At 40.7% G+C, this 144,179-nt stretch overlaps 1 protein-coding gene across 4 annotated transcripts; it reads right to left on the reverse strand.

The window, feature by feature from the left end:
* Positions 1-11,690: 11,690 nt before the first annotated feature.
* On the reverse strand, positions 11,691-64,310 carry ZNF438 (zinc finger protein 438). Of its 4 annotated transcripts, XM_080340221.1 has the most exons (8): positions 64,271-64,310; positions 62,046-62,127; positions 61,515-61,568; positions 30,761-30,817; positions 26,484-26,610; positions 21,482-21,586; positions 14,288-16,121; positions 11,691-12,672 (listed from the first exon to the last, which is right to left on the reverse strand). In XM_080340221.1, the coding sequence occupies exons 6-8, from the start codon at positions 21,531-21,533 to the stop codon at positions 12,060-12,062; spliced, it is 2,499 nt and encodes an 832-aa protein (XP_080196347.1). In that variant the 5' UTR covers positions 21,534-21,586; positions 26,484-26,610; positions 30,761-30,817; positions 61,515-61,568; positions 62,046-62,127; positions 64,271-64,310; the 3' UTR covers positions 11,691-12,059. The 4 variants fall into 4 exon arrangements, with proteins under 4 accessions (XP_080196347.1, XP_080196345.1, XP_080196346.1 ...); XM_080340219.1 differs by lacking the exon at positions 26,484-26,610; XM_080340220.1 differs by lacking the exons at positions 26,484-26,610; positions 64,271-64,310 and adding an exon at positions 63,507-63,768.
* Between the last annotated feature and the right edge of the window lie 79,869 nt (positions 64,311-144,179).

Consider the following 144,179-nt stretch of genomic DNA (forward strand, 5'->3'; position numbering starts at 1 on the left):
GTAAGCCATCCTCGGAGCTGGGCAGTGAAAGCGATGGGCTGCTCTTCCCAATCTGCCATCATCCCCAAAATTCTTCCCCCCTTTGCCACCAGTGCCGCAGGGCTCAGGGGCAAAGGAGAGGGCTGTGTGCTCCCTGCTCCTGCTCATTAACCAAAGTGCTTTGAGTTGAAATACCAAGGTGCAGCAAACTGAACTTTGCATTGATTATTTTAACATGAAGCCTGTATCAGATTTCACTGGCAAAGCATTTTTTATGGGATTAAAAGGTATTCTGTTCCTAGTAACAAGTCACGTTTCTCCTATTTGGACACTGATGGAGCCTGCAAACAGCTCCGGTGGCGGTAACACCGTTCCTGGGAAGGCTGCGGCTCAGCAGCGCTGGGAAATGCTGAAGTGACAGCGGTAGGCTCTGTGTTCTGGTACCTCTCCCCTTCCCTGGGCAGCCCATCTCCCCAGAGGAAAAGGGATCCCACTACATGTCCATGCGTGCACTTCAGTCAACTGTGACAGTCAGCTTTACTACCTGCAAAAAACAACCGGGTTTTTGTTTGTTCATTTCTAATATTTTTTAAAGCTTCTTATGCACTGAATGAGTAAAAGGAATTTTGCTGGGAAAGACTGTTGCATGCAAACAGGAGAGGGACACAGCTAGAAGGACAACAAAGAATACTGATTGTCACAGCACACCTGAAAACCAAGCTGCAGTTACATTTTCAAGGCTATTTCTCCCAGTATATTTAAATCTTTCACTATTTGAAACCCCTGAAAATACTTCCAGACCTGCTTGTCTTAATTACTTTTCCCAGACTATCTATTATATAAAACATCAGTTAATAACTAGTGCTACAGGTAGGAAAACTGTGAGGGAGAAAAATCTAAAGCAAACGATGTACTTTTGAAGTCCATGAGAAAGTCAGCACTCCTTGGCCATCCATGGCTAGTCATTCTTCAACCATGAATTTCTACTTAGCATCAGGTACAGCTATTCTTTGGAGATACTATGTGAGATTTTTTACAGGCTACACTAAAGAAAATGACAATAAAGGATTTTTTTCCGCTCTCCACCTGAGCAGCCAAACCCCCCAATGCAGTCAGCATGAGCATCTTAAGCCTGTGTCTCATGTACCTGTGCAGAGTCTGCACAGGGGATGTGACCATGTGCGAAAGAGCAAACAGGAGGGAGAAAAATTTCTCCAGTGAGTTTAATCCAGGATGAGGAACCAAATACTCATTCCTCTTAATCCCTTGCGGTGACTGGCAGATATAAAAAAAACTATGTACTTTTTCAGCTATCTTTATTTGCCTTCATTCTTACCAAATATCCAACCCTGAAAAAACTTTTCAATTTTTCAACTCCTCTCCAGCTTTTATTGCCCTGGTTCAGTACCTTCTGCAAACTGCAAGGTGGTGAGTTCAGACCAACTTATTCCAACTTGTATAGTAATCGCCCACAGCAATTAACCTCTTTATTCGTAACTAAGTATCTGAAACTACTCCTCTGTTTTCCTCTGTCTCAGTTTAGGCTTCTTGACAGAACTTCATTCTTCATCCCATGATTACTAATGCTCGCAGGATAATAACCTACTAGTGAGGACATCCGCTGAAGTCCAAGTAAGGTTCTTGTACCGGGATTTCTAGACTTGTTTAGATCACTGTAATCAGCACAAGGAACAAGATTTTTGTTGTTATATGTGCAATTTTCTCATTTATTAATTAGAAGAGATAAGGTACGCTGCTCTGTAATTCAAATTAATTCTCCCTTTTCATTGTACGCCCGTGTATACTCGGCCCGGTGCTACGGCTGTTTGCTGATGGACAACCACCACATGCCAGAAGGAGCTCGGTGTCACAGATGTCACATCACAGGTGTCAGTCCTGCAGAAGCTTGCAATGAAAATACCATTAACCATCACAGAAATAGTGAAAGTGCCTAAAAACTAAGTCTTTGCAGGACCAGCTCTCACGGCTCGCTAGGGAGCTGCTGGCGGGCAGGGGAGCGCACCTTCCGCAGGCAGCTCCTCCCACAGAATCACACAATGGTTGAGTTTGGAAGGGACCTCTGGAGATCACCTAGTCCAACCCACCTGCTAAAGCAGGTTCACCCAAAGTAGGTCAAACAGGAATGTGCCCAGGCGGGTTCTGAATGTCTCCAGAGAAGGAGACTCTACAACCCCGCCTTGGGCAGCCTGTTCCAGTGCTCTGGCACCCTCACCGTGAAGAGGTTTTTTCTCAAATTTAAGTGGAACCTCCTGTGTTCCAGTTTGTACCCATTGCCCTGTGTCTTATCATTGGTTGTCACTGAGAAGAGCTTGGCTCCATCCTCATGATGCTCACCCTTTACACATTTATAAACATTAATGAGGTCACCCCTCAGTCTCCTCCAAGAGACTCAGCTCCCTCAGCCTTTCCTCATGACGAACCCTCATATTCAGATGGAACCTCCTGTGCTTCAGTCTGTGATCATTGCCCCTCATCTTACTGTTGGCCACCACCAAAAGCAGTCTGGTCCCATCCTCTTGACACCCTCCCTTGAGACATTTATAAGCACTGATAAGATCCTGTCTCAGCCTTCTCTTCTCTAGGCTGAACAGCCCCAGCTCTCTCAGCCTTTCCTCATAAGAAAGGTGCTCTAGGCCCCTCATAATCTTTGCAGTTCTTTGCTGGGCTCCCTCCAGTAGTTCCCTGTCCTTCTTAAACTGGGGAGCCCAGAACTGGACACAGTACCCCAGATGTGGCCTCACCGGGTCAGAGTAGGTAGGGAGGAGAACCTGTGTCGACAGAGGGCTCCCTGGCTGCAGGCAGCACCGCGGCCTCGGCCCACACTGCGCCGGGCGGAGCAGAGCAGCAAAGGAGCCCTGGGCAGCCAGAGGTGCAGGTGCAGGACTCCATAAGCCTGGGCGCAGGTGAGCTGCAATGCACAGCGACCTCGGCCCCTCCTGAATGAATCGCGCTCCTGAGACACATTAGCCTTTTGTGGTCTATGAAAATGTTTCCAATATATAATAATATTCCATCAGTTGAAATATGGAGCAGCTCAAAATTCTCCCACTCAATTACAGTTCTGGCCATTAGCACTGCCAGCTATTAAAATCAGGTTAAAGAAGGAAGGTGGCTGCATTTACCATGCTGCTTTATTTCACAGAAGCTTGGCATTTAGAAATAAACTAATCACTTCAGTTTTATAGCAAGCAAAGCACTGTTTGCTGTGTTGTCTGAAAGCCTTGAGAAGGATTTGGATACATTTAAAGGTTTATTAGCAGAGTGACAGGGCTTGCCTGTACAGAGCAAGGATGCTGGAGGGCTGTGCTGAATTGATACTGATGTGTATTAATTCTAGCACTGTTATAATGAGGGGTAGGAAACTTGAAAGGTGAAAAGGTGAGTGGAAAGAGACTTAAGGCTTCATTATAATGGCTCCTCTTTATTTATTTATTTTTAATTGGAGACTCCTGTCACTGTAAACTGAAGATACAGCTTTGCAGGCTTAGTAGTGATTAAAGTTCTAGCATCTGTTTTCCACAGCAAAGCACTACTATGGCATTACAGCAGAGAATATTGCGAACAAACACTGCACAGAGAACTGAGCAACGATTCCCAGCGACAAACTTCGCATCTGCACCTCTCCCCTACTGCAGGGGGAACTTCTCAGTCCTCCAAAGCTCAAAGATCATTTTCTTCTGGTTCAAAAGGAGCTCTTATTATATTGTTTTCATCGGAGCAGTGAACAAGAGGTCTACTCCATCATGAATTTTATCTGAAAGAAGTTATTCACACTCAGATAGCCTGTACATGTTGGGGATTTTCGTTTGACTTTTTTAATGAGTCTTCATTATACCGTGTTTACCATTCACTTTTTTTTGGCTGGTTTTTTTTTTCAGCCTGGTGTTTTTCAAAACCACTGCCACATTTTAGGGACTCCAAAAACACTGTGAGTAAGAACAAACCTCTAAATTTTCATTTAAGTGCAAATGAACCCTAACTACTTCATGAGCTAGAAAGCTTTAAACCTGAGAAGGCTTTCCCATGTCTCACAGCAGTCATATCTCCTAGAACAAAACTTTACTCAATGCTGAGTAAACAATAATGCACTTTCCCCCTCTTAAATCTAACTTGTGGATTTATCATCTTACTTCCCTTGGACACCACTGCAAAAGCGGAATTATTTTTCACAGCTGACAGTGGGAATGCGGAGCCCAGGGGGCACAGAGCCCCGGAGACCTGGCAGCCTGCTTGAACTGTGCCTGAAAAATGCGATTCATCTCAATGCTGCAGAGAGAAAGGGGGTGGGAAAGGATGAGCCTAATTGGTTCTGACTATAAAAGTCAGAGCCCAGTTTTCTCTAGAGATGAGCATTGCAGGAAACGCTATTAGTGAACCTGGATCCTTTTTAAAAGGGCTAATTTAATCAAGCACTACAATTATTTAAGAATATGACACTGGTAGGAGATTTACATATATTTGACAGTGAGAACAACCAAATGTTTGTCATTAAATGACACCAAACGAATCATTCAGGAGAAAGACAATACATATTACTGGTAGCCAAAGGGAGTGGTCTCACATACAGTAAAGCTTCAGACAATTTGTGAGCACTAATTCAAACCCAGATCCTATCTATTATGCACAAAATGAAAACAGAAGACGAAAGCTCAAAGAATAAAGGATGCCTACTATGAAGATATGGGGATGATTTATTATTGAGTGACGGTTGAAATGAGTTTGGTGTCAACACACCCTCTTGTGCTGCCCATGATGCTGAATGTTTCCAACTGCAAACCCTGTCTGCTCCGAGGAGGTTTTGCTGAGCAGTGTCCCCGGGGTGAGCGGCCACGGCGCCATCGGGGCTCCCGCAGGTACCGAAACCGCAGCAGATTTACCCCGTGTTCCTCTGCCAACCGCGGAGTTTCACACGGATCCTCTGAGGGCTTCAGGCTTTCCATTTTTTCCTCAGTATCTCACCTTACATAAGCACTTCATTTATCAGCAAGAAAGGGGAAAAAAATCCATTCCATGCCGAAATGGACTGCCACCTGCATTGCTGTCTAATGTAAGCAAATCCCAGTGGAGAGGTTTAGCACGAGACTTTTCTGCTGGACCAATAAATCACTCTCAGAAACAGAGTTGAAACCCTACATGTGGTGTTAACCAGCAAGAGTAGCAGGTTTTTTAAAAGAAATTCCAGCAATTTAACAATTAATCTGATTTCCTGGAAGAACTCAGGTGGCCACTGGGTATGTTGGAATTCAGAGCAGCCACAGATACGTGAGCTATATAACGACACTGTTACTGCATCGTAATAAAAGAAAAGTAACTGGAATACACTGTGTACGGTGTGACACTAACAAACACTAAACTAACTAACACTAAAAAGTTAAAGATGTTCCACAGACTTAATCCTTTTTTAATTCTGCGTGTGATTGTATGCGCGTGTGTGCATGTGTAAAGACACTGGAAATGCTGCTCTTGAAAGACACGAGACTATTAATCTGTGTGGACATGGCGGTTGTCTCCTGAAGTGCCGGTGCTCCATCCATCTATCAGCCCAGCTGTCTCACAAGGTAAAAATAAAATGGTGCTTTGAGTTTAAGAGGATACAATTGATTTAGGAAGCACGGCTGGGCTCTGCTGTGCTGTACTCAGCAGAGGCTAACAAGTGGATTAGGAGAGCAGCACATAAAGCAGCATGAAAAAGAAACAAATTCTTCCCTGGAAAATTTGCTCTCCAATTATTCACAAAAGAGAATAAAAATAAGTGAGATTCCAAACAATTTGTACCTCTTCTCTGTTTTATAGTTCGCTGCAATTGCTTTTAATTAACTTGTGCAATTTAAATGGCCCAAATTTAGAGCCAGTTCCCTTTAAAAAACACCTTCTTGCAAACTTTGATTAGCTGCAGAGAAAAGATGGCAGATGACTTCAAATGGCATGAAGGTGGATTTATTGGCAAGAGTGTCAGGTTTGCACTTAGCGAGGAATTGGCAGATAGCAGAAAATGGCTGGACAGGATTCAAACTCCAAGGACTCAGAGCTGAAAAAGGATTTATTTGTATAGCGAAGTATAGCAGTGTATTTACTTCAGCTAAAATTAATAAAAGCTTTTAACTAAAAACACGAAGAAATTAAACTTCCAGTGGGAAGCAACTGCACTGCTTCAAAGGTATGGTCACAGGGATATTTATTGCTTTCCTCTCTCACCATGTCATTTATAGCTTCTAGCACTAGGAAGGTATATTGATCTCCTTGATCGGGTGTATGTTCAAAAGTCAGATTAAATCTGAAGCTGCACAAAATTACTCAGCATACAGCAAATAAAATGCTTTATTTTTGTCCTAAATCAACTGTAGAAAAAAAGTAGTATATTCATTGCATATGAAAGGCACAGAGACTGAGGTCCCAGAAAAAGCAGAGTAGCCAAAGGGGCACAAACGGGTAGACAAGAGGTTTGGCCATGGTCTACAACAACAAAAAAGACAGGGTTTGGTGCCAAAAGAAGTTCTCACTACTGAAGGATCACAAACTGAAACCACAACTTAATTTGGTTCTGGGGGGAATTTTTTGTCTCAAGTTTTGTGCTTTCTTTACAAATGTCACAAAATTGTTTATGACTGTGCTTTAAGTATCAGTGACCACAGCAAAGCCTTGTTTACGTCTGTGACTCCACCACTGGAGATGGACCAGTGGGAAGAGCAACAGAAATAGTTTCCATAAAGCCGAGCTCTGCCCCGCTCCCAGGCTGGTGTTAAGCCCTGCTTTGGGCTGGCCTGGCCGACCTCCAGGGTCCCCTGCAACCATTTTTTTGCAAAACACTCTGCAAAACACTCTGCATTCACAACTACTCAATGCCAGGCTTTTGGCTAGTAGCAAAGATGCCAGACACAATGCTGACTTTGCTGAGCCAGACATACATAAATTGCCTTCAGCCAGAGCAGCTCACAGAGGATGCTGAAAACATAGGGTGGCTAGAAAACAGAAAAATCAAAAGTAAAACAGCAAAAGAGAAGGGAAAAGAGGAGAAAAGAAAAAAATCTCAGTCAGCCTCTGAATTGCTGCTTTACACCATCAGATCTGCATGAGACACTTCTACGGAACTTCCCTGATCATAGTCTATGATTCTAACCTGGTGATGGGACATTCTAGTCTTTTCCAACAACACCTCAAATCACATTTAGCAGCTTATTTTTCTTATAGCAAACCTTTCACTTTTTTTCCTACTACTTATCAGTGTTGTATCTGCAGGAAATGGACTGAGCCATTTTCCTATTTTGCTAAGACTGATGTAGCATTTTAATTCACTTTTACAGACTCAAGCTAAAAGATGCTTCCCTCGGCAATCTGAAAGACCATGTTTCCAGTCTGGCAGCAGCCGGTCTCAGCAGTCAGCATGTGGCTCACCTATCTACAAGCGTTCAACTGTGATGCCACAAGAAGGACATTCACAAGGTCAGTTGTGCCACTTGGAAGAGCTCATGCCCATGGAAGCCAAGGATGCTCCAGACCGATGGACCTCAAATGGGAGCAGCCTCTGGAACCATGGAACAGGTGAAGGGAGAAGTTCGGACTAAGGCTACAGGACACCTGCACATAAACAGACCTCATATTCAGTACACTGCACCAACCTTCATCATCATTACTTCCTTCACATATTTCTTCCAGTTTCCCCCACTGAATTACGCTGTAAATCCCCAAGAGAGTGTCCAAGTATCTATGTGCCCTGGACCATGATCTGGAGTGGAACAACAGTAGAAATATTTAACAAAATTCAAGTCAAAGAGAAGGTATGGACATTTTTTTAACTCTTATGTCCCTTCGCCATCCTAAGTAACTCTGGACAGAACAAACTGTCTGTACTTACCAGCAGAAGACCTTTTATTGATAAATTTCATCTACAGCAGTGTAATTGTGCAGAGAAGTCCATTCATGTGACAGTTTGCTTATGTATCTCTTTAATCTCATTTCACTTCACTGATTTAATCTGTTATTCTAGGTTAAATTGAAAATTCCTGCAAAATAACTTTGGAATAATATTTCTGAGATTTGTCAGCAGCAGAAATCACAATTCATTCCACCATTTCTAATGCTTACATAGAGAAGTCAATAAAATGTGAAAAAAAATAGAAGGGAGAAAGTTTTCTTTGTACTCGACAGCACCAGACCTATCGTATTTTAGAACACTCCTGGTACTACTACATCAATAAAATTGCTAAACAAAGCACAAGTAGAGAAGTATGCTATTGTTATTTCTTAGGATTTCTTGAAGGCTTTTCAATAATGTATTAGAAATTCACTCAAGTCTGAAAAGCAACTTCTTTTTACACTCAAATTTGCAGCTTCTACTTTGGAACCGCAGAACAGTCAGCCACACGAAGTCATGCACTGAAGCCCGAATCTTGCATGTTGCCCCAATTGTGCATGGCTCTGTGAGGCCACCCAGGCTAATTTGATCCCACAGACATGTCCGTCTGCACAGAGAAAGGAAGTAAACACATTTTTTCCTGAAACTTGCTTGCAGGCTCAGGTCTTTTTCAGTATTCCTACCCAAGAAAAATTATGGTAATTTTACAAAACGTGGAGAAAATCCTAGTGTGACAGATGAGCTCTAAAAGCACACACCAAAATGAGGACAACCTTTTTAAGCCATCGGAATTTTCTTCATGAGACTCAACTTTTTCTGTGTCATACTAAGCACGCAGAGATTTTCCTTTTTCAGAGCTATAAGGAATTTGACAAGTAAACCTACTATGGTTAATAGCATTTTAATCTTTATGCATAATAATCGCCAACCTACATTGTACAGGTTTGATAATAATAACTGACAGCTGAATCTGAAGTATACATTTCTTTCCAAAATAGATGCGCATGTAGGTGGATGTGTTGTAGAAATATAATATACTACATGGCTGAGCCTAGATAAGCTGGTGATTCTCAAACGTCAGCATCATCTCCACAAAGTTAGGGTTGAAATCTGCTCTCCTAAATACCTGTTCATCCTTCTTATGACACTTTCTCTAAAGAGCTCAGTGAATAGTAGATAGAAGAAGTATCTAATGAGGTATGACAGAAAGTCTGAGGGAGCTAAACAGCAGAGACCTAAATTCTAATAAAGAAATGAAGTAAAACATTTATTGCCAGCAGCTATGTCAAGTTAGCCATAGGAAACTGTAGCTCTGCAGCTGGAGCAGGGCAATGCTCTGCAAGCCAGAGAAGCGATGGAACTCGTCCAGCTTTGATTATTTATGGTGTGATGATGAAGGAACAACTTTCCATGTGAGGAACAGCTTTAAAGTTGAACAGTGAAGCTGAAACAGAGATTTAATGAAAAATCAGAGGGGAACAAAACTACAGCTACAAAAACAATAACATTCGTTTTAACAATTTGAAAATATAATTTATGGGCAAAATCAGATGTTAACTTGTCCAGCTTCAAGGTAAACAGCAAACTGTATTTGTAACAACCCTTCCACCGAACAGCAAACACGCATTATTTAATGTTGCTGTGAATAAGGCTCAACTTCATGCCTCCAAATGTTATCAAAATGAACAAACATGCCAAACAAACACATTTTAAACAAAGGACACATCTGTATTCAATGCAAAGCTATTTTCAAAAATCCTAACCTTCCATAATCTACCATAATCGTAATAGCCTGAAACATAAGAATGCTTTCAGGCTCAGAAAAAAAAACAATCCAGGCTTCTAAATTTAAACATTTACAAGGACACTGAGAAATGGCTTAGAACCATACTTTAAAACATGTTTTCAGTCCTGAAATTGCTGAAAGCTGAGACCCCTTTATCCATTTCACCCGGACTAAAGAAAGGGAGAGAAGCACAAAAGTATGAAGAAAAGACTGTACAGGAAAATTTCCATTCTAAAAAAATGCAACCCCCTCCCTCGTCCCAAACTCCCTCCTCCCGTCATCGTGGCAGCTCCCCCCTGCTTTCACACAAAATGGAAGGTGACTCCTCTTGCCAGAAAACCACCACCAAAAACCTCATCTGCATCGCTGGCTCTGGTGCACCACCATTTTTAACAAATACTTCTTGAAAATATAAGGACAACTCTGCCACCATTGGTGCTGTTCCTGAACAGGAGAGACTCCATGTCTGAGCTGCATTCATTTCAGCTCATGTTAAACTATGCCAAGGAATGGGTGATACTGCAAGGAAGGTGATTTAATGTACGTCCTAAATAATGAACATGATCAAATCTTTTCAATATTTTTTTTCCCCAGCTCTTAAAATGGATGCTTTATGCTGGGAATGAACTTCCCTTTGATATATCATAACTATGCGAAGGAGGGATTGTTCTCATATTTCTGTTTCACAGGAAACACAAATCTGTTTGATTTTGAAAGTTAAAGGATTAAGATGGGGGGAAAAATGCTTCTAAATGCAAACACACTCTACGAAGTTAAATATAGTCTCAGTTTCATCTGGAACACTGACTTTAAAATTAGCTATTCCTTTCCAAATTATGCCATTCTCTTCCATCTGCCCAATGAAAATAAATATGACTATATTGTATGCATTAAAAGATGGGTGTGCCATACCCAATAGTAAGAACAAGCAGTATTCTTTAAGTAGTTCTGCACATGAAAGTAATACACGAAAGCAAAGAAACAACCACAAATATGTATTTATGGTAACAGACAGTAGGAAGGAAGCTTTGAAAATCTACAGGGATACTTCCACCTTACCAGGCACCTGTGCAGTCCTACGAGCATTTTCCTTTTACTTGTTTTTGGATCCAGTCTTACAGTTCAACTCCAGGGCAAAACACCATACAACAAGAAATTACATTCAAAACTATTAGCTCATCAAAACTGCCTTTACTGTTTAAAAATAAACCAAACTCACAAAATATTGCAACATCTTCTGGAATCCCACTCAGAAAAAGCCAACATTTTTAGGTCTCTTCCCATGTTCTCATCACCACAACTTTTGCAAAACAGGGAGAAGCCACTCAGGACATTTTAGGAATGACTCCTTCATCATTGCAATCCCTCAATTACAGTTTGACCACAAGAAGAAACAGATAGAGCACTAGTGTGGAGATGGTTTTGAAGCCACCATCCGGGCCAAGGGCAGAGGCACAAAAGCCGTACAGCAAGAGTGCCGAAGGCAGTGTGCAAAGGGCGCTGCTGTCGCGGGAGGTACACGGAATATGCTCCCAGTTCACTGTGAAACGTGCAGTCCATTGCAGAATGTCAGACCTCCCAGGAGTCACCAACTCAGATTACTATTGTTACAACAAACCTGATTCTTTTTTTTCATAAAGCAGTCAAGCTTTGAGGGTTCCATCTTCATGGGTAGCAACAAACTCATCTTCAACCCAAAGAGCTACAGGCAAAAAAATACATGTAGATTTTTGTCTTTAAAAATACAAAGATCCTTGCTGTTACCATGGCAGAATATAAGACCTAAAAGTACTCCCAATAACAAACCTGCAAGCAATGAACATGGTTGAAGACACTGAAATCAAGAAAACAAGAATTAAAAGCTCTTAAATTATAGGTTATAAAGCTCCTGAATGCTGGTTGCATGTATGTACATTCAGAGGATTCAGAGAACTGCACGCATATATATATATATTTATCATAAGATCTGGAAGCACAGTTGGGACTGAAACTACACTTTCAGTCTGGCTTGTCATTTCATTCAAGATTGAGACGACTTTGTATAAACTGATTTATTTTTGTGTGTAGAGCATAATTTGACTTTACAATTTTTTCCTTGGCGTTAACCATCAGTATTGAGCATTTGCTGCTGCTTAGTTCCTTAAGCATGAATTTTAAGCACAGTATTTCATAATTGGCTTGCATGTACCCATCTGGAATGATACTGCAGAAATACATTTTCTGTTTAACAAAATAAAGGTTAGCATAACTTTAAAACAAACAAACAAACCAAAACAAGCCAGCCAACCAACAAACAACAAGCCCACCAAGTAAACCTCCAAAGTAATAAATCTCTTGAGTTAGTTTAGCAATACAGCAAAAAAACCCATAAACAATTTGGTAAGGTAGCTGATGTTTTTCATAGCACTGTAGAATTGAGCTTCAATATTCATCATTATCAGAAAGTTCAATAATTCCTTGTTTTGATAACAAACTAAAAATAGTCCATAAAGTGGAAGGGTCTTCACAGTTATGATGACTCTGCCAATGATTACAAAGATCCTCTTTTCTTCCAAATAACTGTTTGCATAAAATGCAATTATAGCCCACTTTAGACCAAACTTCTATTTTTTTGCTTGGCGTATCAAAACCTACATTTTGCACCTCCTTGGCTGCTTCGCCACTCCCTGATTGAGTCAGTTCACTTTTAGATAACATATCAACATTATTCTGCTGGTGGAAGTACATCTGTCTTTTCAGTTTTGGAGAAGCGTAAACCTCCTCCTCATGGGCACTGCTTTTTGCTAAATGTCTTCTCTCGTTGCGCTGTTTCCAGAAGTGGGCTGTGTGTTTAATCAGCTCCCCCTTAGCTCCTCTATTTCCGTGCAAAACTCCTTCCTTTACTCTTCCCTGGATCTCTTCTCCATGAGAGCACAGTAAGTGAAACTTCATTTCGCCAAAAGAGTGTACAATAAATTGGCATCGACTACATTTGATCTGTAGCTTCGCTTCTCCTGGGTTATGGAATAGGTCCTCAAAATTACACTTATTTCCCCTGTTAAAAAAAGGAAATATGAACTACTTCAGTACCAGCCATGCACAGAGATGGCGGTTTCTGTCCTTATAACTTCCAAGAAGACATGACATTCATGAAACATTCTTTTAATTAAAAACAGGCACTGTTGCTGCAATATCTGATTTATTAGGAACAGAAAAAAAAGTAATAAGGCTGGTTAGGAAACAACTAAAACCAAATGTTATTCAGCACTGCTGACTTTAAGAATTATCTCCAAAATTAGCTTTGCTAGAAATAATCTTTTAACAATAGTAACCTTTCAATAAAAGGTTAACAACTTTTTTTAAGCTCCTGACTTCATGAGGGCAACCCAAATACTTCTAGGCCTGTGACAGAAAAGTGAAAATGAATATTACATGTAGCGTACTACTAAGAGAAACTAACTTGTTTACGCTGGGTGATCTAAGGTCAGTTTAAGGCAAAACCACATGTTCCACCTCCCACTCCAAGATGGAAACAATGAAACATCAAAGTTCCTTCTTTTTTTTTTTTTTTCCTAAAAGATTGTAACACAGTTTTTAAAAGTTTAAATACAAAATTTACACTTGGACAGACCCTCTCATTGATTTATGGTGGCTCTGCAGAATAAAGGACGCAGAGACTCATAATGCTAGAAAGTCCCCAGTTCAAGTTAAGCCAGTCAAAAGAAGATCACAGAAACCTTCTCACAATGTCTAAAAAAAGGACCACGTTATACTGTGTATTTATACACATTAGACATACGGTGATAACAAAACGGATAAACTAAATGATTCATTGTACGAAGGCTGGTACGGCTGAAAGAAAGGCACCGATGTTTCTTAGGTTCAGTACCTTGAAAAATCCTAACTGAAGCCCCAGAGAGTGGAGCTGTGCAAAGCAAAGTGTGTACAATTGATCTGTAGAGTCACAGTGATGCACCAGGTTAAAGCCCCGAGCTTATTAAAACGTGCTTAAAAAGAAGTAAATGCACCGTGGAACAAACAAAAAAGCCAACAACTGTACTGCGTCAAGAAATTTCACCTCAAAATTGTAATGCAGAGATAAAAGAATGTTCTATCCATCTTAATAAGCTAAATGCTAACTTTTCTCCTTAGCTAAGTGATCGCAAGAGCAGCAGTAATCAACACACAAGACGGATTAGTTCACAGCACTCCAGAGAAGGAAATGGGATAATTACATTTAATAGGGCAAATAAACTACAAGCTAATACTGAAATATGAATTGCTTTGCACTTATTGCTGTCGGTTCTCTTCTCTTCTGGGGAAAACCCCAAATGGGTAGAACACAGGAGAGAGAACAGAAAAAGTGCTAGCTGTGAGAAATCAACTGATCAAAATAGCTCTGCTGGCAGTATATTGGGTATTACTAGAATGGATGCAAAATTACTTTGGATATTCAAGTGTCAGTAATAATTTATATTCGATAAATCAGTTAAAAGATACCAGATGGTCTAATGGATTGACCAGATTCTGTAAGAAAATATTTAAACCATTAGGAATCTCACTCAGGGGGGAGGGGAAAGCAATAATTTTCATAATGGTGATGTTTATGAACTTCCACTGACAATCTGAAGTCCTGTTTTCATTAGCATTTAATTAGTGAAAACACTCACCTCTCTGTTGCTTCTTCTGCCCCTTTTATACTCGCGTCTCGCTTCTTTGAAGCCCTGTGTGGCTGTTGGTCGCTCGAAGAAGGCTCTGTGCTGATAACAACCCTGTGAACTTCCCTTAGGTGGCCAAAGTACACTTTTGCGTGGCCAAAAATCTTAGCACAGAATTCACAGCACACAAGCTTTTTGGGTTTGCCTTCATTGTGATGCAGTTTCATATGTGTGCTCAGGCTGCCAGAATGTATATAGGCTTTCCGGCAAATCCGACAGCTGTAAGGTCGTTTGTTTGTGTGTGTGTTCATATGGTCCCGAAGATGGTGCTTAAACTGGAAAATGTGGTTACAAACATGACATTTATGCAATGGCTTAGGTACAGCTGAACATGCACTTCTACTTAAATCATTTGATTTAGCTGATGTAGCATCACTTTGCTTGTAATTTAAATATTTGTTGGGAAGGGCACTATTTAAAAACCTATCTGCGTGTAAATGGTCAGGAGACGGTGTCTTGAGTATCGTTGCAGCAGTCAGTGGTGCAAAAGCCTGCACAACTACCATTGGTTTTGGTCTAATACTACGGTATTTTTTCACAGCCTCTGCTTTTTTGTCTTCAGGTGGCTGAAGATCAACTTTCACCCTCTCTCTTCCTTCTCTAAACTTATTAATGATGCATTTCCTTCGCTTGGTCTGAAAAGCCAATAAATCATCTGGGGCTCTTCTTTTCCTGGCTCTTCTTTTAGAGGCTGCACCGTTCAATTTTTTAAGACTGTCGACATCCACTTTATTGGATGGAGAGAAGGTATTTTCTCGAATGGTTTGCCTGGGGACGGCTAATCGCTTATCAGATGCTTTAGTAGCAACATGCAAGGTTTTCGCCAAAGCTGGTACCTTTTCACATTCAGATTTTAGTGAAGGACCAGCTACATCCGTAGCATTAGTATTCTGCTTAGATTTACAGAGCACTGAATTTTTCATCCTTGAATAAGGCAAAATAGGAAGTTTTCCTTTCGGTGCTGATGAAGTCATTTGTATTGTGCTGCCAAAAACTGCTGGTGACAGGACAGTAACAGAATTTGCAGAATTTGTGGGCTTTTCTTTTAGCTTCTCAGACTTTATGAATGACTCCCTTGTGGTTTCAGATGCTGTCTTCACAGAGCATAGACTTAGTTTCATGGGATTAATTGTACTTGCCGGCCTGGATAAAGAGTCTTTAACTACAGATGGTCCAGAAACATTGCCGTTAGCAGTTTCAGATTTGTTCACTAAAGGAGATCCAGATTCCACACAATTCCTTCTGTTTACCGATGTGGCAACTGTCATTTCAGCTGAGTCACAGCCCGTTTGCATCAATGGCTCTGTTATATCTGAACTAGAATGAGTTTCAGGACAGTCTTCAGTTAAGGTAGTCACAGGGATTGATGCTTTGGTAGGATTCTTGTTATATGCACCCAAAACAGAAACTTGTGCTGTTTTTTTGTCACTCAGTGATTTGTTTCTTAGAGGTTGGTACCTAGGGATAGGCAGCTTTAGGTTTTCAGAAGGGGCCACGTTTGACTGCTGGACCTGCTGCGTTAGGGCAGGGGCAACACACGGCAAAGCCAACAGAGAAAAAGTGCCCTCGTGACCAGCCACCTGCATGACAGCGTAGTTTTGAGTCGGTACCACCAGCGGTTTAGAGCCTGCAGCTGAAATTGGTGGATTTTGCTCAGGCAAAGATGACTGAATACAAGAAACAACTCCAGAAGTTAAAATTTTTGGTACCATTTTTGGAGCAATGGTCCTGAACTGACTTTTCTTCTGAAAACTTCGTATTATATCTGAAGGGGACTTGTGTTTATCTGTAAGAATAACATAAGAAAACTAGATAACATAACATACAGTATTTATTTTTTTAAAAAAAAAAGTATCAAAAATAAAACTGCTTACAAAGGATACTATTACACACAAACTTATTAAAATATTTAGGTATTTAAATGACCACTAAATTAAGTTTAGAATTGCAAAAGTTTCATAGTTGAAACAAAAATACTCCCTGAAGCAATGTGCTTGAATATAGATATGCAAAAAAAAGCCCTCTTAATCTAATCTTAAATGGCTGTTTCATTCTAGGTTAGGAACTACATGGCATTTCAGAACAAATACACTTATAAGCCTCTTTTGCCCTGGAAAAGCTGCACTAGCGGGCTGACAATATTCATCTGGAAGAACTAACAGGGACAGGATTTAAAATCCATGATGCAGAACTTTCCTGAGCGCCTGCTCTGAATATGATTATCTCTAAACCAGACTCATGCTATCTTTCAGTTTCTGTAACATCTAGAATTTGCAGGTTTTATCAGATACAGCCTAATGAAATCTTTAAAAAATTACTGCTATAAAATATACTTATGTGTAGTATAAGTGAAGAGGACTTAAGAGAATATGTACGATTGTTAAGTGCCCAATCACACGCATTGCTTATGTGCCTTTAATGCATAATAGAATTACTGCAGTAAGTTATTCAGACATTTTTTTGAAAGATGCAATTTACCAAGGTTGTATCACAGGTCACTCCTGTTTCTACTTGTGTCAGTAACGTTGTAAATATTTTTAGTAAAGGAGAATGTGAGGATAATTAAGTAAATCAAATAAAAGGAAAAAGGTAAAGTGTGTAAGATATAAGCTGCATTGAGCAGCACAGATATACGCTGACATCTCAGAGACTCCAGTAAAAAGGATTAAATATACAGTAAATAGTACCACTACCATTTCATAGAACAGCCTCATTAGGCACTCAACAAAATTAACTACTGATGCTTCCAGTTCTTAAAAACTGGGATAGATTTCCTGAAAAAAAAAAATAATTCCCGACAATCTCAATCACTGAAAATTCAAGTACAAAGATCACAAGCAGAGAGGCAATTTGGGAAGGCAGCAATGTAAGAAAAATACACTTTGAGAGAGGAATCACAGTTGAAGAGAATATGTAAGGGCAAATGCTGGGACCCTGAAATAATGCAATAAAGTAATTCCATAGGGAAGTTTCCATTCCTTACAATTGTGAAGCCTTGTATTGCAAATGCATTTATACATGGTTGTGGACTTAAAGAGGTAACTGTGAATTACTATCAATGCTGGAAACTCCAGTAAGTTTATCTTAATCCTGGATGTTCTTCTCAGACGTCACACACTTCGCAACGTGCACTGTAGGTTACAGAGCCATCGTGTTTTATGACCAGAGCTCCTGGACAGCTATACGTGCACACTCACGGTATGCACACGTGCCGCAAATCCAGTGCCTTCAGGACACACTAGATGCACTGAGCAATCACATATAAGCTGTACAGTTCATACACAGCAGGTCTGATGCTTCTCCAAACTCTTTCACATGCAACAGGTTCATAGAGTAATAACTATGCATGGGCATGAAACTTTGATCCTTTTATTGCCATTCACAGCATCAAACCTCGAGTCTATCCTGCAGCTTCTTGATCCACCAATTCAGTGAAACTGGGTACCACTATAGCTTTCTTTCTCCTCAGTGCCTGTAGAGAAGTCCGGAATTTCTAGATATTCTGTGCAGACTGGACTACTGCACATATGGAAATTCTGCACAAACATAAAGAGATCTCTATACACAGGGATAAGTCCAGGCCTACAGACTTTGTGCAACCTGGAAAAAGCAGAAACATAAATCTAAAATTTTGTTTCCCTACAGGCCTTTTTGTTCTCCAAAAGCTAGGAGTGTGTACTACTTCTCGTTAAGAACTTCAATTTCTGCCAGTGTACAATCACTAAATATACAGAAACCTTTATCTTTCCAACTACTAAGATTACTAATAATACTCATGTTATTTTTTGTTTCCTGCAAGATATTGTCTTGTTGCTGCTTTTGAGCAAATACTTTTAAGAGATTCTGAGAACTACAACAAAATGATGTAAAGTATTGGAATCATTAACCAAACTAGCCCTAAACTTCAATGCTAGTCATAGTTCAAATTGTACAGCTTGCATACAGTAGATGACAGAACAAGTATACTTTTATTTTAGGGGACAGAGTCTGCTCTTAGTTTTCCAGATGACGCTTGTCTTATACAGACATTAAAGAGTTCTTCCAAATCAGCCTTTATTCAGCTTGCCAAAATATTCCATATGAAGTAGTTTCCATTCTCTCTCACGTTTGGTTTGCACCTCTCCCTTTTTATTTCAAAATCTCCTTCACCAATTTGCAAAACTTCATCAGAACCCTACCTGTGCTGCTTTACACTCCCAGTTACAAGGCACCTGCTCTCCAACCAACAGTACTGAATGCTGTGAGGTGGAAGCTTTGCTGTGGAAATCCCAACTCTACAGAAGTGCAGCCAAAGCACCACAAAAGAGATGTTAATTGAGTTTAGGAGAAAATATTTGTAGAAATAATGCATGACACTAGCTTTAAAAAGAAGCATATGCTTCTCAAGTACAGCGACCTGTCTCAACGTATCTTCTCAGCATTCTACAAGAAAGTTCCATTCCAGAAGCCAAGACTTTCATGAATATCAACCGCAAAATGCTCTTTGAAACAAGATATGTTTAGATCAATGTTCTTATGCAGTTAACACAATACTAAGCATTGATATAACTACTTGTGAAGGGATTTTTAAACAAATGCTCTTTTTCCAACCAGCATAATTTTACCATAAATACATCTTCCAGGCAAGCTATGTTTGGTATCAGCCTTCAATACAATTATGTTTTCTTTTTTCTCGCAAGTTTACATTAGACAGTTTAGTGCAGAAATGCTCACTGCAGTGCCTCTGGCAAGCAAAGGTTACTCAGCTCTGGCATTCCCTCTCATCCAACACAGCTGCTGTAGTTATGCAGCTTACCCAGTGCCTACAGCTGGAAATGGGCTAGATGCAGACGAGTTATCTCACAGTTCTTCAGACTCTGTTAAGATTTTGCTTGTGGACCAGGAAAGCTAATTGGAACAACTGGTGGAAGAGCTTTTAACATCAGGAAAAACCAACCAGTCAATTCACAGACCAGAGGTCAAACTGACCCCACTCAGAGTGTGCAAGCACCATCAGTGAGCAAAACTACCTTTTCCATTTATACCTGGTAAAAAGTTTCAACAATTTCCTTTGCACACAGAGACCGCTGCAGTAATTCATGTCTTCACCACCCTGACACTGAAGGTCTTCAATATGGTCTGGCTACCACAAGGCTACTTGGAAACTTAAAAGAATCTTTCAGGGACATTCCACATCTATTCCACATCTACTGAGTTATTTCTGTCTCTTATTGAAAGGACTCATTTTGACTTGTCGGTTGTGGCCCAAGGAAAAGGCTTCATGCCTATGCAAACCCATGAAGTCCTGCATCTAAAAAGGGGAAATTTCAGTTAAGTGGCATTTTTGAGGATGGCCCTTGGTTTTATACATCATTTTTTCTGTAAGTCAGTCTACAGGTCCTTCACTACAAGACAAAAATTTTTATACTTTCTTTAAAATTTTCATTAAGAATAAAAGAAATGAATGAAAACATTAGATTTAATATCTGAATGACATGAAGCTAATTTTTAACTGCTGCATTCTCAGCCTTTCAAATAGGCATGGAGTTGGGGCAACAGGCAGACTCTTAAATAATTAAGCACAAGGTTAAATCAAATGCAACTCAATCCATTTACTTCGAAAGTCTCTGTTAAAAGATTAATGGTTACCATGCTAGTAGATCCAAGTATCAAATCACTTAGAAACCTGCAGGATGTCATAAGCTTTCACCTCTTCTAAATAACCTTAAAATTGCCTAGGATGGGACACCAGAATACTAGATACACCCAACCAGGACTGGATGCACCCAAGGGCTGTCCTGCCATTCAGAGAGACATGGACAGGCTGGAGAGTTGGGTGGAGAGGAACCTAATGAAGTTCAACAAGGGCAAGTGTAGAGTCCTGCATGTGCTGAGGAATAACTCCAGGCACCAATAGAGGTTTAGGGTTGACCTGTAGGAAAGCAGCTCTGTGGACAAGGACCTGGGAGTCCTGGTGGACAACAAGTTAACCACAAGTCAGCAATGTGCCCCTGTAGCCAAGGCCAATGGTACCTGGGGTGCATTAGGAAGAGTGTGACCAGCAGGTCGAGGAAGGTTCTCCTCCCCACTACTCTGACCCAGTGAGGCCACATCTGGAGTACTGTGTCTAGTTCTGGGCTTCCCAGTTTAAGAAGGACAAGGAATTACTGAAGGGAGTCCAGCAGCAGGCTATGAAGATGATCAGGGGACTGAAGCACTTTTCTTATGAGGAGAGACTGAGAGAGCTGGGTCTGTTCAGCCTGGAGAAGAGAAGGCTGAGGGGGGACTTTATCAATGCTTATAAGTATCTGAAGGGTGGATGTCCAGAGGATGGGACCAGACTCCTTTCAGTGCTGCCTGATGACAGGGTAAGGGGCAATGGGCATAGACTGAAACATAGGAGGTTCCATCCGAACCTGCTCTGGTGAACCTGCTTTAGCAGGGGGGTTGGACTAGATGATCTCCAGAGGTCCCTTCCAACCTTAACCATTCTATGATTCTGTGACAGTGATACACCAATAAAAAAATCAATGATGCATCGAAGTCTCTGATATAGCCATGCTGGGAAGTCCTCTGGAGGAAAGAGAGTCTTTCACAGGGCTGTTCTTCATTTATGGTTCCCCTTCCTTCCCGAGTCATCCAAGTCTGGTCTGCTGTAGTCTGTTCTGCCTTACTTTTGTACTTCGTTCGGTTTGTTCTCTACACAAAGCACGTAACGTGGGCGAACTCAGACACTGTAGAAAGTGTCCGAAGAAATTTAATTTTCCCCACTAATCTGGTCTACTTTGAACATTAAAATAAACAACCAGAATGCCAGAAACCACTACGTAATAGTGTTAAGTTTTAAAATAATCCTTGTAGAACCACCTCACTTGTGTAGGTGTGTATTTAATTTGTGTATGACTGGACAAGTGACAGAAAATAACAAAAAAAAAAAGAATCATCTTGTTTTGAAGGGAAAGGCAGAATACAGATGGAAGAGATTAATGAAATATTTTATTAAATGCATGTTTACTTTGTTGAGTCTTTTGCTGACTTTGAAAGGAAGAGTATCTGTTCTACCGGAAAGAAAAAAAATGCGCAACTTTCTAACAGACAAAACGAGATTTATTTCTGTCAATGACAGTTAATCATTCATTTTGCCAAATCTCCATACTCACTAAATACCTGTGGATATTGTCTTTCCAGCACAAGTTTCTTGGTTTTGCTGACCCAGCATACTTTGTTGGACACAATGTTTCTCTGCAGGATTAGCATGCAAAAAAACACCACCTGCAAAAGTGCTTCAGTCAGTTATAAATAGATCTTGGGACAAAAAAGAAGACAGAAAAAAAAACAAACGAAAACAAAACCAAAAAAACCCCAAACCAACAAAAACCAGAAAAAGACAATGTAAAGTGACAATATACAACATTAACTTTCAGTTAATGCATTAAGAAAGTTACTGCTTCTTGTTCTTTGCCATTTTTCTCTCCTCAAAAAAAATGTTTTAAAATCTAATATATGACATGTCAAATGCAAAGTGATAGCTTAATAATTGAGTAAAGCTGGTTAATATGGCACACAGATGGGATGCTTTAGCTTCAGTGTCATGGCAGACAGTCAATAGCACCAAAACAAAAAGCTCAGAGAAATGAAGGTTCAGTAGCTTTAGTGGGGCTTTTAAATACAGGGGCTACATTCCGTGTTGATTTTACACCTTCCCTAACCACATGTAAATCAACGGAACTGCAGGTATTCTAGAAAGCAGAATCTGGCCTTCTATGTTCAAAACTAGCTCTGCCACACGCTGATATGAAGTACGGTTGGTAACAAAGCCTACCTGTCTGGAGTGCCCAACTCTACATTACAAGGATTAATTTACAGTAGTTTCTATCTTTGCCTATTAATAACTACTCGGGTCAAATATTCTGTTCTGGGTATTTGCCTCAGATATTTATTTTAAATTAATTTCAACAGAAAAAGCCAGCCATCCCCACATATGTCTGCTTAAAAAAAAAAAAATACAGTAACACATCTGTGCATTAGACTAAAACCCTGACATTTGACACAGCAGCTTCTCTTTTGTCTGTGAAAAGCTGCCTAAAGTTGTCAAAGTTGTGAGCTCTTGGCGTGTGTTCAACAGATACTTTAAGCAGCTAATTTTTCCAGCTATTATTAATACATTCTATTGAACATGTTTCTACTTCAGGCTGGGCTGAGTTTCTCCTAAAACTATAGGTTTGGGTTCAAACACCCAAGTTGGAACAAGAAACCAGCCTCTTTTAACTGCCGAGATGACAGAGTGGAAGAGAAACTGGGATATACACAGGGCAAACGGGAAAGGACAAGAGCACTAGAAACTGAGACTTGGAAAGCGCATCGGCCAAGAGTCAGGGTGGGACACTGGAATTAAATGCAGACCTAGGATGGGTAACAAACATGTGATTTCGAAAGGAGAAGCATTTAAGCCACAGGGATAAGCTCATATCGTGCATTTCTAACCTTTTTAGTACTTGACTTTTTGAGAGTAATAAAATTATGTAGAAGTACTTTTGTGCAATTTAAAATAGGTTAAAAAATAAACAATATAACAAAAGATTCTAATGTAAGACTGGAAAATCACAGTACATCATTCACACAAACACTAAGATACAGAATGTACAAATATGCTTAGAAAACGTGTTCTGGTATACCACACAAGGAAGAAGATCAAAACAGTTTGTTAAAATCCTGAAATGGAATATTAGACCTCTTTAAAGCTATAAATAATTCTGATTTGAGCATCAATGTGATTCGCTAGTTGTGCACTTAGCATTTTATCTTTTAGAAAGGTCTTCTTTGCTTTAAAGTCTGTGCAAATTTATTATTTTAAGGGATTAGGTTTACAGTGCATTTCAAGAAATTCTTTGAGCAGTGAGATACTTCCTGGATTCCTTAAATAGTCTCCAAAAGACTCTTCTTGGCAGAACAGAGCATTACAACGACGAAGTTACACAACAAAAATTGGGTTTTGACATTAACTGGACTCCATTAAAGCAGACATTCAACCTTAAAATTTCTAGTGACATTTTTCAGTGTGGGAATAATTAAAACTATTTTTGGCATAAATAGTCATTTTGAATAGATAAGTCATACAGTAGTACAAGACCATGGGTACATAGCTCATATTTAGATAAAGTTCTTCAGCTTCCTCTCTAATTCAGTCTTTTGTATTCCCGAATTATTCCGGATTATTGCACTATCAACCATATACTGATATATGTCAAAGTTAACACAATCTACTTTTCAGGAAATTAGTATCTAACACAACTTACGAAAAATAAAAAGAAAAAAAGAAAAAATATTAATAATCTCCACTGTTAGGTAACTCCACTTTCTCAATTTCCAGAATCACTTCCCTCTTGTTGTTCGAAAATATACATAGCAGTTGCTTCATTATCGTGCTGTCATCTATCTGGATGTCTGTTAAGACCTTTGACATGGTTCCCCACAACATCCAGCTCTGGAGCCCTCAGCACAGGAAAGACACGGACCTGTTGGAGAGGAGCCAGAGGAGGCCACCAAGATGATCAGAGCAACCTCTCCTATGAGGACAGGCTGAGAGAGTTGGGGTTGTTCAGCCTGGAGAAGAGAAGGCTCCAGGGAGACCTTATTGCAGCCTTTCAACACTTAAAAGAGGCCTACAAGAAAGATGGGGACAGACTTTTTAGCAGGGTCTGTAGCAATAAAACAAGGGGTGACGGTTTTGAACTAAAAGAGGGGAGATTCAGGCCAGACATGAGGAAGAAATTTTTTACAATGAAGGTGGTGAAACACTGGCCCAGGTTGCCCAGAGAGGTGGCAGATGCCCCATCCCTGGAGACATTCCAGGCCAGGCTGGACGGGGCTCTGAGCAGTTTGGTCTAGTGGAAGGTGTCCTTGCCCATGGCTGGAGGGGTGGACTAGATGACCTTCGAAGGACCCTTCCAACCCAAACCATTCTACAATTCTATTATTCTATTTAAGGTTTCTTTCTGCAATTAAGAATTCTTTCTGCCAATACAATTTTACCAGCATTTTGACTCCAGTATTTCTGTCCTCAGAGAAAAATGTAACAAAACAATGCCCATGCAAAAGCAGATCTGCTAAACAGAAGCTAACACATCGAGAAATCAATGCATCTAGGTACTGTATTATCAGCACTGGCAACAATAAAACAGGGTGTTTCAAAAAGATTGACCCAATTTCAAAGCAATAGTGATTTCAAATTGGGTCCATCTGTTTCAAACACCCTGTATTTTAAGACATCATTTTGGATTTCTCGTAGACTTAGGCTGTATGTATCTCTGTATTGTCCAAACATAAATAACTTTTAAAATATGTAGGAAATTCTACTTCTATAGCGAATAACAAGAGGCCAACAGCTTTGAGGTAACCTTTTGAGTTGTAGTATCAAATGTATTAGCCACATGTGGGTAAAACAGTATTCAAAAGCAACATCTCATATAAAATGTGAGCAATGCGAGGCTTAACCTACTATGAAAAAAGACATTTCTGTGCTACTGTATAAAGGAAGAAAGTCTTGGAAGTATTTCTTAAAAGTCAGAACACATATACATAAGAGATCTTTAAACACTCTTTTGCAATGAATTTAAAATGCATTTATTAGCAGATCCCCATGTTCTCTGAACACCTCTCATGCAGTGTTTCTGAACTTTAAAAGCTTTCTATTTTTTTGAAAGCACGGTCTTTCAAGTTATAAGTTAGTCATTTCATATTACAGCTAACAATTAATAAGTTTTGAGCAGATCAAAATATTTTCATAAGAAGAAATGAAAACTGACATAAAGAGAGCTAGACATGAAACATCTGTAATTATTAATAACTTTTTGAACCTTTAGAGCTGGAAAAATCACACACAGATTTTCCTCACTATATCAATATGAGAGCTTAGGAATAAGGTTTATACAGATAAATCTCTGGGCTCAAGATGGTGGCTGGCCTCTGCAACCACAGAAATCACTATTCAAGATGAAAACACTGGTTCCTTCCTGATTAAGCATGGAACTTCTGTCTGAGAGAGACTGTTAGATACATCATCCAAGCCTACGCTTCAGCTTCTACATGCCTCTATTAGTTTCAGCAACCATGTCAAGCTTCAAGTGGGCATTATCTAGAAACCATGCTGCTCCGACAGGACTCAGACTAGAATGGAAATTACTTTGCTGCTACTGCAAATCCAGTAATTTATCTTTGTCGGGTTTGCCCAGTTCTGTTCCATGGAGGACACTGTCCCTGGATACCTGTGAAGCTTCAGTGACACAGCCACCTGGGGGAACTAATTGTTCAGAAAACAGCTGAAGGGAGGTGATGGAAGTCCTGGTCATAAACTCATAATTCATAAACTTTCAGTGGCATTGCAAATATCAATTAGATACTAGAGAAGCTCAGGATAAACAGAAGATTCAAAAGAAAAGGCTGTAATTGGATTTAAAAAAAATTGTTTTCTAGGAGAACTGCCAGTGGAAATTCCTTTTAGCGAGATTCAAGAAAGATATGGACCTAAACAGTAATTCATTCACTGTAAAGTCAATGTAAAATCCTTTTTAAAAGGACTAACAAGATCACATCTACCTGGACAAAATCTTAATATGCCTAACGTAAGTGGCAATTAATAGACTTAGTTTTTCCTTAAGTGCAGGAAACAATATGACCAGGTCTGCTACAAAAGTAAACGCAGAGTTCTTCAGAAACTACGCAGCACAAAAAGGTCAAGTAGAACCATTTTATGAATAAATCATGAAATATTTTCTGACTAGACTCTCGCTCTCCTTTCAAGTAAGCTGAGAACAGAATCTATCTTTGTCTTACTGAGAGTTCAACTCTCCTCCTTTCCCTCCATGGGGCAGAAAACACATCTGACTGCAGTAAGGGAATTATGCCTCTTACTCCCAAAATTTAATTTTACAAATATTGATGTGGAAATAGCACAATGGAAGAGCAAAATTGTTATTCCTTATCTATCTATCTATGTATCTCTCTCTCTCTCACTTTTTTGTGTGTGTGTGAAAATCAAAGCACTTATTTTTGAAGGGAGCCTGTAAACAAGAGGAAACAAACAATTAATTCACCACTTTGGCTCAAAAGAGTAAGTATACATCAGCTGAAGCATTAAAAGCATACATATGGTAAACTCTGTAGTACAAACCTTGGGAAGTCCCCCTCTATTAAAGATGAATGGAGGATCAGAAGACTCGTCAGTCTCGGCCTGGGCTATTTTGTGTTTTCCAGTATGAACTATATGAACAGGGTTTAGCACTCCCCAAAGAAAGGGCCTGAACACAGAACACATTGTTAAAGTTTGATGATAGTTGGAAAGTATTTTGTGAGGGATTTTAGAAATATCTCATTTCTTTCGAAAATGACCTAAGTATCTAACTCTTGAACAGGGAATTCTCTATCCAGGGTTTCTGTTTGCTCTAGCTATCCCCCCTTTTCTTTCTTCATGACCCAGACTTCTCCAGAAAAAGCCTCTACAGCTTTGGCTGAGATAAGCAAAACATTGCAACTTGTAGTCAATTCCACTAAGGATTAAAACAAAAATAAAGATTAGAGGATCTCCACAGTACTTCAAATATATATGCATTTTTTTTCCAAAGACAGACACAGCCCTATATAGCATAGGAAAACTAAAACACCTTCAGAAAAGACTATGATCCTGGCTAGGAAGACTTTAGTTTTCAGAACATATAAAATTATCACTTGCTGCCAAATCTGAACATAGCTAGGCCTTTCTGGCAGTACAATGTAGCAGAAAACAATTTCAGTTACAGTATCTGAATGTTTTTCGTCTCCCTGTGCATAATTACAATTGTTTGCAGTGCTTCGTGGCATTGCTAGGCTTGCCCGTGCTAGCCGCTGCGTTGTTAAAAGCCAGAACCAGTTCCCAAAGCAGGTACTGGATGTGCTGTAAAGGGAATTGATTGAATACACTGCTGATAAGAGATAATATATCAGCGCACACTTGTAAGGGGTGCCAGCATGCTAGGGAACGACAACAGGAATGCAGTCGACAGGAATGTCGGCCAAAGATGATATGCTCAGCTTGCCGTGTGCCGAAATATCAGCACATTTCTAATTAAATCCACGTGTGCGTGTGCGGGCGGAGCGAGGAGCCCCCGGGCGGGGAGGCCAGCAGGGGGAGTCGGGCGCCCGTCACCGCCGCGTCGGGCCGGGCAGGACACCCGGGCCCCGGGCAGGGACATCCGGGCCCCCGCCAGCCCCGCCGTGGGGACCCACGGCTCACTGCCACGGCCCGTGGGGAACTTTCAGTCACCAGAAAGGCTGAACGACTTGTCTGGCCATTTTGTAACTCGAAATAGGGAAAAGCTCCCAAAGCCAGGGAATCTTCTCCAGCACTGCACACACCCTCTGAACAACTTCATGACAAGTTATGTTATTATGTTAAAAGTAATTGCTTCTATTGAACTACTTAGGGTCTATAACTGCAGTACAATTTTTGCATGAGTGATTTATTTTATTTTTTTAAAATCCTTTACTGATTTTGTGTTAATCTAGTTAATGTCCCAAGTAACACATCCGAGTTACTAAAAACATCAGTATTTATAACAGATGTTCTTCTTTTGGTAGACATCTGAAAACTAAGCACTGTTACAAACATATTTTCCCATCCCGAGCAATACCCTGAAATCTTTGTCAAACTTCCTCGCTTTCATCATTGCTCAACTCATCACACGAACCATCTGCATAAATAAAGATGTAAGCATCTGCCGTACAGCAAACGGTCTCAGGGGCAGATGTTTTATCCTTGTGCTCATGTCACTGGCTTGGATACATTATTTGAACAGATGTACACAATCTGAGAGCGTCGTGTCCCACAGTGAAACGGCTCCAACTGCTTTCTATCAAAGTACATAAATGCTATTTGCACCTGCATTTATGTTAATGATATAAAGGCAGCAGGGGTTCCAGCCAAGGCAAAGCTGATGCTAAGAAGCACATTTACATGGCTAATTGAAGTTTGAGATCTCCCAGCATCAAATGACCATACTAATATAGATACAAAGTGTACTAAACTATACAACGACTTTTAAAAAAAACTACTTTTTTTTTTTAATTAAAATAAGCATACTCAAGGACAAAAATTGTGCTTTCAGCCTGTACTCTTCCAATGTATATTTTAGAAAGACAAAAAAGAATTAAATAAATTCCTAGATAAACCACAACAGCTTTATATTTCACACACTAATTATACAAGATACACAGTTATTTCACGTTAAGAGTAATTTAGTAAAAACATTCTATAAACCTGACAATGCTAAAGGTATGTCAGTTCTCTAAGGCACACTGGTATTTTGTCTCATTATGGAGGACTTAAAAATAGCCAACACTTGCTCAACAGCAAATATTAACATGAGTGTCAATGACAGAATATGATGCTTCAATGATCATGTCATAATTCCTAGGAAAAAATTTAAACCCTAGCGGTTAAATATTTATCATTATACAGAAAAGTGCATCTGTTTGAACATGGAGTTGCAATTGCTTGTTATATAAATGAGAATCACCTTTCTTATAAAATATTCTAAATTGAGAAAATACAGATGCCCTGAGGGAGTATGTATCAAATTACAGAAATCCTGCTATTACATGACAAATGGTAGCACTGAAGGGTTTATGTTGTCACTCACAGAACTTGCACTAACTGTTACTTCCATAGTTAACTGAGAAATAACAAGCACTTTCAAAGTATAGAAAGACTGACAAAAATGCTATACTGAATGTAACTGATGGATAGGTTTTACTTCCAATACCATTTATTTTCCAACCTTCTATTCGTAAGAAATGTACCAATGTTATAGTTGTACATAAATCATTATAAATTGTTAACAGCCTTAACATTTTCAAAGTGCCATAACACATTTAAGCGACAAAAGTGATGCTTGATATGAGGACAAAGAAAAGTGACAGTAAAAGAATAAAAAGAATACACTGAGACTAATATATTTGTAGAACATCATTATTTCACACTGATATAGCTCTTGGTCTGCATCTGGTTATGATTTCTAACATGAACTCTCACTTTCAAAGTGTACAATATGGCTCTTATCATTCACTATGGACTTTTTCTTTCTTTAGAAAAGTCTTCAAAAAAATCTCAAAGTGGATGATGCATCAGTTTCAAGGTTGCAAACAGCTTCAGTCTGTATTCTCCTGCTGTTATTAAAAAATGGCTTTAACATAAAGATAACACATTCAATTTGACTACAACAGAGGTCAAATTTGTGTTATTTAAAGGAAAAATTAAAATAACGCATTTAAGTATTTGAATTAAGTATTTAAGTCATAAGCCATAAAGACACGGAGCATGCTGCAGGGTGGATAGCTTCACACAACAGTTAGTACTGTCTCCCTTGAAAGAATAGTCCCATTAGACACAGAACTCATCAACTAAGATCAATTTGCATGACATCCTCCTGGAATGGTTCCTCAGAATTATTACAGTATCATAAAAATACTCAGTCTTCATAAAACAGGTAAAGTATAAACTTAAATGACAGTAAAAGCTCAAGGCTTCAAGTTAAGTAATAGACAGTGCTTTTCTTAATTAACATAACTACTAACAATGGAAACTTAACTGACAACCTGCAACAGTTCTGAAAGGTCCATTAGAGCTTATGTCGTATCCATCAAACACTCACTCACATTTAAGAAGTATCATTAAAAATGACATGCAAGTTAAAAATCATTATTTAAACATTAGCATTGTGACACAGATCAAAAGGGAAAGGAAATTAAAGCCATGGCTACACATTTAGAGGCTTAGGAATACACAGTTGCAGTACAAATACCCTTATTAATAATGGAGGGAAAAATCCAAGATGCTAAATAAAATAAATATATATATATATTTTTTTTTTAAAACCTTAATCACTTCTGAAGAGACAAAACATAGAAAAATATTGTTAAACACAAAAAAATTTAGTAAGGATAGGAATGCTGGGGAGAAGGCACTTAAAATTGAAAATTCTAAGCTTATATTTAGAAAATATTTCTTTTCTTGTTTGTACTAGTCTTGTAGCATAACTTGCAATTAATTTGGCCTCCAGTTATATGGAGGTCAAACATTACAATGATTTTCAAATATATAAGGTTAAAAAAAACTGTAATAAATCCTGAACACTTAATTTTGCTGAATCAAACAAGAAGATTTATATATTTCAGGTTTCAACAAGAGGCGGTAACAGTAACTATCAATGTCCTAAAGAAGACAATCTTAGCTATTGCCATTGTTTAAAGTGTTAAATGCTGCAGTATAACGGCTTTTTTTTTTTTTAAATCATATTAGGGTAGAATAATAGACATGAATTATACAGTGATTTATTAATGATGATGAAATTTCTTCCACATTTTGAATCACAAGCATCTAATTTCTCAAAAATAAGTATAGAAAGTATACTATACCTGCACAAAAAGTTAAAGGATTCTGCATTATGCCCTTTAATAGTTACAAGAACGTTCCTGGAAAGAAGAAATATAGATACTTAGAAGTTCTGATAATTTTTCATTAAAAAAAAACAAAACAAAACAGGACAATGGCAACAGTCTTCCAAAATTATATTTCAGAATGGATCCCGGTATACCCATACATCATGCAAAACACCACCAGAGTTTAAAACCAAGTGTTTCTCTGGATCACACATATCCTTACATGCACTCTCCATATTTCAGCACTGGCAACAATTAACTTGGGCTTCTTGAATTGGAAACCCCTATTAAAGCCAGAAAATGGGACATGTCATGAATGTGTCAATGCATTCTGAAGAATCACAGACAATGTAAGGTTAAGCGATCATTTTCCTTCAAATATCTGACTGCATGGGTCCCATAAAACTCACTGACCAGCAGAATCTTCCATGGATGCTACAATGAAGATATTAGCTTGCATTTGTGAAGCAAACATTACACTGCCACCAATCCTGAATTTGATGTTGGTACTTATTGCAAAATTTGGTGCACAATGTTTGACATAAAATAGCATTACGTCAAGTGGCCACCCAGTAACTTAAGAGTTGGCTATTTCTTTCCATTGCAGTCAGTGTGTGGCTTTAGTCGAGTCTGATTCAACAGTTAAGTCAAGTAAGTCAAGTAAGAAAGACACAGTATAATACAACGACAATATAAAATTTTGCTATTAACTACTTCAATTTTCTTTATCATAAAATGGCCTAGCTTTTGGAATGGCTACATAATAACTTGGTTCAGCTGAACATCACTAACATGTAAAAGTCACACAACATAAAGCTCTTTTCCTCCTGATGCAGTTGGAGGCTTTGGGAAGGTAACAGACAAGTCCACTGACCGACACAGATGGAGCTCCCACTAATTGCAGGTTTACTTGGATCTAGGCTTTCATACCAGTGCATATCTATAACATTTCCCACAGGCAGGGCCAGCTGTGCAGATGTGGAGTTTGCTGACTTTCCTGCCCAATTTAACAGCTGGTAGAATCTCACATAAGGAACATTCCAGACATGCACTCGAGAGCCCCCTTCTGAGCACAAGAAGTATTATACTAAAAGATCGAGTTTGGATCAAGAGAAAAACAGTTTAGGACAAATTCTGAGGCAATTACCAAACACAATAATAAGCCTTGAATATGTTTCCTTACTATCATGCAATTGCCTCTCAAAAAGCAATGAAGAGGTTCCAGGAAGGAGATGTTTCTGTGGACAGCAGTAAAATGTGGAAGAGGCAAAACGAATTCAACTTCAAGGACGTTCAGTACCAAAGCACAGAAGAAAATCAGAGGGAGACCTCTCACACAGCAGACAGGTGAGGCTCTTTGGTATCTGTATGTTCCGAGCTGAGCCACACGCAATGAGAAGCGCTGGCGTGTCACCAGCAGCTCCTGGCCAGGTTGACCAAGGCGCCCCAGGCTGCCCCAAGGAGCCTCTGTCCGTGGTACTCGACCCACTAACCTCAGACCCGTCCGACCCAGCACACAAACTCACGGCAGCTCATCTCCATACAGTTTTACGTCATGGTAACATACAGATAACTCCGTCTTAACCTATAAGAATGGAGCAGACCATGGTGATGTAATTTTGGAACAGCAAAACACTTCTAGGAACCAGCATGGATTTTCACTTGTTACCCACAGCATAAGACATCAATCTTTAAGCCTGTGTTGCTCAACAAGATCTTTTTACAGAAATAAATAATTTTCTCTTCTGCTTTAGGACTTCCAACATTTGAAAATGTACTGAAGTAGATACAGCAATGCATGTTCTTGTAAAAAACCATGTAAGAAATGATGTTCAAATGAAGGTTCTCAAAATTATTATTCTGAAGTCACATTTTTACAGGTTTTCATGGTCCCTCCCCAGTTGTAGGGAGCATGATATAATTTTAAAGAGTGCCCCACTTATGGTTACTACTTCCCTCTTATAATTACAGCAAACAAACCAGACTTCAAGATACAGATCAATAATTCTTAGAATACCATGTGGAAACATAAGCTCCACATCTTTTTCCAAGCATTCAGAAACCCTAACACTAGGCCAGAAAATTGGACCATACAAATCCACTTTGTATTCTGATTTGAATTCAACTCTAGCTGCAAGAAAGATAGTGGTCTTGATCTAGAAAATCCACTGCTTCTTTGACAGACTAGTACACTGATCAGCTACTGTCAATAATAACAACAATAAAGTATAATTTCTCAAATTAACTTTTCATCTTCTAGTCATTCATGATTTTTTTTATTGTTAGTATACCAAAGAACCTTTCATTGCCCTTTATTTCAGCAGATATTTAATCAAGTAACCTTCCTTTGTGGGAAAACTGAAAAGTTCAAGATCTATAAGTCAGAGAAAGCTGCTTCTTATCATCCCTTCAAATTTTGCTATCCAGTATTATATGTATTACTGTACTAAAACATGTTTTCTTTGAACACAAATACAGTTTACAAAGCAAACCACATAATTATGTGTGACTGTCCTGTCTGCATTTTACATTATTTTCCAATTTACCAACAGTGCTACTGTCTTTTTCATCACTACCTAGTGCTGGTCTTGTAACCTGCCCCAACACACGTACAATGTATAACTGCACGTAAAATGATTCATGTTCCTTTCTCATTGACAGTGTCTGACACCTTTCAGCCAACCGGTAACATGCTTAACAGATACTTAATATCTACATCTATTTATGTTAAGGACATGCATCGAATGGGAGTCTTTTCAAAAAGCTCTGAAATTTTGAATCAATGCACTGTACAGAAGTTGAAGGATACAACATCTACACAGCTACCTAAACCTGCCCTTAGGAGAACTGTTCTGTTTTGGTTTTTCATTTCACTATAGATCGGGCTTGCCATAACTACTTCCCATAAATAACAACTTAATGTTCAGAAAAGAGCCCAACTTAGAAATAAAGTTATTAACTAAATTTTGTACCTGTTTTACACTCTTACATCCCGAACAAATTTTAGGTTGGACACCAGTAATAATGTCCTGTTGTCAGGATGTCCTGTTGTTCTTACTGAATACTGAGGACTCAAACATTCTTACAGTCTCCCTTGGGTATATTTGAGACCAATACTAGTTATTTCCAAATAAAGAAGATGATATGGATTATTTCTATCTGGCATTAACATGAAGTGTTCTGCATCTGAGAGCCTACTCCAATGATCAAACTTTAAAAATTCTACATAATCTTATAATCTGTTTTGCTCAGCTTGTAACTCTAACCATAGGACAATAAATATTATCATTCAAGCCACAGTACTCCAGAACTCAAAATAGGAAATCTGGTGCTGACTGGTCAGAGATTAATAGAAATCTATTACAAGAATTTCAAGTTAAGTGGAGTTCAAGCTGGATAGAATTAAAAAGGAAAATTTATCTTAATGCCATAAAATAAGCTCTATCATGCCTATACTACTCCTTATGTTACCAGAGAATGAAAGGATAAATTAATTTTCAATGAGAAGAAGCAAAAATATCAAATAAACTGGAAAAAACTACACTGTAAATTGGTCTTTAATAATTAAAGGAAGCAGAGCATATATATGTAATAACTGAAAAGCAATTTTCACTGAAAGATACCCACAGGTCTTTTATATGAAATCGGTGTCCTCATAGACAGACTGAATCTGAATATCAGGTGAACCCAATTAACCTCATTTGATGCTTGTCCATACCAAGACATTTATTTTAGATGTTACACAAAATCCTTTAGGATACTACACAGAAAACGACAAATAGGCTGTAAAGGTTATGACATTAATTTTACTGTCATTCTCATGCTTTAAGCAGGCATCAAAACTAAAAATCTCATCCTCGGGGAAGGAAGAACTACCTGAAAGTAATTATAGTACTCATTATCATAACAGTATTAAACTAAACCACTATGACCCTAACTGCATTTATTTTTGGTAGCTTTTATTAAAAGAACAAAGCTTCTCAATGATAACTATACCTTGTAAGGCAGTGAACATTAGTTCAGGTACTAGAAGAAAGCATCACATCAAATCTTATTATTTCACATTAAGCTTAATTATCAACTTTAATTTAAAACTAGGCATGTAAAGAAGTGTTAGTTTAATATTATTATGTAATTTCATTTCAGAAGGAAAACATTCAGCTAAGAAGAAAAATTAAATACTTAGTATAGTTTAGAAAAGATGTTCTCCTAACAGAAGCCCATGAAATGTCAATATATACTTCAAAAGCAGTTTTATTCACTTCATTTTTCACACCTGTTCTTCCATGCACTGTGTCATCTTGTAAACGACAGTGCCATGCAACTGTTATTTCTCAGAATTTAAAAACTTTTAAATGGAAACCAAGTCCCCAAAAAGCCTGAGTATCAGCCTAACTTCCAGCAAAGTTAGCAAAATCTATTGGTATTTAAAGGCTGCATTCGACTTGAATCTACGCAAACATACTGAGGAAGGACAAAATGACAGGCAAAGATTGACTAGTGCAACGCACAAAAGCATTTGTTCAAGCAAGTGTATTTGCCAAAAGCCTGCAGTGCTTGGCTACTTTATAAAATCAAGAATAAGGCATTATGCCAATTTGTTTAAAAAAAACCAAAACACCTCCAAACCCCTAAACCTGAGCAACCAAGCAATAGCTGATTTGTATTTCTGAAAACCTGCAAAAATATTCTGCATTTCACTATCCAAATCTTCAGGTGTATAAGTGTGATGTATTCTTATTCAACATTTTCTATTCTAAATCTAATTTTCACACTAGGATTTCATCGCACATCAGTAGATCTCATCCTCCTATTCTATATCCAAAGAGATACGCATGTAGTCGCAAACAACAGCTTTCTTACAAGAGAAACTAGACACTGCTTATGCTTCCACAGTTAGGTAATTAATCAGAAAGAAATGCGTGTCCGTGGCAGAACTGGCTCAGCCCATTCGGTGACTTCAGCAAACAGCCAAAAAGAAACAGAAGCCTCACTGCAACTGGTCACTCTTCCCAGTACAAACCCAGCAGAACCCAAAACCCAGGCTATTTTTAAATTTTTGGTCATCCTATGAGATGAACCAGGCTGAAAGCATTTCCTGAACTTCCAGCCTTACATGCAACAAATGTCACTGTGCCAATCCTGGGCAAAAATTCTTCCCTTCCTACTCCGCGAGGTGATGTAGAGGAGGGTTGGCTGGCACGCCTGCATTGCCCATCTGTCAGGGTGGAACCGTGCCTACCTGACAGGCTCTATGCTACTTCCGATAACATGTTGCTGATAATAAAAGCGTATTTATGAAACAACATAGGGCAACTTAGGTGTTTAGCTTATAATAAAAAAGCAAATGAAAAGTGATTGTTTCTGTTGAGCAGATAAATCCTTTGAAACCAACTTCGAAGGGTTTTCATTTTCATTTGTATGAATAAAGACTAGCACATACACTGCAAGAAATCAGGATGTTCCACACATTTTTTACTATTGCAGACAGTTCAGTGTCCAGTCTCAGTAGTTCTTATTTTAACTATAACTATCATCAAGAATGCAAACTGAGGGACCTGAGAAAACAATTATAAAAGCTAAGTTTCTCAAAAGGATGCCTGAGAGAAGAGAACGTTGAAGAAGGAGGAATATTGATTCTTCATTTCACGAAATGCATGTGTATTAAAACGTAGTTAAACAGTTTTTATAACTGTAAACAACCCCACCTATTTTCCATTTGAGAAAACAGTTTCATTCTGAAAAACTAAGAAAGAAGAGCAAAGAACAGCACAGTTGCTATTATGCCTAATATTAGATAATTCACAGAATGCCAAAAGAGATTAATATTTTTTTCCAAATTTCAAATGATAGATTGTCATTTCACGTTTTCCTTTAGTAAATACCTCCTTCATAGTACTGCTTTGAATGCTGTGAACTGGAGTTGTGTAAAGTTCCACATCTCTATTAGACATCTTTGCCATTATTCTGTATTAAAAAGTCAAAGTTTCTGATTTTAAAATACAGTCTTAGATCTTACTGTTGTGAAAATAACTGTGAAATGATGAATCAGTACAAATTGCTACATTTTGTTATTGATTCTGAGGGGAGTTGAAAACAATAGATCTGGAAAATACAAACTACTAATTGCATTTTTATAAGATACTACATGAAATCTATGCTGTCAACAGTTCTTACAATTTAAATTCAAATTAATTCAGCATTTAAATGAATCAAGAAACAGAAACATCTAGCACTCTTACTTGGCAATGACTACTCTAGAATTTACTTCAAAATTCAAACTGTGCAATTCCTTCTACTCCTGTTCACGCTCTCCATGTTATCCTCGTCCTAAACTAAGAATTAATTTATTGCATGGGTCCAAACTGCTAAGAAGTTTTGCCAGGATTCTCAATAATGCAGTTTCATAAGACAGAACCTATATATCTTACAATTCTGTTAGCAATGTATAATGCTATTCGTAGTGGAATTGCAGTACACCATTATGGTTTTCAGTTTGCAATGCCTGACTAAATTGTGAGACTTTATGACTTCGCTCTTGTTCATAATTAATGACTGTTTTGGTCTAATAAGGAAAAATACATAATTTATCTTTCACTATGTATCTGCTGTAGTACATTAGCTTTCATTTCAGATACACAATATCACAAATACTAACCGGCTATTTCACTGCAGTTATAACAACACTTACATAGGATGAGATGAACACTCGCGCTGGTGTACGCGGCTCCCCGCACACCCTTCGCACCGGCAGGGGCCGGGCTGGGTCACCCCGTCCAGCTCCCGCTCCATACTCAGGGCTCTGGCCAGATGGGCCTTGAAAACCTCCAACCTCAACAAATGCCTTTCAGGATTTAAATTGCATTCACCTCTTAACAACAAAGGATAGACTGAAAATCACAGTAACATTGGCTCTGTGTACATAGGACAGATTGCTCCAGGAATTCCCACCCAAATGCTCTCACCACATTTCAGAATTAGCTAAAAAAACCTTCCTGTGCTTTGTGCTATGCTGAAGGATTAAAGAGAATTTGACTGAGTGCCAGAGAACAAAGATATTTTGTAATAAATTGCCATACATATTTTTTTTATTTAATTGCTCCTGCACTACCGATAAAGAGGTTATTTCAAGGAGTAGAATGAGTTTAATGTACAACAAAGGTAGCAACCACAATAGTGAAAGATGACTAAAGGAAAGACCCAAAAAATATTACTTGTATATTAATTGCCTTTTTCTATCTTCCTCAACTTCAATATTTGAGGAATAAGCAGTTACTGGTAGTGTAACAAATTTCCAGTGAAAATGAAGTTCTAGGATTCTGTTAATTATCAGTTTTGACTACAGAAACAACCAGCTAGGACTGCAATGCTGAATGGAGAGCAAGTGTTCTGTTTTCTTGATTTGATAGTCCTAACATATTTTAGAGATATTTGATACCTCAGAACTTACTCACACATAGTCAAAAAGTATTGGAATGTCTCAGGTAACACAGCCCTTAAATTCCACTCATAATTTAAGGATTAAGACAAGAGTACAACATACTCACCAGCACGATCTGCCTGACTTCAGTTTGAAATGTGGCACTAAAGTCTTTGCAGAATTGCAGCTGGTCCTTAAATCATGTAAAGACTAAACAAGAAACAATCAATCCCTAATCACTTCCTCTATTTTGATGATGGGTTATTTGGACACTAACCTGAATCCTTCAGGGGATGAAAATAAAATAAAACTTAATTGGGTCATTCAGGAGGATTTTGAGCAGGGTTTTTATTATTTTAATAAAGTCTGGATATGTTGTTAATGTTCTACTTAGAAGAAAGGTAACCAAGAGCTGACAAAAAGCAAAACCATACTCCAAACTTTGCAAGGCGAATTGCCTTTGCAATTCTGACTCAAATAATGGAATTATTTCTGACTTGACAGCTGCAAACTTGAGCATAGTACTAACTTTTGCCATGGTATTAAATAAGTAAAGTAAGCATCATCTATAGTTGTTTCTATAAGAATTTCCATTACAAAGTTTCTTAAAAAGTCAGCTAGACAGCTTTCAGTCAGAAAACTACATTCTGACATGTATAATGTTTGTGCAGCAGTATCACCCATATAAAGATATGCTGCATTCTAAAAAGTAACTTCAATGGGTCTTATTTACAGACTCAAGCAAAACAAGCATTCACAAAGTGGGGAAAAAAAATAAATAAAAGAAGCTTACTATCACACAGCGTAGAGTATAAAGTGAGAAGGCAAACCTGTGACCGTGCCAGATCAAGCAATAAATGAGCTAGGCCACGATGGCATGTATTTCAAGGATGTTAATATTCAAATCGCTTATCAACTAATGACTTTTAAGTTCCCCTCCAAAAGTACTGATCTGTAACACACACACATTTCTAAGGTAGCAGAGACAATGAAGAGAAAAAGGGTATTAGTGCCAAATAAAAAGCCAAAAAAGAAGTAACACTGACGAATGCCCGAGACCAAGCAAGGCGTACTAGATTCTAATGCCCAATTTTTCCCAATGAAAAAAGCTCTTAATAGGAATTATACACTGAAATACTTCGTTTCTTATGTTGAAGGAAAAGGCCTATTTTCTTCAGCTGAACTCAAAAATAACCTCCAAATTCTACAGAAGAAGAATTCACTTAAGAATGTCTAGCTACCATGACACACAACTTGCAGATTATCCTGTACTGAAAAATATACCAGATAACTAATCAGATGCTGTACTAAGAACTGTCCTGATGGGTTTTGTGCTAGACTGATTCTACCTCCAAACTTCTGCTCTAACATTGCTAACCCAGACTGTGCTGCAGGGCCAAGGCCCTTTTTTGCTGGATAGCTGAGTGCCCAGTACACTTTAAGAACACATATACTTTTAAAACCAGCTATGAAAACAGAATAGTTGGATTTTCTTAAAACATTAAAAAGATTGCCCAACTATGTATTATATCCTATATTTTTCAAACATGATCCTACTCACCAGAAAGGAATGTGTACTTAACAGATCACACTTAAAAAACCCCATAAAAATCTAAAGACTGGTGTAAGCAACTTAAATCCTATATGACCTCCACCCTTAAAGTGTCCTAAGCATATAATAAACAGTTCTACATCAGAAGAATCATCAAATATTAAGCATACAAAGTAAAGCATCTCACTGAAACACCTTCATAAAACTCAGAGTTCCAAGTTTAGCAAAAAAAAGGGAATGCAATATTTTATACAAGTTCTGTAACAGTAAGTACCTTAATTGTTAAAGAATATTTTATACTTGTAGGTCAAAAGAATTCCCAACACACAACCAATGTAGTCAAAATTATCTCTCCAAATGAAGGGCAGTTGGAGTCCCACAGCCACAGAACGCAGCAGTGGGGGCCTGTGGAAGCTGCAGGCACAGGAGCCCCAGCCCAGCGGGGAGCTGAGTGCAGGCAGTGCAACCAGCACCCACCTCCCCAAACCACTGTGCACACACCCAGCAGGGTGCTCAGCTGCTCGCCCACATCCTTCGCTCATACAGTCATATCCCTCTCATCTTCTGGGAAAGGGCTGTTGCCGCTTCGATGGATTCTCCTGTGTGGAATGCCCCAGTTCCCTGGCTGGGAGCTCATGGAGGTCTGACCCAACTGACAAAGCAACCACTGGGCCAAAGTGACTGATACAGCATTTGTTTTAAGAACAAATCAGAACATAGGAGAGTACGTTTTCTAGTCAACTAGGTATAAACACATTTCTTAATACTAATCGTAAAATTTAGACAGACAAAAATATTCCACAGGCTCATCCAGATGTGGTGACATTGCTTCATTGATAAGCATGATGCAGAAGCAACATAAAATAGCAGCTGTTGTTCAAACGGGTAAGCCATTCACCACACAGTATACAGGACAACACTTGCAAGACAAAGCATATATCCATATTCCATTACTTGCTTAAATGATACCTTTTCTGCAGGATTTATTATTGTCTGTCAGCACAATGTTACTGATGAAACATAACTTCTTATTACAAAAACCTTCACACAGATAAACATAGAAAAACGATTAAATCAAAGTCTAACCTGTCCTAGTTCGCCTTTACTCACTTATCTTGTGTTGTTTCCATTGTGCAAATAATCCTTGCCAATATAATTTTCATTTTGGTATTTACCACCCTGTTTGTTGTTTGAAAAATGTTTAAAGACACAGAGCTTCAAAGGCTATGAGACATACTTAACGAAGTGTCCTCAAAACATGTTCATGGAGAAAAAATGCGAAATAAACATGTCAAAATTATTCCTGGCCACTGTCCAGCAACCAGCTGTGGTGCACAGACTATGCTAACCCTGGGAACATTCTTCTTTCTCTATGGGTCTTCAGCTTCGCCTTCTGTTCCTAAGGATATTTGTATTCCTAATTCATTCAGTTAAATCTCAAACTAAGCAAGACCAAACTGAATTAGTACTTCAAGAGAAAAACAATGAAGCATGACCAAGCTTTTAGAACAACTAGGCTTCTGTGGTTTGACACACAGCACCTTTTCATTAATTTCCCATAAAAAAACATGCTGTGGGACACCTATACTGCTTGAGTCATGTCAAGTCTTCAAATTCTAACACCAAAGTTCTGCTTGCAATAATTAAATAACCATTTTTTTTTTTTTTTTTTAAAAACAGCACTAATTCCTACATGGTCAAATTCAATCTTTGTTAGTCATATTCAGTGTCTCTAAATTTCAGTATAGTTTTAACTATTTGAGACACTGCTCAAGCATGCACGGAGAGAGTTAGGAAAGGCAAAGCTCACCTGGAGCTGAAACTAGGCAGGGATAGGAAAGGTGACCAGAAGGGCTCCTGCAAGTACACTGGCACCAAAAGAAAGGCAGAAGAAAATGTGTGCCTTAAGCTTAATGGTGAAGGGGACCAAGTCGCAAAAGGCATAGAAAAGGCTGAGGTACTATAGTAACATAACTTTACCAACAGTAGATGAAGATGCGACTCAGTAAGCGAACGCTTAAGACAACTGGGCGTGTACAAATCCAGGAGGATGCAACCCAGAGTGCTGAGGGAGCTGGTCAGTGTTCCTGCAAGGATGGATTGTAACATTTTTTAAAAGTCATGGCATGAAGGGAGTTTCCTAAAAACTGGAAAATGGCACACTGCACACGTGTCTTCAAGACAGGCAACAAAGATGATCTGGGGAACTACAGGTCAACCAGCCTAATCTCAGTCCACAGAGAGGTACGGAGCAAAGCTGCCTAGAAGTCATTTCCAGCTATGTGAGGGGCAGGGAGAGGGCTAGTAAATCACACCTGACTAAACCAACTACTTTCTGTGATGAGATTACTAATCCTGTGGATAAAGGGAGGACAGTGGGTGTCGTTCATCCTGACTTTATGAAAGTCTTTGACATGATCTCCACAGTAACCTCACAGTCAAACTGGTGAGATGTGTTTTGGAAAGTGCACGTTAAGGAGCATGGAAAACCAGCTGGACTGTCAGGCTAAAGGGTGGTGGTGATCTGTGGTATGAAGTTCAACTGAAAACCAGTTACCAGTGGTACGTCTCTGGGATCGATCCTGCGCCAACAGTGCTAAACGTCTTTATTAATGACCTGCACAACGCAGCCGAGTGCACTCCCAGCATATGTGCGACCCACAGGAGATGGGGAACCAGGGGGCTGGGCCTCTTCAGGACCCAAACAGGGTGGAGGAAACAGCTACCAGGAATCTGTGAAATTCAACAAGGGAAAAGGCAAGGGCAATGGCCTTCCTATGGAGTAACCTGCTGCAGCAGTGCAAGGCTGGAGCTGATTCGCCCCTTCTGATCAGCATTAATGATAAAATTCTTCTTTAAATCTCCACTAACAGCACGCTACTCTGTGTCTTTTCAAGGTGCACATCTTATACTTTCTAAATTTGGGCACATTAGTTCCCATATCCCTCCAGCCTTCTAGATTTTCCCCACTGTTCCATGATTTGTTAAAACTCAAAATTAATAATTCATATAGCTTCTAAGCTTTTTTTTTTTTAGTATCTGTAGGTGTCAGTGCAGCAGATTTAAACACATTTAACATTAATAGTTGCAGGTACAGTGATATGTTCTTTCCATCACTAATGATGGAGGTGGTGAGATGTTAAAGCATAATCCAGTCTCCTTCTGAATACAGAACATAATATTTATTGAAAATTTGTGCCTTTTTCTGCACAGCAGAAATTTATCATCCTTGCCCATTATTGGACTTATATCATTACTAAGCTTCTGTATCCTTCAAGAACACCCTCTATATTTAAAGAACTCTATTGTACTCTACTGCCCACATATTTTTATTAATATCTATACCTCCTTAACCAACTGCCTACAAGCCATGTAGTGCTTGCCACCATCAGCTCCCCATTCTTTAAACTGTATTGCTAACTTCACTCCCCTTCTTACCTTGTTCTAACCAAACAAATCACGTTACCTAAGAGAAGAACTGCTCTGGGAGTACCTAAATGAGCAAGCAATTGTCAACTTAGTCAGATTCTTATGCTTAAGTATTCCTTGTTTTTCAGGTTTGCTCTTGTTTTAAAGACTAAAGCAGGAGATATGTGCATGCAGAATTTGCTCTTGGCTCCTAACATGCTAAGTTAGGTCACAGTTCCTAACACATCTGCACTATGTATTCTACAGGCATCAGAAAGAAAACCTGTACAGAATTAAGCAGAATAAAGTGGATTTATTTCATAGAAAACTGTCATATATTTATGTATGAACGAGCATTTTAGAAGCTTCAGAAATTGATCAGTGGCTATTTGATTTACCAGTACAAACTCCCCATACATTCTCTTAATTCTCTTAATTTTCCTTCCTTCAATACAGAACAAGTTTTAAGGAACTACTCATGTTTATAGATTTCAATTACATTTATAAAAAGCCTTCAATATACTTCGTCAGTTAAAACACTCACACAGTACCACTCATCTCCTGAATTGTGACAACTCTTAAAGTAGATAACAGAACGTTTAATATACAAAACCACAGAGAGGTCTACAAGGTTGTGTTGTGACATTTCAGTTTTCACACAGGTCCTTGGGTTAAACGCTCATTAAAAATGTTTCAACATACAAGTTATTAGGGTCTATTCTCATTTTCACAACAAAGTTGTGTTTTGTTTTTTTAATTTATTATTTTGCTTTATCTTTTAAAACTAGCGCTAAATAGCAAAAATATACAAGCCTAGACAAAGACTGTGATATCCTGTAAAGATTTAGATAAGAGTTTTAATGTGGAAAGAACATCAGTGAATGCCTTTCTGTAAAAATAAAAATCAATGCCTCCCTTGCAGCAAAGCAGAAAACACTGACTATTATTTCTATCACATTCACTTTCTCCCTGTAAAGTCCATTTGTATTTCACTAATAGTGAAATAACTTAATATCTGTGTTGTAAGGTTTTTATTTCTTACATGCGCACCAGGCATGCGCCAACAACCTGCATCTTCTCCTGCATCAAAATTCATTCATCCAGCCCAACTGCATTTTTTTAGAGTGCTGAAAGGGAGGAGGGGAGAGAAAAAATAATGGTGATAACTGCCAAATACATTTCCTACTTTTCTTCTACAGATATTTCTGATCTGTGTGAATTCACTTACTGCATGCAGGCCTCATGATCCATAGCACGTAAATGTCAATGATCACACTACAAGTCTGAACTGAATTAACCTTAAAAAAGAAACATGGAATGGTAAAGGCAGAGTTCCATTCAAACTCACGGTCCTCTGATTAATCAAAAAAAAAAAAAGGTATTTCCATTGATGACCATTATCTTTAAAGATAAATAGGTAACTCATTTTTTCAGTATTTCAGGCTACTTAAACATGTAACTTGTAAGTATTTGCAAAATTGTCCTCTGAAATAGCTATAATACCAATTGCCTTTAAAGATGATGAAAATCTCCAGACTAAAAACCAATTTGATTTTATGCAGATGGAAGAATGAGCTTTAAGTTTCTGAAATGCAAAGTTTTAGACAGGATTTTTAAAAGAAACCTCCGAGTAGCAAGAAATTTAGACAATATATATCCATTTAGCAGAGCGCAAACAAAGTACAAAACTACTTTGGGCATCAGACCAGGTGGCAAGAATAGACCTCTTTCTACACAGGAGAAACACACGTATAATAAACACGCTGTGTACTCCTGTTTTCTGACACCTTTCAAATTGTAAAGTGTCTTTAAAGTTCTCGGTTTTCATGACACACAACTTAAAAAAATTCTGGGGGTACTTCATTTCAAATGTTAAATACATCATGATGCTTCTTCTTGTCTTGGAACAGAGTAAATGCCAGCAACTCTATCGCTACACTTAAACCACTTTTCCTCATTTGCTAAGTAGTGGTCTCTAAATGTGGTAAACTGGGCACCAAAACTCAACATCAGCTAAGCCTGTCAGGCATCTTTTGTTCCTATATTTATCTATGGGGAACAGAAAATGTTTTAACTAGTCAGTAAGAACTGCAAATAAGCTGTTTCCTTTAGTGAACTTGCTTGCTTTCTGTAAATGGTCAGAAATAACAGCCACCTGGGATCTTGCTTGTTACACTACTGTAAACATGAATAAATTGCAGAGAGTAAGGGTGTTTACAGGGTTTTTTACCTTCAAAAATCACTGCCTATTTTACCTAATAAAAATCTGGTGAACAAGTATAAGCTGGATGCATATTTTGTGAACTTTGAAAAGAGATACTTTCAAAAGTATATTAATTGCCCAGAAACTAAAAAACAGAACCGTTAAATATTAGAAGTGCGAAAATTGTCAACCCAGTAGCCTGATCTTTTTGTTTCCCATTATAGAACAAAGTAATGCCACCTGAAATTCATTAACAAATATGAACACATGCAATGGTTTCTTTTATTTCATATAAACAACTTTTTTTTTTTTCCCTCAATGGGTGTGATTCAGAAACTAAAATAGTTTGTGCAGATCACCATGTCCAAGACAACAGTCCATCAACTTATTACAGTGGTAGATTCACATCGAATCTGAAATTACTATTTTCAGTGCCAAGTCTTTAATGCACAGTTGCTTTTGCTAGCTGAGTATTATCTAATTTTAAGCTACAGAAACCATGCCCATTTCAGTTTTTAAACAAAAGATGGCAGTTTTACCCAGGATAGCTGTTTTTCCCCTTACAAGCAGTGCTCAAACCAAGAAATTCTGAGTGAGCAGTGTAACAGAAGAGAGATGTTTGTCTCAAGTAGCAACTACACAGTCTCAGAAACTATTATATTCTTCGTTCTCATACACATTTTTCACAAACTAAGAAATTCGTTTCCATTAACATTTCAAGAATATTTTCAAGCTTTTCTGCCAAACATTTTCATTTTCAGGCAACAATAGGCAGAAGAGTATTTAATTCTTCTAACATTTGGGTCATAAAAACATTATTTCGTACTAAGAACTGGAAACTGTAGCTGCATTGCATAATTTTCCAACATTCTATCCTACTACATGTTGCCAGTATTTTATAATAAGGCTTAAACATTTTAGGAGGGAGAATAGGGTGATCATCTAACATAGTCTTCCAAAGTGACAGGGGGAGACTAAAGGAAGTACTGGTCAGGAATGTGGAAGTCAATGGCAGCCTTGGCTGCTGATTTATCTTAAGATCTTGAAAAAAGCAATCAAGAGTAACAGCAAAACCGCAGCCTTAGACTTGAGGAAACATTTCTGCTTGTTCAGAAAGCTAGCTAGTGTGACCCCTTCGAGAGGGCCGCTCTGAAAAATAAGGGAGCTCCGGAGAACTGGTTGATATTCAAGGTGAACCTCATCTCAGTACAAGAACGGTCCAGCATTTCGACATGCAGCAGGTGTGGGAGAAACCACGACAGATGAACAGAGTCCTCCTAAGTGAGCTGCAGGACAAAAGAAGCACACTCATGGCAGAAGAGGAAGCAACTAACAGAAAAAATACAGAAACGTTGCTCGGGGCACGCACACAGAACTAGTAAACAAAAATATATTAGGAATTGCAACTATTAAGGGATGTGAGAGGCCAAGAAAGGTTTCCATAAATATAAAAGAGGAAGCTGAGGGAACTGGATACTCCCATCTATTCTGTACTTACAACACTGCGCTCACGTTCAGGTTCCCCACAGACAAACCCGAGAACCCGAGCGCAGTGGCAGGAACATAAAGCTAAGGCGGGGATCCTACTGCTATCTTCACCCACTTAAAACGAGAGTGTATGGAAGATGAGGGCAGACTGACTGTCCTTCAGGCTGCACAAGACAAGGACAACAGGATACAGACAGGCTTCCATGTGGGAAATCAAGATATTAGAAAAAAAAAAAATCACAGTGAAAGCTGTCAAACACTGGAAAAGGGCATCCAGAGGCTGTGTAATATCCATGGAGGTAATCATAATTCACCTAAACAAGACCTTGGACAACTTCACCCTCCTCTGAAGATAGCCCTGTTCGGAGCTGGGCGTTTGAGCAGATGAGCTCCAGCAGTCCTTTCCAAACTCATTTTTTCTGTGATTCCATAATGTGTACCCACAAGAACACATTACTTTTAGCACATCCTTTTCCAACTTACTAATTTTGCTTTCCAACGTATGTGTCTGTTAAATAATGAACCTTTCAAAATAAATGATGATTCAAATTAATTTTGATATTGCTGATTTCTAAAACCTCGTACTGTGCTACCACAGTATCCTCTCACCCTTCATCACTGGATCTCTGCTCCTGTTTCACCTCTCTTTCTCCCTGATGCATCAACATAGAACTCCAGGAATGAAAATGTGTAAATAAACTAAAGAATAAATAACAACAAAAATGTGTGCATCAAATCAGTAAGCATTACTAAATATACAGGAAGTAGACAGATGGAATTAAAATGCAGTACATACACAGTGTACAAAGGACTGCCATGATTTAAAGACCTTATGCATGCTTAACTTATCTAAGAATAAAGACTATAGCAAATTCCTATAAAAACATCAGTGTTGATATATTTACAAATGAATATATATGTATGAAATGTGTGCACACATACAAAGAACCAAAGATGAAATGTAGACCACAAAAAAGCTGATATGCAACACAAAGCAATTTTAAACTCAATTTTGTGGAACTCTCGGGTAAGAAGCTCAGGAAATCGAGTTATCTACAAAAAAGACCCTGGAAGACAGTTTCACAAAGACCACGTGTTCAGAGATTCTCCCTTCAGTGGATACATGGCATGTGCTGAACCAGGACAAATCCAAGAAAACTCAAAAGAGTCAATCATTCTTTCTGTGCATCAGTGGTAAACAAGATAACTTTATCAGAATGGTAATCAACATTTTAGCAGTACATGATACTTTGTTACATACAGTTCAAGTCACTCAAGAAAGCCAGAGACCTAAAAATGCCCTAGAAAATCTAGTCAAGAGGTGCCCTGTGACTAAACTTCAGTTTGTGAATGGTAAAAGTGAGAAACCATTGCATTTAAAAACAAAGTGTCTGCAGTTCTACGAAATGTGCTGTTACACCTGATGTGTGTTAAATTTGTTTACATGTTACTTTTTATAGCCAGTTTCAAACTGAGGCACTTAATCTTGCCTTAGATAAGTGAAATGAATTAATTACTATCAAATCCTAGACATATTTATGCATTTTGTCATAACAGTAATTTACATGTCTTCTCAAGGAGAGAACTTGTAGAACTCTGGATATAAAAATACAGTTGGTTACATTGTCTGAAAGCTTAAAAACTCACCTAATTCAAATTATTCCTTAATTCTACAGTAGCTTGTTAAAATCAAAGTGCTTCTTTCTCTGCACTAAACACACTTAAGATTAGGTCCAGTTCTTCCCTGCATCACAGCTACCTTGCTTCCAGTACATTAGAGACATCTAAATTGAAAAGAGTTTTAAGTTAAACCACTAGAAGATCAACATGCGCACACACACAAGATCAACAGCACCAGGTTACATTCTGTAACATCCCCTCTACACAAAAACCAGGAGGTAATTTATGTAGGACTCTGAAACCACACATTTTTCATAGAAGAAGATTCATTACCACTCAGGGTATTTTCCACTGCAAAGGTGAAATTTATAATGGAGCCAGGTCAGTTACATTCTAAGCACTTTACAAAGTAAATTCAAAACAGGTTACCTTTAATTAAAATATAACGAGTAATTCCTCACTGTCTTCGTCTGAGCAGGAGAAAAAATTAAACAGGAAAAGAGAAAGGGAAGACGATCTATACAACCTATTAGATGGAAAGCAGGCTTCACTACAGCTGTACTGTCTTTCAACTAAAGCTAAATTCATCAGTGTTTTCATAATATAAAGTCAAAAATAAGCTGCTTTGAACAAAAGCTTTAACCAACACACTACCCGGCTGCACTTAGTTGCACAGGAAGCCTAGAATGCTTGCACTGTGTTGATTGCATACCCAAGGGGATGTGTTTAGGTTAAGCCCCCTTCAAATGAAGTTTCCTACAAAATCTCAGGTACTTGGAGATCACATACAGGCCACGACGAAACAACAAAGGAACAGTCTAATCAAGACATCAGCACTGTCTTCTTCTGGCTGTTCACTTATACTTACTTGGTCCTTCATGGTTGTGGTTTTGTGGGTCTGTTGGTTGGCTGATTGGCTGGGGTTTTTTTTTGTTGGTTTTGTTGGGGCTGGGAGGAGGTGTTTGTTTGGTTTTGTTTGTTATGAGTTGTTTGGGGTTTATTTTATTCCTCCACATGACTACTGTATAAATAATTTATGCCAGGACTGGTTTGCTCTGTGTTGAGTCATATGCCAGTAAGCACCTCTGGGTTCAATAACAGGCATATCTGACAGGCATGTTCCCAATTATATGACAGAGCATGCAATTAAGAACTGGGCAGCATAATGACTGCATTCCAGTTATAACTAACCCATCAAATTCAAGAAGACTTCTGATAAAAATTAAAAAGACATTTTCACTAAAATGTATTCTTCCTATCCTTTGGTAGCATAGCACCTCAGTTAACAACATGCACATCAACTACTCTGACTTCTGTTTATACAGAAAAGAACAGGTAGTGGTATGCATGAGAATTGAATTAAGAAAGGGGCTCAAACAGCTACAATTTATTACCTACACAACATTTTCTTCCAAGTATAATCACACTGAGCTCACACACAGTTATGCATTCATGACACTTCAGTCAGTCAGTTACTGGGAAGACATCTGAGTTACAAGCATGATGCCACAGCTAAACAAAATAGAGTCACTTGCAGCCTGAGAATTTCACAAAGCAGTCGATTAACTGCATAAGGTAATAAGACTAGGATTATGACCAAAAAAATTATCTGTTATAGGATAATAAGCTAATGAGATGACTCTTGAATGAAATATCAAAATTGGGGCTACTTCTTGATGCAACGGTGCACAGAACCTCCAGCTACTTTCTCTGACATTGTCAGAAAACACCACCCACCGATGTCAATATATCAGCGCATTACAACTCCTCACACCCTAAAAAAAACCCTGCCATCACCATCTTTCACCTTTCTTGGCACTGAGAGAAAACGGCAGTAAGGTCATGGAAAGCAAATTTCACTGGCATTCTTACAGGTGGCTCCTCCAGATTAAAGCTGAAGAGCAGCTGAGCGGTGGCATATAGGACCTTCCAGTGCCTTTGCAGAACAGAACACTGCAGTTCCCACACCTCTGAAGCCAACATTCTTCACAAGTATGCAGTCACTTCTATTTAAAAGCAAAATAATACCTTGTGTTTACTGCTTTTATATGACAAACTGAAAATCAGAAGAAACACAGGATAGTTGAACTGCGTGGGAAAGACAGAGGTGAGAAATATCCTCTTGTTTTTCTGTAAGATATGCAGCTATTACAGAGAACTCCAAAGGAAAAAAAATCCTGAAGGCTCAACCAAGTAGTTCTACTTTCAAGCAAGCTTAAAACGATTTGCCAAATATATGGTCAAAAGGAAAAAGCTACAGTCAAAATCCGTCTTTTTTATGTCATAACCTATTTTCCAAATGTATTAAGAAAAAATAATCTTTAATGTGAACTCACAGTCATTCAACCAAGATTCAGCAAATTCTAAAACCACACACTTGATTTGTCATCTATTTAGCTGCTAGAGCTGACTCTGAAAGAGTGATGTGTTACCTTATTATTATTTTTAAAAAGATTTCTCTTGGGATTGTAGAGCAAAGGAATGAGTATGTAGCCTATCTTACACAGGAAGGAGAGATTTTTATCCTTCAAAACAGGAGGTTCGCCCACATGATCACCTGGGACAGACTTGGCCAGTGCAGGCAGGCTAGGAGGTTATAGGAGCCTGGGAATGTTTAACATCAAGAAAGTAATTACAGCCCAGTAAGATCAGAAGGAATTACACAGGAAATGTGAACAGTAACCCTTTCATGCCAAAAAAAAAAAATCATGAAAAAGTGAGCACTTGGCTGCCAAACTATGAGGCTGTACAAACCAACTGCAACATGCAGGAATGGAAAAAAACACTATATTACTAAGCTATAAATTCCCAACAATGTGATAAAGCTATATTTCCAAGAAAAGAACAAAACCTCTGGTCTTTCTTCTTGCCATTTATATGCAGTATAATTAAAGTTCAGAAGACACATGAAAACATTTCAAACACCATGTAAGAAAGGTCAGTTGTCTCTTCTGAATTTTTTCTTTTAATTTTATGTTGACCAAACAGCCTCCTCCCTAGAAGGTGGTCAAACATCTTGTTCTTATTTAGTCATGGGAAACTTCCTTCCAAAACAAATAGTACATTATCCAAGCAAGAATGCTAACTCTCTCAGTTATCTATTCTGTAAAAACGAATCTTCCAAATTCTGAAATAAACCCCATAGCTCAACAGAATGCACTCAAGCTACCCTGTGTATTTGTTGGTGAAACCATTTCTGTCCTCTAGGAGTAAGGGGAAATTCAGGTAATCTGACTGTAGCTCAATCTAGTTACAAAGCACTCAAGTGCATTTTGCAAAGTGAACAGTGACCACACATGCACGCTCTTCACACAGACCTCAGAACCATTTTAATGAAGCAAGGGACTCTACTTTAAGCTCCTAACTAAGGAAAAATGTATTCCTTTATATCTACCAACAGATAATGCTGCAAAGTATTAGCACATAATCCTGATCGGACAAGAGATAAGCAATAAAGTAACAAAATACTAGTGTTTTTATTACTTTGTTGATTTAAACTATGAATATATTCTCATTATAGTAAACAAAAATAATAAGCTCATCTGAAATGAGTATTAGTGTAAATCTGAGCTACCCAAAAATGAGATATAAAGATACTTTTACAATTAAAAAATTCAATAAATCATCTTATTTAAACAACATGCTTCTTAAGTTGTTCTGAAAACTACACATCAGAAAAGCGTCATCACACATTGCATTACTGCATTTTAGCTTCTTTTCTTCCACCTTGTCACTCGAACGCTCCTCTTCACCTGCCTTTACTATCAAACTCGTCCTTTTCTCAGCTGTTCCGTTGGATTCTATTTTGTTTCCTTTTCTCTGCCTTCACACCTCCGGCGGCCCTTTGCTGTCACTAACGCTGCCTGCACAACCAGCTCCTGCATGGCTGAATTCTACTCAGCTACTCACTGAGCAGAGTGCAATTGTTAAATAAATAAAACTGAGGGGGAAAAAAGAAAATGAAATACTAAAGCAACACATGAGAATTTCGAGCACGGACATGCAAATAAGGTGATACGGTGCAGTAAAGAAGTAACAGTCAAGAAGGCAAAAAAGTCATTGTGACATTATGGCCTGCACAAGTAACCGTAACTCCTATTCTTCAGGAGATAAAACAGAAATATAAAACAATTATATTTTCTGTTATTATACTGAGATGGAAGCTGAAAGCACCATGACCTCGTTCTGGAGACAAAGGGAAAGTTTCATTTTCTCCTGTACTTAACTTAATCCCACTTCTAAGGGTTGGTGATCTGCAAAAACAAACTGAACTAACTCTTCCAGTCAATACACGTTCTTCTGAGATTAAAGTCACTTTTCCTAAACTCGTCTGTCTCTACAGCAGACTAAATATCCAGCAGTACAACATCCACACAAGTTGTCATCCAAAAACCTGCAACAGTAGATGAGCCATTACAATTTTGAAGCCTATAAACTTGATACAAATCTATTCACAGCACACAACATTGCACATTGGTCAGAAAAATATTTCTGTATTGTTGCAAGATTTTCTGTCTTCAAAGGACCAATATATGTAAAAATACTTTTAGTGATACTGTTATTGTTGTTTCAGTGAACTATGGCAGTTCCAATGTGCATAAACCCCCAGCCTTTCTTCCAGCAAGATAAACTGACCGGTCTGAAGCTCTGTCAGAAGCCAGGAGCTAACTCAAGTTACCACGCAAGTCAATTGATGGCAACGACGCTGGGAAGCGTTTCCTGCACCTCCCCAGTGCAGGCAACACCTCGGAACACGAGCATTCCTTTCAGTACGTACATTTGTAACCCATCCATCTGCTGGGCCCTGAAGCAGCACTGCGGCTCACAACAGCGTGCACCACTAAGATAAGATGCCCTTGCAAATCAACGAGATTTTCCACCTGACCACATGTACTCTTTACAGAACCTCGTTAGAAATTCTAATCTAAAAACTAGTCATGTACCAATACCAGGAAAGTTTTTTAATGGAGAGGTTATCAACATTAATTTTATTTCCAGAAAGAAATACAATTAATTTTAAAACCCTGAAAGTAAAGAATATCATATTCTGGGCCTGTGAACCCACTTTATAATGAAAAAGTGAATTCCAAAGACACTAGTTTTGAAATGTATTAAGCCTCTAAATACCAATACTTGCAATGCAACTATATTTCAACAAAAAATTAAAATTTCCTGTTTTGGGGTCTACAGTCTATCAGTTTAACACATGTTAATATTCCTGCCTAGTCTCTTCCTAACTGCAAGTATATATGCTCAACATTTTCTCCTTCCCAATACAAAGCAGCTTTCTAAACACAACTGCCAAACACTGCACTATCAGATAATTACACAATTCACAGATGAGTACTGGAGAGAGAGGCTGCTAAAGAAAACCCAAAACTATTCTTTGTAAATATCCCTCAAGAACATACACATGGATTTTCTGTGCCAACCTGTAATCACCTATAGAAACTGTTGAAGTTCATTATATTTTAATTATTAATAAACATTTTGGAAATGGTCTTTCTAGTGTTTCATTTATGAAATGCTATAAAGTGACAATTCATGTAAACTGTTTTCATTACGGAACAGCACACACTTCAAAACATAATTGCAGTTAGACAAAAAAAGGCTTATACTGTCCAAGATTATTTTTTCTCCCACCGAAATCTCTGAGGGCTAAACAAGATCTGGGATACTTGACCTGCCCTACTTCCCTGATAAGACAGGGCAATTCCAATAGCATATACATACAGTTCACTATCCAAATGATGATGCTTTTTGTTTTCTAGGGGCAACATGCTTTTCAAATTATTAGATATCACTATCAAGCTATTATACTGTTTCCTTGGCTTGCATTTTTGATGGTCCAATTAAAACTCATTACTCCACAACTGCTATAATCAACATTTTCTAGTTCTTCATTTTTTTTTCTTTTTTTTCCTGAAATAAACAGCTTCCTGAAACAGGAAGAGATATATGCAGAATAAACCACCTCTATAGTCAGGAGTTTCCATGAACTTAGTTAGCATTATTAGGAATTTTTCTGCTTCTCAAAAGTTGATCATGTAAATCTTTCAAAGATATCTGCACTTCTGTAAGTGCAGTTTGATTTTAAAAATCAAAATAAGAAAAAAGACGTTCGCTCTACTTTAGTCTTGAACATGAAAATAAGCTTGTCTTAAAATCATAAAAAATAAACTCACTTTCCAATGAATATCAATAGTATATACAAAGTGTTTCAAGATTTTTAGATGAAAAAACACCTTCAAAAAGTTTCAAAACTTTTACAGTTAATTAGATGAATTACACCTTAATAAATTCTTAAACCAGCTCTCCTTGCAATACACAGATCTCCTCACAATGGTAGTTCATAAAGGTAGCTTTAATATTTGGATGAAATCATGAAAAAGTAAATAAAATGGCTATGATCCCTGCAGATCTTGATCTAGTCTAAACGGAATCTACAGTTTCATACTGCTTTTAAAATGAAATCTTACCATGTAAAAGAAACCTTACAAATACTTATGATTAAATGATCTAGAATAAAGTCCTTAAATGCAGAATCCATAATTTAACCATTTTTCTAACATTATTAATATGGACAAAAGTTCTTTCAGACACTGTAGTAAACAAAGGAAGTTGACAGGCAGGTGGAAAATACCCGGAAGAAATCAAGTACAGGAGAGACATAAATGATGCTACTCAAACATACCAAACTCTTCTATTTCAGCATCTCACCTTAAGCAAAAGAACATGCCCTAAACAGGTCAGAAGCGCAAAATCCTGCACTGGATTGGACTTCCTCACTGTCTGAACAACCCTCACAGCAGCTGCCAATCAAACCTGCCTTCCTTTGCATTTAGGAAATCAAAAAGGCTTCATTCAGTCCTCCTGCAGCAGCTCTGACCACAATTATTTCCAGACTTGCCACTTGCAAGCGCTGAAATGAGCCACCTAACCAGGCAACTTCACATGCCACCGAGAACAGACAAGCTGGTTTGTCCTGTTTTCTTTCAGCTGTGCAACTACATTGCTCATCTGCAAAAAAAACGAGAAGATTTGTTCTCAAATCTGAACAGCATATTTCAATCATGACTTTGTAAACCCTGAAGAGAACAGAGAACATATATTATATACCTTACACATACGATGCTTCTGACAACTCACTCCACTATGCCGGTTTTTTTACAAAAGTCAGAGTCATTATATTCTGAATAAGTGAACAATAAGACACATTTCTTCTATTTCAAATCCCATCTCTCCAGAAAATTTTAAGAGCTACTACAATCACCATTAGAATATGAAGACCCAAAGCAGGAGGTAACGTGGTTTTCTAAAACACTAACACAAGACTAAAGAGCATCATCTCAAGAAAAAACAGAATATTTATTACTATCCACCCCTCCAGATTCTTATTAAGTAACTGTTTGTCATCGCAGGAAATAAAAAAGCTCCTCAGGCTCCACAAAACTTTAAATACACCATAATACAAGAGAGATTTGCCACAGTTTTCAAGTATAGCAACCTGCAATCAAAAATTACTGCAAATTACATCACATTTATGTTTTTCTAATCTGTAAACTATACTGTGGCAATATATAGCCTTGAATTACAGGTAGATGTTGAGTGAAAAAAAAATAGCTGAGAAAGATAAACAAGTAATCATTCTACTAGCAAATTACACAAGGTGTTTAAGGTGTTTTCAGAAATTGATCCTTAATCAAGACAAAGATAAAATCCTTCCAGCCTTTCAAAAAAGCAACCACTAACTTTCAAAGCATTCTGCTCATTACAGAAGTGAAAAGAAATAAACCAAAGCAACAAACTTCTCCAGGGTCCCACATACATCTGGCATCCACCTGCTTATGCAGAGATTGGCATGTAGTGGTGGCTTTTAAATGCATATTTCTGAAATAGCAACAATCCCCAAATAGCAAAGCTTACTATTTAGATGTTCCAACCCTAAATAATGCTTAAAAGTTGACCATTATTTTAGGCTTATCATCCCTGACACAATACTTCTTAGCTAGTGAAGTTTTCCTGCCTTGACAGGGGAATTCCATTTTTAAGAATCATACAGAGGAAAATGTTTCAGTATAAATCATGGCTATTCTAAGCCAGGAAAATGTCCCACAGGTCACTAAGCTACCATCTTTCAGGCAAGTTCTTCATAATTAAGGTATCAATTATAATTTCATGGGCATATTTTATCTTAGAAATAAAATCTGTTTCCACAATTTGAGCTGTGGGAAAGAATGTCTGCGTCAATGCAGCAACCCTTGCAGCACAGCAAGTTGGGAACTGAATGCCAATTCTAAATGTTATAATATGGATTCTAGCAAGGAAAAAAAATAGGAGGAAGATTTCCCCGTCATCCTCCAAATTCCCACAAGCAGCCTGAATCTTTTTATTCCTGTCACGGCACCTCCCTGACATCTGCTCTTTGCCGCTCTAGAGCCAAATACAACAAATTTTAGTCAATCTGTTGCTAAACACACCAAAAGTAAAAACTGCAGCCTCCATTAAATGGAGTGAAAAGGACATTTCAGTGGGAGCAAGCAAAAGCTCATTCTGTAGCCTTTTCCTGCTGAACACTGCTTTTGATGCTTTTATCACAGAGTTTTGTATTTGAGTTTGATAGAGGCTGAAAGCAAACACAGTTTCTAGGACTTGAACCATGCCAAGAGGAAAGGCTGGCAGAGCGACAAGCATGCTCATTTAATTAACATACACCCGCTGCTATTTTTTATGACTTTTTACATACTTGCTGGAAGTTGGCTGGGTGACACAGAAGGCCAGCGTTAGCTCATCTCTCCCTCCCTAAATATTCCATCGCTCTCGGTACAGAACAAGCTCATGCACTGACTTAGATTAACTGCTGCAGGAACACCTACTCAATGCATGAGCCCAGGAAACAGAAAAAAAGGAAGCTGAACAGAACAGGGTCTCACGAGGGGCAAGTCACAAAACCAACTGCTCTACCTAATTTCTCTCTAAGATGACGAGGAACCCAATGTTACTCCCCAAAACTTATTTCTCAATGCCCCCCACTTATAAGAAAAACAAAGTTAATCAGTGGATACTACCAAGAGAACTAGACATACTACCCAGCAGGTATTTCACCTAGATATGACCTAATACCGAGACAGAGAGCAGACAAATTAGTGAGACACTATAACCACTTCTCCTGTAAACAAACTAGGGACAGATTTAACTCTCTTATTCCCACCATCAATACATAGTTTTTAGCTTTAGAAAAAATCATGATGGAAAAAAATAATCTTATAAATGACAAAAGCTGAGGAGTTATATTCTTTCAGGGTAAAAAGGTAACCTGAGCCTCTGTAAACATTCTTGCACTCTAAATTATCCAATTTCTACTAGAATTCTCCTAAATTAAAACTACCCCTAGACCGAAGAGCTCACTGTCTTAACCATTTATTAACAAATATATCCTTTCTCAAGTTTCCTTTCTCAATTTGCCACCCTAATTTCACAGAATGTCCCCTTACTCTTATAGTATGAACCAACAGAACAAAAGCTTTTGAGTTACTTTTCTCAACTCATTCATCATTCTGTGTACTTGTGTTATACTTCATCATATTCATTGCCTTTCAAAGGCTAAAAAATCTAACTTTCTTTTTTCCAATTTCTCTTTATACAAGCAAATCCCCATCCTTGTAGACTATTCTTTTACCCTTGTATCCAAATCTCCTGTTCTCTACATCTTCCGTTTTAGAGGAGGCATCCAGCACTGCATACACTCTGATGGCATGCTATATGACAGTAAGATACTGATTTTAACCACGACAATTTATTTCCCATGCTGTTCTCCATCACACTTTGTTTACTCTGACTGCAAGTGCAAACACTGATATCAGAAGCCAAAATAGCTCTCAGAAGCAAGATTCTTAACGCGCAGCCCCCAATCTGGAATATGTGACACAATGAACATGTAAAGACTTATCATTTCAGGCCAAGTAGTCTTTGCTTTTTTGTCCTTCAGTGTAATTTCTTCCTTGTATCTCACACATTACAGTCCACAAATCTTTGTCATATGCTCATCAGAGTATCTTCCCAGCAAGAAAATCACTGGTTTACAACATGAACACAGACTAAGCAAAGGTAACTGCCCTAAACTGCAGATATGTGGACTCTTTACCTTTAGGTCTTCAATGAGGCATCAAGTATGCTTCGGTGTAAGAACAAGTCTGTAATGCAACACAGCACACCTGCTCTTTCAAAAATTGAAACTTTAATAGAAAACTTAATACTTATGTATATACTGAAGACACTTATCCTACAAGAACTATGGAAAACATATGACATCCCTGAATTAACTTACTGAAATACCATAAAATATGACAGACACTATATTGACACTTAAGGGGTACATATCCAGCCAAAACTAGACAAAAATTGCCAAGTAAAAGGTGCACTTGAAGATCTGAAACCACAACTACCTATCATTATTTTTTTCTCTGGAAGCTAAAAAAACCAAGAGAATCAAAAGTCTAAGGTTTTGTTCTTTTTCTCAATCATGAACAGTATTGTAAAGTTTTCTTAATATCACCATTTAGACAAAAACATAATAGAACAATTGACTCAGCTCTGTTCTTAAACACTTTCCCAAAAGAACAAACTATTTGTGAAAATAACAAAAACCAGCTGAAGGCATTTGGGTGGTCTCAGTTTAAGTTCTGTAATACAGAACAGTCCCTTCTTTCTAATCCAATACCAATTCATTTTCCTTCTTCAGTAAAGCCTCAAAATTTGTTGATGACAAAAGCTATAAAAAAAACCACTGAGCATCCATATTATTAATCTAGGACATTTTACTAGTAAGACTGAAAACTTAAAAGTGCTTGATTCATCATACACAGAGCAGGCTTATGTACAAAGCAGAATTATGCAGGTTTTTATAGACCGATCCTTTCTGATTCCCTAACAGTATTTTGGGGGTCCATACATTTTGACCTTAGGACAGTGCATATCATTAGAAGTGACTGATGTTGGACTGCATGCCAATATTTAAACTTCACTGTCTTGCTTCCCAAAAAATATTGATCTACCCTGTTTATTCAGCATCTGTTTTGATGGAGCTGAACAAGAGCAAGAACTGCCACAAGCTCATGTCTTGGTGTCTGCAGCCGTACTTCATTGAAACAGCAGCCTGACATAAATGTGAGATTACAGGCACTCACAGACTGGAACCTCACTCAGGGAGGCTAACCAGTCAAGGATGGCTACAAAAAAACCCACAACCTTATGTTTTGTATTGTTACTATTTCAAATCAGTTACACACAGAAGATGGCAGTGTGCTCAGAACTATACAAATCAGTAACAGGTACATCCTTATTTTCTATGGTTCATTCAAAAGAATCACAAACACTCACATAAAAAAATGAAGTGGCAAAGAAGCGTGGGTGCAACACAAATCACACTGGCCTAAGCTGTAGTTCGCTGCTATGCATCATTTTTGGAACGTTGTCTCTAGGGAAAGGTCCTCAGAAGAGAAGAATCCATGACAATTGTCCCTTGTGATGTATAAATAATGCACCAAAAAGATGACACGCCTTTAAAGGCTTGGTTTGGTTTCTGCTTTTGGGCCAGTAAAACCATTAAGTACTTCTGACAGACACTTCAACCTTCAGTTAATTTATGCACTTTCATATCCTTGTTTAATACACAGTACAGTTCTACCACAGATTTATGGTGCTTTGATTACATTTTTTATATTAATTAGGATGAATTATCAAATTAAGATGTATTGCTCCACAAACCATGATAACATTTCCTACAACACTTAATTACACTATAAATACCCATGAAATCAGTCCTTTAAAAAATACTGCTTGAATACTACTTACACTAGGTTTAATCAGCTTATTAAGGACAAACCAATACCTACAAACATAGTACTATAATAAGCCAAAGACACACTTAATCAGCAGGTATCACATGAAGAACAGGATAGTTTCTACAGCTCTCCTGTGTGTCTTCATGACGGGTAACAAGACCAATAGTAACACGGAGCAAATATAACACCAAGAAGACAGCCTTCTCCAAATGTCATTTTAAGCTGACAGTAAGAATCTCTTTGTTACACCAGTAAGAAAAAGTACGGAATCAAAAACTTATCACTTTTTCTTAACAAAATTTAGAAAAAAAAATCATTAAGAATCTACATCATACATATTCTCCTTATCAATCACATTGTGAGGAAGTTTGCATTTCATTCAACTGTGGTAACAATAAGATGCAAATCCACTTCATGAGAAAGTGCTCAACAATTATTCAAGCATTGCTGTTCTCTTATTTACCAATGTTATTCTTGTAAAAATATATGTTCATTATTTTGATTTAAAAAAATATATATTTTTCAGTAAAAACATGTTCTGGATCCATAAGTGAATGATGATGATAAACATGAAGCATTAAGTCTAAGCAAATAAGGACAAAATCTTAACTTGAGCACAGATTAGGATTAGCATCAAAACATCTTTTACTGATGTTGAATCACTAATATCTTTTATGGAAATTCTGAAAACAATTCATTTCGTTAGAGTACACTCCCACTGGAGTACACCCTCAAAGACATTAAAGAATTTTAAAATAACAAACAAACAAACAGCAACTCGGAACCAAATCTGTCTACGTAGGAAGTATAGAGATGGCAACTGAATTTTTTTCTTCCGTGATCATATTTAACCAGGACACTGAAAACACGATTCCAAACCACTTTGTGGTGTTTTCTCAGTCTAGTTTACAAAAGAAAAAGCATACAAACCTTAGGGAAAGGACACACTAAAAAACTTGCATTCAAGGATGCAAAATTAAAATGCATCAGCTACCTAAGGCTGTCTGCATCTCCTCATGGAACCTGTGCAGAACATGTAGCAGTTTACCATAATCAAAAGCAGGGAGGCTACCTACATCTGCCACTGGAAAGAATCCTAGCTTACCGTATGTCATTTCTTCTTGTTCAGACCAACATAGAATCAAAAACTAAAATATTGTACAAGAATATTAACCATATTCTTTTAACATACCTACCTAATACATCCTGGTGCTGCTATGGCAAACAAAATATTTCATCCATCTTAATTCCTGTTTCAAGCAAAATAAAAAACAGAAAGTCTCAATATCCCAGGAGACGTATTTAGTAAAGGATAGAAAATCGTATTAAATAAAAAACAGAGACATACATTTTAAAAAGTGGTCAATAAACAAGAATTCTATTAAAACATGTTTACCTCAATGCAACAGCATCTCCTCTGAGGTTTACTATACATTAAGAGTACTTCAAGATTAGAAATTGCAATAGTAAATATTAGAATAAATATTGCTAAAATAACTGGCAAAGTTCACACATTCCTGATTTGACCACATACTTCTAAAACTCTGCAAGTTTCTATAACTGTAACTGGAGTAAAATTTTCAGCCAACTTCAGATCAAAGTTGTACCTTGACCATTTCATTTTGACCTGACGTTTACCCCATTATATGCAAATGAATACATGAAACCACCACCAGTTTCATATGAACATTTAAAACATTAAACCACTTCCATAAATAACATATTACCTCTGCACATTAATATCTTCAGAACAACCCAAGTCACAGAGGAAGAACACTACTTCTGTCTAATGCAGCATAATCATTGAACCTGTACATCAGAAACATATATTAATATGTATGAAAATCACGACATTTATCTAGAGTTTCACGTAAGTCAGAAATACCTCATCATATGCTGGCCCTGTCATGGCTAGTTCTGATATTCTCACAAATGAGATGTAGAGAATACATAGGAAACTAGTTTTTCCTTCACGAATGCTTCAAAAAAATTTAGGTACAAAATTTTAGCTACCCCAAAATCCTACTCTCACTGCCTGCCCAAAAGTCAAAATCATTTGAACCATAATGTAGTGCTAGTTTTCTTCTGATCCTCCAGTTAACATTTCGCAAGAATATTTTTAATTAAACACTAAGAGTATTATACCAGATCATCACAAAAAATATTTTAAACACACACCATAACTGTCATAACCTTTTTTTTCTTCCTTTTCCTTTCTGATTTTTGACAGTTTGAAAAAATCCTGTTCCAGCTACTGAAGCAGAAAAAATATGCACTCATCCCTGAAATACGTATTTTGCTTTGCATAAAAATAACTTAAAAAAAAAAAAACTTAAACTAGTACTAAAAATAACTACCTACAACAAGGTTAGATTTAAGAAAAAATGAAAGCAGCAGCTCAGTGCTTTGGTTGCTGAATGGTCCTGTGAAGAAGGAAAAAAACAAAAAAAAACCAAAAAAAAACCCACAACCAAAACAAACCAACCAACAACAAAACCTGTACACGAAAACTACCATGATTCAATTGTGTATTTACCTTATGTTACCTTTCTTTTTCCTTTTTATAATGGAATAATACGAAAGACCATTTTAATGGCCTCTTCCGGGTTCAAATAAATTGATACAAGAAAATTCAAGACTATAATTTCTAATCTAATCCTGCTGAACTACATAGCATTTAAGGACGTCAACAAGATATTTTTAACATGAAGAAAAAGAAAGGAACTGAACACTAGACAGTACAAATAGAAGAGCAAAAGACATCTAATAAATGGTAAGAAGTATAATGACGATTTTAATGCAGGTATGGAACCTGGTAAGTGTTTTAACAAAGCAGAACTTCTGGACATAACAAAGTGGAACAAGCCGGTCTCTCACACTGCTTTAAATTCACCACACTGCAGACACCACTGTAGTCCCTACACAGCCCTTTCACACTGCTTTCAAACACTTCCCTCCTCATTTTACCAATGCCAGCCACATCAGATCACTTGGAACTTGGGATATATATTACTTATTTCATTATTACCAATATAAAAAGTTCTACAGAATTGATAAACCAGTAGGCCTCAGCACCAGTTATGTATAAACACCATATCCATTTATTGCATTCATTTCTGCAGCTGCAGAACAAAAACCCTTTGGCTCTCGGGCTCCTTCCAAGCCCCAAAGAGCCCAGCGGGCTGTACCTGGTATTTGTGCCTTTAGGGAAGCAGTGGCAAGGTCTGTGCACCAGCACTCGGGTCTCCGTGTCAAGCACCAGGTGCACAGCTCTGACCTGGGCTGGCAGAGGATTCCGTGACCTGAATGCTGCCACATCTCAGCCAAACCCGAGGGAATCCACTGCCCTTCCTCACGCATCCAACATTTACGGCCACGTGTACTAAGAAAAGTGGAAGTGAACTGTGTAAGTAACTTTCGTGACTTGTAGAATGCCTTCTGCAGATCTTTATTGCGACATCACGTCTGATCACCGCGGTCCGTTATAACCGCCCGCGGCTCCTGTGCTCGCGGGGCAGACGCCACCTCCGCAGGAGGCTCGGGGTGGCGTTCCCGGCGCGCTCGCCCAGCGCCGGGCAGGGCCCCGAGCGCTGCAGAGGCCTCGCAGGCTGCGCCCGGACTCGGCGGCGGGAGGCGAGCGGGCCCCGCACGCAGCCGCCGAACCCCCTGCGCCGGCTGAACGGCGGACTCGGGACACGCCTGCCCCTGACTGGGCGAGCCCAGCAGCGCGGAGCCCGGCGGAACGGCCCGCACACAGACCCCTCGGGCTCGCCGGGGCTGGGGTCGGGAGCCGCTGGCCCGCCACCTCCTCCTTCCCGGCCGCTCAGCGGAGCACCCCCGGCCCCCTCGCCCGGCTCCTGGGCCCGGGGCGGCGGAAGTGAGCGCAGCCGCGCCCTCCCCGGCACCGCCCGCCCGGGCCACGGCCCCACCGTCCAGGGGGAAGGGAACTTACGAGCGCGCCCCTCTGCGTGCCTGCGTCATGCCGCCGTGACGTCACGGCAACGGCGCGATGTGGCGCCACGCCCCTCGGGAAGGCCCCGCCCACCCGCTCAGGCGCAGTGCCGCCGGGACGCGGTGTTGGCGGGAAAGCGGCGGCGCTTGCGCGTTTGGCCGCGTCCGGGGCGCAGCCCGGCGTGCGGGGTTCCGAGGTGCGGGCTCCCCTGCGGGCTCCCCTGTGGGCTCCCCTGTGCTCCAAGGGCTGCGTTCCCTTCCCAAGTAGCCGCTGGTGTGCGGGAGCTGCGCCCCCAGCCGGCCCCGGAACAGACGGTCATCGTGCCGTGGGCTGGGGATGGTGAGACTGGGGATTTCGGGGAGGCTGGATAGAGGAGTCCATGGGAAGTGCAGAACTGGTCTGGGAAGTGGAAGTGAGGGAACTGCAAGCGCCAGGTCAGAGGGAAGCACAGGGCTGAACATGAGCCACCAGTATGCACAGGTGGACAAAAAGGCCAACAGCATCCTGGCTTGTGTCAGAAACAGTGGGGCCAACAGGACTAGGGGTGCGATTGCCCCCCTGTGCTCAGCACTGGTGAGGCCACACCTTGGATCCTGTGTTCAGTTTTGGGTCCCTCACTATGGGAAAGACACTGAGGTGCTGGATGGAGTCCAGAGGAGGGTGATGAAGCTGCTGAGGGGTCTGGAGCACAAGTCTGATGAGGAGCAGCTGAGGGGACTGGGGCTGTTCAGCCTGGAGAAAAGGAGGCTGAGGGGAGACCTTATCGCTGCCTACAGCTACCTGAAAGGAGGTTGTAGCATGGAGAGCTTCGGTCTCTTCTCCCAAGTGACAGGACAAAAGGAAATGGCCTCAAGTTGCGCCAGGGCAGGTTTACATTTGATACTATGGAACAGATCATCTTGAATGCCATCACAAAGCATGTACAGGACAACCAAGTGGTCAGGCCCAGTCAGCATGGGTTTATGAAAGGCAGGTCCTGCCTGACCAACCTGATCTCCTATGACAAGGTGACCTGCTTAGTGGATGAGGGAAAGGCTGTGGATATTGTGTAGACTTCAGTAAAGCCTTTGACACTGTTTCTCACAGCATTCTACTGGAGAAACTAGCAGCTCATGGCTTGGACAGGTGTACTCTTCGCTGGGTAAAGAACCGGCTGGAGGGCCGGGCTCAAAGAGTTGTGGAGTTAAATTGAGTCGGCAGCAGGTCACAAGTGGTGTTCCCCAGAGCCCAGTATTGGGGCCAGTCCTGTTTAATCTCTTTATCAATGACCTGGATGAGAGGATTGAGTGCACCCTCAGTAAGTTTGCAGACAATACCAAGCTGGGTGTGGGTGTTGATCTGCTGTTGATCTCTTGGAGGACAGGAAGGCTCTACAGAGGCATCTGAACTGTCTGGATTGTTGGGCTGAGGCCAATTGTATGAGGTTCAACAAGGCCAAGTGCCGGGTCCTGCACGTGGATCACAACAACCCCAGGCAGTGCTATAGGCTTGGGGAAGAGTGGCTGGAAAACTGCCTGGGGGAAAAGGATCTGGAGATGTTGGTGAACAGCCAGCTGAATATGAACCACCAGTGTGTCCATATGGGTGTTGGTCTCATTTCCCAAGTAAGAAGTAATAGGACAAGAGGAAATGGCCTCAAGTTGCACCAGCGGAGGTTTAAATTGGATATTAGGAAAAATTTCTCCACCAAAAGGGTTGTCAGGCATTGGAACAGGCTGCCCAGGGAAGTGGTTGAGTCACTATCTTTGGAGGTGTTTAAAAGATGTGTAGATGTGGTGCTTAGGGACATGGTTTAGTGGTAGACTTGGCAGTGTTGGGTTCACGGTTGGACTTGATGATTTCAAGGGTCTTTTCCAACCTAAATGATTCTATGGAAGAAGAAGAATAAAAATGTGACAGAAATAGGATAATACGGGGTTTAAGGGAAGGCTGAAGGGAGAAGCAAGTTGGGAAGGAGGGAGATGAGAAGGTGCAGAAGAAAGAGAGGAAGCGTAGCATGCATAGGTGAGAAAAGAGGAGGGAACATAACATTTCGGGGGAAAAAAAAATGAACTTTTTTTTTTATTTTTCCTTCTTTTAACCATCTCTTCATCAACACAGCTGATCCTTGTCCTGTATCACAGGACTTTCTTCACCTTTACAGCCTCATCTGTCGCTTGTACTCTGCCAGTACAGCCCCATCTCCTTTGAACCCGCACCCAGCACAGCTGTTCTGTTGTGCTGTAGCCCTTTGCTGGAAAACGGGGACAATGGGGAACCCCCAGCCACTGCTGGAATAAAGAATCTGAAGTAGCATTGGCACAGCTCCTGGGAAGTAGGGTCAAGGGAAACTGGGACAGTGGGGTTAGGCTGAGCGTTTAATTCTGATGTCTTTTCCTGTCTTGTGCTTAGAATCATGATGCTGATGTAGTATTAAGTCTAAAAGCACCAGAAATGTCAAAAACATCAAAGTGGGAGAAGATACAAGGCATATGGAATGCCTTCTAAATATCCACAATTCTTTACATGTACCTAAGACTGAAACTTGAACTGTGTAGGTTTAGACAATATGCTAACGATTAGAAATATATTTAACATATATGTGCAGTTTCCTGAAAATCTGTTTCTGCAGCTCACTGCAAAGTGACAGCTAAGGAAGCAGTTATCCTGACTCTTGGTCCTGAGAACTGTTTTTCCAGTGTAGCCAAACAATAAAAAGAAATTAAAAGTTTAGGCTCTATTTGAACCCAGATTTTATGAAAATATATGTGAATAAGTAGTAGTTATTTTGAACGTAAACACAATTTTATGAATACAGTAACTTCATCTTGGAAAATGGAATGTGTGGTGATAAAACAGACAGACTGGCTCAAAGTCATTTCAGAACTGAGGTACATTTATGATAGGATACTGTCCTTCTAACGTGTTTTGCTTGGAGGCTCTATATGTGAAATAACTGTTCCTGTACTTCAGAATTTTTCATTTTAAAGTCATTTACAATTTCAACAGAAACTGAAGTTTAAAAGCAAACATACATATTCTCCACCTTTTTGTGCCTGCTAAAGCTGAACTGTTTTGCAGTTCCAGAACCTATAAAATACCATTAATTTGAAGGTGAATCCTCCAAATGGTCTTAAATAATTGTAATTTCTTTTGAAGTCACACAAGTCTTAACTGTTGCTTAAGCAAACCCATTGCTATATTCAGTATGTGTACTGCCTTTCTGAACCACAAATGAGGCATAATTAGCATATGATGGTTCTTGATATATTATGTGCCACTTGGAGAGACACAAAATATTCATTCTGATGTGCAAATGTGTTTGTGCCTTTACCAGCTATTAGTTTTCATTTAAAAGTATAATAAAATACTACAATGGATTTATCTGTTGCTGGTGAAAAAGAAAGGAGATCTGATGACAATGTAAACTTCCATTATAAACTGTTTTCTGTGTTCACAGAAAAGATCATTTATTTCTAATAGAGAGTGTATTAATTTTCCTCAAACCTCACTTCTCGATAAACTATAGAAACTTTGCAGCAGCAGTAATTGATGTCAATCTGGAATATCATTGTAAAACAATACTGGGAAAAATAATACATTGTCACTTGTTGAAAACAGTATTTTGTGTGGATTAGCGCCTCAGCATCCTAAGTTATGATATTCTGAAGCACTGTTTGTTGAATATTTTATGGAAAAGTGTATCAGTGACCTCAATTCTATTTTACAGGCCTTTGTGAATGAGTTTTTCTTAAAAGCAAAGTAATAGAATGAGTTTACACTTAAAACTGAAAGTAAACAGAACCTAGTAACCAACAAACAATTAATACAACCAAAAAAAAATGGAAGCTATGATACCTCATGGAGATACTACTTGATCTGTTTACAACCTGCAATGGACAGAGATACTGTTTTAAAAATTGTGCTACTAATGATTTCGAATAAATGCTCTGTAGAGAATATTCTCCGTCATTGGTAAATTTTAAGTGGTAGTGGATTATCACATAAACTGGAGAGCATACCTACATGACTAAGAATTTTATGATGTACGGTATCAACATGCACTGCTTAGAATTCATAGTTTAGGGTAATAAGCTGGCTAAAAAAATCATACTGTGAGAGCCCACATCAATTTTCTTGATATTTAGCAATGTAGTACACTTTCAGAATGAAATCAATAGCGATGTTTGCAAAGTAATACTTTTGCCGTATATCAGCGCAAGCGTAAATGCCAATACGTGTAATAAAGTGGTGAAGACATTACTGCAGAGTACTTGTTTGGTTTAGACCAGGTAGGGAATGGTTTTGGTTATTTTTGGTTTAGATAGTGAAGTCTGGAGTACTACAGCCGCCTTTGAGAATACTATGGTATTTTAAAGATGATTAGCATATTTAAATTCATGGCACCACAGCACAGACTCGAAGGGTTTGGGGAACTTGGACAACACCAAATACAAGCTTTGAAAAACCTCTAAGTACCAGACTTCTCCTGCTTCCCACAGATTAGGCCTCCTGCTGGCTATTTGTACCTGTTAATAAGATGGTTAGGCTTTAATGTCTGCACCTCGGTTCCCCTAGCTTTGAAACAGCAGCGATAATTCTGACTTAAATGTTGTGAAGATACATTAATAAATATGAGGAAAACTCTTTGAAGTTTAAAAATATAATGAGGTTTAAGTATATTCCTTTTTGTCATCATTAATCTGTCAAACCTTTAAAATGCTGAAACACTGCTCTTGGAAAAAAAAAAAAAAAAGGAGAAATGCCAGTTAAGATAATAAAGAAGCCAAGATCCAAATCAACTAACCAGAACAAGCAAGTAAAATAAATTTGAGAAAAAATCTAAGGAACAGGGCAAATCTAAGAAGATACAGCTTAGAAAACATGAGAAGAAAATCTGAAACAAATGCTGCCAGCAATTGGTAGGGCAGTTAGTGTGTTACTGAGAAACACCTTTGCATAAAATTCAGAGTGAATGGGTGTCAGAGAAGTCTGGGCAGCAGTTTCTCTTGTAAAGTCTCATATGGATCAATGGTGCCCTGGAAGTTCCTGTTACTTCTCTGACTGTAAGAAGAGCTCACGGCAACTACCTCAAATGGATGAGTCCCAGTTCTTCAGAGGTCAGGTACCTCCTAGGTTATGGGATCACCCAGCAGAGGTTTTCAGATAATAATTTCGATCTTATCTTAAAACTGATGACACAAGAAGACCGTGACTTCTGTCAATGAAGTAGGTGAGAGACTTCAGTCTGCTGAAGCGAGAGAAGATAGTCTTGCAGGAGTAGGTAGAATAAGGAAGGATCAAATTTAGGGACAGCAGGCAGAATAGTCTTGCAGACAAGAATACATCCCATTCCAAGTCCTGGAGTGAATTCAAGGTGCCTAATTTTCATATTTCCCCTTACAATAATGTGTATTTGCACACTAAAGGTGAAAAACACAACTTCATTTGCACAGGAGATGAGAACCCTTCGCTGCTAGTGGTCAGCCCCGTAGCCAAAACAGCAGAGGTCCATCTGGTTGCTCACCCACCTGGCCATAAAGAGAAAGCAAATATCGTCATGCACAAGTGCACAAAAGCCAAAATAATTGTGGTTGGCATTTCTTAACTTCTCAGGATTTCTCAACTTCCTGATATTCTTTCAACATAGCTTTTGTGTTGTGATATTTGGAAGGCCAGAACTTATATCTGTTATGATTGCTTCATAGAAGAGAGTAGGAACATATTTTGAGTATTTATTATCCTTCTTTTGAGGTGACACTTTCAAAAGCCTCTAAGAAATCATAAATTAAGAAAAATCTCTCTTTGAACTGATTTTGTACCAGCTTAGGATGACTGATTTTTCAAAGACAGCAACAGATTTCAGCAACATTAAAAACTTGACTGATGCCAAATAAAAATGATTAAAAAAAAAATCAAGCTGCTTGTTCTTAAGTTTTTATTTTATGCCAAACAAGTTGATCTCTGTCCTTCAAGGTAATAAAATAATATGACAAGCCAAGAACACATAGTTCTGTCTCTTTTTTGTTTTTCTTAGTGAGAAGCCAAGGAAACCTGCCTGACTGAGAGGAAACCTGCAGGCTTGCAAGCAGGAAGACATAAACTCACTTCTCCCAGCATCAAAATATTTTTTACTACTGCTGTGGACTAAAAAGACTCTACAAAGAACTATAATAATGGGAAGACAAAAAAAAAAAAAAGCAGATATTTTTGGAAATGTCAAGAGATACAAGTACATAAATAAAAATATTTTTTAAATGGGAGGACAGAGAAAATGAAATTACACTTAAAGATATGAGAAAAATAAGCTTTCACGAACAAAACAAAGACGGCAAAGGGGTAACTGAAAATAAATGCAAGACTGAACGGGAAGGACATAAAGATTCAGAAGCAGTGAAGAGACTGTGTTGTATTCATTTGGAAAGAAATTTCCATAAAGGTTTGACAACTTAGAAGTAACAAAAAGTTTATAAAAATAGCTGTTCCTAAAAAGCAGTTAAGGAAACATTTGAAAAATGTGCAGAGTTGTAAGTCCGTCAGCCAGCTCAGCTGCTACGCATCCCGGGGAATAAAAGGTATTTGCTACGAAACTTCCTGTAGCACTATCAGTGAAGCCTGAAAAGAAGGATAAATAGTAGAAGCCTGAAAAAAATCAAATACAGCTTCTTGTTAAAAAAAAAAAAGTATAGAATAGCCTTTGTTACTGCAATCCAGGATATACTTTACCACTATATATAGTATCTTATTATAGAAAGGCTGTCTAGCAACAGAGAATGCTGTGCTTCGGAGATTGAAGGGTTAAGTTATTTATGCTTAGAATTTTGAGTCTGTTCCTGAAGGTGTTACACTGATGATGAAGATCATAAAAATAAAAATAAACCTTCATAAAAATAAACCTTTGAATGAAGATTCCAGCTCGCAGAGACCCTTCATAGCAGTGGCTGGAGCAGGGATCCTGCGGACAGCCCTCCTTTTCACACCTGGTGATCCGACCCGCGGCCAGGATACACTACTAGCTTTCTACTATAGATGGCTTGCTACGTGTTCTCATTAAAATCTTCATTTTTGTGTTTCTCCAATATGCTTGTGCTGTAATGCAGGGGTATGTGTCTCTGTTTCCGCTCCATGATGCAGAAGACTTGCTCACTGGGTCTTCCCCTCTTGCAGGTGGTTGTCCCAGGATCCAGCTCGCACAGGACACCCCGGGAGCCCATGGGCGGCAAACAGGCAGCACTGGATGCAGAGCTGAGGGTGAGAGAATTGCTCTTGAATCACAAGATAAAACAGTGGTTTTAATGAAAATTGCTGTCGTCTTTGTTGCTTTGGGACTTGTTTTACATCATCCTATAGGTCTCTGCAAAATCTATAGGAATGAGATGTGTGGGAGACTGGACTGCAAAGAATTTTCTTCATTTTAACCTCAAGAAATTTAAAATAGTTCTTTAATACCTTTAAAGCAGTTCTTACTTAGTATTTCCTTTCTTTCATTTTAAAGAAATAATTCAAATACTTTCTCTGTATAATACCCAGTGAGCAAGAAAACTATATTCTCCTTTTCCGTTTAGGCACTGAGGCAGAGAAGCCGTAATGTTATTGCCAGGTTTCCCAGAGGACCCCAACCAATCTGTTCTGCCCAGAATGTTAAATAAGATGGAGACATGGAGGTTCCTCTTAGAGGAAAAACAGATAGGAAAAGGACTCTGGTAAGGAAAAGCTGAGTGTCACCAAGCTATTAGCAGTCCTCTCTGCAAAGTAGTTTTTGTATGGTTGGTTGGTTGGTTGTTTTTTTCTTGTCCACTCTATATAATATATATTTAAAGTTGTGTTTGTCGTTGTTTTCTTGTAGCATTGCTGGCAATCTGTAATTTCTACATCCCTTGTCTTCAGTGTACTTCACTACACAAGGGAGCTATAAATACATCTGAATTTATTTGGTCGACTTCTGTGTTTACACAGTTCCGACTGAAGTGCGGTCACTGAACTAGAGAACTGACTCTCCGACTGGTTCTCAAACCCCTGTAGCATCACGCTGTCATTCTTGGCACGTGAAGCGTGACCTCTTGTCCCACAGTGGCCAGGCCTCTATTACCAAGAGGTTTTATCATATTCACTTACTCCACATGTAATTAGTGATTCTTTTTTTTTTTTCACAGCAGTGTGTCTACGTGACAGTTTTGGGTTTTGTTTCCATGAATAACTCTGTGTCCTGCAGATAAAAGTGAGAAATCAAAGTTCCTCATAAATGCTTGGATTTCTGGAAAAATGTAGCCAGAAATTACATTCAGATTTTATGTACTCCTATTCCCCAACTGAATTAAAAAATCATGGGAACCAGTTTTGGTCACTATGGAATATCATGTGCTGAAACCTCATCACATCAACACATCACCAGCTAAGTTTAGAGTAGACTTCTGGATGCAATCAAGTGACCCATGGCCTTGGCAAAGATCTAACTTGAAGTCGCATGGGGAAATAATTTGTGGCTTTTCATTTAAGACAAGGCCAAAGGAACTGAGCCTTGCAAGTCCTACAGTTAAAACCCAGAAATCTCGTTCTGATTTGAATAGCGAGCTTCTCTGTTGCTAGCAGGTATGAGCATGAGAGTTAGCGAGGTGCAGATCTCCTGCTATTTTGCCCTTAATGTGGAAAAATCAATCGTCCTTTTTAAATGGCAGACTTCAGATAAAACATGTAGTGCCTCGGTGCTTGTGAAAGGCGCTCTTTTTCCAAGACTTTGATAAGAAGAGGAAGTTAAACAGAATTTTAACCTTTTTTGTGAGTACTTTTGAAGTGAATGAGGACCTGATTTTCATTTGCATCAAGGCTTCTGAATTAAGCTTAAGGAATCTTGAATGGGCATGAGCTGTAATTAGGACCTAGTCCCCTGTCTCTTCTAGCTTAAGGTATGTAATGATTCTGAATCTTTAATGTCTATAGATGCAGCTCCAGGGGAGAGCCTCTGATGTTGAGATTCAGCTGTAGGGAATAGTGACAGCCTGGCAACAGACCAGAAATACAATTAAACAAAAGGCTGTCCTCTGAAATCCCCCAAAAAACCTGTATGTTTAAAAGCATTCAAAATTTATTCTTCATATTTGCTCTTTTTGGGATTGATGTCATACATGTATATGGAAACAGCTATTATCATTTTTAATCAATGGTGAAGAAGCCTAATAATTTTCATAGTTTATTATCTGAGTATTTTACATAGTTGACATATGTATTATTATTTTATTTTTCACATGTATTATTTGTACATAGGTATATTAAAAGAAGTGTTAGTGAATAAGGCCCACCAAGGAAAAGCTTGAGCTATACTTTAAATGAGCAAAGCCAGTTTACGTGCTTTACTTGTTAATACTGTGAGTGCCTAATTTCAGAAGGCATGTGCAACAATCATCTAATACATAGAACATTGAGATCATCAAATAGAAAAGTTCTACTAACACAAAACCTGATTTTAGCTTTAAAACCATAAACAGAACATTCTTAAAAGGACAGCATAAGGCAAGAAAATAAGTTTTTCCAAAAGTCTTAACATTCCTGAACCTTGATTTCCCATACATTTGTCCACCTCAGTCTCATTCAGGACCATTCTGATGCTGCCAGTTTTACAAGGGACACCACTAGTGCAGCAGGATACTATGAGCTTGCTGGCTCATCAGCCAGCTGCTGCCACTTAAGATACAGCACAATTGATGTCCAATAATCCCCCACAATGACACTGTTTTAGCTCACTGTTCTCCCCTACCTGCTTATTACTGCAAACCCAGTGAGAACATCATTTGCTTCAAGACTCTGCTCATGCAGATGGAGTTTCTCAGTGGATTCCTGTGGATTCCAGGGCACTGACAGGCACAAAAAAAAATACAGATGAAAAGCAATGTTGCAAATGTCTCTTTTCCTTAAGCAGCCAGGTTAAGAAAAGAAGCTTATAGGGCCCGTGACAGCCCAGCTCTTGGCCATGAGCAGTCCAGCAGCGAGAGGAAGGAAAAGGCCGGTAATACTGAGCTATGACTCTTCAATGCAAATCCTGTGCCAAGACATCTGTGTCCTGAATAGAAAGAAACTGAACCATTTTGGTAATTTGTCTCCTGAGTAAAGGGCAAAATATGTCACAAGAAGAATGCAGGATATCCTAGGGAATTCCTACCAGTTATAGTCCACATAGTAACGAGAACACAAATGGAGATCAGATGTACTCACTGAATTGCTTAGCAGATGTAAGAGGTATGAAAGGAGATGCTTGGTCTCAGAAATCTCATGATTTCTGGTAGAGAGGACAGCAAAGTAGTGACACACATCATGATCATTATATGATAGATGCACCCAGGTTGCAAGGGGGATCCATTCAGTTGGAAAGCTACTGGGATTGTTTCCATGCTGAGGACTTGTTGGACCTCCAGATGAGGTCTCCCATGGCTCCTTCCTCCCATGCCAGGTTCCAGAGTAGCAGGACCTGTTGGGAAGTAAGTAAGGAGAGCAATTTTGTTTGGCATAAGCAATCTAGCTAGAATTTCCAGTCATAAAGTAAAGCTAAAGATACGTGTTAGCCAAATAATGACAAATGCACTATATATAATACAGTATAATATACATAGCACATACTATGTTATATTCTAATTATAATCTTATATTCATATATACAATAAAAATATATATCAAAATATATTAACTGTAGCTAAATTTCTCTGTAGAAACATGAGGACTAAAAGAACTGGATAAGGACAGAGTGCTGAGCAGATCTAAAAGCTGATGTATTTCAATCGTAAGGTATATAGGAGGGACCTTCTTTCACTTAGTGTGCAAGGAAGGAGGGCAAAAATGCAACATCACTTAACAACTACAGTCAACATGTAACCAACAGCATTCAACAGACTGCCAGTTCATTTGGCTCACCGTGTATTCTTCTATTGATTACACTTTCAGGTGCATTCAGATATTTACCTGGCTTCAGAGAACAAGTGCAAAATCCATGGAGGTCTCTTACATGCAAGAAAATGAGCTCTGGGTTATGTAGCCCCAGGACCACAAATTATGGAAGGTAGGACAGTATTCTAAAGAAGTACTGAAAAATGCTTTTCTTGTAATACTCTTCCCTATGTATCTTCTAGGAGATAGGACACTGGAATAGATGAAACTTTGGTCAGAAAAATGTTTTATTACTGCATTTGTTCATATTTGAGTTCCTGAGATTTACAGTTGGATGTTTCATACCATAGTCAAAGGAATAATTCAGTAAAGCTCTCTTTGATAATAACATGTATCCTGCTGTTTATTTCCTTTTAAAGAAAAGCAACAACTATCTTTTAATTAATGAGCATGCATATTATACAATTTAAGTTACACGAAACTGAGAGTCAGGGCATCATATCTAGAGGTGAAATGTAATGGGTATAAATTACACATCTGAAAGACAGGCTGAGTGTGGGGAAGTCAAAGTTTGACTTACACCTGGAAGGAAAAAGGAGAAAGTATAAATTTTGCTACCACCATTTTTTCCCAGATGTCACACAAAAAGGTTATTTGAAACATCACTAACTGATATTGACACTCAAGCCTTGAAGACATAAGTGTAGTCCTGCATATGAAGTGGGTGAATCTGAGAAGAAAACAAAGGTTCTAATGTATGTGAATGTCTGCTTAATATTTTTATAAATTATGTGCTTTAGACTTGAAAATGTGGTCAGAATTATGTTGAAATAAAAACAACAAAAAAGAAACAAACAAAAACCCAACAACCTGGGGACAGGAAGTAAAAGCTGAAGTTTAGTAACTGTCTGGTGCTGTCATGCAGAGCATACTAAGCCAAATGAAGGTGCACAATGAAAAATGTCACTGCATTGAGGATGTTAATTTTTCAAGAGATATTGTTGAGTTGGTAGTTGTCTTTTTTGTGTATTTATATAGGAACACATACCAAAGCGTGTTCTATGTTATGTATAAATAACTACATCTCTCCCCCATGCAGAGAGATCATATCTCTCAATTTGTGTTGGTAAAATTCAAGACACCAGAATATACACAAGACAAAAGAAGAATATGGGAGAAGGGCTGCTTTGACTTTTAACATAAAAGCTTTTCTCTCTACAGAAAAGAGAATGAAAGTTATTTTAGGGGTACTCTTAGTCGTAACAGGCTGAAGAATAAAGCGTACAAAATTAGAAGTCCTTTTTACTAAATGATAGGTAGGAAAGATGCAAAGAGTGGGTATGCCATGGGGAACATCAGTGGGATATTCATGGATATGTCTACTTGGGGTTGGTCCTTTGGATTAGTTTATTCTTTTATTGAAAGTGCAATAATTAAACCTTATCAAGCAGAAGTGCACCCATACCACCTTTTTTTTTCCTCAGTCAAAGGTGCTTTTATTGTTAATCATGCAGTTTCTACAGCGCTATGTCTGTATCAAGGAATACTTTACTATTCCATGAAGCAATTCCGTAGTGTTTTTTCTAACAGTCAATTCCAGGACACCTACCACAAACCGCAGGAATTCAGGGATTGGATTGGACTAAAAACCTAACAACTCCCATGATTATTCTGCTGGCATCTGATGATTTTGCCAGTGCCACTTCTGCTGCTGGGTGCCACAGCGTGTCTGTCAGGGCACACATGCCTTGGCGCGGGCACAGACAGGTGGATTTGGCCACGTAGTTTCGTAGGGCTGCTGGGGATATGGGAATATGCTTAATGGACAAGGAGCAGGAAGATGAAGACTGAAGAGCTGTGTTTCTGGAATCACTGCGCATGATATGAGACACGCTTGAGGACTCAGCCAGCTCGCAGGGCTCCTGGGATAGGTGGTGAAGCAAAACTCAGGTGACCAGGCCTCCTAGCAGATTGTCAGAAAGGCAAAGGACACTTCCAAGAAATCTGTGTCCTAGAAGTCACCTAAGAGTTGCAGCGCCAGAGCAGCAGTGTGGAGGTTGCCCACAGTGGAGAAGAAATAGGTTGCTCTTGCTCTTCGGGAAGCAGGCTGCCCCCACTTACTGCCAGCTGGTGGTTAAGCAGGTCAGGGCTGGCAGATCAGCTTCTGGGCTGGTTGCCATGGAAGATTGAGATGTTTCTCAGAGCAGTGCTGTTCTACCAGGTGTATACACAGGAGGAACTGGCATCTCTTCAGAAAGCAGAGGGGAGATATTTGTGTCCACTGTTTTTTGGGAGGACCTTTTCCACTTCATTTGCTCTGATGGTGCCTTCTAGGTGTTTGTGTTCAGTGACTCCTAGATGGAACTAAACGTACCACTTCTGAAGAACAGGACTGAACCCAGGGCCCCAGCAGCAGTTTACACACATGCATGGCAGGGCAGTAATGATCACTGCCTGGCACATATGGCTCAATTTGCCTCACACAGCGGTAGAGGTTAAAAAAACAGGAGTTCCCACCTAGCTGTCCCACACAGATGCCACTTACAAACATTAAAATGCCGCCAACCCTTTCAAGAGCTAAAAAGGACTGGAAAACCTGCATGGTGATATTCTAGGTAAACAAGGTAACATAAGAAAAGACAGAAACTTCCTTGATGAGGCTTTTGGAAAGGAAACATAAGGAGGCCGTGTAACTGCACAGGCTGGCAGAGGCAGCAGCAACAGAAACTGCTCCATAGTACGGACATTTTAGAGGGCTTCACTGTAATCTTCCTTTCTCACATCTACTCTTGTCTTTACATCCTTATTCAGCTGTAAGTAAGAACCTGTGGTTTCACTTCTTCCAGTTTAATGAACACAAAAAGTCTTCAGACACATCTTGATCCCGATCCCACGTGTGTAAAACAAGATTAACTCGGTTGACTTCAGTGGCATCAGTTGGGATGTACTTAACCAAAATTCATGAACAATTAGATCACTTGGCTTAAGTCAAATGTATAAATAACAAAGGTATTTCCAATGCTTGCTCTGTAAGGTGATTTCATTTGGCCATTCTTCAAGTCAGTCTTTGCCCTGAGTTCAAAAAGACTAGAGATGTTCCATCGGCATAAGTCTGGCTTAAATGATACCAGAATAACCTCTACCAACTTCTAGCGAACCGTGAAAGCAACTCTTCAATTGCAAGTTTGGGACTTTTGGCACAGCTCTCCAGTTCTCTGCTATGATTGAAAGGGAACACTTTTCACCAGTGATGGGAAAACAAGACAAGAGAAAAATATTTGCAATTCAGAAAGAACAAAATGGAAAAGCATTGCTTAGAAAAAAAACCCACGCACCCCTTGCATAAATATCCTTTGTCTGTGGGTCAGGGCTAGCATGTACTGTATTCTTTGATGTGGGATTTTATTTTCATACCACTGCAGACACAGATATTTCAAAGGAAAAACTATAGTCTGTACTGCGCACCACAGCCATTTTTAGAAAGAATTGCCACAAAATGTAATTTTAAGGGAACTTTCATGTGAGACCCACAAGCATCTAAATATACTTACTGAATAGTACGTATTTCTATCAAAAATTGAGCTATATTTAATTTTTCTTAATAATATCAAGTTATTACACATTTTTTTTACCTCAGTGGACAACCATGCTCCATGCTTTTCCTGTCTGACATGATAGGGAACAAGAGGTTGCTTTTGATTCTGCACTACCTTGTCTTTAGGTGTTATGCAAAATAGATGGAGGCTATCAGGTACTTGAGCAGGTTTCTATGCACAGTTTGCAACTGTTTTGCCCAGACAGCTGCATATGAAGAAATGTGTTGGAGAATCTGGGCCCCACACTCAACTGAAGACATATCTGGAATGAGGGCCATACCACTATATAAGTCAGCATCACTCCATTCTTAATGGAGCTAGATTTCAGTAGATAAGGTTGTGACCATAGGGGTCCTCAAACTGGTAAAGCTGAGAAATTTCAGATGGAAACTAGAACAGGATATAAAGTCTAATATCCAACTTTTCATTTGATTATACTGTAAATTATTTTTCACCATTAAATAGGACTCAAAAAAGGAAGAAACCAGCTGATATAGAATAAAAACAGCTGTGTTCCTTTTTCCTACTCATGAGCATCACTCTCTCCTGAATTCTGGGCTAGAAATCTATCTTTCTATAGAAAGCTTTGTGTAAGCCATGTTTACCCAGTCTTGTAGCAAATCTGCTCTACCCTCTGCAGATGTACAGAATATATTTCTTCTTAGTCTTTGTTTTGGCCATAAAGAAGAAAAGAAATCATGCATTTAGACACACAACATCCAGTTTGACTCTCATTTAGCTGGAATCCCTGTTTATTCAATTACCTCATACATGTGCATACAGCTTCTAATGGGTAAATTTATACCACTGCCATATTGAGCAGCACTACATTACTCAGAGGAACAACTATGCCAGTTTACAGCAGATGAAAGGGTAACCTTTGAAGCTGAACATTTTCAGTGTCTGCCTGTCTGGGATGCCCGGAACTCTAGTTTTTCTGATGTGCTTTCCATGTTGAAGCATGAGCAGACCACCAAGTGTAAGGAAATCCCCTGATTTTCTTCTTCAGCAGTGTTGTACTGTGCAAAACACAGAGGACTGGAACTGTCAGATATCCCTGCCTTTAGCTCATTAAAGCTGTAGTATAGATAGGCCTTGCAGAGGGTAAGAGGTACCCCAGGATCTTGTCTTCTCTCACCTCATTTTGTGCAGCTATCCTTATCACCTTTTTTTTTTTTTTTTAATGAGATAAATACAGGTGAATATATGTGCATATTATCCACAATGTTATTTTATATAACTCAAGATTTACTGGCTATTTATACACTACATTTAAGGACAAGGTGAATTTTCTAGCAGAAAATATAAGGTGACAACTGAAAAGCTACTTCTAGGAGAAATACACATTTTCAGAGATGTGAAAGCATTATCTGTTGAGGGCCAAAGCTCTGAGCAATGTATGTCATTTTCTCCCAGACCCCTTTCCTATTGTCCTCCCTCCTCTGCCTTTATTGACGCTACTGCACTATAAAGCCGACGCTCCAGGGTAGATCTCGGAGACGTAGTTTCTACCAACCTCTTCCTTCCTCATTCTCAGTAGCAGAAGCTACTGCAAGGTTACTTTGCAATCAAGAAAATAAGTTTGTTCAATGCCCTAACTCTGCAGCTTTCAACTGTTCCTCATTTTTCCAGATAAGTGCCTTAATTAAGACCAAATGTTTTTCATTTTCTCCCTTATGGTTCCTACTCTGAAACCTGATGCTGGCCATGGACACTGTCCTCTTGTGACCTTTTCTTTTCCTGTTCCTGCTGCTGACTGGCTTTTAAATTGTGAGCAATTGTAAAGGGGTGAGGGTTGCACACTTTCTCAGCCTCCGCACACACCTGTGGGGCTGTTCTCTGGGTTACAGGAGTCACAACTAGTCAGGAATCTACTTTGCTTTTTTTCCCCTCTCTACGAGGCAGAAGTGAGGCAGAGGAGAACAGATTTTTTAGCTGGTGAATAAAGCAGTTCATACCATCCACCTGAGTCACTCACTCTTAATGCAGTGCAGCAGTAATTTATCACGTCACATAAAACATATAAACCAGGTTTCTTAAGACCGTCCATTGATTTCAAGGTGATTATTTTTAGCAGTTATCTTGCAAGTTGGGCCTGCAATTTCACACAGATTATTTTAGCAAAGCACATGGGTGCCCGTGAGGGCAGGACGAGAGCCCAAAATGTTCAACCCAGAGGAAAGAGTTCAGTGAAACAGAACAGAAGTTTTAACTGCCTCACTTAAAAGTTAACTTGTAACAATGAAGGGCAAATTTTGCTAAAACAATAAGTCAAAAAGCTGTGCCGAAGACAACAGAGAAAAATCAAATCAGGGAAGAACCTGGCCAAAGAACTTTAAGAAAGAAAAACTAAAGGAAATTTAAAAGGGCTTGGCGCTTTTCTTATGGCGTGAGTAACCTCAGTTACTGGAACCACACTGATGTAAAATTGGTTTATGTAGCAGAAAAATCAAATCATATGTCCATTGGAATTGCATGACTGATGGTAAACATAAAAATTAAGCATGAAAAGCATGGTCAGTGCAGAAACTGTTACAATGCGAAAAAGATGGCAGTAGTATCTTGAAAAACATTTGCATGACATTACAAATAAGTTATTTTTATATCTACAGGAAATAAACGAGAACTTCTAACACTTTTATGAGTATATTTTATCTTACTGCAGACAAAGATCATGTCCTGCTTCTCAAATAAAACTTTGTATCACTAACCTCATTTCTCCATATGAGGTGTAATAGGATTTGTGGAAATCATGAAGATGTGTCCGTAACAATTGCAAGTACCAGAAGACAAATGATGTACAGAAGGGTAATTGTTTATGTTTTTTTCTGTGCAGGGTTTGTTTGCTGTTCCCCTCGGGGAGACAGATGTGCAGACACTATGCACTGAGTGAAATGTGTACCCCTTCCTTTTTGACACCTTTCAAATTATTAGAATTAAATCTATACTTTGCCAAGTGAAATGTTTCAATTTAATCAAACTGTGCTGTCATGGCTATACTTATGTTAAGTGTTTAAGAGCCCTACTTTGCCCTCAGCTAATCCCTCACATACAAGGTTTTCATGGTTAAATTGTCTCCTGTGTGAGTAATCAAGTACATATGAAGTCTGCTGCTAGGGAAATTGAGCACAAGTCAAAATCCCTAAGAATTAATTGCTAAGAAGAGTGGGGTTAAGGAAAAAAGGAGGAGTTGTTCTCAGTCACCAGGTCCTCCTGATTCTCTTTCTTACCTTGCAGCTTACTCCAGTGGAAATCTTAAAGATTAACAAAACCTGCCCCTGTGCGGTTAATTTGCTTTCAAGCCATGTGCTCCTGCCACCACCCTTCATTCTTCTAATCACTCTCCTCTTTATATTTTGAAAGGAAAACACCAATCATCTTCAAATTTTGAATATGCTTACCATTAATCTAGTCTCAAAATAGCCCTTTTTTTTAAATACCTGTTCAAGATCATCTGTCTAGGAATGATAGCGTAGGGATAGAAATGGTGATGCAAGTCATCTTTCCTGATTTTATTTACCACAGTTAGAATAGGTTTGACCATGTAAAAGGAGTAATATAGTCACGACTGATGCTAAGAATTAGTGTCCCTCGAAACAGTCTGTAGAGCTGTATTCTGTGCAGACAACATGGGGAAGAGTAATGCTGATCCGTGGAATAAAATGCAAGACCTAAAGGACAGCATCGCTGTGTAAGAGTTTCCAAGTGGCAGGAAAATGTGCCCAGCAGGGATGGAAAGGGCAATAACAGAACTTCCAGTTCAGAGGATTTTTTTGGTAGGATCACTGGAAAATATTGGCGTCAAAAATGCAGGGACTATAAACCTGAAAGCAAGTGGGACAGTTCCAAATCCTAAGGAGGACAGAGGTACACTAGTCAAAGGAGGACTGTCATGCATTTTAACACTAAAAATCCACAGAAAGGAAGGGATAAACAAGTGAGATTTAGGCCTCTATGTGATGAACTCCCTCTAAAGGGAGCATGTAAACAAATTGCAAAATTAAATTATAAATGCAGCACGGTTCCATAAAATTGAACATATTACGAGAAAGATAGTCATGTAGCCCTTCACTTTACCTACTAATAGGGGAAACTATTTCTAGGTGAATTTTGACAGTTTTCTGTCTCATCTGTTCCTAAAAACCTCCAGTGATGGAAATTCTGTGATTTCCCTGTTCACAAGCAATCTAATCTAGCTCTCTACTACTTTACCACTAGAAAGTTTTACCTAATGCTGAAGTTATAAAATTTGCTAGAATCTAAGCGTGTGGATTTGAAAAAAAAAAACAAACCAAAAAAAGGCATTACTTTTTTTCATGGGACCTTTTATCTTTTTGAGAATATTTACTACCTATAGCTCCTTTACCCTCTGTCTTCTCTCTGTGTTGTTTAGGTTGTGCAATTGTGTTTCTCTTGGGCTTTCCTCTCAGGTTGTGTTTCCTACCACTAATCATTGATGTTGGTCTCCATTGGATTGTTCTGAACTAGTTTCCACGCTTTTTGAAGAGCGCTGGTTAAAGCTGGGTATGATGCTCCAGCTGATGCAATGCTCACTAGAGCAGGTGAAAACCTTCCTGTGCCTGGTAACTTATAGTCCTGTTTACACAGTCCAGTATGGAGTCTGCCTTTTTGAAACAGCACAACTGTGTTGAGTCCTGCTCAGCTCATGAGCCACTACAACTCCGGGCTTCTTTTTGGAGAGCCGATAGGTAGCCAGGGACCCCTGCAACCTGTATATTTTAGGTGATCGTCCTTGCACAAGTGTAGGGCTTTAAGCTTGGACCTATTCATTTTCATTCTATTTTCTGCAAGTCATTTCTTCAAGATAATTTTGAATTCTAATCCCATTGTGTAGTCCATTTTCAGTCCCTCCAGCAGATTTATTAAATATATTGCATTATTTAGGTCCTCAGGAAAGACATCAAGCAGAAAATGATCCAGAACAGATTCTTGTGGAAGCTCTCCAGAAATGTACCTGTACTGTAACAGAGAAATGCTGATAGATTTTTCTTCTAGATACAGTTTTCTAACTCCACAGATGGAGTTTATCAAGCAGGTGCAAATGATCTGCAAGCACCTAACCTTGTCTAAGAATTCCTCAGTGTATTCTCTGTTCTAAGCCCTGCAATCCTCACTCTTAATTGTGCTAGACAGCGGGTTAGAGCTGATCATTTGAGTGAAAACTGATACAAAATTATCTACTTCAGCCTTCTTGGCTTTATTGCTTTCCTTCATTTTTAAGTAGAAAAAATCACTTTCCTCCGATTCACCCTCATTACTGCTGGACTTGTTGGCCTCGTGCCTTTAGCTCTTTGCATCTGATTTTTGATCAGAAGAAACAGAATCACGAAAGACAAAGCACAGATTTTTTTTTTCCCTACATGACCAGGCCACTTTTTTTCAGTGCTCTGAGTATTCTGAGTTGGTTTCATTTTACTTCCTTTGGCCATACATTAGGAATGATCATAGTTTAACCAGTCTGGTCTCTTTTTACACTGTCTATCATTTCTCTGATGTGGAATAATGTATACTACTGTCCTTAGAAACACTTTGAGGAATTTACAGCTGCCTTTATTGCTTATGTTCTCTTAGCTACCAGCTATCTAATACTTTACTGAAGCCTCCACACGTCTAGTCCATCACCTTTTTTTGCTCTTCTTCATTTCATTTCTGAGGATCATATATCCTGTGACTCCAAGGTTACTCTTACACATGTTATCTTTCACCTTCGCACTCTCACACAATTCTTTACTGGTTAGCATCAAATCTGGAAGAGTCTGCTTTCTGACTCCTTCCTCCACTTTTTAAAACAACATTGCCAATAATTCCAGGAACTCACTGGACATCGGCATTCTGTTGCATTCTTTCACCAATGAATACCTGGATTGTTAAAATCTCTAATATAAAGTCATCCTTGGGCTGATTCTGCTTTTGTACACAAAAGCCTCAGGTCTTCATTGTCTGGTATTTTGCAATCCTCGCAATTAAGCCCCTCATATTCTTTTCCCCTTTTACCTTCTGAGCAATTTTAACTTCCTCCACATTCTGGATCTCCCAGCATACATATGTACCCTTGAATGCAGAGCAGTATATCTCATTCCGTCTAATCTTGCCTGTCCTTCCTGACCAAGCTAATGCTTTGTTTATTAATATTCTATTCATGCCACCACCTCAGCACAATTTGTGAGTATACCGGTGAAAGCAGTACTCATTAATGAGTTAAAAAAATCATAGTGCTATTAAGGAGATGCATTTATTGGAAAGTCCAGGGACTTAAAAAACTGAAAAAGAATTAGGGAAAGTCTTCTGGGGACAAAGGAAATTCAGAAGCATGGGACAGAGAAGACAGAGTGCATCATGACAACAGTTCACACCACTCACCTTGAGGCAGGAGCTAAAATGGGACTGGGTAAGTGCTCTGAGAGATCAGAAAAACATCGAGAGGCTGTGCTTATTGGACACTGCAGCAGGGAAAGACAGAAGCATTCACTTACATAGAGAAAACCAAAAAAATGAAATAAGAATGTTAAAAAATGAATACTTTCCACTACCTACAAGGAGAGAAATCTTTGGAGACAGGGCTTGTGCCAAATATTTTCCTATGCTTGATGCATCAGCAGGATTCTGGCAGGTGTCCTTAGGAAAACAGAGCACATGTTTGTGCACATTCTGCACCTCCTCTGGGAGACACTGTTTCTGCAGACGGCTGTTTGGGTTGTGTTTGGCACCCACGGTATTTCACAGGAAAACACAGGAAAAAAGCAATGGTGGTGGAGAGGGTGCTAAAGTAATAGGCGATATTTTTACCTGGGGAAAACAACAGAAGAGCATGACTGGAAGCTCTGCGCATCGAAAGCCAGAGCTTTACCTAAATACCTACAGTATTTACTGTTTAGCAGAAATAACACATCTGTGAGAAACATTAGGCAGGATGCAGACAGGCCACTATAAGGCCATCGCTGATATGTTTGCTTCCATAGGAGAGAAAGGTAACGACTGCAATCCCCAGCTGTCCCCACCTGGCAGGGAAGCGCTGGCTGCTCCAGCCACCCAACCCCACACCTCAGGGTGCTCCTGGACAGAGGTGTCCTATGACTATGGCCACAGTGACTCACGGGAGACAGCCTGTGGTGGCTCAGCAGCAGCTGTGGCAGCTTGCAGAGCAGCCGGGTATTGTTAGGCAGCGGCTTTGATTGTGAGCACGGTTCTGCTCCGGTGTATGCGAAGCCAGAGACTGGCAACTTACACTTACAGGTACAAACAGAAATGGTATCACTGCACTCACACAGAGAAGGAGTCTTCAACATGAAATAACAATGTTCTGTAGGAAGCTGAGGCTGACCATAAGCCATTATCTGTAAGGACCTGGTAAACTTTGTATAAAGATTTGAAAGGTTTTTTTACAGCTACAAATATCTGATTTAATATCAAATGCAAATCTGGGAAAGATTTATAGCTGCAAGTACATTTTCTATGCCACAAAAATGCAGAGAGCAAAAACCCGAAGTGAATTTCTTCTAGGTCACCCTGGTAAAACAAAACAGTGCAGCCTTGGGCACAGCAATTGCCAGAAGTTCAAGTACATATTAGGCAGAGCACCGCTACTTTTTTTACACTCTTCTCTAAGTAATCACAACTGTGCTTTGCTGGTGACGAGGTACTTGGCTAGGTAGACCTCTGGTCTGGCAGTTATTTTGTTCCTCTGAATTACTCGTGAGAACAGGGTGTACAGAAAGCAGTGAAATCCATGAGCAATAGTGTAGCTGGTACAGCTCATTTCCCTGCTCTGCTAAGATGGAGTTCTTGTTGCTTGGAAGTATTTCATTTAAAGGCACTGAGTAGCGATTCCAAAGGCACCACAAAAAATGTGCTTAAAAGGATACGTGAAAGTGAACCAACAGACTGAAAAATCTAAGAGAAGGGCCAGGGATGTTTTATATTGGCCTTAAATAAACAGTGCCATTGTGGGAAGTTAAATATGGTAGCATCTGCCAAAAATACTATTCAAGCAAAAGAGCCTATGTTGGTAGCAAAAGAAATATCACCTCCTTCTCTCCTCCCCTGGCATGAAGCAGGCATAGGTTTGTTTATGTTGGCTATATAAACTTTGTTGCTCCAAGGGAATTATTCTCAATTCCTGAAATAGCCTCATTTGAAGATATTGGGATAAAAAAGACAATCCCATGTAGCAACTTTGTTCCAGTGCAGCTGAGTTTTCTCCATTATCGGGCATTATGCGTAATGTGACGTAGGGATTTGGATGTGTGACTGACACAGAACTAGGACTGAATCAGTCGTATTTTTCAAGAGTCTCATACAGGCAGTGACCCCAGGAGGGTGAGAAATTTGAGTCCCAGAACACAGTATAAGCAAAACAAAAAGGTTTACGACCAACCTGAGAATATGAGACCTGTGGAGCACGATTTGTCCCTCAACTGAGTAAACACAGTAGCTGCATTTTACAGCTCCGAATTCAAGAGGTCATTCCTGCCTGAAAAAGAACCAGCATGTGCTTAATGTCCATTGAAAACCACTGTAATCTGAGCCATAGCCAGTCCAGTAGGCAGGTCACGGAGGAAAAATATCTTCAAAACACGCGGAGATTTACATGCAGAAAGACAACGCTCTTGTGTCTGGAGAACCACAAAGGGCAGAAGAGGTACAAAGACTTTGCCTAATGCAACTGCATCTGAACAATGACTGGGAATCTGCTTCTTCCATAAAGCAGAATTGCACAAACCACAATGTCTTCTCTCTGCGAGCTAAAGGAGCGGTTGAGCTAACCTCCTGCGTGCAGCCCAGTTAGCCACTTTCTGCAAGAGAACATTACATTTAATCCAGCGGGGAGGTCCCCACTCACATCTCTTCCGAATGCCGCCTTCAGTTTAATGTTTAATGATTCAAGCTGCCCTCATACCTTTATGAATATAATATGAAAGGGCTGAAAAAGAACTATTTGCTTCTAAGATTCATTACCATCAGATAAAACTATGATATTTATGTGGTGTATGATACTAAATAAAATTACTCCACTGGGGCATATCTCAGTGCTGGCAGGAATCTTGAAAAACACTCTGAATTTCTGGAACTGCTGTGAAAGACTGAAGAAATTTGTTATTTTAGTATCATAATAAACAATGTATACATTTATATTTTATTCCGTAAAAGACCATATACTAACTTTCAATTAATAAGACCTTCGTTTCAGGTCTTTTCCCCCAAGTGTTTTATTCAGGTCACGCCTCAGAAAAGAACAATGAGAACATAAAATTTAAACTTTTATGCTGAGTTACTCAAGAGCTGAGTAGACTGTGCATGTAGAGAAAAATGCAAAGGATCTTTTCTCCACCTAGTCATGCTGGTTACATTTTTCTATTGTTCTGACTTGGAGATATGCAGGAAGCAAACAGTATTTACAGTGTAAAGTAAATTTCACTTGCCATCCTCAACGCTTTCAAATGGAAGATGTTGTGAAAATGCTGCAGGCTGAGATTTTTATTCATGTAAATATGTATCATTATGTTTCGAGTGTTTTTCATGCCAAGAGAGTATAAAGAATTGAATTTGACAGTTGATTTCTAATCACCTCCTTTATCATCCATTGCAGTGCAGTAATAAATCCTACTTCACCTCTCCCTTGGACTCTTTTCATTCTGGTCACTGCGTTTCCATGGCTGTTGTTTTCATACCTCAGCCTCCTTTTCTAGGCTCCATTGTGTGCTTCAGGATCTGCCATCAAAACTCCACTGTCTTGCAAAGCCCACAGGCATGTGACATTTAGAAATACTACATTAAAGACGGGAAGGAGGTTTATAAATGGATTTTTCTCAGTGTATTTAGTACATTCGGTGATGTATACCTTTTAGCATATAGTCTTCTGGCATGATTTACATGAGAAAATGGTTAGCAACTAATAAATTGATAAGACCCTACCTGAAACACTGTGTCCAGCAGTAGTGCCTTAGGTCAAAGATGACCTGGGAACAAAGGCAGCAAAGATGGACTGTGACGATGGGAAATGGGAAGTCTACTTTGCATAAGGAGGCCAGAAGATCTTGACTCATTTAGTGTAGCAAAACAAAAGCTAATACGGAATGTCATTGCTCACTATAAATACTCCAAGAGGTTAAACATCAAGGAGGAAAAGATCTTTTGAAGATAAAGTACACTGTTGGCACAAGAACAAATGGGCATAAACTGCCCATGAATGCATTTTAACTGGAAACTGAAAGATGTTATCCAGCCAGCTGAGCAATCAACGCTGGAGAGAACAGAGTTCCAGTGCAAGTATGGGGGCACAAAAGGGGTTGTAAGATGGAGTGCGAACAGCTGATGAAAGGCATCGTGTGATGTGGCCTGGGGCTGGCGGGGGACTGGGCTCTGAGACACAGGGGGTCCCTACCAGCCCTCTGTTCCTTTGTTTTAATTTTCCTCAAAGGTATTTGGAGATTCTGCATGGTGATGTTTCACAGCTGGTAAAGGATATGGCTCAGAGAAGAAAAAGAAATAAGCAACATGTCTTTGCTCACCAGATGTATGTTATTACTTTATTCCCAATTCACAGGAAATGAACAATCATTTAGTACTGACAGGTACTACAGAAGCTTAGCATTAACCTTAAAGTAGACTTCACATTTTTGCCAAGGTTACTGTGATATCTTGTGAAACCTTTTGAGGAAAACAGAAGAAGGTGGCAGTGGGCAGAAACTATATGAATTGCTGCCAGCATGGCTGAAATGTCAGCAAGGTTAAAGAAAACATCGTCCAAAGCTCTTCTGCTCATAAAGGTGCCTTGATGAAAGTTCTCTTGGGAGCTGCAGAAGCTTAGGTATGTCTTTAATTGGGGTATAACCCAAATTACCTTCTTAATAGACAATTAGACTTAGCACAAAAGTAATGGTAAAAGCAGCAAATGTCTCACTGAATGAAAGGACTACAGCTTTTTAACTGCATGAAATGGAGTGTGTTACAGCTGTGTAAGGGGAGGTCATTACAGGCCCAAGACAGGGTCAATATGTTTTGCATTTGTTTACTGGGATGTTTCAGTCTGGCTTTTTACGTAACTTTCTAGTGTTTGCCTCTGAAGAGGTGAAGGTTATGTATGTTATCAACTAAAGAAAAAGTCCGGTCAGTACTTTCTAATGTTGCTAGAGAGTTCAGCATGCCTCTCTTCAAAAACAGAGAAGGCTGGACTCTCAGAAGCAGGCAAGTGTCCAGCTCCATCAACAGGCAGTTTGTCTAAAGGAGGAATCTGAATGGCATCTGAAACCCAGCAGGCTGCTGCTCAGAGTGCCACTGTCCCACTTGCTCCTTTTCCGCTGAGTAAGTAAATGCCACAAGTGACACTGGAAAGTCTTGGTTGAAAAGGTCTTCTTGAGGTCAGCTTGTCCAGCCTGCTCTTCAAAGCAGAATTAATTTGTCCAGCTGAGCTTTGAATATCTCTAAGGACAGAGTTATTACAAACTCTCTGGGCAACCTGGCCATTGTTCAGCTATTCTCACTAGGATTTTTTCTCTCCTATGTCCAATTGGAATTTCCCATTCTGATATTTGTCTTACCTCTTATCTTTCTTCTGTGCAGCTTCAAGAAGAGTCAGCCCCATCTTCTCTACAGCCCATCCTTAGGTAATGGAAGACAACGGAAAGATTTCTCCTTATCCTTCTCTTCCCCAGGCTCAGCTAAGCCAGTTTTCTCAGTCTGACCTTATGTGCCTTGTGCTCCAGCCCCTTGAGTATCTTCCTAGCCTTCTTCTCAACTCTAGCTTATCAATGTCTCTACCCAGGAGACTCCAAACTGGACACATAATTTCATACTATGTCTCATGAGTGTCAAGGGGAGGAGAATAGTCACTTCCTTTGACCCGCTGGCTTTACTCCTCCTAATGCAGGCCAGTATGCAGGTGAGCCTTTGTTGCCACGGGGCACACTACTGACAGGTTCAACACGATGTTCACCAGGACTGCCAGCTCCTTTCCTGGGGAGCCACCTCCAAGCCAGCTGGTTCTGCCACAGGGGCTTAATTCAGTCCAGGTGCAGGGCTTGGATTTCCTTTTGTTGAACTTCAAGTTTCCTCATGGCCCATTCTTTCAGATTGTCAAGGTTCTTCTGAATGGCAGCTCTGCCCTCCCACTCTCCCCAGTTTGATATCATCTACAAGTTTGCCGAGAGTGCATTATACATTATTGCCCAAATAACTAAGGAGGACATTAAACAGTGTCAGCCCCACTGTTAAATCCAGAAAACCCCTCAACTGTGAACCATTGGCTGCTATCCTTCGAGCCTGATGATTCAGCCAGTTTACCACACATCTTCGAACCCAGCCATCCAGTCCTTATCTCCCTGGTTTGGCTACAAGGATGCTATGGGAAATCTTCAAAATCTTGCAAAAATCAAGGTAAATGGCATCTGTTGTACTCCTCTCATGTACAGAGCCAGTCATCTCATCACAGAAAGCAACCAGGCTGGTTCAGCACAATTTACCAATAAACAATATATTTTTTTTTCCTTCTGAATTTCACATTTAAGTTCTAAGATGACTCTAGCACCTTCTCCTCCACCACGGTCTCACTGTATATCACTTCCAGTATATCACTAACATCATCAGTTTTCATTCTTGAGGCAGCTACCCAAGACTTTCAGATCTCATTCACCAAGACTCAGGAGCCGTCCTGACAATCACCCCAATCTTACTTGGCTCATGAGTCCATGCAAACACCTTTAAAAGAAGGCTAAGCAGAGGCCCCAGCTCTTCCTTTATTATTTCGCTTTAGGCAAGCCAAATTTAAAAGTTACAGGTAGGAAAGCTAACTTCACTTTTCACTTCCCATCTCTGTATTTTTCCCCTGTGTGTACTTATATTTGTTTCACTAGAATCTATAAAGTCCATTTTCCTCTTTTTATGTTGTGCTAGGAAGGATATAAATGGACTAGCACCCTTTTTTAAGCTTATGCACATTCTCATTTTCTTTTCAGGATTTTTTAATGGATATTCATGTGGCTTTGACCAAACTGAAATCTCGCAAGTAACTGTAAGGCTGAAGTACCTGCAGGTAATTTTTAGTACCCTCAGAGGAATGCAGTTAACTTCAACTCATCTCCAGTCTGGGTTGGTGCTTTTTGAAGTAGGTCTTCATGGGGTGAACAGGAAGACTATGAGGGGTTTATTATAGTTGGCTTCCTTTACTGCATTAGCGTTTATATTTTCCCAGTAGAAATCCCCAAATTGAAAATATAGAGGTGTCAGCTAGCACCACTTTAGTTAAGGTTGTGTCAACATTTCCTATAAACGTTGTTTTTCTAGGGTTTATAACTAGACCGTAAAAATGTGCTTGGCACAGAAACTTGGCATAGAAGAGTTCAACCTGGGAGAGAATTTTCACAATTAAAAAATAAAAAGTCTATTCAACTGTTTTTAACTAATATCCATGTAATTAAATGGAAATTAGTTGACTTAAAGATGCGTTTTTCTTCAGCATAATTCAAAGCAAGCTTTCATTTAAAAAAAAATTCATCAAGAGATTATTCTATTAATGTTGTCTTGTTGCACTTAGTAATTTTGAAAAAAATAAAATTACTGAGCTATTTCACACTAGGAAATAGTGACTACATCTACAAATGCTACTTTGTATAAAGATCTTTGCTACACATAAGGAAATATTTTTAATAGATGGGGCTAATAGAGCATAATATGAAGTTTGCCCAACATTTCCTATTATAAAACCACATTTTGAGATTTTGTCAAACTTTAACTATTTGGGCTGATATTTTATAGTCCAGGTATATGCCTAAGGCTGAAATTTTTGAAAAAAATTGTCAAAACAGTTTAGCGGGTTCTGGGAACAGGAACTGAGAAAACATTTTGTGTTGTTCATATTACAAAAAACACTAACAAACTGCTTTTCCAAAAGGTCTGACTTCTCAGGAGTTTGTAGCAGTGACTCAAAATGCAGGAGTGGAGGCAGAGTGATCTTTTCAGTTGTGAATTGCTTTTTGCTGTTTTTATACAACTCTCTCATTTAGGTCTGGTTAGAAACTTTCGAAACAACACTTACTTCTCCCATGCTAAGTAGAGACATTTTTGTTTTAGAAACTACTCTATATCTCTATGCATCTCATATTTAAGGTGCCGTGCCGTGAAGGTTTCTCAGGGCTGTTGGAGTGGAGCAGAGAAGATGCTGTTCATCCACACAGAGTGACTGCACATGTTCTGTCCCTTCACATCTCCTGCCTGGGACCATAATAATGTGTGCATCATCTTCACCCCAGGCTGAACATACTCCGTCCAAAATCAAAGAAAGTGGATTCTCCACTGATGGCTGCGTCAGGTAGAAGTCAAGGATGGGAGATCTCAGAAACATCCGTGCCAGAATCTAGACAATGTAAACAATGAATTGTTCAGAGTGACTCAAAAGAAGGCAAGAACATAACTAAAGGAAAACCACAAATAGGCAGTGGGACCAAGAAGTAGAAACAGATTAGGAATGGGAATTCACTGACCAAAGATGGAAGGAGGTGACAGTGGTGTGGTCTAGACTGCTTGGTTGAGAAGACGGAGGCTGAGAGCCAGGATCTGGAATTGTGGTGGGATGTTGTGAGAGAACTGGGCAAGAAACAAATATTCTTTCTTGAGAAGTCCTTTATTCTCTCTGACATTTCACTTGTGCAACATCACTATCGTCTTCCCCAAGACTTTCCTTTCAGATGTCAATGCCTGTCCCCTACCCGACTCAAAGGTGAAAGAGTGTGGAGAGAACCCTGCTGATCCATGGTCCTGCATTTGGCTTGTGCCCTGCCCATCTTATGAATTCTGTTCCATGTGCAGCATCCAAGGGCATGGTCTTGAGAATAGAGATGACAATACTCAAAATAAGTTGGCTTCACCACAAACCTGGATGCACCATGTTTAGTGTGTAGCACTTGGCAGGCAAGGTTTCCCTTGGTTTTTGTGAGATGGGACCAGATCCTGCTGCCTGAAAGACTTTGCTTCTGTTCCCTTTAACTGCCGCAGAGGTCTCTTGAAAGAGAGAAATCTCTCAGCTCTGGTCCCAGGTTGACCATTTGAGCAGTTCAGATCCAGTTGGCATCCTTGAGACACAGGTTGTATCTCCAACAGTCAGGCAGGGCCAAAGTTTTAGACACACATCTGAACTTCAGAGAATGAGTTGTGGACTTTGAGAATGGAGCCAAGCACTGCTTCAGATTCTAGAAAGTCCTGAATGGTGGCTGGTAGAGATTGTGTTGGTAATTCCAAGAATTCATCATCTGGATGGTTTTCTATTTCTCTCGTATGATACTTTGAAGACACTAAGACTACATTATGGTGTACTGTTAGTGTCACTTCGTTGCATACGCAATTGATGTGACTGAAGTAAAGATGTTAGTGATAGGGCAAGAGGAAATGGCCTCAAATTGCACCAGGGGAGGTTTAGATTGAATATTAGGAAAAAATTTTTCACCAAAAGGGTTGTCAGTCACTGGAACAGGCTGCCCAGGGAAGTGGTTGAGACACCATCTCTGGTAGTGTTTAAAAGATGTGTAGACATGGTGCTTAGAGACATGGTTTAGTGGTAGAATTGGCAGTGCTAGATTTACAGTTGGATTTGATGATTTCAAGGGTCTTTTCCAACCTAAATGATTCTCTGATTCTATGTTCAGCTGTCACTGGAGAAGAGCTGCCCCATACAGCTGTCAAGAGGAGAGGATGGTTTTCTGAGTGGAAACAGCAGATGAGTGCTCACAGGGTAGCCCCCTATAAAGCTCGTGGTGATGCTATGGATAGTCCTAGAGTCCTTGTGCCACTAAAACTTGGTGTCCTAAATGTCTTTTCTCTGAGCAAATGGCAGAACAATGGCAGCGTGAAAGATCTAAGGGAAACCCTCTTTGGTGTAGAGCTGAGTTGGAAATACCATATATCCCAATTAAATACAGCCAGACTGTTTGAACTGCTGTGTTTTAGTAAGCAAGCAGTATATCACAGCAACACCTGAGGGTGAAACTTTGATCACAGCCTGTCAGCATTTCCGCTGTGAACTTTGTTTATTAGAGTCTGGCTGCAAAGATCTCTCTGTGCTGAAATTTCAGTGCGAAGCCTGTGCCAGTCACTAGTTAAGAGAATCAGAAGAACAGGAGCTCATATAATAGTGTTGTACTCCTCTGTGGTCATTTTGTTTCAAAATCTGAGGCTTTTTTTCCATTCTCAAAACTGAAGTTTCTATATTGTCCCCAAAGTGCATTAATCCTTACTGCATACTGAAGAAGAAAATCAAACATCTGAATTATTGAGAGAGGTGCTTGAATAGCTGAAAAACTTCTCATCAAATTTTCATCCATTCATTTTGTACAGTTTTCAGGACACCAATGAAGTATTCCTCATCCTGTCTTCCTGCTGGACTCTGAGGTGGTTAAACCACATCTAACCAGCTTGAAAGATGGGGTGAGGGAGAGAAGAGGGAGGAAGTGTCACATCCTCTGTTGTGAATAGCTGACATGTTCTCAGCCATGCTGAGCTGAATTCTTAAACCCTTCATTTGTCTGCTTTGAAGCAGGGGCCTGGGATCGGGTCCTTCTGCTGCATACGGAGATCAGTGGATCTCACTGCCCGGGTCTCTCCTAGGCTCCCCCGATCAAGCCATTTGGCTTTGTATGAGCTGATTAAATATTCAGAGAATGGGAACAAAAAGGGCTCTGCGGCTTGGGTTGGGGGTGCTCATCCAGGAGGTCAGCTCCTAGTCCCTGCACCAATGAATATTTAATCACTTTGTACAAAGTGGAAAAGTTTCAAAAGGAATCGCTGAAATCTGCAGCTTGGCAGCTTGGTTATTTAACCAAGTAGAGTCTTGGGTAGGAGCCCCTTTGCAGTATTATTTAGAAGTAAAACCCTGAGGAGTGCTTTGGCCACTACAGTCTTCTGGACACAGCGTCAGGGTTGATGGGTGAGAGGCAGCTCAGGTGCTCAGCTGAGTGGAAGCAACGATGTCTTCCCACCCCAAATCAGCCGTGCAGCACATCTCCCACAGGCTGGTGTGGGCAGTGCCGCACTGCTTCACAGAATCACAGAATGGCTAGGGTTGGAAGGGACCTCTGGAGATCATCTTCGCTGGCCTCCGAGCACTGCAATCCCTTCCAGGTGAGGCACCTGCATTGCATCAGCTGCAGCAGGGAGCAGGGAGCATCACCATTGTGATGCTGCTGTCACTAAGTCCATCTGTGACTTTCGCATTGGGTAAATGTGGCACTTAGGGACACTGTTTAGGGGCAAACTTGGCAGTTTTAGGTTAACGGTTGGACTCGATCTTTAAGGTCTTTTCCAACAGAAACGATTCTATGATCTTTCATCACTACAATATTCATGGAAAAATAAAGCAGTATAATTGTATGTGTATTTGGCCTTCTCCTTTGTGATCACAGCAACCTTTCCTATATATTTTTATAATTGCATAGGAAATGGTAACTACGTTATTATAGACTGAATCAATTTATATCTACACCTGTGTCCATGTAACCTACATATACATGTATACATACAAGTAGCATATACATACAAGCATATACATGCACCTGTATCAATAGAACTGTAATGTTTATGCAGTCTGGAAGTGATCATGCCTGGACATTGAAGAGGCTCTCCTCCCCAGCTCCCTGTCAAACATTGCCATAGCTTATGGAATCACTTCAGCAGTCAAACAAGTTCCTTACAGATGAAACTCCAGCCTGGATTCAGAGAAATGCTTACAGAAGAGCTCAGCTTTCCATGAGTGAAATCCTACTTTTGTTTAGTAACACACTGGATTTCAGCAAGCACAGATGCTGAACCAGGACCCCCACTCGTGCTCATGCTGGCCCTTGTCTGAAGCAGCCTGGGCACAGCAGTACTGCTTGCAGGTTATTGGTTTTGCCTGGGAGCCTGATGAAAAGCAGGCCAGTTACTCTGCATCAGATTTTGTGCTGTGGGAGATAGAAGCAGCAAGGACTGAATAAAGGACCCCAAAGGGGCTCCCTGCACCCTGCTCACGGAGCCCTGTCCTGTCCTGCCGGCAGTGCTGACCCTTGGGATCAGGCTCCTTCTTCCTCCAGGACAAGCATCGGCCAGAGCTACCGGTGGGCCCTGTGGTCCCGGGGGGGCTGCGCTCACACCCCCACCCCAGCTGAAGGGCCCAGCCTCGGTGCCTTCCCGAGGGGCTGCTGCTCCCCCCAGAAACATGGCCCTCGGAGAGTCTCCTCATTTGCTTTCAGCTTTTCCCTGCCGGGTCACAATGTGAGAAACCGCCCCAGCTTTCCAGTGAAATCGGACGCCGTGCTGCTGGTGAAGGTGACCAGATGTTGCAGTTTCACCAGCAGCACCAGCCCTGGGAGGGGAACTGTCAGGCCCAAAAACACCCCGCTCTGCCGGTGCCCCTGTGCAGATGGACAACTTGGAAATCCCACCCCAGAGCCGTTGCGTGGGAGTTGCCGACCAGCCAAATCTGCTGCCGTCAGCAAAAGACAAAACCTCTCGCAAACCACGCAGCTGGTGACAAAAGGGAGCGGGCCCCTCAGGAACAATGGCAGCCCCTTCGGGAGCCGGCGACGGAAGGCCGGACAAAGGCCTGTACGGCACTAAACTCCAGCTGCTGTCTCAGCACAAAACAGGGGGGTGCAAATTTGTCTTCTTTCATCTAAATCCTCTTAGATGGTGCAAATGCGGAGAGCGGGTGTCATGCTCCCTCCCTCTGCCACCAAGGCATGCAGCCTCGATTGCCCGGTGACAATTTGTTGTGGGTTAATTTGGCTTTAAAGGAACAAGGCACTTTCAGTGGTGGGAGCAGAGCAAGGAAACGGCAGCAGAGGGGCATGGAGAGTATTGTCCTGAGAAACCATGCCTGCCCTGAGCTCCTTTGCCTGGAAAAGGCTGAACTTTTCATGTTCTGAAAAGCCAGATGAGCAGCACAAGTCATTAGTCACCCAGGTATTTACAGTGTTTTTCCTATTTCCTTTCTCCCATGGCCTCTGTGGTCAGCAGTATAAAATTCCTAGGCACTCCCACCTAAACACAAGTTTCCTGTTTATGCTCTCAGTGGCTTTTATGTTTAGCTGTTAAAACCCGTTGTCTAAAGTACCATAAAACAATATGAACGGAGACTGCAGGTGAGCAAGGGGGGGGAAAAAGCAAAGCCACGATCAGGCTGTGTGGAGGTTGGTCTGGCCGGGGAAGTGGGGCTGAGGAACAAAGGAACAGATCCCGCGGCAGCAGCCAGCGCTGCCCGTGCCGCGGGACACACCGGCACTGCCGCCTTGCTGCCCCCGCGACCTCGGCCGAAATGCCGGGGCTGCTGAGCTTCCTCATCTCAAATCAGCTGAAAGCACCTGGTATTAAAAAATAAATGTGTCAGTGGGTAGTATAAGTAAGTCAAGGTTTACACTATTAAATAATGTAGAGTTGTGACGCCTCTTCTAAGGATTTTCATTACAGTAAGCACTCATGCTTCTCTGTTTGGTGAACTGTCACCATTTACACTAAGTTCTTATATTAGTCTAGGTAATGTCTGCTTCATCCTGAAGCCTAGGATAAAAGTTGTCGGGAAGAGCAATGCTGAGGGTCTCTGAAGCTCCAGTTGATCATCTAACTTACCCCTTGAGCCACAGAAAGTTCCTGCTCTGCTGCAGGCTTTTGCACACCTTGGTCAGACCACATGAACATTTTCAAGTCATACTAACATCAGGAACATCCAATTGGAGACAGCTTACTGTGATCACATGAGGTCAAAATCGCTGAAGACACAACACTTGATAGCTGTGACACTACAGATTTAGATGGCTCTTCCCAGAGCCTTAAGCTAACTTGTATCTATACCTATATATCACAAGGCGGTATCATACATTGATCAACTCATTTTTATCCCCCTCAAATATGCCAACTGTTCAATGTAACATTCTCATTGGCTTTTATTGCCATTGAAATAAAAAGGAATAATCATAAAAACACAAAATAAACCCTGACCTACCAGAAAAATCATTATTAAAACTACCATGATTTCTGTTACAAAGTTTTATTCACAACAGTGTGATGTAATGGCCTTTGTCAATATTGTCTTTGAATTTTTTGGTCGATTTGGTTTAGCCAGACACAGCTATTTAAACATAGTTTTGTGTATTTAATTATATCATACATTATGTCATTTTTTACTACAGACACCCTTGACATTTAATTTATTTCAGCCAGTAATTAGAAAAGAATAATTAAGCTGTCACTACTATAACTGCTTTTCATGATCCTTGTATCCTGTAGAGCAAGATACAGTAGCAGCAGTAAAGTTTATGTTTCAGATATTACTATTTATTTGCTTTCAGGTCATACATCAGTAATTTTACAGAGTTTCTGTATACAAAGGAAGGACTGGGAGAAAACAGCGTGTTAAAGAACCTATGGTTCCTTTAGGGAGGTTACAATGGTTGAAGTATAGATCCATTGTACTGAAAATCACAACATACACAAGGAGACTATTTTATCCACAGATATACTAAAAATACTTCTTACCTATAGATTAGATATTAATATATATTTTCAGAGAGACTAAAAGGGTTCTAAAATGTGTAAAAGGGCTTCATATGCAATATATGTAGCATCTATTAGACGTCTCTGTACATTTTTCTAAACACAGTTATTGGTCATAGGTGATCTTATTCCCAAATATTATTTGATTTTCTGTGTATGATGCACAGTGGAGCAGTGACCACTGTTCCTTTGTTCCTATTGAAGGCTTGATTTTTTGTTATTCTAAGCCTAAAATTCAGGCCCCTTAGCAACTGCCACATGGGAATGACGTGCTACCTGAAGTGTGGCGTGGACTGAATATGCATTTCTACCTGGAGTGCACCAGGTGGGCTCTCTGAATGTGTATTTCATCTGAAAGGCATCAGGTTCATCTCTTCCAGACCAGAGCAGTTAAGTGGGAACAACTGGGACACTGGCTTTGGAAGCTGGCTCCTAGTCCCAAACCAGACACAGATGTAGGTGCACCAAAGTGTTTGAGGTTGGACCTTATTGTCATGGTTCCTTTAGATCCTCCTTTTAAGTGCACAGACTTCACGACAGCGCATTTCCAAACTCTAGCTATTATTTACCTCTTCATAGCCCTGATTCAATGGATGTCTTCCCTTCAGCAGTTTGTGTGTAGTCCTCCTGGTCCCCAGCTGACATCGCTCTCCCCCACTGGAGAGGGGTGGAAAAAAATCTATTTGAAAGCACTTTTCTTTGGCCTGACTATTGATGGAAAACAAATGCAGTCTGCAGACCAAGCTAATTTGTAGAAGTGATGAAGCGTTACAGTAAGAAGGGGGAGTGGGTGGGTGAGGCGGAATGTTCAAAAAAGTCAACAAAAAGGAAATACTTTAATGTAGTCTTGATTCAGCAAATCACTTTGGTTTCATGCTCAACATCCCAGTGAGGCGGTCAGCACCTGGACACTGTGTAGGCAAAAGGTAGACAGGGAAATGATTCACTGGCACAGGAATACAGAGGGGAAGCCACTGAGCATCAGCTGTGGGAACCTTTGAAGGGAAAAGAAAGTGTCTTAGCTCTCAGACATTCATGCTTGTTGCAATATGCACATCTGACCAGCAGCACCATCCTGAGAGCAGCTGAGAAAGTAGGAGGGAAAATGACTACTTTAAGAAAAGCAATCCAAAACCTATACTTAATTCTACAAGCAATAAAGCATTTGCATGTACACAGGCAAGAACAGATCTGATTTGCTGGTAGTTCTCAAGCAAAAGCAAAAAGGCATTTCAGTGAGTGCGTCTTCTTTCCTCTGCAACTTACTGGGCTGCTATGTAGCGAGTGTGGATGTAGTGAGTGTGGCCATGTTCCACCATTGCCAGTGGTGATATATGAGTATGTTCTTCACTTCTCAGTCTCTTAGAAGGTACGACCTTCCCTTTCTCCTGTCGTAGAAGTTCTAATGCCAATAAAAATATAAAACAGGCGTAACAAATCTGTTTTTTCTTTGTGAGGTCACAAAACAGCTGCACTCCTGAAAGCTGGAGGGCTCTCAGCAGCCCTGAGGGAGGTGAGTTGTCTCCAGGCTGGCAGCACAGAGAGATGAATTGAGGCAGAGGGAGAGAGACCCCTGACTGCACGGGCTCAATTCCCAAGTGCTCACACAAGTGGCAATGATCCTGTTCCCCATGGCCGTGGTGCTGCCACTTCTGGTGGCTCTTGCAGGTAGGGCTGTGTACACCAGGCTGCAGGTCCAGAGCAGAATTCTCTCAAGTGACTTGAGGCTGCCCTAGCAGTGTCCCACCTAGGTGGTGGTGCCCCTACTGCAGCCGTGCTCCCCACCTGTGCCACTGGCATTTCTAGGAGCATCTCCTACCAGTCACTGAGCTGCAAGGTGCTGCACTGCTCTGTGTAGTAGCCAGGGTAGCAGGAGAGCAGCATCTTCTCTCTCCCCATATTCCCTGTCAGGCCAGGCAGGAAGGAGGTGAGGGAAATCTCTTAAGTAGCAGCCCGGCTAATGCTGCTGTCAATACAGCCCCTGCACCCATGGGGAAGCCGCTTCCCCTGTGCCCAGGCTCCTTTATAAAGAGTGCATTCATCTGCTCTCTCCCTGCACTGTCTGATAATCCATAGCAACTCAAGAGATTTCCTCTCTCTTCTCTCGCTCACCACAGTGTTGCTTCTCACAGCACCGTAGCTGGAAATTCAACTTTAAAAGAAAAACACTGTTTTATGTTCCACTGACATTCAAAAATGGAATACCAACATGGGTCTGGACAAAAATCTGATCTTCCCTGGAGATGCTTGGGTTGGGCCAATTTTTAACTGCAAAAAGTAAAATGAGTAAATACTTGTTCCCTACATCATGCAGACATACTACTCTTTCTCCCCTGAATTTCACGCATCTCTTACTAAAGAGGAAAAACTGCATTTCCACTGTCTGTTGTGATTACGGCTATTATTTTTGCATTTTGACTGAACCAATACCACAGGTGGTCCAGCTCATACACGAAGCTTGACTTGTTCTACCCCTGAGCTCCAGCTGGGTGGATCTTCTGTAATGAGATATGAAGCCAGGTGGACACAGATATGTGTCCCAGGCCAAGTCTGATTCAAGTTTGCAGAGAGTCACAAGCCTTTCAGCAGATGTGGACCAATTTCTGCTTCCAGGTGGGAGTCAGACAAAACTCTGGTTTTGTCTGTTTCTCTGAAAATCCCAAAACAAAACACAGCTCAGCAGTTTGAGAGAAGTTTGGCTCCATCCTTATGAATTTAATAGGGAACAAATCCATGCAAACCAAACTGCACAAAATAGCTTTAAGAACCCCTGAAGCTAAAACTGCTGAGATTAATTTACTGTCCCAGATTACTTCCCTAGTGTAAGTACACAGTGATTTCTGCCGGCTGGCTCCCATGAAGTCAATAGGAGTTTTGTAACACATTCCATTGCTACAGTCACTTTCCATTATCCATGGGTGGCTTCTCCATTGGCAGGTAAGCTGCATCCCAGGCCTGAGCCAGCTGAGCCAGCTCTGTGCAGCTCAGCCAAGCCAGGGCTCTTAGCTCAGCCCTGGCCCTGCACGCCTCCGGGTGACCACGGAGCAGATGCTGGAGCTGGCTGATTCGATCTGCTGGGAAGTCGGGAGAGACTTTCAGAGGATGAGGAAGGGGGAAAGGAGGGTGCGAGAAAGCAGTAACAGGACTGGAAAGAAATAGTTGTAAGCCTTCGATAGACAGTTAGGTGTGAGATGTGTACATTAGGTATTCACCCTTCACTCAGTTCGCTGCTCGCTGCATTTGTTTTTACTGGAAGGAGAAGATGTCTTAGGTGCAAATTCTCCTTGGTGCTTGTGAGCATTGCAGAGCTGTACATCCCTGTGGGCACCAGTCATCCTCATCCTGCTGGGCGAGGATGCTGCCTGGTCTCATGCCCATGGGCAGATACTGCACCACTCCTGCACCCACCACTGGGTGTTGGTGCGGTGCAGCCTCATGCTGCACCCCTGCCATGTCCTTGCCTGCAGCCCACCCTTCCAGGCAGTGTTCAGCCACCAATGGTGCCAGCACAGCTCTGTGTACAGCCTCGGCCAACTTTGTCTACTTCTACGGGAGCTCACCACCCAGATCTGCTGGTCTGGGATTTGGGCTGTCTCGCACATGGTGCCTGATCTACACAAATGCAGCAACATCAGGTCTGAGCTTTCACAGTTCACGTACTCCCAGAGTAAAGTATTGATCCAACAGGGATGAACCTTGCTCAAATGAGCAATTTCTACTTTGTCTCTTTCTGATGAAGAGAAGTGGAAAATAAAATGCAAAAAGCATCTGTTACCCAAGTTCACGCTGATGCTAAACAGTACTAATGCATACAGTCCTGCCTTTATGGAGGGCACCACACACTACCTATATACATTTATATACATACAGCCACATGTCGCATGGCAGGTTATCTGTGGGATAGTGTCTTGGAGCTCTATCAAGTCAACGGATTTTACTGTTAGCTATTCTAAAGGAAAGTGTGTTAACAAATACTTGGACCAAATGCAGTGAAGGTTACAAAAATAGCAAGCATGGAGCTTAACGTGTAAAAACTATATAAAAGAGGTCCCATTAATCAACAGTCTTTTTATTTCCAAGCAATGAAACTGATGTTCGTGGAACGCTGCACCTCTTAACCTCAAGCCCCCTTGTTTTCAGTGAGTTTGTGTGGTGGGGCAGCTGTCTGTAGCAGCATAGCATGGACATAGCTTTCATGACTGTCACAAGTAGCCTTACCCCAGTCCCCCAACAATAATAGTATATTTTCTTCTGTTTGAACCTTTATATCAGACAAGATCTCCCAAACATCTGCAACTGCTCTAAAAGATATCACTGCTAGCCTTTCAAATGTGATGGGTGGACGAAGTAGCCTGGGCTGGGACACCTTCTCCTGTGCTGTATTTCACTGAGTGTACAGAAGCCCTGAATTGTTCCCCACTGAATTCAGAGCTGAAATGCCAGGTTCACAGACAAGTCCCCTTTAAGGCCTGATCTGACACTTTCTCTCAGTGATGGACAGCTGCTGACATTGTCTCCTCAAACCAAACTGTGTGGTAAAAGAGAAAGTCTTCTCCAGTTAGTTCAGAACAGAAAGAACAAAAGTGCCCTCAGCAGTGATTTGCAGATATCTTTGGCTTCTCCAGGTGCCACTGAAATCAACTCCCTCCTTCTAGCACTGTGTGGTTTTGCACTCTCAGAGCTGCCACTCTGGAGCTGTGTAGGGGTGGGAGGAAGGGTTGGGACACACTGTACCATCTGGCACCCATTGGTAGGAGTGAACCTCGTGAGGGCTTCCTCTGGTCAGTGCTTCAGGCTCCACTCCACAAAGCTGCAAGAAACTTCCATGAGAATTCTGAAACTGCTTGTGAGGAGCATGTTCCTGATCAAAAACAGCCAGGAGAAGACAGAGAAGGTGGCTTGGTGCTCTGTAGCAGTTTCAACAGCAGGTCATGGGAGCATGTTCTGCACAGTGCTATTGAGCTACATTGCTCTTCCACTTTCTGCACAAAGATGGGAGGACACCAAATCCTAGGAACCAAAGTGAGTCAAAGGTGTCCCCGAAACACAGCAGTAAACACCACCCTAACAAAACTGCTCCAAACTGAATGGTCATACAAGAGAAAGCTGTAAACCTTGAGTAACCTCACATGGCTGAGACTGCATGACTGATGTGAGATTCTTTGAACAGAAAGACTTAAACTACCTCAAGCTGAAAACTGCATTAATGATCAGAGAACAGACAGAATCCCTGTTCTCTCCTCCCAAATAGGTCTCTTCTTGATATAAGGCTTCCAAAGTATCAAGACCGAGAGGCTGCACAAGTAACAGTCAGCTCAAGGTGTGTGGGATGAGAGGGAAAGAGCCTCAGACACAGATACTGCTGGGGATTTGGCAGTGCCTCGTATCAAGCAGAGTGAAAATTTCAGACATCAGCAGTTTGTTCTAAACCCACTGTTTTGCATGTGGGTTTTACAAACCCAAACTTGTGCAACAGATGTCACAAAACGTCCCCAGACATGTCTAAGAGACAATTCACTGGCAGCTCCCACCTTCCAACACATTTTATGGATTTAATCCATAATCCAAGAGTTTGATCTCAGGCATGTAAATGTTTGAACTAAATGCTTGATTTGGACCTGGCTCCCCATCCTGTCTTATTTCTGCTTGGGTTTGTTGTGAATACAAACCCTCAGACTGTGGATGTGTCATCTATTTTGTTTCTGCTGACTTTGGCATGTGAACATATCCTGCTTGTAAAGATGACAAGGTCGGCCCCTGCTGTGGCCAGCTGGATGTATCTCATAAGGGACTACCTCCTGTTGAAGTAAATTTCTTTTTTTGTTTCTCGAACAGAAGCCAGGAGACTTCTACAATAAATGGCTCGAAATACTGGAATATATGAAATCTCAAAGAAAACAGGTGGTCAGAGCACTACACTTTGGGTTTGGGTAGCGGTGGCCTGCTGAATTAGTTCTCCCTAATTATGGAGGATCCAGAACTTTATACTGCAGGTTCATGCTAACTGTTCATGACAAACTTGACGAAACTCACAAAAAGTAAATAAACTAAACTCTCTGCTATTTGTTATACGTGCATCTGCTGCAAGGTTCTGGATCTGCATAGTTGCCTTGCAGAATAAAGAGCGTGCTGGAAACTGGAGTATGTTAAACGATAGCGACAACTCAGCAGTCCTGCACAAACCCTGTATGCCCAGAGATAGCAATGGCCATACCAAATACATTTATTAGTATTATTTCTAAATGCACAGTTATCATTTTATCTTAACAAAACTCATGACTGTGCATTCCACACTTGGCTGTTTGACACCTCTGCCCATAAGGACTGTCCCTCATACAGACACTTCAGGGCAAACGCAGCCCTGCTCTGAACAAGCTTCTGGAGAGGCAGTGGTGTAGGCATTTCACATTATACGAACGACAGGCCACTGCAACCAAGGATGTAGGGAGAAGTAGGAAAGACCTGAAGCTCCAGCATAGTCAGGTACTGCTGATTGTCAAAGGCCTCAAATTCACAGGGGGAACATGCATGATCAGCTCAAGGGGGTGCCCATATACTGTAGCCTGACTGGCCAGTACTGCCCCAAAAAAACACAGAGGTGTGTGGGGCAGGAGCAACTCCCCAACTGTGCATCCCTGACCAACCCACAGATCTCATTAGGCCTATCCTATATGAATTTATGGGCTACTGATAGTGGAGAAAGCTTCTCTGCCTTAGTGTCACTTCAGGGGCGTGGAAAGGTACTGTAGCACAGATCTACACCATAGCTCACTCTGCCTTAATCTCCCCAAGTCAATAACAGTATAGCCACTCACCAACTCAACAGATCAGTCAATATTTTCACATTCTCTCCTCTTATTTTTTTGTGCTAGATACAAAGTGCCCTTGGCCTCAAGGGTAATGGCCTGAAGGAGAGGGCAGATGCTTAAGCCTATGTGCACACCACCCCCATCATCACTCTGTTGCATGGTGGCTACATTACCAGTTAAGAGGAGCTCAGGGAAGGTCTGAGAGAATGCAAAGGATCCAGATGAAATTTTATTTACCACATATTTGAGTAATTATTTCTACAGCAACATGATTCACTATTCATTCTTTGTAAATGCCTCCATGATGTACTCCTAGGAGTCCACTATCTGTTCCAAAAGCTGTTGTATCCTCTTTTTAATGAGTATCAGATGCATCCTGGTAATTTGGACCAGCTCGTTCAAGTTTGGTCTGCTGCAACCCAACTCTTAGAAGTATGTTCTACATTCGAGAAGAAAATGACACTGAAATTAAAAGCACAAAGAGAACTGGGCCGAATGGTCCAGTGCTATGTTTAGAATAAGATGCTATTCAACCTAAAAGCAGTCTAACAGAACCCAAAATATTTTTGTTTGATGTGAAGCAGGAAGGTACCTGCCAGAGTTGCATGCGTTTCAACGTGTGCCCATACACTGAATTAGTCCTACCACTTTCTAATCTGCTAGATCCCACCTCCTCTTCATCCTCTTGTTTACTCTTTCTGGAGTGGAGTGGCTCAGTCCCAGGGGCTGGGATCCTGGAAGCCCAGACACATCTGAAAACAAACAAGTCTTTCTTGTCTGCCATTTTGCCTCTAAATTCCCCTTCTGCATTGAAAACACGCTGTGAATACAGACATACGTTTTTAAAGAGACACAATTTTGTCCTGCTGATCGCACTGTAATTAGAAAGCTATTTGGCACATACAAGAACTTCTGTACTAATTTGGCACTATCTCATTCTGCTACTGGCAGCATTGGTTTTGCTCCCCGCTGGCGATTCTCCTAGATGTCTTACAGCTCCTGGAAGCATCAGCCATGCCTATTCAGGGAATAAGTCTGGCACGATGCTGGCACCTTGTGCAGTACATCAAGCAGCTATGTGGCTGTGTGATGTTGGCTCATTATCAGACTCTACCACTGTATCTTCTGGTGGGGTATGGCATTATAGAGACAGGTGCATGGTTTGCATTATGAAAGCCAGCATGACATTTCCCATTGACTCAGCTTCAATTACAGGGTTTTATCTGAATTATGCTTCAAAGTGAGGTCCTATGTCAATTCCTCACTAGATTTTTGCTAAAGAACTTAAAGGAGAAAGCAAGCATTTTCCCCTTGGTCCTCACTTGCTTTAATGGGAAAGGACACATCCAGCTCCTGAGTTATGATGTTTCAGATTTCAAAGGTCTCAGAGATCCTTGTTGATGATCCATGGGGACATGGGGCTCTCTAATCTACCACACTGTCTCCAGCGCTCTCCTGTCACACCAGTAATGGAAAAAAAAAAACCATATTGCTCGTTCTAGAAGAGAAGAGCTCATAACCTTTGCACAGTGATGTTCTTATAACGGTAACTTAGCCAATGACTACTTTTTTCCCCCTATTAGGATATTTTAGCTGTCCCACTAAATCAGAAACTCGATGCCTTCCAAATGAACACACATTCAAAACATGAAATAATCCAGCATTCTGAAGGCTTTGCCTGCTCTTCTTCAGGACTAAGTGATTCTTCTTGGGGCTATTGTTCTTCACTCTCAGTAGTCCTTTGAAATACAGCCTCCCTTGTCTGCTGAGTTATTTGAGCCTCTTCCAGAGCCTTTTCACTGCCTTCTTCAGAGAATTTTAGAATAGGGAGATATAGAACTACTTTCTCTTTCCTAGCTCTTCACTCCTTTTTCTCAGTCCCTCCTTGGTGTTAATGACTATTTGTACCTCCTCATGCCTATTGCAACTCTCCTCTCAACTCCTGTTCATGCCAGGAGCTATTCTGAGTATCGCCAACTTCAACCACTCACATATCATGACCTATCAAAACTAAACAGGTGCAGATTTCATTAATTTTTTTTCTTTTTGCTTTTCTGAGACTTCAGGAGCCAGATTTTTAAGCTTGTTTCTACAGGTATGAAAGCAAGCAATTAACTTCCTTCTTTTAAAGAAACTTTGATTTTCACACAGTATTAGCACCACTGGGAAAGGTGGTAACGCAGGGATGACCTTCCTAATTAATGAGGAGAGTTGCACACCAGACTGTACCTCCTAGTGCCCCTCCAGCTTGAATTGAACCCAACCCACTACACCAGGCCAGGCCTGTGCTGCCTCCAAGGGAAAACATTTTTGCTCTTAACATCATTTGCAGCCACTGTAACTAGTGCAGCTACAAACATCATTTGTATAAATGGCTGGTGCCTTCCTAATCCTGCAGAATCCAGTAAAAACTTTCATCAGTGAATTCTACAGGTTTTCTCTACCTTTCTTATTCATGGTTCTCTTTATCTGCTTTAAACATGTCGTCTTGTAAATGCAAGCCTCCTCTTTTCCTTGTATTCTGGGACAGGCAAAACAAGAGTGTTTGACTGGCAAAGATGTTGATCCTCTGTGCTCATAAAAATGTGGGAGGAATTAGGTCCTTCCTGCAGATTTGACTGCGTTCTCCAGAACCTAAGCTTTCATTTAAAAAGCTAATGAAGCATTTAGCCCTTCTGGTTGCAAAGATAACCATGCTTCAGTCTGTGTTTTGCAGAGGTTATCTTGTTGTGTCAAAGCCAAAGAAATTCCAACTAAGCCATGGAGTTATGAGCTTCCTCTATTTATCCCGGAAGGGAGGTAACTGTAAAATGATGCATCAGGGATGTTGGTGCACCACAGAATGGAGACAGAGAAAAACTTTGCTGAAGTGAGGCTGTCTGAGAGTTTAGTCCAGCCTGGACAGGGGTTCCCATATGATTCTGCCGTCTCCTCCCTCCTCTCGGCTCCTTATTACTCACTGACATCGCTCTCCTCCAGCTTCATCCCTCAGCCCTTTCTTGCATGGTTTCTTCATGACTCTTGATAGACATGGTTTCCCTTTTCCGTATGGGTTTATGAACCCAGACCATAAGTATATCCATAATTAATAAATATAAGAGGCCAGATACACCATGATCCTGGTTGGAAAATGACAGAGGGGGAAACTTTGGCAGAAGCATTTGGAAATATCCTGAAAAGGAGAAGCAGGGCCAATGCTAATGAGAAGTCTGAGTGCTTAGACACCCGTTATGCCAACTCAAATCTTTCCAGGCTCCCAACTTTTGGTGCATTTCCAGAGAGACTGGTCGGCTCCTAGATGCAAGTGACCAACTTCATCATCCTCATTCCATCTACTCACTTGGGAAATGTCAATTATTCAGATGTTCTTTTGCCAAGCTCACATTTTACATCCAGTTTCTGAAGTCACATGCAGTAATAAGGCTGATGAGCCACTCCTCTGTGTGCACATGTGGCTACACGTGCAGCCACATCTGCGCACCAGGGCAGGTATGTTCTTATTCTCTTCTTAATGCATCCTCCCGCTTCAGCATCTCAGGCACAATTTTTGCTACTGCTGCTTAGTACCTTCACTGAGCTGTTCACAATAATGCTCAGTTCTTTTCCCCAGAGATTACAGTTAATTCAGAAGCCACCAGTGTGTCAGAGTAGTTTAAATTATTTTTTTTTCAAATCCATTACCTTTTAGTTCAAGTTCATCTGCCATCATCTTAGGACAACCACTGGTGGTATTAGAGTTGTCTGGTGTTTCAAACAATCCTTTCCAGCTTTTCCTTTCTGATGAAGCCTTTATCAGCAGCATATTTTGACATTTCATTGTTGTTCTAATTCTTAGTGTTATTAGGAAATGCAGTACTTAGTGAATCCACTGAAACTATGATCACAGTTTTAAGACATAGGAAATAATTCTAAAAATCTCTAAAAAACCTAATGGGTACATTCCTTATCTGCAAGTCTGTATTTGTCTCTTATCTATTGTAAACAGATCCTCATAGGAACTGAAGAAAATCAGCATAATATATGTGCAACATAGTCACCTGCACATGGATAGATAAAAAATAGTCCTTATAGACATCATTAGGGTACTTCGCTCTTAATATTTTTCACCCTCAGACTTCAGACATTTATTCCTACTGCCAGCTTGTCTCTTCAGCAGTTGTTAATCCAGGACAAGGTTTTACCTCACCTTCTTGTTACCGGACTTCTTTCATAGTCTCATGGGCAGAATCCTATCGAAAGCTTTTCAACACTCTAAATAAATTATATCCATCATCTTGCCTTCATGTACTATTTTTTTAACTCAGAGAATTCCAGTTTAGAAGTGTAATTTACTTCTACATATGTCATGCCAATGTGTCCTTATCAAATTATAAAGATTCATGTGCTTTATTACCCTAATGATTTTCTCAGTTTTCTACATACTGAAGTATTTGATTCAAGAATTATCCTAAACTCTTCTTTTAAATGTGGGCTTCATATTGAGCACTCTTACTTGTATCAGTGCCTTAGCTTTTGCTTCATGTGAGGGAAAATTCTCTCAGCTTTTTAATCACAAACTACCTTCAGATATTACAGTAAGCTGGTCAACTCTCGGAATTGCCTGCAGTGGAGAGAGCAGCATAGCTTGAAATGAGAGCTTTCAATGGTTGTTTTTGAAAGATCATTTGCAGATAACTGTTTTACAACAAATATCCTCTACAGTTTTAACAAATCTTATTATAGTAATTCATTGGGTTTTATGCACAAGCTGCTGTGGCACAGTTGCTTTCATGAACGGCTTTATTGAGAATATTATTGCAAACTGAGGAAAACAAAAGCTCTGCGGGATCTTTAACTCTACCAGCTAGACTACTGTACTTAGCTATGAGGACTATTATTAACCCAGTTACAGAAACAGTTACTTGAATAATGAATGAGCTATTACTGCAGGCTGTAGGCTGTGAGATTTAAACAGAAAAGCTGAAGTGCTCACTCAGAGCAGTGGAGGAAAAATAAAAAAAAAGGAAGTCTGGCATATTCTTTTGTCAAATATTTAATTTGTCTTTCAGGTTAGTTTCAGAAAGGTATTGATCAATATCTGAAGATTATCTTCCTCCAAAAGACTGTGATGAAAACCGGTCTGCATGAAAAACTTCGCCTTTGAGAGGCTGGGATATAAGTTATCCCTCAGCCACAAAAATCCTAACTGTTTCTTCCCTGAAGAAATGGACCCTCCTTCCTCTCTCTTGCTTTTATCCCACACAACACAAAGCAATTTTTCATCAAACCCCTGGTGTCGAGGCAATCACTGGGCAGTCCTGACCTGCACCCGGGGTCTGAGTTCCCACTGTCTGGCAAGATGCCCAACAGCACCAAAGTGTCAGAAATCCAAGAAATGCAGTGACCCAGCTGGCTCTGGGCAGAACAAATGGTACAGAGGACCCAGAGTCATTCTGACCCTGAGCTTCAGGTGCTCCCTCCAGGTCATGTCCATTCACTTCTTGTGCTTTCCTCAGAGTGATCATTCCAGCCATCCTGGTTCTTTTGCTGGAGCTGCCCAAAGGCTGTATTTATTACTTAGTTCCATAAACTTCCCCATGTGCAGTTTAAGAGGAGCAATGTCTCTTGCACCATTGCTCACCACTCGTAAATAAGCTCTCGCTGGAAGGTGATGGGCACTGGTGTGTCCTCCCATCAGGAGACACGTTTGTGTGTTTTGTGCAGAGTGAAAGGGCTAATGCTGTCCCAGATGTCACTGGAGAGGAGAAAGACCTGCATCAGCTCAGCTCCTGCCCTGATCTGCAGGAGGAACATGACAGAGGTCTCCTGACTCGTGGCCTGTAACCTTCCCCAGGGCTTCTCTGCTGCTGAAGCAGTTCTGCTTTGTATAAAAGTTTTAAACCATCACAGAGACAGTGGGAGGAGAATCCATTATCCCTCTGGTCAAATACCTTCCTGAGCCCTCAGTCCCATTGATCTTTCAATGCAAGAAGCTGAGAGTCCCCTTGAGTGCTCTATGGTCATCTCTTTGGGCACTTCTGTGAGGTCTGGACCTTTCAGAAGGAGAAATGATTGAGAGCTGAGTCTCTCATGTCCCGGAAAAAGGCAAAGGTGAGGTAGAAGACAAAAGAGGATGAAATGACATCTCCATTTCCTTCCTTCCTTCCTTCCTTCCTTCCTTCCTTCCTTCCTTGGGCTGAATTCACACATGCCAGTTTTGCACTGATGAAACTATTGGTTAGGAATAAACTTTTCCTAACTTAAAGTGGCATTATCATGTAATTTATACCTTCAGTATCCACCTAGTAATAAGCTATCCTGTTCACTTCCCAATGAATTCACCAAATCCCTTGAAGGCACCTTATTGTCAACACAATGAGAAAAAACCTTGTCTCTTCTTTTTTTGTGTGTTTTTTAATCATTATTATTTCTAGGGCTACCTTTGCTGCAAACACACCTTACAATCATTTCATATTTATTATATTTTTAAATCTGAGACTGTTTACATTTCTTCTTGAGGATACATGAAGGAGGGATTTCCATTTTCTGAAGGATACCTGGATGGCTCCAACAACCTGCTCAGTCTGCTCAGCCATCTGGTGGAGGGAGCTGCACAACCCAGCCCTAGACTGCGTGTTCATACTCTGTCAAATACAGTGCCTGCTGTTCTCACAGTGGGAATCACTCTACCATGTCCCAGGGCCAACTTGAGCTCCATATTTATACTCTCATGGCTCATTCATGTGATGAGTCTGAGATAAACATTCACCAAATGGGACGTGTTAGAGGGAAGCCCTAGATCAGATGAAATGTGCCACAGAGAGCAGAGAAGCTGCACTGCACATCACTGGGAAGACCTCATTGCTTTGAAAACTTCTGGCTTTAATACACATTTTCATTGGCTTTGCTTGCCAGGTTTTTTTCTCCTGTCTTGGCTCATCTTGCCATCCAGAAAGGAATCCAGAGTTTGTACAGTGACATAAAGTCATTTGAAGTAAGACTAGATTAATTTCTATATTGCAGTCATTCCAACAAACAGCATAGCTGATATTATGCCTGAGGGTAGAACATGTTTGGACTGCTTTCATATTTTAATGAAAGGTATATTCCACTGAGTATTAACACTAAACAACATTACCTAGAGATACGTTAATAATAGTTTTGTAGCTTACTGGAAGATTAAGATTTGACAATTCCCACAGAAGCACAGCATTCTATGTAAATTCCTCTTAAACCTTGACAACTGTACTACAGAATGATAATTTATTTATTTCAAAAATGTCAGCAGTGTATGACCACTGCGATGAAACATTTCATTTTCAAGAACATCTTCAGGGATGATGGTAAATTACAGGCACTCATAGCGATGCACTTGGCATTAAAGAATACACTGTATGATCACATATGACAAGTAGAGGACTGGGTTTTTTTAATAAACAGAACAATAAATTTGCTTAAAAGGTAGATAAATCATGATAAAATGTAATACTCTATACTATGATGTTCTAGTCCAATGGCTCTTGAATAACTAAAGAATTTTATTTGTGTTTTATTTTAGAGAATTTGAACTGTCATCTTCACAGCTCTCATTTTGTATTAGTTATCAAACAGGGACTGGTATTGCACTAGACAAAGAAATAATAACCTAATAAACAGCAAAACAGCTTTATGCAACTGGATTTTTTTCACTTCTCCCTCCCAGGGAAAGAATTTCCTGCTGCTACTTTATATAAGACACTGCTGTGGGCTTTATGTTTTCTCTCTTATATAAAGTGCTTTTAAAAACCATTTTATCATTCATTCTTCTTTGATTTTTTTTCATGTTAAAAAAATCTCAGAGTTTCCACTGTGTTACAAAAATGATGCTGTGATCAAAACATATCAGTGACACACATGAAGTTTCATTTGCTAAAATAAAAACACAGGTGCTTAAATAAAAAAATCCACTTTCCATCAGAGCAGTAATGGTCTGGGGATTACCCTATCAGTAAATATGCATCCAAAGATCACAGAAGATACAGAAATATTTTAAGGGCTCAGTGTAAGATTTTCCTCGTAAAGAGTGGTGTGCTGTACTTTTTTATTCCTTTTGGCAATACTGGCTTTGTAGAAAGATGTCTTTTCCCAAAAAATCAGATACAAAGAAATAAGCGCTCAGTGCTGCACAGCTCCCACATATACACATCATCATGTTTTAAAGGCTTTAGGGTCAGACCCGCACCTGGTTTAGGTCAGAATGCCACCCCTGATTTCAGTGCCAGTTCATATCAGTTGAGACTTCAGCTTTCATAACTTTAATGAAGTCTCTGTTCTGTACAGGGGGTTACAGATTAGAAATACTTTTAGTTTTATTGAGTACATGAATATTTCCAAAGTGCTTGGTGTTGAAACATGAGCGTGTTTTCTACAGAACAGACGTTTCCCCCTGTTTGGCCACTGTGGCGACCCCTGACAGAATGACCACCACAGGGCTGCACAGGTAGGGCAGGTTTGCTTTCTCAAGGCACTTATCTGAGAGCATCTGAGCCTCATGCTGGGGCGTGGGCATTGCCCGCCTTGCTTCCTGCTGTGTGTTTTCCCCCTGCTTGCTCAGCTGTAGCTCTTCTGTGGGTGTGCAGGACCAGGGTGCAGCAGCTGGCATTGACAGCGCAGGACCAGGGCACAGCGACCAGCACTTACACCAACCCCACCTGTAGCACAAGGGTGACCTAGCAAAGCTGTGCTCATGCCAGGTGACACAACCAGAGATTCTGCAAAAGCTCCTGAGTTCTCAAGTGTCATTCCTTCAATGGGAAACGAAACTATTTTTCACGTCTAAACTAACAAGGGCTGCACTGAAGGAATGGCAGGTGCTGCCTGAAGAGTGTCTGTGCGCAGCACACGCCAGTGGCAGCCACCCCCACAGCAGAGCCTGCCTCCTGCCTCTGTTCACTTACCATACGCTGCTAGACACCCAGACAGACGAAAACCCCAAATTAAAGTAAACCCAGCTCTCAGCTGTGGTATAAATGACTCAAATGCTGGAACAAAAATCCAGGAAAGGCTCGAATCTGTCACACCGCTAGGATAATTCGTGCTGCTTTATCGGGGGAAACCTTTCTTTAATCTGCCCAGGACTTGTTCAGTGGGGGAGTTATTTAGTAGGCAAAGCTGCTTCTCTACCATCTCTACTCCCAGTCCCAGAACAGAGATGATGATTAAGGAAGAGAGGTCTTGAGAATTTAGCTATAATCCCTTCAGTGTCCTTCTCCTACCTCAGGCCTTGGGACATTCAAAGCAGCAGTAAGAGTCTCAGGATTACTTTTACATACATCAAGAATGGCACCATTCCATTATTTTCTTCCTCATTCTCAGCTACACTGAGGCCACCTTGGCCTTTGCTGAGCTTTCGCCTGCAGCCTATGGAGTGCTGGTTTAGCATGAACTCCTGCTGTTTTCACTGTCAGGAAGCTTGAGATGATCATCTGCAATAATCCTTGCTGACGGTGTGGGTTAAAAGCCTGGTTCATGACTATTTTGTGTCTCATGCCCAGCCCACATCTTGGTGAACCTTGTGTTCTCTGCCCAGTTCTCACTTTCTGTCATGTCCAAACACAGAGTACCAGTGGCTGGGAAAATACACTGCCAGGGCTTCTGCCTTCATTTCAAAGCCGAGGACTGACTGGGACTGTGCATGTGCACCTGAGAGTGTGGCAGAATCACAGCGAGGGCTTATTCCTCCAGCAGGCACCTGCAGCAGTCACCTCATTCTCCAGCTATTGCCCACGATGCTCCAGCCTGCAACCCTGACAGAGAAATCTGGGTACTCAGCAGAGCTGAAACACACCACTGTCTGCTGCAGGTGCATCCCTCATCCCCCGGCAACCTGGCTGAGCCCTCAACGTGCAGAAGATGGAAATACTTTCAGGACAAGCATGTCAAGGGATTGCGTCAGAAATCCGTATCCCAAATGGGGTAAAATGTGAGACTAGACTGGAGGGAGAGCCTTAAGAAAGAGGATAAACCTGTACAAAGAGGACTAACATGCAAAAAGAGAGGAACAAAGCTAGTCTTCATGTTGCCAGAGGAAAACAGATTGATCTCACAAAGCCTGACGCAAAAGAGCAGAAGTTCTTCAGCAGCATAAAACAGGGAAAACAGAAGTGAAGCACTATGGATCCAGACTTTGCCTCAGTTTCCCACAAGGGTGGTGAGCTCAAGCATAAGAGCAAAAGACAGATGATGGGAACAAGAGCTGGAAATCATGGTGGAAAGAAACCTCAAGGAATTCAATGCATTTGATTCAGAGAAACTGGATTATTTCATCCCTGTGTTCTGAAAAAAAACTGGCACAAAAAATGGCAAGACGGGTGCTTCAGAAAGAAAACAAAGTGCTCACATCAAGTCTAGACCCATTAGTCTGTCTCAGCAGTATTCAGAGTTTAAAAAGATTCTGAAGAAAATCACAATTAAAGACATGAATGTGAAGGGAAAATGTGATAAAACACAACAGGAGTGATTTTAAGGTAGCTTCTGCCAGATTGCCTTTGATAAGACATTACATTTATCTAATAAAGAAAATGTTCCAGTCAAACTCTGTGGACTTTAGTAGGACATTTTGCTATAGGTCATATGGAAATCCTTTCTTTAAACTGGAAAAGCTGGGGTCAATTGGGAAAATGAAAGGTAAGTAAGAATCTGGCTTAGAGATAGGAGTGTGGAAGGAAAAGGAGGCAATGAGTAATCCTGCAAAAAGTATGTGGCTGGAGGGAGGTTACCAGGCAAGACTCCAAAGTCTTAATATTTTGATAATGACCATGTCAAAACCTTTATAACTGTGCTGATAAATTAGCTGGTGACTTAATGTTAAGGAACATCATGAGTACAGAGGAACAGCAGAATACCATGGCCCTCGGGGCTAGAGTAAAGGAAAGGGATTAAATCCTATAGTACCAAAAATGAGCTTATGCCCTTGGGAACAAAAGGTCTTCATGCAGACCCAGTGCTAGCTTCAAACTAAGGAATTTGCTCAGTTGCACCAGCCTGACGCAAGACTTATCTAATTCTCATTGACTGAAGTCTCCAAAACACCCTTAAATTATGGAGCATAAAGCAGATAGATGTCAAATACCAGTCCTTTTCTTGGGCGAAATTCACATTGCATAGGCAAAGCAAGAAGAGGTAACATTTGACACTCTGCTCATGGATCAACAGGCGCCCCATGCACAGCACCTTCCTAAAAACCTCCTATGAATCACAACCTCAAACACGGGAGCAGCATGGCCACTGGAGCATCCTGTGCCAGCAGGTACCCTGCTGCTGGCTGCTGCCTGCCCAAACAGGACGGCCTGTCACAGCTTGCCGCTGGGCACCGGGCAGCATGGGGTCACAGGAGATGGGAGGGTGTCCAGACTGCAAGGACTGTCTGACCACAAGTTTCTCGACAGTCGTGCTCAGGAACAGGGGCTTTGAAGCAAGCTCAGTAACGACAGATGGTGAACCTCAAGGGACCCGTTTTGGAGCAGAGCTCTCCCAAATCCCTCAGTAAGAAACAGCAGTAGCTATTTTTTTCCCCCAATGTGGACTTGGCAAACTTCATTGCTTGGCACTCTTTTTGGATCAGTTTTCATGTGCCGTGGAGGGCATGGGCACAGATGACATTTCACAGAGCAGTTTCTCTTGAGGCCCTGAGAAGGTTCAAGAAGAAGCACTGGCCAAAACACAAGCAGAAGCAGACTCTGAAGTTGTTCCATTGCCATATTGCTCTGCCATCACAGAGGCAAGCAATTGAATCCAGATCAAAGCATACATGTTTGAAAAGTAACAAACGCATTTCCCAGAGCTAGACGTACTTTGCATAGACTGAATGGAGGCAGTTCGGATTAACTTGACTAGAGATCCAGCACAGAGCCACAATCTGGTTCTTCTTGCACGGTGGGCTGGAGGAAAAGGAACTTTCTTTTAGCTTGCTGAATAGCTATTTTCAGTAATCTCTACAGAGCATCTGTAATGATTAAATCTGATTCCATAAACAGTGGATAAACATCTCTCAAGGACTGAAAAGGTAAATATCGTAAATATCAAGTTCTAGCAAGGTGTGCAGAGGACAATTTCTGTATGTGAATAAAGTATTAAGCTATTTGTAAGTCAGAAAATAACCTACACAAAAAACTCTAAGGCCAGAAAAATAAATTAAGTGGAAATTTTTCAGCTTTGAAGGAAAGGGCCTCATAGTTTTATCCAATTTCCACATGTTAAGACCTCAAAATTACAGTCAAATATGAATTTGCAGGCATTACCACTGCAACACTAAGACGTGTCTATAAAAAATGCACAGAAAGAGTTTGCCTGAAGAACACGAATTCTGATGACATGGTATCAGTAAGGAGGTTGGTAAAAACCCCAAGCACATCTATAATACATGGGCTGAAATCATGGTTTAAATTTATTGTTCAATTACAGCTTCAGGCTCTTGGAGTTCACAGCTGCCAAGAAATATATATGACATTAAATTATGGAATATTTTGTTAAATATTTTAATATGTTTGAGTACTTGTAACATTTTATTTAAGCATATTATTCAGAGAACAGAAAACATTGCTCTTTTCTAATTAAAGGTGTTAGTCAGCAAGACCAGTAAAACGCTTACTCCAGTGTTGGAGAAAACTCTGAAGAGTGAGAGAAATCCTATTAGAAAGTCCCCCATTATCCTGGCAATGCCTGCCTGACTGACATCTCAATGTATTTTTGCTGAGTTAAGCCTTGCAAGGCCCATCCACTTAGAGCACAAGATTTCATTTCACCATTAATTTATTTGATTTGTCATGAGATTAATAGGCATATAAGACGTTAGTTAAAATTTCAGAGCACATTGTGAGGCTCTGTCAGCTAGAGGAAGGCTATTACTAGTAGGAGGGTAGATGCTATTTGAAGGGTGGAAGGCCACAAAATTCATGTAGGACTGGCCACCGTTTGTAGAAAGGACTATGCAGGCAGTCAGCCAGATAAGAGAAGATGATATCTTAATTTCAAAGAACACCAAGAATATTCTTGATGTGTTTTACTTCTTGTGATCACACACACAAGACACACTGGACCGTGCAATCTGGAGAAATATGGGGAGCAGCAGATTAGTAATTCAGTCTCACACTTCTAAGGTTGGACCCAGACCTGAAGACATCAGCAGCTGCAGGCTTGGCCAACTAGATCTAAAGTAGGCAGACGTGCTCCTTGGTGCATTCATGATCTATCAGCCAAGGCACTGAGAGCCAGTGTTCTTTTACCTTTGCCTTTCTTTGGAAACCACAGCAGACAAAGTGTGCATCCAGGTCTACTCCCCCTATGGCTTTAGGATTTCACCAGGCTGTGTAGCTAGACATGAGAGGTACGAAGTGCCCTTGACCCTGCAAATTAGATGGAGCTCCGTGGAGCAGCCAAGCCAACGCACAGGATTACAAAAAGAGTTTCAACTTTACTCTAGCTCTTTTAATCGCTGAATGGATCAATCATTAAATAAGCTTGGATGAGATTTTCGAATATTAATGATTTGTGAGCATCCAACTTTCTCCATTGCATTCAAGTACCATTAAAGAGGCTGTCTCTGATCTAAGGTCTGTTATTAGGAAACCAGTATTTAAACTGGGATCCCCTCTCAGCTGCAAATTTTTAATAAAATTTCTAAATCACAACATTAGCGACATTAGTAATTAAGTAGATACAATTATTGCTAAGTGAACAGTCAATGCATATTAATAGCATCTCACTCAAATATGCAGGAAAATTGCATTAGTTCCAGAACATACCCTGCAGGGAACAATCTCTCATTGCCACAAGGCCAGATTCCCATGTTGTTCAAAGCCATACAACTAGATATTAATTCTCCTAACTTCTGATAGGTTTGGGAGAAAAACATTTTCAATAACCTTCCTCAAACTGAGTCTCTGATGCCTTGTGACTGAGGGGTAAATCCACAGTGTAGTATGACCACTGGAATGCTCTGCACCCCACTTCTACTCCACAGCCTCCCTGATACTCTCAGTCACCCTGAGTTGACTGGGTACACTTCAAAGCAGGACATGATATTCACAACCCCTTCAGGCAACGACAGTATCTGGAAGGTCCTCCCACAACAGGTAAACCAGGTGTCATGGGGCAACATAGCCACCTCATTCTCAAGCCTTGCCCAGCTGGGCACTGGTTCTCAGGAGAAGGCTTCCACATCTGGGCCACGGCGGGGCAGAGACTGGGGACACACAAATTCTGAGCCAGCTCTAACTCCTAGAGAGCAGAGGCACCTCCGCTATTTTCTATTGCCTTGTTCTGGGTAGCTCCCTCAGCAGCAGCCAGGGTTTTCTGAGGACCTAACCCTATCACACACTCTCAAGCCTGTAAACAGGCTAGATCTAACTCTTGCTTTGGCATCCTCTTCCTTGTCCCAACCACCTTACTTTAAAGTATTGCCTGAACCAGAGGCACCTAGAATGGCTCTTTTTGGATGGCACCATAATGCATCGCTGAGCCTTACAGCCTTTCGTGTCTACCAGTGTTTCATCTGCCCTGTAAGAACTGAACGCAGCTCCTCTACCTACTTTCACAGACTATTTGAACAAAGAGCTTTGCTCTTTAGTTGCAGCTACAGGCATCTCTTAGTGAAATAAGTGTCCGATTCGTGTACAAGATAAACAGCTTTTGTGGACAAGCATGTATCTTTTCCTTGGACTTCAAGCAATATGCTCTTGACCATGAGGGTCACATACAGAGACGATGACACTCTTCACTGTAGCCATGCTTCCAGGAGACTTTCTGGAGTCCAGCAGTGTTGTTACTGTACAGATCTGAAAACAGCTGTCTGCTGAAGTTTGCTGTATCTTCAAATATTTTATTAAATCCTTAGAGAAGCTGTGGCTGAAAATAAAGCTGGTAGAAGAGTCTGGTAGGATGGAAAATCACAATTTACTGAGAGTCATGAGTCACTTGAAGCAAACCTCTCTGAAGTGGGTACAGTCATTGCTCTGGATGAACATATGTTTGCCTTGTCCCTGTAGGAGTGGAGCACATTTCCCACTGATGCACAGTCTCGATGTTCTAAAGAGGGATTTTCTGAACATCAGCAGCTTGTCCAAATGCTAATCCTGAAATTATTGAAGCAATTCTCTAAAGACTATTATTTTTCCAATACATGTTAGAGTGTTATGCTGAACACAGTTATTCTTTTCATTTATCCACAGAACCTGCAAGAGGTTTTCCTAGTTAGGGCATAAGTCTGCACCTTTGAATTCAGTAACAATGTTACTATTGAACTAATGAACATAAAGACTTTTATTTTTAGTTTGGTACATAAAATATTTATGGCAGCCATGACTTATAAACATCATGTATTTTCCCTTTTTCAATGGGGAGTGTCACAGCAGTGTTGCCAGAAGAGAAATATTCCCTGGGTTTTCTTTCCATTTCTCCCTCATGCATACACATTTATAGTGAATGTCAAGAAAATCAGTGTCATAACTGAGAGTTTAGAAATTGCCCAGAACTGTAAAAACGTTGGATTGAAAACAGGCAGAAAGACCTTCAGATTTGCTGAGCACTGACCATAAGTGCCATGGTGGAAAAAGATGGACATGGAGCTTGCAGTCTCTTTAGTGAATTCTCACTCACTGTAGCTGAAAATATCCCAGATAACACATATCTCCAAAGCCATTTGAGTTGAGACATACATCTCGTCCTCCAGAGCTGGATTTCTGCACATTGACAATGTCAATGTCAGTGCTGCCAGCCATCACACTTACTCTTTCCCTTGTAGGCAACCCCATCAGTATAACATCATATTTTGTATCTGAAGAAGATCACTTTTGTCTCACAGTTAAAGCCGTCAGGGTGATGTTTTCAGGGAACTGGCAATGCAGAATTTACATGGAATGTGTGACTGCAAGCAGAAGAGCTGTTGGTAAATGCTGTGGACTAAGCAGGCAGATCCAGACATCAAGGTCTCCACTGTAAGCATGTGAGCACTGCAGCCTTGGTGCCATAGCTCCCATCACATGTCTTGCTTTCATAACCTCTCTGCTTCCATCATCAAACACCAACATTGTATGGGCATGGGGTGATTTTAAACTGTCCATGTAATTCCTCTATTGTCCATCAGGGGAATACTAACACATTTCTTCATCATGTAGTTTCTTAAGAATTTAATTTAAAACCAACCTATCATTGTGGCAGACATCACATTTGAACTTTTCAGAATCAGCATCAGCAGAATGTATCAGAATAAGGCAGGGAATGTCTTGGGATACCTGCATTGTTTTTCTGATGTATATATGAAAGGTATGGATTCCAGACACTGTGCCTCCGTGATCTGCAAGCAGAACTCTGCCGTTTTCAGAGTTTCAGTTTCATATGCAAAGTAATGACTCCTTTAATCCTGAAGAATTTCCCATAGTCTTCCAATTGCTGATGATCATTTAGAAGTTACAGCGGCAGTGTGAATTTTCTATGGGAAGTGTTGTTCAGGAAGCTGAATTTACTCACTGCTTGAAGAACACATCCATTAGTGTAGTTGTTTTCGCACACAGCCCACCAGGAGGATGCTGCTCTACACCCCCAGTCTTAATAAACTAATAGTCTATTCTAAAAGTGAACGCACAAAATGCAAAGTGACCCACAATGATTCATAATTTTCTGGAAATGAGCAACCCAAGGCTGAGTAATCAGAAAGGACAAATACCTTAAGCACAGCAGTTTTGCTTGTAGCCACCTGAGGTTCAATGCTTTGCTTGAACCTCATCCAGACAACCCTGTCATGACCATGGAACCACCGTGACAGAGATGAAACTCTGTGAGTCCAAGGACATAGCTGAGCTTTACGTGTTTTGTTCCTGGAAAAGGGTCAAAGACATTCCTGTCCTTTATTGATCTTGTCATTGTCCCAACATGAAACTGGGAAACAACCAATACAATGAATTTCTCAGAATAAATCATCTGAGTGAGGAGCTTTCATGCTCCTTCTTAGTTGCCTCTGCAGATTTTCCTTTGAATTTATGGTTTTTTTCCTTCGAGCTTTTTTTCGGATGAAAGTATTTTCTGGGAAAAACAAGGGTCCTAAAGAAAAGTAACTGCACTGTTGCAGCAGCCGAAACGTTGGAGCCATCCACAAACATTTTCACAGGCTGAAGGAGCAGCCAGGCAATAGGCGTTTTCAAGTTGCTGCTATCTACCTTAAATCATCCAGCCTCCAGAACAGCCCCGTGTACTCCCAGCCTCCAGTTTTTGGCCTGAGGTGCGGGTTTCTTGGGCCTCCTGGAGTAACTCCAAATCCCAACCGAGATGACGGTGCCAAGACTTAAAGTGCTGCAGCCCTGCTTCTATCGCTGCGCAGAGCTGGGGAAGAAAAGCGATCCCAGTTCTGCCAAGCAGACCACAAATGACTTGCTGAGTTGGTTTGTTTCTCTCAAAATAGGGGTTCTCTTCTTTTCCTGGCCATGTTTTGTACCAGTACATGATGCTGATTTGCTCCCAAATGTGAAAAGAGATCCAGGGGGGCTCTGAAACTGTGGGGGCCAGAGGCTTGTCAAGCGAAAGGAAAACCTCATGCTTGCCAGAGCTGGTGGCCGTCTCCAGCGGCAGGTGGATAACCACCCTCCCAGGGGCAGACCCACATCACGACGTTTCAGGTTAGACTGGTCCCAGGATTCCAGCTCATTAGAGACGCAAATGACAGCAGCAGGAAAGGCTCCATTCAGCTGCACGTCCCTCCTGAGCCCTTTCCTCATCACACTTTCCACCTCTCCTTGCAATGTGCTGGTGGCGTGGGCTGTGCTCACTGGAGATAGCCAAGGAAAAGGAAAGCATTAGGGGCAGTAAATAAGTGCATGTTAAAAGTTAACGCCATCAGTCAAAAACCTCAGAGATGGAACATTATCAATCTTTGAAAGTTATTATGCAGAAGCAAACTGCTGAGTGCATAAATATTTTATAGACCTTAAACTATTGAACAGTTATTGGAGCTGGGATTTGAACTCTCTCAGCCTGACTTGACAAAATAACAGAAAAGGGATTGTAGTGAGAAAACAGACTGCAAACCAGTATGATGAAACCTTGGAGTCTGTCCAGAGAGTCCATTCTCCTCCCATACTGGTAATTGTTGTCAGTGTCATTCACTGACTTTAATGAAGTTACTTTTTATTCACACCCAAAGTAAGTAAGAAAAGAAGAGAGTGCAAAGCTTTTTATTCATCTTTGAAAGATTTGCAGTATTTGATTTGAACCTAATCACCAACAAAGCTAAGGGCATCTTCTGCATGGTAAATATTCTGTATGGTAAATATTCCAAGTGCCCTTCAACTGCAGATAGAGACTCCAAGAGATTTTTCATTTTGTCATAAAATTAAAAGAGGTGGGCTTTATTTATGAGAGCCTCAACACAGGCCCTAAAATTCTTCCTGTGAATACACATGAAAATTCCCAGTGTTTTCCTGAAGGAGTGATTTATACTGTGACTATAATCCCTTTCATGACCATAATGGCTTTATTTGCTGTTTAAATTTAAAGAAAAGTTGGGAAACACCCCAGCAAGGCTTTCCACCTCATATGACTGAGCTCCTCCCGGCTGCACAGAAAATCCCACATTACTTTCTCAGCCATTCAAACCAAGAATGAACCCACTGATCTGCAAACTGGGCTTTGCAAACGGTTTCCTTTTTGGCTGTTTCTCACATGCCATGGAAGACGCTCTGCTGATGGACCCTGGACAGTTAAAATTTGCTGCCTGCATTAGGAGCAGCTGCTAAAGCCCTTCCACGCCGGCTGTCCGCAGTGGTGGCTCCTGATGGAGGGCTCGATGGCAGCAGGAGCAGGCTCCATCACTCTGTGGGGACATGGCAGGTGGAAGATGGAGCCACCCTGAACAGCAACACAGTCAACTGCTTTTCAGCAAGTGCGCATGGCCTGGCCTGTCCACCGAGTGTCTGGCCCTGGAGAAGTCCATCTTTCCGTCCAGGAAGGGAAGAGCAGGCCCTGACAGTCCCTTTCCTGCTGTCAGAACCTCTGACCCTTCTCTGCCGTGACAAAATCCTCCATGTGCTCGCAGCACAGAGGGAAGCTGTGACACAGAAAATGGCCTGCCCTTAAGCAAAGCCTGACAAATGTGGGGTTTTTTCTCCTTTTTTTCTTTCTCTTTTTTTTTTTTTTTCCCCTTTTTGAGTTCCCCCCTGCCCAAATCTGTGTGTGTGCAAGGCAGGAAGGTCTGCTTTCCTCAGGTCACTCTATAAAATAGTTGACAAGCAGCTCCAGCCCTGTGGCAGAAAGGCAAACTCCTCTGTTAATCCATTAGAAAAGGGTCTCATTCAGGTTAAAGGGAGGCTGGTTTCTAGCTCCTGTTTTTACCAAATATTTTCACAGATTCTCTAATGCAATACACCGGAGCAGATTTTGCAATAAGGTTAAAAGTCCTTTCCTTTAGGAAAAGTGTTCTTTTCTGTTACTTTTAAGACCTATCATCCTTGGTCATGCTGAGGAAAGGTGCCCAAGGAGCACTTGTAATAGCACTGATTGGAGAAACCTTGAGCAAGATTAGACCATGTCTGTATGATAGCAGCGTAGCTTAGACCCCATTAAATTAAATTAGACTCCCTATTAAATTAAATCAGACTCCTCTTTGCTTCTTGGCCTCACCTGACAAAAAGAAAATTAATTGCTGTGATTTACATGCTACTTTGGCGTGTACCATCTTTCAGCATCTTGACATATAAGATACACACATTTCAATCCATGTAAAATTAAGTAAATGAAGGTGGATTGAATGAAACACCAAAAGGATGTAACTTTCCCCAACCTGTATGTGAATTTGTGCTACTAGTCTTGTTTCTGGCAAAGGAGGGCAGCCTTAGAAGGCACAAAAGGATGAAGGCCCTTCTCATCTTGCCCCTCACCCTGACATGATGCCTCCCTGCTGTCTCTAGCAGACCTAGCCTCATTGCCACTTCGGATTTCTTTGGTTTCTGTGAGGGATGTGGAATGGTTTTTATATTCAGCACCTCCATTCTTCATCCTTCCTTACTCCTACCCCTATGACAAGCACAGAATAAGATTTATTTTATTACCACTAAAGAAAAACTTCTAACATTTCATTCACTCATGAGCAATTTCTGGTGCTTGTTTCCATCCTGTGTATCTGTGAAGCTGGGTAAAGGAAAAGAAACTATTTCAATTTTGACTTTCTGCCTACTTAATAACCCTCTCCTGTTCTTATGCAACAGAAGAGCATATTATTAAGAAATATTTTCTGCATTGGAGCAACTGTTTCCAGAAGCAGCTGGTACAGAAACATTCTGTTAAACTTAGCCTCTGTTTTATTTTTAAAATTACTTCTCCACAATGTAAATTCTGACCCTGGAAATTTCCTTCCAATGTTTAATCAACCCTTGGGAAACACACTTGCAGCAGCTGTTCTTTTGAAACTGGCGCAGCAGATCAAACTCTATGTTAGATGGTGTGTTTCTCATATCTCCATTCAGAATAGTCAACATTTAAAGCCTGACTTAGATATCTTCCAACTTCAGCAGTCCTAATGAGAGTCCACTCAGCTTGTGCCTTCAGCTGTATACTTTCAGACTTCCAGGACTTTATAGAGCTTTAGGGGTTCCATACTGCCTCATACACTAATTGTGAATTTGCCTTAGCCCTAATACATTGTCTGGGTTTTGCCTTTTGCCTGATTTTTCCTCTCACCCTTTCTTTCTCCACTTTCATCTTTGTTCACAGACGCTTGCTAATCTCTACATGTATGAGGAGGGCATCGTACTTCCCCTGTGTCCACCTTGTACATATTCAGGAACTATTTTACATGATGCTGAAGTGCTCAAAAGCCTCAGCCTTGGTCTACAAGAAATTCTACATTGCTGAAATTTAACTTTATCTGAGAATGCTGCTGAATTAAGCTCAATGCCAATGATGCTGGAGTTCTTCAGAACAAGTCCCTGTCTGTATAGAGCATTGCTGGGAGAGATGCTGCAGTTCTGCCCCGGGGAGCTGAAGGTAATCGTTGCATCACAGGATCCTTTGCATTAGAAATCTTCCAAATCACTGATTTTTCATAAGAAAATATGAATAAAATATAAAAGATACATCCATATGCTTGTACAAGTTAGACAGTACTCTGCCTCCTTGTGCTACACTCTTTCATTATAGAAGAAGAGTCTTATTTTATACAGCTGAATTATAAGGCTGAATTGCTTTTTCTGAAACCTTAAATTCACATAAAAGTGGCATTTAGCAATACTGATTTCTTACTGCTATATATACTGTCATGTCAGCATCAGATCAGCTCAATGTGTCTTTATCAGCGTGGGCCAACAATTTTGGTCCTAAATACAGCAATATGAGTAAAAACAGTTTCACTTTTAGAGGTGCGGAGAGCAAAATGCCTCTCCTGGGATCCATCTGGAGTGGAGATGTCCATCAGTACAAGGACTTGGGAAGCTTTAAGACTCTCCAGACTCCCAGTTGATGGTCTTTTTCAAAAGAGATGGATGTAAGGAGACTACAGATGCCAGCTAATGTTAACCATTGTTTTAGGCTTAAGTTCTGCTTGGCTGGTGAGCTGCAAAGCAACCTGACGATAACTGCGTCTTGCTCACATATGGTCCTGTAGATAACTAACGGCCCTGGCCCCTGCGTGCACAAAGCAGGAACAGAGCTGCTCTGTGCTGCATCTCTAGAGGAAGATAACAGCAATGGCTGGTGAGAGCAGTCAGAGCCAGCAGAGGATGCCACAGGGATGATAAAAGTGGGGGATACAACAGCAAAAGATCAAAGTCCTTTGGTGTGTGGCAGGAGATGGGAGGAGACCCCCCAGCTGTCCTGCATGGTGGAGTGGGATCCCTACACTCTCCCCCTCCTCAGTCCTAGACCCAGTTCAGTTTGGCTTATGCCGTGTGGCACTCAGCTTGGAGTTTGTAAAAGAGGAAAGCCCTCCTGATCCTTTCCAAGGTCATGAATATCTACTGACTTACAAAGTGTTGTCAGCAGGATTTGATTATTTATAATTCCTGAACCAAAAAGAATTGGTCTAGTTCCTTCTAAATGTTTTGTATAGCTTGCATCTGCTCTTTTTGGGAGATGAAAGATTTCATGCAAAAAGTAAAATAAAGACACAGCCCAAAATATATTATAGCCTGGCTAAAATGGCCAACAAAGGTTTTGGGATTTGACCACACATGTTCTTAGAAGTTATGGTAATAATGTGACTCGGGCCAAGAGGTCACTAGGAAGAGAAAGGAGAGCAGAGCAGAGGATGCAAAAAAACCCCAGCATTCATGCACAGGTGGACAGTGCAAATTATAAAATCTCCTCTGAGAGTGCAACTAGTGAGAGACAAATGGATGACCTCAGATTTAAGATATAAATTTGAGCACTGACATTTGGGAAATAGAGACCTCCATGATTATTATGAGGTAAATATGGAACAGTCTGTCTTGTATCTTAAGAAACAATACACAAGTCAGATGAGTGGAGTCCTTTCATTTAGCCTTTGTGTATGGCCACACGTAGTTCAGAGTTCAGCAACTTAGAAAGCACCTAAGAAGTCTTTCTTCAGCGTTTTTTCCCCTAACGAGTCTTGAAAATATAGTCTAGTATATTTTTTCACTCAGTGTTTTGATATCAGGGTGTTGTACACAGCTTAAGAAACAAAAAATAAACAAACAAACAAATGAACAAAAGACATTTAGTAATACATACTAATCCTATGCTGTTTAGGAGCTTGGCAAAAATGCTATTGAATACGTACTTTTCCAGACTTCTAGCTTGGGCAAAACAAACGCAAGGATGTAGTGCATTAAGGTACTCTAGAAAGCTTCGTTCTCACTACAGCATGTGTTTTAAATGGTCTGTACTACACAGTAATCTACTTTCTGGTTTCCTTCCAGGCCTCTTCATTGCTATCTCTACTTGCTGCAGAAACCGAGTACTTGTGTACGTGGGAGGCATGGTGTAGCATGGATTTATCATGGAAAAACAGAGCACTCCTTATTGGAGACACACTGCTAATACCTCTGAAAGGCTACAGGGCCTGTTGAAGGGGACTTAAATCATCCACTGGTATTTATTTCAGCTCAAAGTTATGCATGCAAAATAGCCATAAAAAGTGTCTCTTGATGAATCTTTCCTGCCCTGAACTTGCACGGCCCTTCCTAGGTGACCCGCTCTGGCACAGATGTGAGGTGCACAACCTCTCCCATCCCTGTCCTCCTCCCTTCTCCTCTTCTCCCAGGGGAAAGAACCCTGAGGAGAAGCTTTCAGCTGCAAACCCATTGGGGATATCCTTCGAGATGGGCGAGCCCCTATGGGGTCCAGTGGCCCAGCATGACCCACCTGAAGCCATTCTGCTCCTGGGCTCAGACTCCCCGTGCAGGGACACCAGCCCCAGTGCTCGGGTCCCTCTGGCAGCCCCCTGCCCCAGCCAGCCCCCCAGCAGTGGCGTCAATGCTGCTTTGGGACATTTAGCTGAATCACAGGAATTTACCATTCTCGCCTGAAGCAGTTGTTACATCTCAGCCCAGATGCTTCATTTCAGAGGTGAATGGCGTGATTCCTGTATACATTTGCTTTCTCAGTTTGTCAAGCACTTAAGTGCCTTTCATCTTGAAGTATCCTAAACGATAATATGCACTTATATAGCTCAAGCTCCTCTAATGAATAAGGTTCTTCATAAACACTCAGTAATTAGGCCTCACAACAGCCCAATAAGCTGGGAACAACTCTTTGTGGAGGTGCAGAGGGATGAGCGGAGGCTGTGTAGAGACAGGCAGGGTTTGGGCTGCCAACCAGACATGCAATAGCCCAGCAGCCATGGGGTGCTGGGAGCTGGATCTATACCAAGGATGGTCCCCTTTTTGTCCAGGAGGAAAGTGCATAGAAACCACAGGCTTTTCCCACAAATTACTTTCTACATGAACAAGGAAAGTGAAAACTGAAATGTTTCTGCTTCCTCAGTGCCTGTCCACTCCCTCTGCCAAGGGCTCATGGTGGCCCAGCCCAGGCTGTTGTCCCAGCGCTGGTTCTGAGGGTGGTGGAATGGGGCCCCTGGCACCACTGCCAGGTCCTGTGGGGCAAGGATTTGGTCATCGCAGCCTCCTGGGAAATTCATGTCCATTTTGGCCAGAGAGGGACAAGAGTCTTCTAGGCAAGCAACTGGCTTCAGACATGCATTTGTGAAAGAAACGAGAAACGGAAATGTCAGTATAGTCAAGTGGGCATTTCCCAGCAGAAAACTTTCCAGACAAAGCCGGGGGGGGGGAAGCCCTAAGCAGGTCTGCCTGCAGACTTCTCTTGCTCTGGCTCTTTTTCTACCTGCCTCAGCACTCCTGTCATCTGTCACTGGCAGCTCTGCTGTGGGAATTTCCTTTCAGATTTTTTTGTAGCACCTGCAGCACTGTGACAATCAGGAATTGTATGTGTCACAATTGTAGCTTTCAGCTAAAGGGAAGGACCTCTTCTGCAAGCTCTTTCATTGTGTCTTCCGTAGTCTCCCTTCTGAAGATATAATGAAAACTACTTGCTTGACTCATAGGAATTGGCACAGCTCAGATGCATGCAGCTGCTACGTTTCCTCTAGCAGCATCTTACACAACTTCCAGACACTGAACTGCCTTTTGTGTGTGGATTCAGGTCTCCTGCTGAAGTACACAGAGACCTGACAGTGATGTTGTTGCCTTCCTCCCATGATGACCATGAAGAAATAAACTTACCAATTTCTCATTTTTCAAAGCCCTGAAGTTACCTGCCCCGGCAGTACAGCAGAGTGTGTTTTGCCTTGCCGATGCAGCAGCAAAACTAAGACACCAGCGAGGCATGGCAGAAAACCTGTCCACACGCTCTTCCCAACTCTGTTGTGTCTTTGCTGGTGCTATTGAGGTGCCTTTTTTGGTGGCCTGCCCCTGTCTACCCTCCTGCCCTACGGGGCTGGTCCCCCCTTGCTGCAGCTTTTAACTGAGTTTGCTCTTTTGTTCTCCTGCCAGTTCCCTCCTTCATCTCCTTCCCTCTGTGCTGAGGGTTCTCCTGCCCTCCCAGCCCTGCTCCTGGTCTCTGTTCAGCTCAGCAAGCCCTGGGCCTGCCCCACTCCCCGGCAGTGAGGGACAGCAGCCCTGTCCTCCCGCCCCCGACACAAACTCACCAGCAAAGTTGCATTAATGCTTTTCTTTGCCTCTTTTTTCCCCCTTCCTTCTCTTGAGGTGGGATCTGTCTCTCCTTATACCAGACAGTGTGAGCAGAGAGAAACCAGACTCAAGACAAAATTCCCATTAACTTCAGTGAGGGCAGGATTTCACCTCAAGTGTTTCATGTTCTGGGCGCTGGACAACAACATGAAAGGCCTCCGCCCTTGTAAAACCTCAACTGCCGCAGCCATTCGAGTCAAGCAAACACAGATGCAGTTCCTGGTGCCCCCTCCAAGCCCCTTGCCGTGGCCACGCATGCTCCTTCCCGGACCCATAAAGGTCATTAATCTCTTAGCTGTTTATTGTCGCCATGTTGGCAGCTATTGCCAAGTGCACAGTCACCTCCGCATAGCCTGAACCAGGCTCTGACTTTTACTGCTACTGCCCAGCAGTACCTCGAGCCTTGTTATCTTTCAAGTGTGTTCCCCTCGGTTCAGCCTTCCACATCTTGTTTGTGTTATTGCTACTGATGGGGCTTTGCAAATCTCAGCTGCTTAAGTCCTGCTGGCTGGTGCCCTGCTGCTCCTCTGGCTTCCTGGGACACTCCTTTCCCCAGCACTCCTGTGTCACATCAGTTAATCCTGAGTTCTTTCTATGTCTTCCTTGTCATCCTGTGTGATTTCCTGTTGCCTTCTGCTTATCTTTCTTCAGTTTTATCTCTGCTGCTGCCCTGACTACCCGCTATGCCCCATGTCTCACTGCAGACACACTGTTGCCTTTTGCCTGATGGCTGGTATTCCATTTGGCCACTGTCCTGTAGTGGCTTCACCCTCAGCTCCCTGTATTGTTGCAAGCCGCTGGTCTATCCCAGTGTTGTCATGCCTGTGGCTGCTGGCAGCCTTTCTGTCAGCTTACCCTGGGGTCTCGATTTTCCCATTCACTGGTCTCTTGCTGAGCTGGTGTTCAGTTCCTGGGAGGTTTGTTGCAAGAGTACAGCATTTCCAAGTAGACATCTCTTCTTGTCTGTGCAGTTTTTGCTCCTGGCTCTTTACTGTCATTCCTGCCTTTCACTTGTTTTGTAGGTACCCAGGGGAAGAGGTCTTGTGCTCGGATTCCCATGGTACTGAATAATTTGAATTTTGCTGCAGTGCATTACAGCCTGCTGTCTGAGAAAATGTACTTTATGTTTCATGATCTCAGTTCTTGCTTGAATGCCCTCCACATGGCCCGTTTTTTAGAAAGAGATCTAGCAATTGTATACGGCCATGCAGTTCCTGTCTTTAAAATGGAACAACTCAGCTCTAACTCTGTTTAAGGGCTGGTATTTTCCTGGCCTAATCACTCAATGCTCATATTGTTCAATGTACCTCAGGTGAGCATCCCAGTCTGGCTGGCAGAGATACTCACTGGCTTGCCTGCACATCCATCTCCTGATGACAGTCTGCTGGGACTACTGCTTTTGTCTATTGTCGTGATCATGGATGGTCTCCTCACAAGCAGCATGAGTAGTTTATTTGGCACTATCCCTTTACAAGGGGCCATGAGCTGCCTTACTCTCTACAGGACCCAGAGTTTTTCAATGCACTGTTAGATGCCTAGACATTCCCAACACATTGTCATCATGTGTTAAATACTACTTATTTTCCTAAGAGAAATGCAGTTTGGATGTTGTTGTAAGTGCAGTACCTGATTTTCCACTGTAGTACAAAAAAAATATTCATGTAGTTGCTTGGTGCAATTGTATGTGTCATCAGGACCTCTTTGGATACTAGTGATGTTCAAAAACTCAGAGCTGAATGAATAGACTCAAGGAAACTAGAGGAGAGAAACTCTGTTCTCCATTTTGCGGTCTTAGTGGGTATGCTGGGACTTTGCTAGCAAATGCCCAGGGCTGCTGGATTTTGCTCTGGCTTATTTGCAGTTGTGCTCCTGAGGCAGCAGGATGGGGCTCTGGTTGTCCCATAGGGACTGAAGCAGGTGGTTCACTGAGGAACCCCCAAGATCTCCCCATGCCTGTTCCTGGGGTTTCCAGAGCAAGGAAAGACAGCTGTCTGACCACACAAATGGCCAGATTTCTTCTTTCGGTTGGGGCTTGTCAATCGGCATTCTTCAGAGGTCAACAGATGTCAGATGTAGAGGATTAGCATTGGGCTAATTTTGCCCTAATATTTCCCTTCTGACCTTTGTGCTGAGGTTGCAGATCACAGCGACACATTCCTGCTTGCATCCTCTGGCATGTGGCTCCATCTGCAACACCCCATGATGCCTGGAAGTGGCTGGTGCAGGTCAGTCCATGCTGCAGCACCTCTTCACCTGGCCTGATGCCCAGGGGCATTTCTGCCAAACTTTACTTGCTGGGAGCTGCATCCAGCATTGGTAGGTGGCTGAATGTCTCACCTGTCTTGGAAAGCCATAATCTGTTCCTGTGCCACCAGTGGTGCATGCTATTCCATACACTCTTAGGTAGCATTTCCTCAGCCATTAATAATTCTTTTCAATATTCAGTTTAACTGCTTTTGGCCAGTGCAGATGCGTTGGTTACCTGTCAGTTTTCTCCCAGCCACAGGCAGATCCACCCTGTGCTTAGAGGATGAATGATGCCTGGTTTTGCAGGCCTGCCTGTCCTTTGTCACTGTCTGGCTGAAACAAATGGTCTGCAGCTCAGCAGTCACAGGTGCACTCTGTGAAGTGGGGCAGGGGAGACTATCCAGCTTCAGCCACATCTCGCACTCTGAAGGGATGCAGTTCCAGGAGGGTTGTTTTGGTGCTGCTCAGCGATCCACCCAGCTTCTCTGCTCCCACAGAAGCAGTGGGTGATCCTGGTGACAACAGCTCTGGCCCTGGATATCTCAACAGCCACCTGCATCCTCTTACTGGCCACAGAATGGGTTTGTGGTATGACACAGCACTTGGTGGCTTTTCTCGACCAAATTCTGCTGCTCAGCAGTGGCCCATTCACCCAGTTGCACCCACAACCAGAATCAATGTTTTCTTCTGATCGTGCAGGAGAGGACAGGCAGACCCACTCTGGTTTCCCATATCTGTCTGTCCTTGTGTCCATTTTTTCCCGGGACAGATTAGTGGCCCTCACTATTCTGAGGCATTTACCTATGGTTTGGAACTGTTTCTTTCATTGATCATTCCTGCAACCTGGAAGCACATGTTCACAACTGACCCCGTTATTACCTATGGAATCTTTAGTGTCTCCAAATTCATGGAGGATGCCAGATTTCTCATCTGCATAGTACAAATCTCTATTTTCCTCTTGGGCAGTCTCATCTGCCTGGAACAGGCTATTTGTCTGACTTTGTTATCCACTGATTCTGTGGTTTGGGCATTATTCTTTGCTGAAGTCTCACTCACTCCTTGTCATTGTGTGTCTGTGTTGAGAGCAAGAGAAAGAAAGATAAAAAAACTTTACCTTGAATTTCTTCTTTTCATAGCTGTGGTCATGGCTCTGTACAAGCATTCAGATTTTGCTCCCATTTGCCCCCTACTCAAAGTATCTTTTGCCTGGAAATCCAGCACTGATACATCTTGACCTGCTTTATCTACTCCCAGAATCTGTTTGTTAATCCCACAACCTGCTAACAACACGTATCAAGTGTTGAGGCCAAAACTGGGAAAATGAAAGAGATAATACACAAAGATGTTGCACCTGTGGCAAATACTGACCCATGTGCATAACGATTGACCTTTTACTGCCTTCTCCAAAATATTTTGCCTTGCAGGCTGTTTTCCTCCCCCAGCTTCCGTGAAGGTTCATAGATCCAGAGCCCAGCTCAAGACCTCCTACCAGCATGACCTCCTACCTTGAAATCACTCATTTGATTAAAACATTCCTCCAAGGTAGTCTGGGTCTATTTCACAAACAGAGAACCAAATATTCCAGAAGTTCACCTCTTTTATCAGGGGAAAAAAAAACCAAACCAAACCAAACCAAACCAAAAAGGTTTCTTTGAATAAAAGCGAGTGATAAGAAAGAGGCAAAGAATATTTTATTCCTATACAATGGTATAAGAGCAGAGAAGAGAACACTTTAGATGATCTGGTGCAATGGCAGATTAGAACATCAGACATTTCTAATTTCTAATCGATCCCGCACTAAGAGCAAATGTAATAGTATAATTGTTTTAATATAAAACAAGGATAACAGCCTTTCCTTACTCAGAAATTTAGAGTAAAAGTTACTTCCACAAGGCTCTTGTGTTCGCTCCATCTAGGCAATGCAGGTGCCTGCAGGTCCCACTCCAAATGTATTGCATGTGTGGTATTAGAGCAGAATCTGGCTGGTATCTTGAACTAATAAAGTTCTGTCTGTCTTCTGCAATGAGGAGAAACCACAACTTCTTAGAAGCATATTTTGGAAAAGTAAATAAATAACGAAGGAAAGAATTGTGGCCTCTAAGGGAGTTTTAAAGTTTCAGTGAAGGACAAGGCTGGATACTGGGATTCTTTAATTTTAATTACACATTTTTCTAAGTAGTAAGAAAAAAATACAAAATTGAAATTAAAAATATTAATAACATAAAGAAAGAAATGAGCTTAAGACTGAAGGATTTGTGTCAACATCTGGACCTGGGGCTTGAAAACTAGGTGGCTGAGGTCATTCCATTCTATAAACTCAGCTTATGAACAGTATACACAGCATATGAACAAGTGCAAACCTGGAGTCACATAAACAGTGCATTTCACTCCTGGACACTGAAATAACAAAAAGGGCAGAGTCAAAGGGCTCCTCTCAGCATATGCACTTTAAATGTATGTGGAGGGCCCATGTGACACTGAAATACTAACACTGGGAATATGGAAAATGAGACTAAGCAGTGTTTACATTACCCTTTCTTTTTTACTGGAGTGAAGGGTTAAATTTGGTTAACGATAGGCTGATTTGGTCAAGAATACAGGCTCCGTAACCTTTCCAAAGCTCTCTGAACAAATAAAATTAATAAAATGTTTTCATAGGATCAAATTCTTGTTGTAATCTGAAGCCATTTCTCTCGGAAATGTTTACTTGTTAAAGCAAGTAAGAACGCACTTGCTTTGCAGTACAAACTGAAATTAAAAAAAAAATAAATGACTGTTCCTTCAAATCTTTGGCATCCTTCTCCCCCATGCACCTTCCCGAACCAGCGGGGCGGCCAGAGCTGCCCACTGGTGCACAGGGATTAACTGCAACAGCTGCATTTTTCACCTACCACTTTATTAGCAAGAAGCTTGCTCTAGTCTCAATATGCTGCTGCATCTCTAGCCATATATTGGCCCCATGCTTTTTGGCAGAAATTAGCAGTCACAGTAAGTTAAAGGGTGGCTCTACAAGCAGAAAGCTCTCTACTGTCTAGAAAAAACAGGCCCATGTCTCTCAAAACCAGGGATGTTTCTGAGATGGCTGAGTCCGAACACACCAGCATAATGGTCTGCAACAGCCAAAAAGACAAGCAGCCTATCGGAGTTATTAGGGGAGAAAGAGCAAGCTGACCAGAAACTGGTGTGCCACCACGTCAGTCCATGGGGTTCCTGCTTCTGAAATGCTGCATGCGGGTCTGGTTATCTCAATTCAGACAGGACATGGTGGAACTCTGTAGAATAAAGGGTGTATGATGAGGATCAGAAGTGTGGAACAGCATTTGTACAGGGAACCCGCAGTGGCTTGGACTTTCAAATTGAGAGATCGGATGACTCCTCTTGTAGAGGGTTGCAGTGGAAATCTATGAAATTACGAATGGTTTGTAGACAAAAAATTAAAGGGGACAATTAGATACTATCCATCACAATAGGACAGGGGACTGCCAATGTGTTCGTCCTTTTTCCTGCAATTAATGATTAATTTCTGAAATTTATTGTGACAGGATATAGCTGAAAGTATAGCTGGGTGCAAAAACATGATTTATGGTTTGTAATTAAAAACTATAACAGAGGATGTGTTGATCTATGGGTGATGAGCCCAGTGCTCCAGACTGAACTTTCTACTACAAAATTCCTTAAACCATTTATTTTTATAAACTGGGAGGATACTAAGGACACTCACTCTGTAGTTGCCCCTTTCTGCACAGAGCTCTAACATGGCTCTTACACTGGGAACAGGACTGGTGGCTGAAAGGGCTGCGTCTGACCCAGCCAAAATTTGCTAGTTTTCATATTCTTAAGAGAACTATAGGCAGCTGGCCACCTGGTATGCAATAACATGAACATCTTCATGGTTCAAAAGTGAATGAACAGACTACAGTCATGTTGGGTTTGGAGGAGCTTGGAGGGAGAGGAGGGCTGGCCTATCCCTGTAACTGGTCTCTTCACTCCACCTGATTGCTGGTGATGTGAATGCTACCTTTCACAGGAGATTTGTGTCCAAACTCAGCTTAATTCACTCTTGTCTAAATAGGAATGAACTGTGATGGTATCTTTTGGGTAGATACTTCGTACCTTCACCAAGCTGATGACCTAAACTTTTTCACAGAGTGTGCCCATAATTTGCGTGATTCATACCACAAAGCATCTGCTTAGGTATGTTTCACTGAACATTGCCGCAAGGCAATCTTTAGCTGAGACTGCCTTTAAAATAAAAACTTACCCATTTAGACTTCAAAGCTAGTTGCCAACTTTGAAAATAATAATTGGAAGCTCTTTTCCCTTCTCTGACCCACGTTTGGTTTTGATGCATAAAATCATGTGTAAACCAGTGCTGTCTTTTGGTCAGGTCAGACCACGGTTCAGATAGCAGTTCTGCGACAAGTAAACCTCCTGGAAATCGTGGACAAGAAAGCAAATGAGAGATCATAGGTAGGTGATGGGTGAAGGTGTGTTACCATAGCTTCTGATCCTGGTAGAGGCACACAGCATGAGTTAGCCAACATGATTTTAAAGGTGTTAATCTGGTTCTACAGGTGCTACAGAAAGAGCCAACCTCTGCAAGATAAATCATTCTGGTTTACATACATCAGCCCTAAACAGGGCCAAAGGCAAAGTAGAAGAATTGGATGACTCAGAGAACTGTTAAGAGAAAACCTGTCACATAGTGAGGACTGGTAGCAATCAAAAGCTCTTCTCAACTGATGACTGTGCTCATTTGACAGCATACACGAATTGGAGCTGGCATAGCCTAGATGGGCTTCCTTTGGGTGTCTGGATAAAAACAAACATTTATTAGGCCACAAAAGCCACAAGGTTTTACCCTGATGATGCTGATTCTTCAGGCTGGAGCTGCTTGTGGGACAGGGAGGAAAAGGCTGGGACTCACTGCAGCTGCTCATGGATGGGTGGAAAATTCTGTCCCTGAGAATGCTCCTTCCAGCTCAGTTCCACATGACCACTAAGTCCGGTGAGGGGGAAGCCTTAGGTAGAAAAGCAGACACTGTCCAGTTCCTTTTCTTCAGAGCATCAGACTATTTCCTGAACTCATATATTACAAGAAAAATTTCCAAGAAAGCTGATGAGATTGTTTTTTACAATTTGTTGCTTGAGACCCATATTTTCATTCTTTGAATTTTGCCAGTCATTTCAAGGGTTTTGGGACAGGGAAAAACATCTTGTCTCCATAACCACAAACAAAAAAATCACAACAAAGGAAATACCTCTTCCAATTTCAGACTCCATCTAATAATTTATCAGAGCAAATCTTTTATAAGGTTTCTGAGTGACTGGCTGACATGAAAGTATTTTCTCATTTAGATTCACAGGTTCAATGTTTTTACTAATGTTGCATTGCAGATGCTGTCTGCTAGGGGGATGCTTCTGCTATCTCCTTCCTTCAGGAATGGAAGTGGGTGACAATGGGCACTTCGGATATCTCTGGTTTGTTGTTTTTTTGTATTTTTTCTAAAAAAGGGACCCCTTCAGAAAAGTCTGTCCAGCTTTTCCAATGTAAGGGTGAAGATACTTGCTCAGTGTATGCCTTTACTCTGCTCCCAAAATGTATACGCCTTCCTTGATCAGAAGAAAAAAACCCAAGAAATAAAGTCTTATCCTGTACTCAGGGCAGCTTGTACTTCACTGGAACTCTGATGAGTTCTATAGGTGTGCAATAACAGTTTTGGCTCAATTTTGTAAAAATTGAATCACATTTTTTATTTGCCTATTTTTCTCCCAAAATCCTTGTTATGACAGCTTGCATACTTTATTATAAAGATTTACTTCCTTCCCATTTCTTAATGTTCCCCAGTGACAACAAAACAACTTGACTGTCAGTTAATATGAATTTCAAAACAGAGTCCAAATATTTAATTGAATTGAATTGGTCATGTCAGTGACTTAATCACCTAATTCCTGAGATTCTATTTCTGTGATACAGATTGTCAGTGAGTTTGGAAGATCAGTTACATTGCTGGAGACTGGAAATAATCTCCTTCCAAATGACATAAATAGTTGAACAATACAGGCAAAATGTGCCCTGAATGTACATCCAATGTAAACTTTGGCTTAAACAAGTCAGAACACCATGGCTGTTTTTCTTTACATTGATTTTTGTAGAATACTAGGTGCCTATTTGAGTTATATTTTAGGATGATGGCATTGTTAATAATATGCTTTCACATGTATATCCTCAAAACCACATTTATTACTTTTTTTTTTCTAAACTAGTCTTATAGTACTTGGATTAAATATACCAGAGCAAACAGCTCATTTTTAAACACATGCAATCAATATCACAATCCTCCACCATCTGCGGTGCAGAAATGGAGAGAACCTGGAGGGCTGAGGTTTTTTAATTCCAAAAGGAAATATCATAAGATGAGAGTGAATTAATCTTTGGAAACAACATCTCATATCTCTGCCTCGAAGATGGATTCTAGATAAAATCTCATCATCCTTTCTATTCTTATTTAAATAAAGCATGTTCTTTAATGGTTAACAACAGTATCGCTCAGAATCTGTATATTATTATATGTTGCATGGTCTAAATGGTTTTTATAATAGCCAGTTGGTGAGTGAATATCAAACCTGGCAAGCTCAGCTCGTGCTAACTCAGTTCCCCAGTTCGACTGCAGATGAAAAAAGAGCCAAAACACGTTCTTGGAGCTGCTCTTCTAATAGTGTTCACCTTCTAATACAGCAATGTCTTTAGAAATGGTAATTTTGTGGCATATGCAAGGATGTAAACTTATCCAAGTTATATTCCAGTACTAGTAGGAGAAGAAAGCCTTATGATAATGCCCAAGGGGAGGGCATGGCAAATTCAGTCTCTGAACATGAAACCCAATGACTTTAACAGCTCTGCTGCTATGGGACCTTGTCCTACATGATGGATTGGAAACCAAAGGCCAGCTGTGGCCACGAGGCCCCTGAGCAGGAGGCAGCAGGGATTCGTGTCTGCAGGGATGCCCAGGGACCCGGCGTGGTGTGAGAAGGGAAGGCGAGAGAAGAGTCAGGCCCTGTCAGGGGACATAGGAGGCAATGCTCACACTCTGGGAAATGAAGGTACACAGGTAAGAGAAACAGGCATCACTCCACGCTATCAGAGCAGGTCCTGGGGTTTGGTTATGAACGGATGGCAAGCTGCCTGGGAGCTCCGCTGAGCTCTGCTTGCAGCGGGAGCGCTACCTGGAGAAGTGCAATGCACAACACTTCTCCTTTTGAATTAAACTCTCTGCAATGTGAAAAGCTTCATGAAACATTTTAGGCTTTGACACACTTGTATTTTATGGTGACCTTAAAAGGGTGAGGCTGGAGTGATGTGTTGGGCAGGTGGATACTTCTCTATGTGGGCCCACTCCATTGCTAAGAACCTGAACAATCACAGCTTGGATACGGACAAATAGATACTGCATTGTTCTCACGTTTTGTAAAATAAATTCATTGCCAGACTGAGACCTTGTGTGCCAAGTTTCAGACTTGCACATTTTATGGTTGAGTTATAAACTCCTAGAAGAAGAGGTTTGTAACATAAATGCTGACACATCCAGAGCTATAACACAGTGGATGGTATTGCAATGATATCTTACTTACCTCTAGCAAGGAGCATATAAGGAAAACTATATAATGCATTCCTGCTGCTACAGATCATTTAACCAGTAAAACTTAACTCTGATTTTATTTGGTAGGTTAAAACTACAAAGTTTGTGCATAGATTAAAGAAGAGTAGCAGTAGTCTGTATGTTCCTATGCATCGCAAGATTTACATATTCACATGTGATAAACCACTCCCATGTTCACTTAAAATTTATTAACATTATTTTACAGAAAAGAAAATTGAGAAAGAACAGAGAAGCATAGCACAGAGCAAGCAAAACTGCAGTAGCTTATTGCAAATGACTGCAACGATTACAAAAGGCATGTATAGATGACTGTTGTATGTGATTGGGTACCCAAATATTAGCTGGTGCTGCTTTTTCCCAGGTATGAATAATTTACATCAGAAACCCCAGAATACTCTCCTATAGCATGACATCTGCTTAATTGAACAGGAAAGCGAGACATTGAGCTAGCAAGTTAAAAACAGGGACAGTCATTCATAAGCAATCTGATGAAAATCATCTGGAAATTATAGCCACTGACTTCCAGCCTCTGCCCGTGACAACAACATACAGCACATCTGTTAGGGATGTGCATGGAGCAGAATTTGCTCAATCAAGTTATCTCTAGCTTGTTCCTGTATGAGAATCAGCTCCTATGCTTTGGCTGTGCCTGGACACCCGGGCTTGGCAAACTGCACTACAAAATAAACCTACTAATTCTGAGAAGTGTTTTTTCAGGCACTGCTGTCACTTTTGGATTAAATACATTCAGCCTTCTGGAGTAGACAAGTAAGTCTACCCATGCAATGTGTAATGTTTTCTTTTGTCCTTTATAAAACCGAAATGACTGAAATAATATTTCAGGAGAAGATTTTGCTGTCCTTGCTCCAGTGTGCCTTGGCAGTCCCCACACCATGAATAGTTTCTCCAACTTCAGTGGAATGCCTTTTGGATGGAAGAGAAGGCTCACAGTGAATTTAGCTGGCCTGCTGCTGCTGCAGGAATTCAGGGGCACACTCTTACACATTATGCAGGAAAAAATTACACAAATGTCCAATGACAAGTGTATATTGTCGACATTGTATCCGAGAAAAACCATTGTATACATTAAAGAGTGTGTCTTTTTGGCACTTGCTGAAATAAGGGCAGTCAAGCATTTGTGGTCTGGGCCTTTTTTTAGGTCTTTACATGATGAGACTGAGCAACAGTTTCTGAGCATTTTTGCAGCACTTCCCTGTATCTGTCCCCTTCCCTGTTTCCCTCAATGACAATTCTGTACTTCGCTGAGTGTCCACTTGAGCTCAACCTTTACTGGTAAATCTTAGACTTTTCTGCTTAGGCACAGGAATCGAACTGAAGAACTCAAACTGATTTTCTTTTTTGTAACTTGTTTATTTCTCCACCTATGAAGCAAATGCAGTCTATGCTCTGCAGTTTAATGTCCGACTCTTTTTTCTGCCAAGATTGGTTTGGTATTTCCTTTACAAACCTCAATTTTTGGCATTAAAAACTTGGCCATTTCAACTCTACTGGACTAAAACTTGGCAAACACGTTGTCAGCTAGCATTTATATAGTTCTACTATTTTTTTTTCTTTTTATGAGTAATCCATGACCAGTCTTTATCCCTGCAATCCCCACTACACTTCTAGGATCCCTGAAGGTGAATCACTGGAAGCCATTGGCTTGAAAATGCTGATGACTTCCCTTACACTTAAACCAGAGATTGCAGAGCCCAAGCTCTGTACCAAAGTGCAGTTACCATTCTTTCTGTAGATCTGTCTGGCTGCAGGCAGCCTTTCTAATGCTTCTCCATATCAGGCAAAAGTCTCTTGGCAGAAGCTTCAAGGTGCAGAGACCTTACCAAAGTTGGAAGGGCAGAGAAGCAAGAAGGCATGTAATAAATCTCTCCTGGGTCAAGGTCTGGGCTTGGGCACCTCAGTGCTCTGGTGGGGTATTCCTTGTTAGAAAAGGAGACAGGCCATAAAGGAGTTTCTACTTGTGGTGGTTTACAGGCGGCCTAAAAATAGCTGGTTCATGGTGGTGGGAAGCACCACAGAAGCAAAGCCCAGGAGGGTGCTCACCCAAAACCAGAGCAATACCTTGCAGCTGGTGGAAGGAACAAGACAAAGGGGCCATGTTGTAGGGCTGGGTGAGCTGGGAAGCAGGAGAAGCCCTTCATCGCTGCCTGTGTGGAGCTGTTGGTGGGAGAAGTGGCTGGGCAGCTCAGCCCCATGCCACTCCTGCCCTACCTGCAGCAAGGGCCGGGCCTGGGGCACCATTATACTCGCAACCACTTCAAACCCTCTAGGCTAGTCCTCATTGCTGCTGGTCAAGTCCTCCCAGAAGGAGTGTCCTTTTTATTTGCCTCTTCTTTCTGGAGAAACCAAGGCAGTGGGAGCTCTGCTGGGCTGGCTTCACATCCCCCTGTTTGAGGTGCAAACAAAGCCCAGTATCTTAGCAAACATCCCCCAGAAACCGTATTTGGCATCAGTGCTAGTGATTGAGGGCTAGCAGCACAGTCCCAGCAGCATTTCTGTCCCTGGCTTATCTGTTTTGAAGTGGCCATCATTGCTTTGTTTGGGAGGCAAGTGTTTCCTTTTTTAAAGTCATCAAAGAAGCCATCAGAAGAGGAGGGTTTTGTGCACCTTTCATGAACTTCTCAAGCAAAAATAACTTTGATATTAGGAAATATTTTGCCAAAAAAGCATCTTATTATCTAAATATTTATTATGAGGTTTTATCTCTTTCTCTGAAGCTTTGGTGACTCTTGCTCCTTGGCTGAAGACACTAGAGTGAGTAGGCCGTTAATCAATCTGAAGTCATAATTCTGCTATTCTTGTAGAGTGAATTCAAGGGAAAAGGCAATTTGCCTTACAACACTACTTTGCTGTAGCAAGTAGTACTGATACAACACCTCAAAGATGCAATTTGTAACTTAATGCAAGTGTACACACATCCACTTCAATGCCGATGAGCAACAGTCCTGACCTTCCCTGAGCACCAGCTGACATCCCGCTACACGTGGTGTCTCAAAGTGTAGGTTGATCCCCCCCAGCCCTTCTCCTGTGTG

Source organism: Nesoenas mayeri (genome assembly GCF_963082525.1).
Source record: "Nesoenas mayeri genome assembly, chromosome: 2".
NCBI lineage: Eukaryota > Metazoa > Chordata > Aves > Columbiformes > Columbidae > Nesoenas > Nesoenas mayeri.

What these genes read in the sequence shown, in the direction of transcription:
- ZNF438 (XM_080340219.1), bottom strand. Translation starts at nt 30,788, where the DNA reads ATGCAGAATCCTTTAACTTTTTGTGCAG. An exon ending in TGGAAAGACAATATCCACAG is followed by an intron (nt 16,122 to 21,481) that starts GTATTTAGTGAG and finishes TTATTCTTACAG; the next exon opens with ATAAACACAAGTCCCCTTCA. An exon ending in GCAGAAGAAGCAACAGAGAG is followed by an intron (nt 12,673 to 14,287) that starts GTGAGTGTTTTC and finishes TTTTTTTAACAG; the next exon opens with GGGAAATAAGTGTAATTTTG.